Source organism: Dipteris shenzhenensis, chromosome 3, assembly GCF_047967505.1.
Source record: "Dipteris shenzhenensis isolate YYH24624 ecotype China chromosome 3, Dip_SZ_1.0, whole genome shotgun sequence".
NCBI classification, from domain to species: domain Eukaryota; kingdom Viridiplantae; phylum Streptophyta; class Polypodiopsida; order Gleicheniales; family Dipteridaceae; genus Dipteris; species Dipteris shenzhenensis.
Window position 1 is genome coordinate 58,281,440 of NC_141598.1, and position 144,179 is coordinate 58,425,618.

The following is a 144,179-nucleotide window of genomic DNA, read 5'->3' on the forward strand; positions in this document are numbered from 1 at the left end:
GTTTCAATTTGTAAGCTACTTGTTGAATGTGTACTACACTTAGTCGTCCCTTAGATTTTTGTCTTATACAAATATACCATAATATCTTAGCAAGCCTTCTTCTAGTGTCTTACCTCCCCCTTGAAATTTTATGGATATCCTAATGAACGAGTCTTTGAAGGGTGCCAACATGAGAGGTAAAAGATAGAGGTGGGGTAGATGCATTGATTTAAGACTACCCTTCTTTGAGCTACATTAGCTTGGAATCCTCTACATCTATCAAGTTTTCTTCTAAATGTATTGAGAACTAATCCCACATCTCCTTCATTGTGACACTAAACCCATAGGAATACCCAATAGTTTGAAGGTTTTGCCTTTAGGAATTTTTTATAGCCCAATTCATTTAAAAAGATTTGATCATTGCCTGATAGCATTGCATAACCTATTTTAGAGTGATTTATGATTGAGCTAGAGGTCAAGTATAAAGTGTCCAAGAATTTTAGAGCCAATGTTAAGTCTTGAGGAGAATTTCTTAGACTAAGGTTTATATCATGAGCCAATAGTTAATCGATTACTTGCTTACCTGAGGGGAGCTCAATACCTTTTAGGGATCCCTTACCCAATTGATCTTGTAGTAGCCAACCTAGAGAATTTGTAGCTATTACAAAAAGTAGGACTAAAGAAAAACTTACATTTTTATGTAAGGGTGGAAACTTTGGAACATGTATAGATATCTCTCAATGCAAATCATTAGGGGAGATTTGGGATCTCAAAAGGGCCTCCAATTAGTGTTTCCTAATTTCAAGGGATTAGAAAGCAATTTGAGGTGTACTAACAATTACAGAGCAATTTGAGGTGTACCAATGAGAGTGCTCTGAGGGTGTGGGTCGATGCAATGTTGAAGTTGACAAAAGCATTTAATTGTGTGGAGACCTCTAACCCAGAGTTTGGACCCATGATCTTCACTCCCAGCCCTTGATCTAATCTTCATCCAAGGGATACATTAAAATTTGAGGTAAAGCACTCTGAGCCATTATATCAAGGGGTAGATCTAATAAATACCATCAAGGGATAGAAGGATCAAATCTCCACTCCTGATAACCACAAAGATCTAATGGACATGATGAGAGGAAAATGTGCTTCAATATGGGCCATAGATTTACTAGTAGATCCAAGGGAGGAGATGAGTACAAATGGCACTTCAATTGGGGCCCTAGATTTAGAAGTAAATCAAGGGATGAGACGATGGGAAAAGGCGCTTAAATCTGAGCCCTTGATTTGCAAGTGGGTAATGGCACTTCAATCCAAACCATCCAAAATGCACTTCAATCCTAGCCCTCTAAAATGCATTTCAATCTCCACCGTCCATTAGGCGCCTCATGGTTGATATTGGTATTCACTTCTTGGTTGCACACATTGGAATACAAGCTCTCCTTGTCATCTTTGGAGTTGTCTCTTGTTCCTTCATAGTGTTTTTTGTGAATGTTCTCTTCTCCTGCTCCTCTCCCTTCTCGACTTCCCTCTCCCTTCCCTCTTCTTCTCCTCCTTATGGACTCATGATCACAACAAGTCGAGAGTCACTATAGTAACACTAGCGGTTGGCATTTGCATGCACTACTCCCAACTGAGAGTAGCTTGGAGGAGTACTCCATCGACATTCCCACAAGATCCCCATGACACATTAGTCACTGCTAGATACACAATTGGTGCAAATAGCTGCTATAATGAAGCTCTTGATAGCTATGTGTAGTTTAGGGCTTTCAGGGGTTACAAATATCAAGGTGACATCAAAATTTATCAACAATGAATGAAGGCTCAGGTCAAATTGATCAAAATTTATCAACAATGAATGATGATATGAGGGTTCAAGTCAAATTGATCAAAGACCTAAGGTCCTTTAAAAGAAGAAAAGAACAATTTGGATTGGTGATCTATAATGGAAACAAAAAAAGGAACTATTGAGAGCAAAGAACTTTGAATGTAGTTCTGAGACAAGCATGGTGCAACATCATAGATGAAGCGGATATACAAGCCAAGTATAAGTTTACTATAATGAGTCAGTTAACAAGGAATGGCTAGTGAGGTTTGCATAAACTAACGGTCTTGACTACAAAGAGACATTGCTCCCACTATTCAAATGGACATGATTTAAATTGTGATCATAGTAGCATCCCATTCCTAGCAGTCCATATTGTAGATGGACATAAAGACATCATTTTATAATAGAGTTCTTAAGGAGGAGGTCTACATGAAGTAGCCTCCCAGATTTTAGATCTAGGGTGATGAGCTGTGCAAACTCAAATTGAAAAGGTATTACACAGCTTCAAACAATCTCCAAGAGCATGGTACCAAAGGATCATGATTACTTTAGAAAATTTAATCTACTCCATAGATCATACATGTATAGGATCATCATCAATTTCCTCAAAATGGAGGTATAAGTTTGCATCTAGGAATCACAAAAAGAAGCTTAAACATGTGAAGACTGCTAAAGCTAGAGTTTGATATGATAGATCGTGATCTACTTCATTACCTTCTTGGCATCAAAATGTGATATGAACAAGGTAGCACACCAATCTCAAAGAAGAAATACTCCTTATATATATTGAAGTGATTTTGGATGGAGGATTGCAAGGCTAAATTTTCTCCAATGAAGGTCAAAGTGAATCTGAGCATTGAAGATGCTACTCAACCAATATACTCAGCCATTGGCAGTCTAAATACCTAACATTGCATTCATTGTAGGATTGTATTCTGAATACATGGCATTGCATTCATTGTAGGAATGCCTTATTAGTTTACATTTGCACTAATGAAGACAATTAGAAAGCTTACCTTCATATGCATTTTGTATTTTAAGGGCACCACAAATGCCCCAAGTCATACTTTCCTTTAGGGTGCTTTGAACAAATTTCATCTACATCGTCGTGCATGGGATAGTAAAAGGAATTATTTTAGTCATACTAGCAAAGTGTTCACCAATTGAATTCAAACAATGAGGATGACTACAATCTCCATGTGTAGACTTAGATATGCCCCCTATGTCAAGAAAAAGTCAAAATCATTAATGCAGTGTGAATTGTAAGGCTAGAGAAAAGGTTGGGAGTATAGACTCTGGCTCTCTCTCTCTCTCTCTCTCTCTCTCTCTCTCTCAAAGTGATATAATCGCCATGTCTCTCTCTCTCTCTCTCTCTCTCTCTCTCTCTCTCAAACTTAGTGGTTTCTATGGCAGTTATGTTCTTCTTACATGGAATGAAATGGGCATGTTTACTAGAATTGCCATGTGTCTAGACTCTCATCCCAAAATCCCTTGAAAAGCACATGACAACAAATGTGTGAAAGGAAGTCATCCTCTTAGAACAATGGGTACCTATAGAATCTATTGTGCTTTTGCACAATCAATCAATCCAAAAGAATTGTTGGCATGTCATGAGTGGAGTAGATTGCACTAGCTTGTTCCTTCATTATTGCCTATATAAGTCCTATAGAAGTTGAATTTGTATTGAGGCATATAAGAGATATAAGAGGAGCACAACAACCAACATGTATGGCATCATGTGATTCTTTGTGGCTCAACTTAATCCTAGAAGATAGGCATGTAGTCCAAAGCGATGAAGCTATGGATATCTTCTATGATAATCAAGGTTGCTTAGCAATCATGAAGAACCCAATGCTCTAAGTCATACTTTCCTTTTGGTGCTTTGAATGAATTTCATCTACGTTGTAGTGCACAGGATGGTAGGAATTACTTTAGTCATAGTAGCAAAGTCTTCATCAATTGCATTCAAACAATGAGGATGACTACAATGTCCATGCATAGACTCCTATATGTCCCCTATGTCAAACAAAACTCAAAATCCTTGTGAATGCATAAGCTTAGTTATGTCCTATATTGACTACAATTCAAAATCCTTGTGAGTTGCAATTAATTATTGTAGTGTGAATTGTAAGACTAGAGAAAAAGTTGGGAGTAGAATTCCCCCCCCCCCCCTCTCTCTCTCTCTCTCTCAAGGATGGAATTACCATATGTCCAGACTCTAATCCCAAAATCCCTTGAAAAAAGAATGGCCAGTCATGTGTGTAGGGAAGTTAGCCTCTTAGAATAATGAGTGCTTATCAAATCTATTGTGCTTTTTGCATGCCTGATTATCACCCTTAATCAATCCAAAAGAAGTGTTGGCATCTCATGACTATCAGAAGTGGAGTAGATTGCGTTAGCATGTACCCTAATTGTTGCCTAGTATAAGTTGAATTTGTACTTAGGCATATAAGATTTATAAGCACGTATGGCATCATTTGAGTCTTTGTGGCTCAAATAGATCATAGAAGATAACATGTAGTCCAATGCGATGAAGCTATGGATACCTACTATGGTAATTAGAGTTGCATAACAATCATGAAGAACCCATCAATCCAAGTCATACTTTCCTTTTACTGCTTTGAATGAAGTTCATCTACATTGTAGTGCATAGGATAGTAAAAGGAATCAGTTTAGTTACACTAGCAAAGTCGTCATCAATTGAATTCAAATGAGGATGACTACAATCTACATGCATGGACTCAGATATGTCCCCTGTCCAAAAAAAAAGTCAAAATCGTTGTGAATGTATAGGCTCAGTTATATCCTATATTTAGTACAATTCAAAATCCTTGTGAGTTGCAATTAAAAAAGGAATTAGTTTAGTTATACTAGCAAAGTCATCATCAATTGAATTCAAACAATGAGGATGACTACAATCTACATGCATAGACTCAGATATATCCTATATTGAGTACAATTCAAAATCCTTGTGAGTTGCAATTAAATTAAATTAATGTCCCCTATCCAAAGAAAAGTCAAAATCCTTGTGAATGTATAGGCTCAGTTATATCCTATATTGAGTACAATTCAAAATCCTTGTGAGTTGCAATTAAATTAAATTAATGTAGTATGAATTGCAAGACTAGAGGAAAGGTTGGGAGTAGACAATCTCTCTCTCTCTCTCTCTCTCTCTCTCTCGTTGAGTGACAGAAACACCATGTTTCCAAACTCTAATCCCAAAATCCCTTGAAAAAAGCATGGCCAATGTGTGTAGGGAAGTCAAATTCTTAGAATAAAAAGTAGGTATAGAATCTATTGTGCTTTTTTCATGCCTTATTTATCACCCTTAACCAATCCAAAAGAAGTGTTGGCATGTCATGACTATCAGGAGCGGAGTGGATTGTGCTAGCTTGTTCCCTCATTATTGCCTAGTATAAGTTGTATTTGCACTAAGGCAGATAAGAGTTATAAGAGAGCAATGCATCAAGCATCATTGTTCTTGATAAAGCTACAAAAACTCTGTTTAGATTTTTTCTTAGCTCCTTTTGATTTCTTCATTAACTTCACTTTTGACCTCCATACTTCATCCTTTTTTCCTTTCCTTCCTCTATAGTGATTTTGAAATCTTTCTCACTCTAGACTCCCTCTTGATAGATTTAATCCATCAAGAAGCCATAAAAGGGAAATAAACACTCTATCCCACTTACTAAACTAAGTCCATCAAGCATTCTTCAAGTCTGTGGGTGGTATGATGCCAATGTTGGTATTATCTCCATTCTCTCTCAATGGATAAAGTATATCAAGTTCTCTTGAACAAGATGGGTGACATGAGTTCAAGCATTATCTACACTCACTCTTTATTGATTTAATTTGTTAAGAGTCTTTGTGGCATTCCATGGGTAATATGAGAACAATCCTTACATTACATTGATTCCTTCTTGCACAAACTCAACTTGTGCAGATTCATTCAAGTAGATGGTTAGAATCAAATCAATGCTTGCACTATTTTGATACCTTCTTGATAGATTGAGGCCATAAAGGCTTCTTCAACTGCATGAGTAGTATGAGACTGATGTTATATCCACCAGTACCTCTTGACAAAATGAGTCCTTCAACTCCCCTTCACTTAGAGGGTGGTGTGAGACGAATTATTTCATTATGTGCACTCCCTTTATGTATGTGTCCTTTGGTTTTCAACAATTCAATGATTGAAGGGCTGAAGGAAATACTTTTTCTTGCACATATGGAGAAGACACTAGGGTTGAAAAGTGCTTGGGGTAATGCATATTTAAGAATTAAAATTATTCTTCCAATGATACACATGGAGGGAGATGAGGATTTAAAATATGTTATAGCTCCTTTTGATACACAAAATCTATTCGGACCATATGGTAGATGAGAGAGTCAATATATTTTATTTTAATGCTTGTTGTATGGATTTTGTTGGACCAAATGAAGAAAAGGGAAACATTTTTCTTCATGTGAATGAAAATGGAGGTGAATACATATGCATGGCAATAATTTTGCATATGGATGCAAATACATAGAACATACAATGTTAATTGGCATGCGATGTGATTTTAAAAAGTTGTCTAGTAATGTCCACAATGGAGCTATCACTTTTGGTATCCTGTTTAATGTACTTGACCTTTCTGAATACCTTATTATTAATGATTTTTGTAGCAATAATTTAATGCATTTTGTATATAGCAAAGGAATCATTAACTCATCCAACAAAAGTAGCTATCTCTAATAGGAAATGACAATTTCTTCAGTTCTAATAAGTCAAGCAAATGTTATTCCATAGTTCAATTTGTGAGGTTGAGAAAGTGTGATAAAGAAATAGAAAGCTTAGTAATTCCTTAAGGATAATTGATGTGTTCAATATGCAAGGAGGATATATTGGTGTGGTGTTGTTAAGGAGGTGCATATTAACACATTGATTGCTTGATGAGGGATAGTTCAAATAGGTGATCAAGATTATACAAGCTACTTGTAAAATTCACATGGATAGAAGAATGTGAGTAGGCATTTGAAACCTTCAAGTGGAGAATGATCACAACTCTTCTACTATTGGCTCCAAACTCGGACATTCAATTCCATGAGCATACTAATGGTTCCAACTATGTAGTGGGAGTGTACTCTATCAACGTGGAAAATACAACAAAGACTACCCAATATATTTTGAAATTTGGACGTAGGCAATTGAATGATGCAAAGGTGAATACCACCACAATAAGAGAAGTCCTAGCAATGGTGTACAGTGTGAAGAAGTTTATCTATTGGCCAATGACTTTGTATTTTACATTGATTCATCAAGCCTTGTTCTATCTTGTTAATCAACCATGTATCAGGGGTCAACTAACTAGATGGCTTCTATTCCTACAACAATAACTTCAAAATAGTGGTGATGAGAAAGGAGCTTAGCATTACAGCATAAATCACATGTCACGCTTGATGATAGGAGAAGAGCCAAATGGAATAGAAGATGACTTGCAAAATGTAACACTATTTCAAATTGATGCTATTTTTGACTAGTTCATAGACATTAATTGAGTATTTCATGACAAGAAGACCACCCCTTGAATTGAAACTAGTGGATGCTAGAAGTTGATCCTAAATGCTACACCTTATCAATTGACAGTAGGTCAATTGTACAAGATGGGTAGAGATCAAACACTAAGATTTGTTATGCCTCATGAAATCATGCCAATCATTAAAGAAGGCCTTGAAGGGAAAGCAGGAGGTCACTTTGTAGGTGAAGCAATAGCAAGAAAAATCCTATTGGCAGGATATTGGTAGACCAAACTTTGGGTAGATGCCTATGACTACGTGAAGAGATGTGATGTATGTTAATAATGAAGCCCCAACACAAAGACTTCAAACCCCTGACAATAGTTGTTGCACAAAAACCATTTGAAAAATGCATACATCTAGCAATAAGAAACATAGGCACACTACACTCATTGTGGTCATGAACTACTTCACCAAGTGGCCTCAAGCTAATGCAGTAAGAAAAGCAAATGGAAGAAGCATAACAAAGGTTTTTATGAAAATGTGATTACATGGTATGGTAATCGAGAAGCTTTTGTCTGACTTTATGGTTATCCATAGAAAAAGCATAGCCTACTATCTCCAGGGTAATGGACCAACAAAATACTATGCATTGTCCTCACCAAGATAATGGGACCAAAGTGATCTAATTGGGCTAAAAAGCTAAATGCAGCCTTATGAGTGTATCAAATCACTAAAGGTCAATATAGGATTTATGCCTTTTCAATTGGTTTACGGACTGCATACAATGGTTCCACTGGTATTCATCATATCAAGCCTATGCATAGTAGTGTAAGAATGCATGGAAGACTATGAATTGCCTTCAAGAGAATCTCTATCAAAAATGAGGTTAGTGGCCTATCATGCCTTAACAAGGGACAAACTTAGCTTCTATTCCAACTTGACCTCTACGGACAGCATCAACACGTCTTTCTCAGCCTGCAATCTCAGTCGTGAGACTTCCTCCAAGCTCAAGGCAAAGCTACACCCTGCGGTTACAATATCAACCAACAACTTAGGTGCTCCCTAGCTCCTTCGACTTCATTGAAGCACACGACTGGCTCAAGGCTCCAATAACAGATTCTACCTACAACGAAGAGATACCAAGCACTCAAGCTCTAAAACTCATAAGGCAATAGTCCCAACCACGACTGCATCGATGCACACTTCATCAGCTTTCTTTTCCAAGCTCCGACGACTCTCACAAGCTGGCAACACGAAGGCAGGAGTGTAGTCTTAGCAAGCCGACCTACAGAACATCAAAGAACTCATCTTTTTTTGTCTAAATTTGTAGAGCTGGCCAACCTTCAATTTTCAAGACCTAATGCGACATGGTCAAATCTAACCTGACGTGGTCAAAGCTAACTTGGTATGGTCAAAATCAACTCAGTGTGGTGATAGCTAAACCAACGTGGTCAAAGCTAACCCGACGTGGTCCACGCTAACCCAACATGGTCACAGCTAACCCCTAGTGGTCAAAGTTAACTCGCCATGGTCAAAGCTAACCCAACATGCACTAGGTTATTAACGTGTTGTGCATTGACTTAGTATGTGGGGGTTTAGTAAAGTCATGTTTACGTCGGCTTGTTAACCCGACGAGCATGGGGTTTAGGTTTACTCTTATTTTGGCCAAGATTTTTTCATTAATTATGCCAGCTGTCAGAGATTTTGTCAGATGTCACGCTATAAGTCAGTGTCAGGTGATGTCAGAGTGTTAGAAGGCTAACCCCATGAAGTCAATGCGAACTGCACAAAGTCAATGCTATCCCTACATAGTCAACACTAACCCGATAGAGTCAACGCCGATGGATTACTTCTCCTAGCTACTTTGGGTTGCATGCAAATGTCGTCCACCACTAGTGTCACTCTAGCGACGATTACTAGCTTGTTGTGATCATGAATCCATAAGGAGGAGGAGAAGGGAAGAGGAGAAGAGAATATGGCATTCATGAAAGGCACTATGAGGAAACAAGAGACAACTCCAAAGTTGAGAAGGAGATCTTGTATTCCAATGTGTGCAACCAACAAGTGAACCATTTGGGCGTTTTATACATGCCATCTTTTGCACGGAGGGTCAACTCTATTTCCTTTATACCACTCTCTTTTCTCATCCTTTACAATCAACTTGGGCCTATTTGGCTCCAAGGCACAATCCTAGCTCTAGGGACTTGCCACTATCCATCAAATGACATTGCCAACTAAATGTAGTTAACACCAATGAAGGGGTGGTCTAAATTGTGTGGGCCTTTTCAAAGGGGTCTAGTGGAATCTTGCAATTCCTCATTGTTGGAAAAGTTTTAAACTTATTCCAATTACTCAAACTTGAATTAGGCAATCAGAGAGATTAAAATGCCTCTTTAATGCAGGCAAGAACCTCCGTGATGGTCAAGAGAGCCAATGCCTCACCACTCATCTGCGCTCTTCAACATTGAATGATCCATGTTTCTAGTCAAGGAAAACAGTTCTATAGTTGCGTAGACCCCGAACACATCTATCACTGTATTATAATTTTTGCCTTTCTAGACTTTGATACAAGTAAATCAATGTGCTAATGGTAAATCTACATCCTAATCAATGCACTAACAATTAATCTACTTCCTAATTGTCTGATCATCATTAACATTAACTTGACAGATGCAACACAAAAGGAAAGCATTGAAGATTTGATAGCTGAAAAAGGAATGCATATCATTAGTGAATACTTCAATACTCAGATATGACTATGGATGCGATTACACAGATTGAGTAATGAGAACCTCCAAGTGCAATTGCGCTTGCTTATCCTTTTGCATAGCCTCAACTCCTGTAACAAGTTTGATGACATAGTATCACTCAACTAATTCTATCTACTAAATTGCAAAAGTACTAAAGTTTGTAGTACAATGAATATTCCTATATCTACATGCTTACGTGTATGCATGCCATCTTACCAAAATGCCTTAGGTGGTGTTTTTACATCTCGTTTTGATTTTTTTAAATTGATATGAATTTGAAATTTATCCTGCCAGGGGCTAACATTGGGTCAAACTACATTCCAATTTCCATATCTCATCAAATTTTGACAGTAGCTTCGCCTAGTTATCTACCTTCATCTTTAGTTGCCTTGAGAATGTAGCCATCCTACTTCGTTTGATTCCTAGCATTGCCATGCTGGACTCAACCTCGCTCTTGCAAGTCTATGGCTTTCTATAGGCTATTTATTTTCTCCTCTACATCTTGATTTTGTCACTTGAAATCAGCTGGTGCTTTGCTACATGCATTCAACTTTGCATTTGTCTTTGGAAGCTCTGCAAAAGATGTGAAGCATATCTTAAAGTCCTATGCAAAATCCTAAAAGCCTATGTGCTATGGTGTAGGAAGGAGCATATGATTATGATGACTAGTAGCTTTTATATTCATGACAAATGGAAATTTTCTTGTTGGTAGACACTGATGAGTTTCTATCTATGTTACAAATGCTAAGGCTCTTATTAGGAACTTTTGCAATTTGTTTGGCGAGGAATGGTTTTGCATTTTGAAAGTGAGGTTGTAGAAGATGCCATGAGCTTCTACCAAAATGACTTGAAAGATGCTACGACATAGGTGAAGGGCAAGTTTAGTCTGGTATTTAGACATCACCATCTTGGGGTATATCAATTTATGTGTTAACAGAACTCTCACACTACAACTACATTTGTAGGCTTGAGGTAGAGCGCCCTTTTTTGGTTCTTGGCTAGTTTGTTAGTTTTGAAGAGATCACCATCTCTCTTCTATTCAAAAAGCTAAAGGGGGAAAAGATTTTCTATCTAGGTTTCATGTGGAAGCATTAATAACTCATCCACTACAAAATTCTCATAATTTTTTGAATTTTGAATTGAAACACTTACGAATTCCTCCAAGTGTTACCATCCTTGGAAGTGGTTAGAAATGATTTAAATTAGGTTTTCTTGACATCCTCCAAAGCCTCCACAGTAATTGTGATGCTTCTTCCTGTGATTAGCCTTGGCTTTCTTGTTACCATTGTCTCCCCTTGCTTCGAGGTACACTTTGTACAAAACAAATCACTTTTCCCTCATACCTTACTTTTCCTTCGCATTCCTTGCCAAGGGCCTTTGTTTCTTCTATGGAATTGCTTTACATGGGATTTATGACCACAAGACACACCTTGTCATGGAGTTTCTTGCTATGGGTATAATTGTTCTCATAGTCTTGACCTGGGGGGCCCACTATGTAAGAACCTCGGCCACTATATAAAAACCCCATATAGCATGTGCAATCAAGGGTTATTTAAAAAAAACCCTACCTACGGATTTTAATAACCTATAGACACCCTTTTTGTAAATTTTGAAATATAAAAGTATCCCTTGTGTATGAAAATTTTACTTTTTGAATTATATTTAATGTAACTCCACAAAGATATTAAAGACCTTCTATTGATCCCATGTGCTACGTTACATATTGCATAGTGCCCCCCTTTGAGTCTTGAAATCCATGGAATTTTCCTTACCATTACCTTCATAATATGCAGTACTTGTCCTTGCACTCCTTGCCATGCATTAACCTTAACTTAATGGCAATCCCATACAATAATATAAGAAAAACAACATAAAAAGGTCTTGAGGCCCACTTTTGTATACTTGAAAGGATCCAATAAGAACACAATATAGATATCCACATTTTCTTTAATTTACACAAATAAAAGGTAGAGCACGTGTGATCTTCTTAATAGACTTAAACTATGTGAACAACGGGTACATAGAGTAGGTGTCCATGATGCCTGAGATGGAATACCACATACTGTTCATCACTCAATATTTTATAACAACTCCAATAGTGCTGGCTGAATACAACTAGTTCTTAGGCCAAAGTGCAATCAAATTAGGATAAGTGTAAGGGACAAGCTAGCAAGTACTAGGTGGATATTCATATAGGAACGAAAGCTAGCAACAAGTACCACGTGGATATTCACATAGGAAGAAAAGCTAGCACGTACCACGTGGCTATTCTTATATATAAAGGCAATTACCATGTAGATAATCACATCGCAATTGAATATTGTAACATATTGGAAAAATAAATTTAATGTACGGACATTGATGTGGTGTACAAGTCCCTTTCTATGGATCCCTTGGGATGAACTTTTTAAGATATGGGGACATATAATATATATATAGCTTGCATAGAGGAGTAGAACTAAATGTCTTGCATGTTGCTTTAGAGAGAGATTATTATCCATCACGTTCTAAGGAATATGCAATAAATGAGGTCATTGTGTTTTAACATTATTTGATACTTGGCCTTAGTTGGCATGTATGCCAAGGTAAGTCACTACAGGGTCACTACATGGCAAAGTGTATGAAACTTTTTAATCCTTCCCATGCTTTTTATAGAATATTAGATTCCATGATTTACAAACTAGAGGCAACCTGTTGGGGGTGTATGAAGCTTTTTAATCCTTCCCATGCTTTGTGTATAAATATTAGATTCCATGATTTACAAACTAGAAGCAAATGGTATTAGCTATTGGAGTTGTTGGAGAGAAAACCATGGCAAAGCAAGTATGTGCTATAGCTATCATGAGGTTGTCAGTGTATGTTTTACGTTTCCTTAATATATGGCATTAGTTATTGGACTAGTTGGAGAGAAAACCATTGTCAAGCAAGTACATATCATGAGGTGAGGGGTCAGTATACGCTTTATGTGTCCTTAATATTTTTGACAAGTAAGCATCTTCAAGCACACATGCACTACCTCTAAGGGAGGGAGCCATGGGTAGAGTGAATGAAAAAGTGCTTTGGAAGCATGCCATTACAATTCCCGCTGGTGGAAGGTTTTTTATTAAAAGCTTGAATAACCTAGATAACGTGACAAACCATTTAAATATGGAAAAGCTGGATAAAAATAAGTTTAGCATGGAAGAATAGCTTAAAACTCATGTTAGAAATTAAAATAAGTCCTAGAGAAATAAGTGGAAGTCAATATGTAGCAATGTGATTGATCGAATGTTGTGAGTAGATTTAGAGCCTAAGTTAGAGCCAGTCTTTGCTATCAAATTTGCAAAGATACTATGGGGCCAAGGATTGTCCTTAACAAGTGTCATGCCTATGAAAGTGAGTATGAAAAGTATTGATGTTGTGACTTCCTCTCCAACTTGTCTATCTTTGACTCTTGCTACAAAATACAAAATAGGAGCAAAACTTGAAAGTTTGGCATGGGATTCTTACAAGAGATTGGATCATGGTTGAAAATTTTCATTGGACCTCAAGTTTCACACACTAGTCATGGGAGGATTTTTGTAGTTGATTGCAAAAATAGGAGGGGAGAGGAAGGGTCCTCGTGAAAGTGGGTGTGCCATTGCCATAGCTTGTTGCCCCTCCCATTGTGCTAATACCACATGCACATGTCATGGATTTGTGTTCTCAAAATGTGTCAAGGGTCCAAACAAGTGAAAGAAATGAATGACTTGCCCAAAATGTTAAACAAAGGAAGCAATGAATTGAGAGAGAGACGGATTACAATAAAAACGAGGGGCCTTAAGTCTTGAATGTTCATTGCCAAGCTTGTCTCAAAGCCATTAGTGCACTTAACTTCCACTTGACGGGCAACCAATCAAAGCATCACACCTATTTTAGAAGCACATTAATCTTAAAAATTCTGAATTTTTGCTTTACAAAATGAGAACGATTGCTAGGGCTACTCAGAGGGCAAGCCAATCTACATAAGTTCTCCTTGCTCATTGGGGCTAGGGAACTCCCCACTGTTAAGCTGGTAAATTGGTCCCCCTCTTGTTGTAGAACTCCTCTAGCGATTACAGCTACTACAATTGATTGCCACAATGTCCTTGTGTTGAGGAAGTTGTTGAGGTGAGAGGAAATTTCAAGAATTGCCCATTGATCCTTTGAGCTTTGATAGATTTCTTTTGCATTCAAATTCCTACCCATGGGGTTGACAAAAGCACACTTTCAAGTGTATTTGGGAAAGAAAACCGTAGTTAGCTAGTTTCGTGTTGGAACCGGCAAATTTGAAATTCAAACCTAAAATTGATGGGCAAAATAACGTAAAAGCTAACCAAGTGTTTTGACAATCGAAATGGCCACCCACCTTAGTTGATGCGTGGACCTTGCCCTTGTGTGTCCCTCCTAGCTGCGTCACGGATGGATGAAATGTGTAGAAGTATTTGGGGGTAGCATTGGCGTTTGTTGCGCATTGGGGCTCCGTCAACGAGTACTAAAACGAACAGGTGGCAGTGGAGGATGGGGAAGTGGGCTGTGATGAAGGGGCGTTTATGGGCATTGATTGGCAAACAATCAAAAGGAAGGACCCAGGGATCATGAGGACGCATTAACGAGAGGGTGGGGCCCCATGAATGAGTTCAGGCAGGAGCCGTAGTACTTGGCAGTACACACGCACACGGAACAAACACGGAAACACGGGATGAGACACGTGGCTTCTTCGTTGGAACAATTTACATGTACATCATGTACATCATTATCTAGTATATACAACGAAGAGAAGAAGGGGACTGGAGCTCTAGTTAGTACTCTAGTTAGCTCTAGTTAGGACTGGAGCTCCATTGCACCTCCCTCAACTCTTAAACACACACAGCTCTCATACTATTTGTCCTCCTCTGCCATCTTCTTCTTCTTCACTCTTAAAGAACGAGTCCCTTGTGAGCTCGCTCTTGTTGCACCTTCTTCCTCGTTGCTCTCTGCCAGAGTGGATATTGCAAGCATTGCCCAAAATAGCTTCGTCCTGCCTCCCTTGCTTTTCAAGCTCCTCTCTGGAGAGTTCTCTCCCTTGTAGATTGCTCTTCTCTATTTCTCACTCCCAGCTATGCCTCTCTCTTACCGCCTGCACCTCCCCCTCGCCTCCCTCTTGCTCCTCTTCCTCTTGTTCTTCTCCTCCCCCTCCTCTTCGTCCTCCCGTTCCCTCCTCCCCCCCCCTGATGACCTCTCCCGTTTGAATAGCTTCGCTCTTGGCCTCGACTCTCCTTCCTCCCTCGACAATCCCAACTTCAATGCCGCACAGAAGCTCCTACACCACGCCATTCTGTCCTCCAACGCGGCCTCCAGCAGCGTGAACACTAGTACCTCCAACACAACCACCTCCTCCTCCTCATCGTCGTGCCAGCAGACCTATGGATTTCTCCCCTGCTCCGATACCATCCTTGGAAATCTCTTCTTGCTCGCTGCCTACGGCTACCTTCTCTACGTGGCCGCTAAACTGCTGTCGGAGGGCAGCGAGCTCCTGCTTACTGTCTTGGGCGCTGGTCTCATTGGCGGCCTGTTGCTTCCCATTCTCGGCGCGCTTCCCGATTCCATTCTTATCCTGGGTGAGCTAAGCAGTCTCTTCGTCTTCCATTAATCTTGCGCATTTAAGCATTACTCTTGCGATACAATGGCTTCTTTATCCGTTTTGCGCCGTCGGTCCCTTGTGAAACTCAAAACTATCGATCGACTTGTACGAATCTAGAAATAACTGGAACTCAAATGTCCGTTGTGAAACTCAAAACTATCGAAGCGGACGAATCTAGAAATGACTGGCACTCAAATGTCGAGGATCGCAAACAATGACTACTGTCTGCTTTGGCTACCGTTCCCCAAGATTCCCAAATCAGTTGATTTGCGCTATTTGTTTTTATCGCTTTCTCTTGGTCACTGTCCTGTTGGAATTTCCCCTGTACTCAGCACCGCCTTATCACATTTCCACATTTTCATCCTATCCTCCTTTGCCGGAACAACCTGTAAGCTTAAAATGGACCGGCACTGCACATCGTCACGTGGCGATTGCGTTGTAGACTCCAGACCCCTGATTGTTGAAAGTATGAGGAGAAACAGTACTTTCTTCTCAGCAAGAGTACGCCTCGATTCAAAACTGTAACAGAGCCTTCGATCGGCTCGGGTGCCTGAGAAATGACAGCTAGCAGTCCATTATCAAGCTAAGATGGTTGGAACTGTGAAGACTAACAATGTTTCTTCTGCAAGACTATAGTTTGTTGCGCTTTTCGTCTCCGAACTTGTGAGTCATCGAGTCATTATCTCCCAAGGCGACTCTGCTTTGAGTCAACCGTTTACCTACTCCATGAGTGCTCCTGGAGGTCAGTGGGTAGTTTTGCGAATGCACCTCGCTGATGCTGAGGTTTAAACTATCTTTCACATAATGTGTCCTGGACATTAAGTGTGATTGAGATATCCTCATGCAAGTGTGTGTTGGGATTGGAGGAAAGGATACCGAGCATTATTATTTTGGATAGTTGCCTCCAAATCTTTTAGAAGGTAGCAAATTGTTTTGGAATTCCAAGAGAAGCTCCTTAAGATTCCCTTTTCTTTTCGCTAACTTGTTTACCTTATGCAACACTCCGTATGCAAGAACAACATAATGAGACTGTGTTGTAAGAATCGGGGAGCACATTGAAAGGCTGTAAAGAGCTATGGTGAGCCTTTACAATACGACTGTCACAAGTGACGGTGCTGCTACACTCCACTCTGCATGGGAGCACATTGAAAGAATAGCTGAGGATTGTCACATTGAAAGAATAGCTGAGGATTGTCGTTTAGTCCCTTTCGGACAAAGCATTGGTGAGCCCTATCGTTGGCCTCACGCCCAATCAGAGCCAAGTTTATAATTAGATATAGGCAAGTTTGGCTTAGGGGTAATTACATTCAAGAGGTTACTATGTATGAGAGAGGTCCCACACATCACCCAAGCCCTTGTAGAGTAGAGCCTTGGTCCATAGCTGGGGTTCTTCATGCTGTTATAGCATGGCATTACAATTGACGATATAGATTCCTAAGTGAGGCTTCGTTCGCTTGGCCTCTCGAAGGAGTATTGCTTTATTTTATCATTAAAGTTAAGAATCCCCACCTACAACGGCTTTAGTTTTGGCGGTTGACGGGTTCCTTGGCTCAAGGTGATCATAGAGTATCCAAAGTCCTTGCCAAGGGAGATCTTGCTCAAGGCCTTGGACGAGGGTGGGTTTCATAAAAGGGTAAGGTCTTAGGATTATCACGTTAGTGTCTTCTATGTAGAAAGATGGGACACTTGGTGCAAAGCACTTGATGAAGCTATGTTAGAGGAGCCTTATCCAAGTAGAATTGATTCTATTGAGCATTTTCGTAACTTTGAAGTTTGGTTCTAAAGCTCACCTGTACATCCTTGATTAGAAGAGAAAAAAGCTAGACTTAAGGTCCAAGAAAATATTTTCATTGGGTATAACATGGTATTGTCTAGCTACGAAGGGCATGGTGGGTAGAGATGTCCTCTTTAATAAGGAAGAGTCCATGCCAATACTCCTTAATATTGTAGAGCCTAAGGTAAAAGATGAGTGTAAGGGTATCCAAGCACCTCTCTTTACATATAGAGAGAGACTTACAAGATGATGATACTTCAATTCTTTCTACTCTACCTTTCTTAAGACTTTGCCCAAATGGTATATCTAGATGATACAGGAATCCAAAGTGACTCTATATTTTCGGATCCGGTGATTATGGCATGAATCTAAAATCGAGTCTAAGCATATGTTAGATATGTAGTTCAAGTTTCACATGATGCATATCCTCACATGTTTGCGGAGGCTAAATTAAGTATCCGGAGCGATGGTAGCCATTAGACTTGAGACCATGGTGTATGATGTTATACAAAGGTCAATTCACTCCTTGAGAAAGGGGGTGGCCCTTTTTTGAGCAAAAATCTTTGAGTGTCCAAGCGAAGGACAAAATTTTCACATTTCTACTTCAAAAAAAGGCACATTAGAGTATGTTACTAAAACCATGTTCCTTAAAGAAACTATATATTTATAGTTAGTTACAGAAAAAGCACATTTCCACCTCAAAGGAGAATGTCTATTGTGTCCATAGATCTTGGCCCATCTATTGTGTCCATATATCTTGGTCCAAAGATGGAGAACTTCATCTAACAATGACAGTGATGTTGGGATGGTGGATACTGGGATGGAAGGAATTTGGAAATACCCACATGTGGGTGGAGTGGGTTTTACATAGAAAACCCCCTATTTGATAGGGGAGTATACTTGACGAAAATCTTTCGTAACCCCTTTGCATGAGGAGTTTCTCCAAAGAAACTCATTTGAAGGAAGAGGTTTCATCGTGAACTAGCCGACAAATTGCATTCTACTAAACACTCCATAATGAAAATGAAGATATAGAATGAATTTCCAAGGTTTCTCTACTAAACACTCCTTGAGTGTATTGCTAATCTTGAATGCGCATGGAGGCCTCAGAGTCTTTCAGTTGTCTTGGATCTCAATCATCAAAGACCTCAACACCTTACCCTAGGCACGTAACCCCTAGGTGCGTAGTTAATGAACTAATACAAAATAATGCTCATGGAGGCCTCAGAGACTTTCAGCTATCTTGGATCTCGATCATCGAAGACCTTGACACCTAAATCCTTGACAAATCGTTATAACAGACCAAAACAAGCAACTATTTACATTTATATACTTTACCATTGGTCTCTTCAAGGATTTTTGTGATTGACCCATCCAAGGTCGTGCTACATTCTAATCGAAACATAACACATGACTACCAAAGTGGAAGGTCATAGGTACCAAGTGAGGTTAAGGAGAAACAGATGCTGTGTAAGGCATTGTATGTGTTGAAACAGGTCGTGAGAGCTTGATATTATAGAATTGATCATGACTACCAAAGTGGAAGGTCATAGGTACCAAGTGGGGTTAAGGAGAAACAGATGCTGTGTAAGGCATTGTATGTGTTGAAACAGGTCGTGAGAGCTTGATATTATAGAATTAATCATGACCTTATCATCTTCGAGAATCATCATCATGTGGTAAGAGCATATTTGTATGTGAATGTGTGGATTTGTATGTGTGGGTGTGTGAATTTGTATGTGTGAGGGCATATTTTTACACTATGGTCTACACCCACTGTTGGGTGTTGATGACATCAGTGGGGATGTCATAGTAGCTAGTCCCCGCTATGCGTCATAGACGAGTCTGCCCTTCACCTTTGGAGTGCCGACAGAAACTCAGTATAAATGAATGCTCAAGTATGTGAGGGTGTGTGGATTTGCATGTGTGAGAGCATATTTTTATACTATGGTCTACACTCACTGTTGGGCGCTGATGACGTCAGTGAGATGTCAAAGTAGCTAGTCCCTGCTATGCGTGATGGAGTTTATGGTTTTCAACCTTATGAGTGACTATCATAAGATTGAAACTGCACTATGTTGTGTTTCTTGAGGATGAGTTTAGGAATGTTCTTGGATTCATCTAGGTATATCATGTGGTAAGAAGTTCGTAGATCATGCTTATGTTGGAATGTGCGCAATCATGAGTGATGCATGAGGAGACAACATGTGGCAATATGTGTAAGGGCTAATCCCATAAGTAAAATGGGTGCCCAAATGTGAAGGCATATAAGCCTTGGATGGATCATGTGGGAGACCTCCAATACCTCGGATCCACCGTTTGGGGAGAGGTCTCTATGGAGTGGCTAGGTGACTCAAGGTTGGGGCCCTTGAGCACACGGCTCCATTCAAAGCCACATGTCAAATATCTTGACAGCTTCAAGCTAAGTTTGAGATGACAGATCTAAGAGAGATTCTTATTTCCTTAGTATGGAGATTCAGAGGATGGCTGATGGGATCTTTTTCAGCCAGCACAAGTTATTGCTTGGAGGTTTTGGAGCGATTCTGCGTGATAGAGAGTCCGGCCATTACTCTTATGGATCCTTGGAGTAAAGTCTTCAAACACAATTCTTTTTCCGGTACGCTATATGAGCGGTTGGTGGGAATGTCTTGTTTATCTCGCCCACGTATATGCCCAGGCATTTCTTTTGCATGGGGGTCGTAATGATGTTCTCCCATTCACCTCACCAATGACATTGGATAGCCGGGTTACAAGTTCAAGACTTTGGCGTCTTTTACTTCTATAGCTGAGCTTGAAGGATACAGTCTTACATGGGATGGAACATTTAACGACAATCTAATATAGGTTATCATTTCCTGCTTGGATTAACTCTCGTTTGTTGGTCAGGCAACAGTGGCTCTCATCGACAAAGCAGAGTATCATGCAACACGGTGCTTAATGAGGTGACAACAAAGAGAAAGAAGCATGTAAGTTGAAATAAAGATTTGAATGATAGTTTCTAGACTTAGAAACATCACGATCGATAGATAAGATCGGTTTTCTAAAGGCTTTTTTTTCAAAATCATAAACGAGATTATGCTCAGATTGATCTCCCATTATCCAAACCTCATAAGAGAGTGACAAAGAACAGCAACAAGCTTGTTAGTTGGAGTAACGATATAAACGATAGTTTTTGAGAATTTGAAACATGCACTTACTATTGTATCTATGCTAGCCTTTGTAGATCCTAACAGGCCATTTGTGATTGAACAATAGGTGCTGCACCATTCCAAGACAAAGACCTATTGCCCTCGAAAAATGATGTTCAGCTAAAGTATTACACCGCAAGAGAAAGAACAATATGTGGAGACATTGTCTATATGGGTCGACTTTTAATATTATAGTCGATCATGAACCCCTATATTTGTATTTAGCTCGACTAGAGGGAAAGAAAGTCTAGATGGATAGGTTTTCCAGTTGTGCCTACGAAGACAATGAGAGGTGTATTCTTGCATTGATGCACTTGACAAGCAAAGCGGGCAGGACTACTATGCCTTCCCAGAAGAAGCTCTGTTTGACCCTTTTATGAGTCTTGGTGACACTTGTATGTCCAGCCATAGGGGAGGAATGCATTTCTTGCAAGACCAGCTGCATATATTGTGAGTGTGGCACTAGGTGAATTCTATCCTTGTAACACAACAATCCATTATGCAATTTAAAGTCAGGGTAACTTTGGCATGAGAGGTCATGCGAATCTAAAATTGTGGCTGTTGCTTTTGAATTTTGCATATACTCTCCTTGTATGCCATGAATCCAATCTCGATAAATGGTAGAGACAGCGGACAATGTGCACATCTTGGACAAGGCATCTATTCAATGTCAAAATCATAGGACTGCACCGAGGCCAACCATCTCTTTTGCTTAGCAGACAAGATGGGTTGTGTGAGGAAATGTCCGAGTGTCCTACGTTCAGTTTTGACCTTGATTTTACTCCTATACAGGTAGTGATGCCACTTTTTGAAGGCATGTAGAGTGGCCAACATTTCCTGATCAAAAACATGGAAGTTGAGCTCTTTGGCCTCAAATTTTCTGCTCTCATAAGCTATTACATCATGCTCTTGTCGTAAAACAGCCCCCAAGCCTTGCTGCTAGCAATTGCTTCCACAATGAATGGCCGTGAGAAGTTAGGGCATACCAACACAGGTGCATGAGTCAAGGCTAATTTCAGGTCTTGAAAACTGAGTTGTGCTTCTTTTGGTTGTAGAAAGGCATCCTTGTTCAAGAGGTCAGTAAGAGGAGCCCTTCTTGGCAAATTCTCGAATAAGTCTCCTGTAGTAGGCAAGACCCAAAAAACATCTCAACTAGGTGGGATTTTGGTGTTGTGGCCATTCCCTTATGCATGTCACCTTTGCAGGACCTACTGGAATACCATCTCTACTCACAATATGCTCCAAACATTCAACCTCTTTTGCCATGATGTACATTTGCTGGCTTTTGCATAAAGTTGATGCAATCTCAAAATTTCCAGTATTTGTTTGACATGTCCAATGTGCTCTTGTTTGTTGTTGTTGTAAATGAGGATGCCATCAAAGAAAATAAGCATGCATCGGAAGAGAAGTGGCTGCAATATTTTGTTCATGAGTGCTTGGAAGGTGGCTCGTACATTAGTTAACCCAAATGGCATCACCTTGAACTCGTATAGACATTGTTTTGTGCAGAAGGTTGTCTTGTTGTCACCTCCCTCTTTCTATGTTTTGATCGTAGCTTGGCTATCTTCGTGAAGAACCGAGCACCCTTGAGTTCATCCAACAAATCATTTATCTTCTCTTTTTGGAAATTTGTTTACCTCTTTTTTTTTCTCTTTCATTTTCTCTTTTATTTTTTGAGTAGATTTTTGGTCTTTAGAACAACAAAAAATCTAAATTTGTATGATTGGACATATTCTAGTCTTACAAAGGTATATATAAATCATCAATCTTCTCGATTGGAAATTTGTTTTTTATGGTACCCTTGTTGAGGTCCCTGTAGTCAATGCACATACTGTTGGAACCATCTTTCTTTTCTACCAGTAGCATTGGGAGGCAAAGGGAGAGGTGCTATGAGAGATGAAATTCTTCTCTAGCAACTCCCGCACTTGTACAGCCACTTCCTCCCGTATTACTTTGGAAAGACAGTAGGGGCTTTGTTTATGGGCTTACTGCCAGGTTTTTGAACTATGGCATGATCCACATTCCTCCTTGGAGGTGGCATATCAGCAAATACATCTGCTCAAAAAATGTGAGAGCTGTCCATATACTTCACCTCAAGAATGCTGCTCGTATGAGCCACTAACATATTTAATGCATAAATGGCACTTTCTTTCTTGAGCTCTCGGGCCAACTGCTTTTTTATGTGCAAATTTGTTGCGCCACTGTTCTTTCTCCAATCACAGGCATAGGCACATTGATTGTCCTCCCAGCCAACCTCGGTGGTTGCAAGCTCTCCTAAAAATCAAGTGTTACGTGAAGCTCCTGCTTACAAAATTTCACCAAGTCCCAAAATTCCCCAGATGGATCTAGTATGCCACATGTCTTCATTCTAGGGTCCCTCCTTAATGCATCATTTACTCCTCTCTTGGGATATCATTGAAACCATTTGTCCCTAGGCACATTTAATGCATTTAGGTTCCTTTAGCCTTAGATGCACCTAGTCTAGTGCCATATCACCCTCACCTAGGACCTTGACTTGATTTCTTTTTTGATCATTTACATGAAGCCCAAAGAAATATAATACAAACATTGATTCTTTAAAGAAAAATGCCGATTGATCGTTTTGAGGTTATGTTACCTCGACTTGAGCGTAACATTCCTTCCCTCTTTAGGCATCAGCGTCCTCGATGATAAAGTCTGGGAACACTAACCGTAACTGGTATACGGATTCCCAGGTAGCTTTTGATAGAGGTAGACCATGCCATGCAATCAATCTCGTGGGTATCTTTCGATTGTGTACTTGCATTGTTCCTCGGTCCAGGATTCTTGTTGGTTTGCGTCTTGTATTATCCTCTATCTCCTGAAACAAAACAACACCCTCGATTAGTGAGTCACCTGTATGTAAAAATTTCTTTAAACGAGAAACATGAAACACTGGGTGCACCTTACAACCCTGTGGCAATTCTAATTTACAAGCTACCTTGCCTATTCTTTTTAGAATCAATCATGGCTCACAATATTGAGGTGATAATTTAGCACACTCTCATGCAGTCAAAGACTTAGAGTGCGAAGGAACTCTGAGAAAAACTTTTTCTTCCTCCTTAAATTCTCTAGCGGATCGGTTTTCATCGCATACGCCTTAGCTCTATCCATAGCTTGGCGGATGTTAGCTCTCGCAAGTGCTAGCATCTCCCGCATCTGAAACACAAAGTTCGCGGCACTAGGCACTCTCTGAGGTATTCCAAATATAGTTGGATTCGCTGGTCTATAACCATAGTTCAGCTCAAAAGGACTGAACCCTGCAGAGAAATGTTTTCTATCATTGTAGGCAAATTCTAACAGCGGCTTCACTTGTCTTATCTATGTTGCCTCAATGACACATATGCTGTAAGCATATCCTCTAAAATTTGGTTGATTCTTGCCGTCTGACCATCCGTTTCTGGATGATCCCCACTACTCATTCCCAACTCAGTCCTTAGTGTCTCAAACACCGCTGTCCAAAAATGATCGGTAAGTTTGACATGTTTGTTTGACACTATGGATTTGGGTAATCCATGCAAACGAAATATATGTCTAATAAACAATCCGCCAATTGCGGCGCACTAACAGACTCTAGTTGTAATGAAGTGAGCCATCTTGGTAAGACGATTAACCACCATAAGGATAGAATCATATCCACCTTGTGTCGTAGGCAAGCCTACAATAAAGTCCATGGAAATGTTCTCCCACCCACCTAGTGGTATTTCCAATGGTTGTAAAAGTCCGGATGGCTTCACCTGTTCTGTCTTACTTACCTGACACGAAAAATAATGTCACATATTCATGAATATGCTTTTTCATCTTTGGCCAAAAGAAATCTCGCTTCACGAGATCATATGTCTTCTCGACTCCTGGCTATCCTGCACATGGGCTATCATGGCATTCTTGAATGACTCTCTGCCTGAGATCATTCTGATTAGGTACTACTACCTTGCCATTTCTTTTCAGCATACCATCCCTTATGGCATATCTTGCATAAGTTTGGCCTTTTCTGGATGCTAGGTCATTCTTTTCCCCGGTTTTAAACACATGAGCCTTAGGTCAAAGGCTCTGGACGAACTCGTTCACTATTTGAGTTTCTCTATTTTTGGTCATTAGAGCACTCTCTAATACCGTGAAACTCATATTATGCATAATGCGTGACATGCATCATCAACTTTATTATCCTTCCCTCTTCGGTACTGAATCGTCAAGTTAAACTCTTTCATGAGTTTTGCCCACCTAGCTTGGCGGCCTCTCTTGTCAGGTTGTTTACAAAAATGTTTCAGAGTATCATGATCAACATCAACATAAAACTTTGATCCATACAAGCAATGTCTCCATGTTTTCAGAGCATGGACAACAGCATATAACTCTAATTCATGAGTTGGCCAATCTTGTTGAGAGGGAGAAAGCTTCTTGCTTTCAAAGGCTACTGGCCTTCCCTCTTATAGGAGAAATGCTCCTATCGCAATGCCACTTGCATCGGTTTTAAGAAAAAACGGTTTCTGGGGATCAACTATTTTTAACACCTGTCTTGAGACCATAGCTTGTTTTATGGTGTTAAACTTTCATGTTGATTCTGTCCCCATATAAAAGATACTTTAGCTGAGGTCAGATCAGTCAATGGCGATACTATCTCGGAATATTCTTTGATATGTCTTCGATAAAATTGAACAAATCCCAAGAATTATTGCAAAGCGGTCAAAGTCTGAGGGATTGGCCAAGTCAGTATCGCAGTCACTTTCTTTGGATCCATTTCTACCCCCTCAGGAGTAATTATGAATCCTAAATATTCAAGTCTTACCATACACAGTATAGTTTTTTTTAAATTTACATAAAGACTGGCTTTCCTCAAAGTACTGAACACTATTCTTAAGTGTTCGTGATGCTCAGTAATACTTTAATTGAATACCAGAATATCGTCAAAAAAAGTGTACTACAAACTTTTCGATATACGGACGTAGTAAATCGTTCATAAGCATGACGAATATAGTTGGAGCATTGGTAAGTCCAAAGGGCATTACCAAAAACTCATAATGTCTAAACCTGCTTTTGAAAGCGGTTTTATGCACATCCTCGGCTCTAATACGGATTTGATGGTAGCCACATTTAAGATCTATCTTACTAAACATTACGGCTCCATGTAATGCATCTAGCAAATCATCGATCCGAGCCATCGGATACCTGTGCTTAATAGTGATATTATTCAATGCTCTGTAATCTGTATAGAGGCGAAAAGTATCATCTTTCTTCTTCTTTAATACCACTGGCGAAGCAAAAGGTGGGAAACTTGGTTGAATCTGCCCCAACTTGAGGTATTCTTCCAGTTGTCTTTGTACCTCCGCTTCTTCAGTAAAACTCAACCTATAGGGAGGTCTATTTACAGGTTCTACTCCCAGGATGAGTTCAATCAGAGAACTCCTTTGCTATTTGATCAGCCAGCTTGGCCATCTCTCCATTTTGGACAACATCAGTGCTAGCCGAAGAATCATCAATCGGCTCTACCGATGCTGTACAAAGAAACAAAAACTCTTCTTGAGCTTTTCGAATTTCCATCACGGAAACCAACGGTCCTTGAGGTATATCTTTTTCACCTCGTAAGACATACATCACATCATTCATCTTGAATTGATAAATGTGCTTTTTTATCTATGGCTGGATTTTTCCTAGAATGCCAAGCCTTACCTAGGGTTATGTCTGCATGAGCAAGCTTAGTCATCTCAAAATCAAGCTTCTCAGCATAGTCCTGAATTCGAAGCTCTAACTGGGTAATCCTTTGGTCCCATACTTCAGTTGAACTTCCGTCTGCCATCCTGGTTGTCTATGCATAGTCAGATGGGCTAGTCTTTGATTTCAGTCTCTTTACAAGCTTGGAGTTAATTACATTGTGCGTTGACGTTGAGTCAAACAACACAATGACATCATGATTAGCTACTTGTTCTTTCATCTTAATTAACTCTGTATCATTAAAGGCTGTATACGCCGTTGCTGCGGGCTTTGACAGGATATTATCAGGTGCACTGGTTACTAACTTAGCAACAGATACCCAACAAAGATCTCGCTAGCTGAATCTGCATCTGTTCTGCTCTAGGACTTTCCTCCATTCCACGTCGCATTCTGAGACCACCATCTCAGCCATCCGACGATCTTTGTTTCGTGCACAATCTTTCCAGTGATGAGGTTGAAGGCAATCAAAACACAAGCCTTCTCTCCTCGCTTTTTCCCTTTGCTCTGAGTTCAAAGAAGACTTCGACCAAAAGCCCGGGCTGCCATTGGTGTTACTTTTCTTTTTATTCCAATGGTGGTACTTGATTTAGGAGTCTCGACTGGTTTCGCCTGCTTGGCTTGACCACTAGGCTGTGAGGCACTCCCTTTGCTAATCCACTTCTTCTCAAAGTCAGTTTTCTTCGGGTACCCATACTGAGTTCCAAGCTGCACAAACCCACTTGGTCTGTTTCCTTTTGCATCCTCATAGGTCAGGGCTATGGCAATTGCTTCATCTAGTGTGTTCGCATACTTAGCCTGAACTTCCATCTTGATTTGATCATTCAATCCAAAGATAAAATCTTTAACTTAGATTGACTGAGGTAGGGGTTCATCAACCTTCATTACACTTTCTCTGAACTTATGAGTGTATTCCGCCACCTGTAAATTTTTCTAACGAAGGTTTCGAAATTGATCCCAAGCTCGGGATGCTTCGTCAGGAGGTAGGAAGTGTTTTCTAAATTTCTTTTTGAACCCCTCCCAAGTAGTGGATGCTACTCCATCTTTCTGTTGTTTTATCCACCACCTATCCGCTGCCTCATTAAACATATGGGTGGCCTCGCGGATTTGCTTCATATCATTCCTGATTTCACAAATGGCGAAGGCCTTGTCCCATTTGTGTAACGAGGTCTCAATGAGATCGGAACTACGGTCAAACATCCTACCAGAATACTTTTTTGGCCTATAATTGGCAATATTAGGCACCCTAGCTCTCTTAGGCTCGACCATACGAACACTGGACTCCGATTCCATTGGAGATTTATCTTTCTCCTCACGAGATGGTCTAGTAGACATACTATGCACCATTTTCCTGAGCTCAGATTGCCCTACATTTGCTTGTAACTATTGCGCTAAAATCTGTTGCAAGGCATCCTCTAACATTGCAATTCTGCCAGATAGTGTATGACCTGTTGGGCGCGACACCTGCGGGGTTGGTCGGACTCCCGACTCTACGCGATCCATCCTAGAAGCTTCTTCTTCTACTTCCATTTAGATCAATGGGTGTTTAAAAAAATAAATAAATAAGAAAAAATAAAATAATAAAACACCGCTTGAAACTGTTATTACAATTCGAAAGTCCAACTTTCAAATTTACAGCTAACCAATCATATATCACACTGTAACCAAAACCACTTTTCCTTGTACTAGGGAAAACTCTTGCAATCCAAATTGACTTAAACACGGAGGCAAATAAACAAGCATATGCTCCAACAAGGAGCTTTGAAACAAAGCCTGAATGAGCCCAAACGGGGTTGTGGAAGGCCTTGCAAAGAGGTTAAAAAAAGACTCTGTGTGTGTGTGTGTGTGTGTGTGTTGATCACTCATACTTGACATTTTGTATTTCCACTACCAGGCCAGTCACAGAGAGACTCCTCCATGCGTCCACTGGGATCCATGTTCACTTTGATCGGACTCTCGATCCAGTTTACAAGAGTTCCTGAACCCACACGGAGCGGAGGTAGACCTTGCTCAGGTTTCAGCCACTTTGGCTTCAGTGGTGCACGAGGCTGCCATCATATCTTTCCCTACGACTCGACCCACACATGTCTCGGTTGGGAAGATGCCTTAGAACCCCTGGTATGATGATGAGTGTAAGGAGATGAGAGCTCACCTCACACGCGAGACACCTGACCTCATTTGAGGCGCATCGCATCTCACATTGGATGACACCATGTAAGAAGCGGACTTTTCTCACTCATAGGATTAATGAGGTGGTCGGATTCTTTCGAGGGGGAGACCCGACTATTGGCTGGGGACTTCTATCAGAGGAAACATGGCCCATTCCCATCATGGACCCAGAGATTTGGCACATATATGCATGCTCCTTATGTAAGAAAACAATACAACGTCTGTGTTGAACAGATAACAGGATCTTGTACGCAAGAGAGAAAAGCAGATAGTATGGAGAATAAAAAATTTGATTACTGTAAAATTGATACAATAGATGGCGTTGTCTCTCAACCTTGCGCTCCTGTGAAAGAAGCTTCGATGGCGTGCTGGAAACAGTAGAGGACAGAGGCTGGATGCTAAGAAATTAGGGTTGCTGTAGCCAGTGATGAAATGGGCTTCACGGGCTTGCTCTTATATAGCCACCACAAGTAGTCGGTTAGAGCCTGGGTGACCGACCCAGTCCGCCCAAAACGGTCGATTGGGGGTCGGTCCCAAAATAGGCCACCGACCACACGATAGAACTGATGTGCAAAATAGAGCAACCCGACCACACGACCATAGTTACCAGCCAAAACAGAAACGGAAGAAACAGAGTTTTCGAGCCCCGCCAAAACAAAAACGGAAGAAATGGCAATATGATACAATTTATGTATAAAAATTTCTTTTTTATACGTAATATAATTATCAATAGAGTGCAAATCATACATAATACAAATTACAATTATCTATACTTGAAGCTTCAGCCTTCAAGCATCAATGCATCATTCATGCCTCTATGATTCTAAATTCTTGAATGATGCTTCAATAATCTGAAATCAACATGTATCATGAGTCATGACTAACAAGTTTGGCATTACAAGAATCTGAAATTTAGAAGTTTGAAGTACTTTAAACTTAGCACACAAGTTGAAACTTGAAACTTGAAAGTATCCAATGTCCAGACTCCATAGATGATCATGATTCATGATCCACAAATTTCATGATCATGACTCATGAGTCATGCAAGACTCAAAATAAAAGCACCCATGGATGATATAAAAAAAAGCAGCAGGACTACTGATTCAAGAGCAAAGGATGGAGGGATGGAGAGAGCTTAGAGAAGGTGGAGAGAGCAGCAAGGATGCACAAGAGGAGTGGAATGGGCGGGAGGTGGCGAAAGATGGAGCCAGGCGGCGAAATCACGCCTTTGGGGGTTTAGGGCAAAAACAGGTTTTACAAAACGGCGTGGGTTTAGGGCAAAAACAGGTTTTACAAAACGATCGTTTTCGTTTCGTCGTTTTCGTTTCCGGCCACGAAACGGCCGTTTCGTGCAACTATGCACACCACCACACGATAGAACCGGTGCACAAAATAGATCATCTGAGGGAAAACGGGTCCCGCAACCCGAGAGTGGGCTGCCTCGAGAAATGCTCCGTCTACTCTCAGTGCGGCCAGTCATGGGATGCCTTTCTGCACTTGCATGTAGCCTCGTCGGCAGTGTGCCAACTCCGTCCAGCCATCAGGCCACACATGGCTCCCATCTGGTGTCTAAACCAAGACCTACCGGATAACCGAGCTACTTAAATGCCTTCTCCTGGGCTTACAAGTAGAGTTAGCTGGTTCCCGCGTAGTTACACGAGAGTGGAGCATTGATATCTAACACCTTATACGACATCCTAGGTCAGATGCCACCAGATATGTCCTCTATGCCTAGACCCACTACTTGTCACTTGTTCATTGCGTAGAATGTGAGGAATGCCTTCCTTCGTCTGCACAACTGGAGAGCACCAAACGATGAGGGGCTACGTAAAGAGCACTTTGCACATGGACAAGAGGTCTTAGCCCCGGTTCTAGCACAGTTGTTCAACCATGCAGTATGTCATGGATTCCCACCTACTTGTTTTAGCCTACAATGGCTTAAAATGGGTTACATATATCTTGTATCTTGTTTCATAGACGCGTGAGGTCTCTTGAAGACGTTAGTACACCTTTCTTTCTTTCTTTTTTTTGTTCTCTCTCTTTCTCCTTTTTTTTTTGGAGGGGTTCTCTTGTTGGAAAGGTCACCTCCCCATCTGTAAGCCCCCATATGAGGAGAGCATAGGCGAGGGAGACCTAGGGCAGTACCCCACAAAAAAGAGAGAAAGGGGCTGCCACATGGACAGCATCATGGCTGTCATGTGGGCAGCACATCTAGAGAAGGTGAAGGAGCAGATCAGTAGGGAGCTGAATAGCCCGTTTTTCTTTTAGTTTCAAAAGAGAGTTTGTTTGATTATGCTTGTGCTTTCTAAGTTAGAAATGTATTTTTGCCTCTTTGTAGGAAACGAAACATAAGTGTAAAGGGCCATTTAGTTTAGTTTAGTTTTTTTTTTGGTTTTAAGAGAGAGAGAGAGAGAGAGAGATATTCCAGTTTTTTGGAAGATTTTTCTCTTTTGTTTATTTGACGTATTTTAGTAAGCACTGGGTTTGCCCAAGAGACTCTGTGGGTCTTTAGAAACCCAGTATAGCTGCTTATGCTTAGGCACTGATGACGACATAAGTGTTGCTTTGCTTGCTAAGTATGTCTTCCTTTTGTTTTTCATAAAAGTTTTTGTTTACCTCTTTTTTCTTCCTTTTCATTTTCTCTTTTATTTTCTGCGTAGATTTTTGATCTTTAGAACCACAAAAAATCTTGGTTTCTCTATTTGGCTGGTTCATTGTCTATTGATGAGTTTGCACATCTATTCTATGCACATTAAGTTAAGAAGTTTGTGAGCTCCTGGGCTATTCTATTCTATTGATGAGTGTGCACATCTATTCTATTGATGACACTGTGTGAGCTCGTGGGCTATTCTATCAGTCTTCTGCTGTGCGTACCCTCTATTGGTCTATTTCTAACATGGTATCAGAGCCCAAGTAGGAGGCTCACAGGTTTGGGAGCTTGAAGGCAGTGACCTTGCTGAAGGAGGACCTTGATTTAGAAGCTCTTAGTAATCGACTTCCACGACTGGAGGACAGTGCCCTTGCGAGAAGGAGGGTGACTCAGGTTCAGTCAGGTGCGTTCAGAGTTTTGGTCTACTGAAGATTGAGTTTGATGGACTTTGTTGTGTGGTTTAGCCGCAAAGATGTCGACCTCTTCAGCCTCTTCAGCCCCTGCTCTTCTTTCCTCCTTTCCCATATTTCTTTCTTTCACCATATCTAACTTTGCAGAGTCTATGAAAGTGGACGGGACAAGCTACCCGATCTGGAAGGTGAAGATCTGGAGTGATTTAGTGGCTCGGAAGTTATGAAAATTGACAACAGGAGTGGAGGCGAAGCCGGAGGACATGGTGGACAGACAGGGGAATATACTCATGGCTATAGACGGAGAGGAGCTCAAAGATCTGGAAGGTGAAGATCCGGAGTCATTTAGTGGCTCGGAAGTTATGGAAATTGACAACGGGAGTGGAGGCAAAGCCGGAGGACATGGTGGACAGACAGGGGAATATACTCATGGCAGTAGACGGAGAGAAGCTTGAAGCTTGGGAAGACAGAGATGCCCATGCCCTGGCAGTGATCATAGGGATTACGGCGGACTCTGTGCTTTCTCACCTCCAAATGGCCGAGACGTTAGTAGAGGCATGGGTCATTGTGAAGGATCGGTACGAGACAGACAACACATCCTGGATCTTGCTTCTTCAGCATCAGCTCTACAACCTTGATATGGATGAGGGAGATTCGGTACATGACCACTTGACGAAGGTCAAGGTGGTGAGGGATCAACTGGCATCAGTTGGTCAGAAGGTGGACTCATGCCATTTGGCCTTGATGGTATTGAGGAGGCTATCTTGGAGCTTCAAAAGCTTTGTTACGATTGTGACAGCAGGACAGAGGACCAAACCTTTGACTTTTGAGTAGTTGAGGATGTTTGACATTGAGATGTGGGTCGACGAGAAGTCAGAGAGCTTTGTGAAGGTGACGGATAGCATGGAGTGCTTGGTATCTTCCAGGTGTGTGGCTGTTGACACTAGCACGAGGGTGGATTTCATGGAGTGCCTTGGGGTCTCATGTTCAGATGGATGTTGTACTTCAGAAGGGGATAGTACAAGATTACACAGGCCAGTGGTGGGTGCCTCGATGAGGTGTATGATTTGCTTTCAGAGCAAGCACACACGCAGTACGACGATTTGGTATGTACTTGATGTTCTTCATTTGAGCCTTTAGAGCATGCTGTGGAGAGACTCTGCTCTTCATTTGTCTCAGCTAATGCGAGATTGTAAGGAATTGGCCTTCTTCGAAGGCAGAAGGGGAAGAGTGGGTGCTTCTTCAAATTTTGGCCATAGATTGCTGGAAGGTGATGGACAAAGTGTACTGAAGCCAAAAGAATACCTGCTTGAGAGCTCAGCGAGAGTTCATCGTCCAGGTTATCTGGAAATATTCATTTGTTGCAGACCTTGCCAAAGGAAGGACGGGTTCAAATAGACCCTCAGAGCATGGTGCCTTGAAGACTCCAGGTTGTTCACTCATTATGAGGGGGACAACTGGAAGATCGTGGCGGCTGGATTGCTTGATTTAGAAGGCGGGAACGTGGCTGAAGGTGGTGGTGCCAAGAGGTGCTACTAGAGATGGATCTGTGTACCAGGATGGTGTGCGGAAGCTGAACCAGACCTGGTGGAGCCACTGGATGAAAAGCCAAGAAAAGATTGACATCGAAGTGTTCCAGAGGACTACGACCAGGGAGTTATTGGAGCATCGTCATTGACGTGTTGGCATTGGGCTGAGATATGTCGGTGAGACGGGGTGTTGGAAAGGTCACCTTTCCATCTAAAGCTGCCCCCATATGAGGAGAGCATGGGGGAGGGAGACCTAGGGCAGTACCCCACCAAAAAGAGAGAAAGGGGCTGCCACATGGACAGCATCATGGCTGTCATGTGGGCAGCACATCTAGAGAAGGTGAAGGAGCAGATCAGTGGCTATTGGGAGGTCTAAATAGAGGCAAGGAGTGGTTGCATGATGGCGACACATGGTGGCTGACCTCAGCAGCTGTACGGATCAGTATGGCGCTGCACAGGTGGCTGGAGAGAGCCTGGCAGAGGGCAGATCCAGCAGGAGCACATGGCGCAGCATGGCAGGGCAAAGGGGCCTGCAATAAGGGCCTGTTGGTGTTGGAACAGTTGCAGCAGATCAGGGCATATGTGGAAGGGATTGGAGCCTTGGATAGCCAGCCATCCAGCCCTAGAAGGGCCCAAGGGTAGGGCCCTATATGGGCTGCCCTTAGGGCCTGGCAGCAGCCCAAGAGAGCCGCCCCAGGTCGGCCAATCAAGGGCTGCCTGGAGGTCGGTTTACAGACCACAAAGTCGGGTAGGGAGGGGCAGTCTGGTCGGCCCATATTCCCCTACAGGTCCGTTTTTTGGATCAGGCCCTGGGCCTATAAAAGGGGGCCATTCAGCCCTCATATCTCATTCTCTGGAGCAGCCTTCATACAAGCAGCAGGAGCAGTCCTCTACCCATCTTGGAGCCTATATTTTGGAGGACCGAGAGACCTAGAGAAGCTGCAGATGGAGCTTGAAGGGTTGCCCACCTAGGCTGATCTATAGGCAGCAAGGTGGAGAGGATCATTCTGGACAGAAAGTCTACAGACGCTCGAGGTGGAGCACGCGGGCTTGAGACCTAGAGAAGCTGCAGACGGAGCTTGAAGGGTTGCCCACCTAGGCTGATCTATAGCTAGCAAGGTGAAGAGGATCATTCTGGACAGAAAGTCTACAGACTCTCGAGGTGGAGCACGCGGGCTTGAGTCTAGAGATAGCCAGTTGATAGGAGGAGTACCTTGTGGTAAGATCAGAGGACCACACCATTGGTGGTACTCAGGATCTCCCTCTTTTGTATTGTCCATAGCTTTGGATGGAAATATATTATTCTGGTGGTTTCTCTATCTGGCTGGTTCATTGTTTATTGATGAGTCTGCATATCTATTCTATGCACATTGAGTTAAGAAGTTTGTGATTCCACACCCCACACCACACTGTGTGAGCTCGTGGGCTATTCTATCAGTCTTCTGTTGTGCGTACCCTCTGTTGTTCCATTTCTAATATCTCCTAGATCACCTAGGATTGTTAGGGGAGCACTAACCTAAGAACTCTAGGACAATTAAGATAGGTAGTTAGTCTAACCCAACCTAACCATGGCTGAACCTAATCTTGGTTATTTTGACCTAACCTAACCCAAATGTAACTAAACCTAACCAAGTTAATCAACCCATCTAGACTTGACCTAACCCAGCCTAGCTGACTTTGGTTAAACTAACCTAATTTCGATGATTGCTTGCAGGTAGGAGGGTGGCAGTGCAAGTAAAAGCATCGATTGAAGAAGGCAGATATTTTAGTAGGGCGGTGACGGTTGAATTCTTTGTTGTGTCAAATGAAATGCCGGCCACGGTGAAGAATGCTTTGGCGCGGTGCCAGGTCCAGTGTTTGCGAGTCCGCCTATTGCCTTAAATGGAGTCGCCTTTTCGAGACAGTAGGCAAACATCAACATGGAGTTCTCTTCAGCCACTCTGAAGATCTCAAGGTGAGTAAATGTTAGAAATGACCCAACAAAGGGTACGCACAGCGGAAGACTGATAGTAATGCCCAGGAGCTCACACAGTGTGATGTGGGTGTGGAATCACAAACTTCTTAACTTATGTGCGTAGATGTGCGAGCCACTAAATAGACAATGCTCAGAGACAAATATAGAAGCAACACTTTATATTTCCGTCCGTCCAGAAACTAGGACAGGATACAATACCAAAAGGTCCTTCTACTACAAGCCTGGCAGTTCTAGATCTCTGAGCCCGCGTGCTCCACCTTGAGCATATGTAGACTCTCTGTCTAGATCCCTTCCACCTTGCTGTCCAGAAGCCAGCCTAGGTGGCAGCACCTTGAGCTCAGTCTGCAGCCCTATGTCAGCCTCCTCCTCCTCCTGTGTGTAGGTCCAAGGGTGGGCCTGTGGTTGCTGCTGTCTGCTCCCCAACTGCTTCAAGTGATGAATGAATGAGGCCCAATGGCCTCTCCCAAGGCCTGCTCCACAAAAACCGGCCAGCAGCATCATTCTGGCCTACCCAAACAGGCTGACCAGTCTGCGGGAAAACTGCCCCTAAAGGGCTCTCATTACAAGGGCTCTTGGCCCACAATACTAGGGCTTTGGCCCTCCTTTCAAGGGCAGATGCCCTCCTATATATTCAGGGTTCAGCCCCCTTCTGCCCTGCCATTTTCTAGGCATGGTAGGCTGGCTGGAACCAGCCCTACCAGCCCTATGCCTGGCCGACCAGGCTGCTGGTAACGCCCGTCCTGTTGCGCCTCTGCCAGGCCCTTCTCCAACGCCGTACAGATCCGATAAGCCTCCGTACAGCCCTGTACAGTGGGGCCGTACTTTGCTGATGTCAGCGTGCCCTTCACAGGGCCCTGTTGCAGGCCGTACGTCTGTCCTTTGCTTTGACAGCTGCCCACATGGCAGCTCATGTGCTGCCCATGTGACAGCTCCAATATCACCAGGTCTTCCTCCCCCATGCTCTCCTTGTATCGGGGCTTATAGATGGGGAGGTGACCGTTTCAACAGTAAATAGGTGGCCACTCAGGGTTGCACCAACTCAAGTAGTGGATATCATTTTGGGAGCTTGATGGTGGCATTAATTTAAAGTTCGACCTGATTACCAGAATCAAGCTTGGATACAAAATCCTAGGCTATGGGTCCAAGTGCATTTCTTGGCTTAGGGATACTTTGCCTCGACCTTTGATTTCAGCAATTCAGTAGGCTCGAGTCAGGATACCCTAGCAGCAAGTATTACTACAGCAAGACCATGATATTTTCTTTACGAGGAGATCCCCTCTGTCCCTACTGGAGGATTGTTGCATTGAGCATCTTTTAGGCTTTTAGGGATACTTTCCCTTGACCTTTAGCAATTCAGTAGGCTCAAGTCAGGATACCCTAGCAGCAAGTATTACTACAGCAAGACCATGATATTTTCTTTACGAGGAGAGCCCCTCTGTCCCTACCACCAGTACACCGGAGGATTGTTGCATTGAGCATCTTTTAGGCTTATTGCCGCCTAGCAGGCTTCCTTACGTTCTCAGCTAGAAGATGGAGGAGGAGCTTGAGGTCTACTTCCACCAGCTATACCAAAGTCAGCCACCCCCTTTCAGTGCACACGGAGGCTTCTTTCGTACACTTGTTTGAGTTTCAGCAGAAGGGGATGTGAATGGTCTTTTGCAGTGTGGGTTTATTCCCTTCATACAGAATTTATTCTTTCAATTGTATTAAGCCCTATTGGGCAGACAGATGTTCTGTTGTTTAATTCCCTCTTTGGAGGCACATTATATTCCTCCCTCAGTTTCTCACACTCACTCCACAGTTCCACTTGTGTTTTGACTGCAACATTCTCTCAGTTCAGGCAGGAGAGAGAGAGAGAGAGAGAGAGAGAGAGAGAGAGAGAGAGAGAGATCTAATGTTGATGGGAAAGTCTTTAGTATTAGCCCTTGGAAGGTTTTATTGCAATGCAGTATTTGTATAAAGACAAACTAATGTATGCTTTTGTAAATAATAATGCTAAAAAGTAAGGTTGTGCTATCTCTAAAGAATGTCAACAACAATCTTTCTTTGTGCTGGCATCGTTTTATCACAACGAATGATGGCAGGCGTTCACATGATACATTGCTTTTTTGTAGTTTCTGGACTGGGTGGTACCCAGGCTGAAGCTCAGGAACAAGTATTGGTTGGTATTGGATTGCTAGCTGGATCAATTGTAATGCTTTTAACAATTCTATGGGGAAGTTGCCTCATTCTGGGTCGATGTGATTTGGAGGAAGAAAACGGAAAGCTTACTGCCAGAGATAGGCAGTTGAGCAAGCCCTTTGGTTTGATTGGTAGTCCTACCTTTTTCCAATCTGTATCTTTTATCCTTCATTTTATTTATTTGGCTTATTACAGTTGTGATGCTTTCTTATTATTGAGCTGCGTTTCCACAGACACGGGAGTTGAAAATGACGATTTGACAATGCTGTCTGCTCGGATCATGGTTGCATCTGTGATTCCCTTCATCGTTGCCCAGCTCCCAAGAATATTACGCTTCTCATCAACTGGAAATATATGTGTCCTCATAGCATGTGTGCTGTCAATTGGTGGACTTGTATCTTATTGTCTTTACCAGGTAGGCCACAACTCTTTTTAACCATATTTTCAATATGGCAGCAGTCATGATGTTTTATGGGTTCAAAAGGCCTCCTTATGACAAGGATATCTTATCTAAATTTTGCAATGAGCGATTTTGGTTTTGACTCTCCTTTTGGTTAAGGTTTCTTTGAATCAAAGTTGTTGCAAGGTGTTGAATGCCTCATGAGTTCACGTTTGCTTTGTTTTGGGTTGCATGTGAAACACGAATTTCAGAGTGATTGGGCTTCATGTATGCGGGCTGAGACCTTGTGCTAGCTCGACAAGAGGTTGCAAAACTTGGCCATATTGGATGGTAAGGAGTGTAGTAGCTGGTAGGCAGTGGAGGTAAGAGTGTCATAATGAAGGGCAAGAAGTCTGAAAACTGCCAGATTCTGCCACCATGCCTAATATATTGCCAAGCCAGGTGATGCTCAAGATGCAGTGCATTCTATTGTAAAGCATACATAAGTTTTTACAAAATTGACGGGCAGCTAGCATTCAGCTAGCCACGCCAGTTTACGGTGGTCCACTAACAGACCTCCAACCAGTCCCTATTAGACCAGCTGGTCCAGATGGTCAGGCACTAACCAACTAGTAGTTTTGGTTGTTATTATTGTACATGGACAGCGTAGGCAGTCCATCTTCCTTGCTGTTGTGAAGACCTTCTGCCCTGCAGTCCTGTGCTGTACCATCGTGGCAGTTCCTAGGTGTATTCTCCTTGCAGCCACTGCTCCAAAACAGTACCAACAGCTGGCAAAATTCTGGTACAGGTAACCCTAACCCCTACAGTCAATTGATCCCTTGTCCTCCTCATTTGGGGACTCAAAAGTGTGTCTAACGATCTTCGCATAGCCTATACACCTACATCCCCAATCTGATCCCAAAAAGTAATAAAAAATATGGGGGTAAGTCCATCTGAACCTTGCCCTTGTGAAGGGCAGAAAGAGCAGTCTTGAACTCTACGTTGGTGAAAGGTCCATCAAGTGAAACAATCATATGCCCTGTCACCAACCCCGGTAGGTGCCGCCAAATAACCACTCTAGCATCATCTGTGGCCTCAGTGTGAGGATCTGCTGTAAGAAGGGAGGCATAGAAATCGGTGGCAACTTGCAAGACGGCATTTGGATGTGTCTGACGGATGTCTGAAAGATGTGCTCCCCGAGGGTAGAGGGTACAAACTCCTCCTCTGCCTCAAACTCAGCCAAGTCTGTCAGAACTGAAAATGAACTCTTGCGAAGTACCTCTAGTGCAAGAGTGCGAAGGAGCTCTTCGGAAGGAGGAGTGGAACTAATAATCTCCTTAACCTCTGTCAGGTATAGACAGACGTGTAAGAAAAGAAGGGGCTGTGGCTGCACGACCTCTATATGAATCTTCATGACCTCAGCCACGAAAAGAAGGGGCTGTCGCTGCATGACCTCTGTATGAATCTTCATGACCTCAGCCACGACTTTGGCATTGTTCTCAAGTAAGGCACGGGACTCTGTAAAAAAGTTCTCCCTAGGTGAGCGCTCCTAAACATGACCAGGGGCAAGAGCAGTTCATCTGCACATGGAACCAGGACATGAATGTCTCTTGTCTAAAGAGATGGGTCCACAGTCCCATCAGTGGAAGGCTGAGGTACTGGCTCCTCAACTCTGACAGGCACCCAATGGGGGACGACCGAAGGAGGACGTGCTGACTGTCCTGTCCGTGTTGTAGAAGTATCAGGACGAGAAACTGATGGTCTTGGTTGTGAAGTCGAAGGTCTAGCGGCACGTGAGACTGTAGGAATTGGTTGTAAAGAAGGTCCAGGTCGGGTGAAGCTATGATGCGCACTCGTGGATCTTTTTGGTCTTTTCTTTTTCCTTGGATAATCTCTAGCAAGGTGCCCAAGGGTCCTACAAATCCTACAGTGATCCTGTCTCCCTGCAATCTCGACTCTTTGTCTGAAGGAGCCATTTGGACGCTGAAGCATAATGTGGTCATTTGAGATGTTAGGGTCAGAGACAATGACCCTAACACGCGGTACCCCATCGGACTTGACTGCCTCTGTTGCTGAAGTAGGCATCTTAGGGAGAGGGGGGATCTCAGTAACCACTCCAAAGGCGGCTACAATGGAATGTAGCAGTCGATGGTACACCTGAGGAAGGCTTGGAAATCTGATGAAGAGTGACGTCGTCCGGCTGTCTTCCTTGATAGGAGCAAACCCCAATGAAAAAGGGGGTCATAAAAATCCTCCTGGAGCCTAGTGCTAACGGACTAGTCTGAAGCACTGTACGTGCTACCTACGAGGAGTCAAAAACAATCTGGAAGAAACCTCGCCCAAGTAGATGAGCATCTTAGAAGTGCCCTACGAGTTCTCCAGGTAGAGCGGTGAGCATCTAGTCCTTGGCTTGTAATCTAGAAGGGTGGGACCCATGGATGCGAGCAAAGAGCGAAGTCGAGCTCTCCTGCTCTGTATCTTTTTTGAGCTGTTGCAACTCGTCTTTTGAGAAAATAATGTTTTTTGCGACCGGTGGAAGCGGGCGAGGATTGGTTGAAGCTTGAGTCATCGTCAATCGGGGTGGAAAGACTGACGCGAACACAGTTAAACTCCGTCCGACTAAAATGTTGCAAGGAAGGAGGAGAGCTCTCAAGAGAAATTCAAGTCATCCTTAGAAGAAAAGGTTAGGCATGAACACAATGATTATAATCAATTGGCTAAATTTTATTACACTCACTAGGTGATGTTGAACATGCCATGCTTTGTCAAAGTTCCAAAAGATCCGTGCATATCTTGGTGGGTGAATTGAAATCCACAAGCTTTGGGGGGGGAGGGAGGGAGGGAGGGAGGGAGGGAGAGAAGTTTGGTAGCATAACAAGAAATAAAAGTGTCCTTTTGAGGTTTTTGCAAAAAATGTTGTAGATGTGTTTTTTGGTGATTTCCTCTATTGAGCTTAAGATAGACTCATAGGAAAAATATAAGGAGCACAAAAAAACTATTACATGTGATTGTAGTAAGCTCTTTTGCATTGTATATAATAAAAGGGGTAGGCACATACGTACACTTACTTAGCAGATGACGGGGCTTTTTTGCTCCAAGGACATTTTCACCAAAAAAAAAAAAAGAAAAAGAAAAGAAAAGAAAAAAGGAAAAAAAAAAGATGTGATGTAAATATTTTTTAAAGAAGTTGAATAAAACTCTGCAAGGATCCCAATGGGAGATGATGAATCTCCAATTGGTACACCGGTCAAGGGGCTTTTAGCTGGTTCATGTGGGTTTGCATACAGGGCAAAATTGCATGTGAAAAGTGTGTGTAGAAAGTGTGCCTAGGGGGCCAAATGTGCAATTAAATTTGCCATGGGGTGATTCTATGTAAGCAAAGGAGAGTGGTAAAGAAACCTTAGGAGAAAAACGAGGAATGTATGCCAAGGTTACTCCAGGAAAGGAAGGAATTGAAAATGATACGTGGGCAAAAGAATTTGGAAAACCTGTGCGATGTGGAGGAGGGTGATCGACGTGCTGATTTCGACGCTCCACCTGGGGAAAGAATTGACACTTGATGTGGTTGCTGGAATCCATGTAATGTTGTTACCGATTGTGGAAGACTGCAAGGAGGAATCGTGGGTTGGATCGACATCTCTTATGAAAAGGAGCCTTCGTGTTAAGGGACATGTTTTTCTTCATTTTTGGATATGAGCAAGTAAGCCAAGCATCGCTCATGATTTCTATCCTGAAAGTAATCGCATCTCTTGCTTAGGGGCTCTCCGGTTTTCCCCCTTTTCTTTTATCAACGTTAGTTTTTCCAAGGTTGACCATCAGGTCTCTCTCTCTCAAAAACACCTCTAATGCCTCTAGATCTCTTTGTAGCCCCTCTGCCGAAGAGGATATAAGGAGTATATCATCAGCATATAACAATATCTGTATGAGATTACCTAGTAATGAACCCTCGCTCCCTAGGTGATCGATGAAATGTGATCTCATCAATGTAGAGTCCAAAGAGAGAGAGAGAAGGCAGTCTTGCTTCACTCCAATGGTGCTCTCGACCCAATCCGATAGACCGTCTGCAACACCGACCCTACCTTTGATTGACTCATATAAGCTCATCACACCTCAAATTTGCGTCTTTGGAATTTGCATCTCCTGTAGTCTCTTGATCATGCGGGATCATGGAACAGTGTCGAAGGCCTTTCGAAAGTCTACAAAGCATGTGTAGACTCTTTGATGTTTGAACCTAGCCTCCTCAATGATAGCCTTCAGAGTGAAAATGTGGTCTAGAGTAGAGTGCTGTCTCTTGAATCTTGCCTGTCCTAGTGCTCGTTGCCCCCGTGTCTCTGTATGACTGCTTATCTCCCTCTCTAGTACCGATCCATACCGATCCATAGATCTTGGTCAATGTTGGGCCAATCATGAGGGTGTGATAGTTCTCGGTGTACATGAGGTCTCTTGCTTTGTGTATCGATACGATAGTGGTGGTGCTCCATGTTGGTGTAAGGTTAAACATAAGTGCAAGAATTGGTGCTAGAATCTTCTGTCCATGTGCGAAGTGCTCTGTCTGAAGGTGCTCGTGATCTTGTGCTTTTCGGTTGTGGAGCCGGCGAAGTATAGCCAGCACATTCTGCTTTTAGTGAATAGATGACAAGTAGTGGGCTTGGGAATAGAGGACATGTCTGGCGGTGTTTGTCTCAGGACATCATATAAGGAGCATGCATAAGTGTGCCACGCGCTGATAGGCTAAAATCTGTAATAAGTTTTTAAGCACTGTTTATATTGGAGAGTAGGCACATAGTTATGCACATAGCTAGTGGGTGGTAGTTTTGAGTTTATGGACACTCATCAAGAGGCTTATTTTGATGTAGATGTTTTTTTGAGATTGTAAATGCTTTTACAGGGACTTATGGGAAATGATGATGTGTAGTGCGGTTCCACTAGCGAAATCCAGAGCATAGTATCTAGTGTGTGAGTGTGTGGGATGACAAAAGTTTTTCCATGGTAGTCCCGAGCCATATGTGCATGAAAGCATGAGCATTTCTTGTTGTGGATGCCTTGTATTCAGTGTGTCGGGACCATAGTTTTTTCCATACGTTACCATACGCATACGTCATACGAGTACGGAAGTATGATTGGAGTACGGTTCAATCCTTGGCTGAAACATACGTGACTCTAGTTTTATCCAAAAAATTTCAGAAAAATATAGATTGATCATTGATCATTGTACACATTAAATTGAAATAGAGGTATTAAACTGAAACTTGAAACTTGTATTAATTTTAAAGTCATCACTCATGAGTCATGAGTCGTGAATCGTGATTCATCATTCATGAAAGACTCTAATCTCCAGAGACTGTAGTCATCTGGATTCTAGATTTTGATACATCATGATTCATACATAGTGTCCACTGTTAAATGATGGAATCATAGAACATAGATCAATAATCAATACTACACCAAAACATCATGATCAAAGGAAGTAGGTACTAGTAACTACACCAAATTTCAAAACATAAAAGGCAAAACATCATCCTCTCACAAGGAGAAGCACATGTGTCTAGCGAGAGCACTTGAAGAGCTAACCATTGCAAATTTGGTGTGTGAGCCCCAAATGTCTCCCACCATTTCATCCCTTGGTGCATTCTCTTTTCATCCTTTGCAATCACACGAGTAAATGTGTCTGACATGGATTTGTAAATATCCAACTCATCACATAAGGTGCCTTGGTTGTCAACATCATACTTGGTGTACCGCTCTATGGCATCCATCCATCCATCGTGCATCTCCTTGTCACTATTTGATTTTTTCTCTCCAAATAGGATGGAGAACAAACGCTGTCGCATGCAATGGAGAATGCATCATATTCCACCTACCAATAAGGCATTTGAGTAGGCCGGGGAGGCATCCCATGACTGATCGCACTGAGGGTAGACGGAGCATTTCTCGGGGTAGTCCACTCTTGGGTTCCAGGGTCCGTTTGGAGTCTCAAATCTCGGATGGCTCTGGGTCGAACGGTGACCATAGGTCAGTTGCTCTATTTTGCGCATCGGTTCTATCGTGTGGTCGGTGGTCTATTTCGAGATCGATCTCCAGTCGATCGTTTTGGGTGGACTGGATCGGTCATCGAATTAGCTCTAACCGACTACTTGTGGTGGTTATATAAGAGCAAGCTCGTGAAGCCCATTTCATCATCTGACTACAACCACCTTGACTTTTTAGCCTCCAGCCTCCGTCCTCTACTGTTTTCAGTACGCCATCGAAGCTTTTTTCACAGGAGCGCACGGATGGAGGTAGGTTCATCTATTGTATCAGTTTTACAGTAATCAAATTTTTGATTCTCCATATTATCTGTTTTCTCTTGTGTACGAGATCTTGTTATCTGTTGAGCACAGACGTATTGTTTTCTTACATGGTATCAGAGCTTGGACTCTAGCAAGAAGATTTGGTAGTATTTCTGTTTGCGAACAGATTGTGAGAGATGGCTCAGTCCACAAGATTGCGAATCCCACCGTTCGACGAAAGCGAAAAGTTGGACGACACTAACTACCTACTCTGGAAGTTCAAGATGAAGACCATCCTAAGCGCATACGAGCTTTGGGATACTGCTATTGGGGTGGACCTGAAATCGGTTTCGAGATCAAATCCGATCAATGCAACACAATAGATAGTACCAACTGCAGATGAGATTTTTGCGTGGATAAGAAATGCAGATGCGCTGTGTTCTATTGTTTGCAGTGTAAGTGATTTTGTCATGGCATTAATTCAACATGTCTCCACAGCGGAGGAGGCATGGATGGTCTTGAAAAATCAGTACGAGATACTGATTTGGGATACTGCTACTGAGGTGGACCTGAAACCGGTTTCGAGATCTAATCCGACCAATGCAGCACAACATATAGTACCAACTGCGGATGAGATTCTCGCGTGGATAAGAAGAAATGCAGATGCGCTGTGTTCTATTATCTGCAATATAAGTGATTTTGTCATGGTGTTAATTCAACATGTCTCCACAGCGGCAGAGGCATGAACGGTCTTGAAAAAGCAATACGAGATCACGAATCAGACGCGAATTCAAAATCTGAAGACTCAACTCGTGAACAAAAAATTGTTTGAGTTTGAAGCGGTAGAGAAGTTCATCACCAGGGTGAAGAATCTGTGCGATCAGATCACTGCGATTGGCATCACTATCACCAGCGAGAATCTAGCACGAAGGTGCATACGGATTTTTCTACCAAAGTACGACGGTCTTGTTATAGCGTTGAATACGCAGAACAAAAATTCGTCCCTTAACTTTGAGGATTTCAGCGCAATGATTTTGGAGGAGATGCGTTAAAAGATGAGGACTGGAGAAGATTTGGCTTTTTACGTTGGATCAAAGAAAGGTAAGGGTAAGGACTCTGGTAACCCATCTTCTTTTGATGATAAAAAAAGAAAGAAAAAGATCAAGTGCTTCTATTGCAACAAGGCAGGACACAAGCAGAATGAGTGTCGGAAGAAGATTACAGATGAAAAGAACGGAGTAAAGAAAGAGTCCAGCAATAGCGCGCAGGCAGTACCAGTAGAGCTATTCGTAGCAATTGAGGAGATTTGCACGGAGGCAGTTCATGTACCTGCGGATGAACCGTGGATTATTAACAGTGGTGCATCGCGCCACATGATCAATCGGAAGGATTGGTATACCTCTCTACAGTTGGTAGGAAATGACATCTTGGTAGCAGTCGACACAATGATGCAAAATGTCCAGTAAAAGGAAAAGGTACGATTGCTCTAAAGTCAGATGGAGTTGTAAAACAGTTCGATGTTCTTTATGTGTCAGATATCAAGAAGAACTTGTTTGTTCGTTTTTGCGATCACGGATCGGGTCCTCAAAGTTCACGTCGATAAGAATGACGCACAGATTTTGGATCTTCAAGGGAAGGTCATTGGTAAAGGTACACGGCGCAACATTTACAGACTCTCAGCTTTCAGTGCTCGAGCGGATGTCAAGAACACTAAGCTGTGGCATGAGAGGTTTGGTCATCTAAACCTTAGTTCTTTAAAGGAGATGCATAAAAGTGGAATGATTACAGACCTATCAGAGATTGCAGATTTGTCCGATGTATGTGAAGCTTGCATGATGAACAAGCAGCATCGGCATCCCTTTCTTAAAGAGGCCAGTAGGACAATGGCTCCTCTAGAGCTGGTTTACACGGACCTCTGCAAAAAGATGGAGACGGAAGCTTTGGGTAGTTTCTACTACTTCATGACATTGATCGACGACTACAGTAGAAGGATATGGATATACGACTACAGTAGAAGGATATGAATATACTTTTTGAAGACTAAAGACGAGGCTTTTAGTAAGTTCAAGGAATGACATGTAATGGTCTAGAGAATCGGGAAGGAAGGTGAAAAAGTTGAGATCAGACAGAGGTGGATAGTTCACATCAAGTGAATTCGAAAGTTACTGCAAAAATCACGAGATCAAGAGACAGAAGTCCCATCACATACATCACAATAAAATGGAGTAGCAAAGCGCAAGATGCGCGCCATCTGCGAAATGGACAGGAGTATGATGAAAGAGAAAGATTTGTCAAAGACTTTCTGGACTGAAGCATGTAACACTGCAGTTTACATTTTGAATTGTAGCTACACGAAGACTGTGAACGGGATGACTTCACTGCAGGCCTTTTCTGGTAAGAAACCTTTGGTTGCACATTTCAAAGTTTTTAAATATGACTGTTTTATGCATGTCTCTGATGCTAACATGACTAAATGGGAACCGAAGAGTCGGAAGTGTATTTTTTTGGACTATAGTGAAGAGGCAAAGGATTACCGTCTCTATAATCTTGTTACTAAGAAAGTAATTATAAGTTGCAATGTGGTCTTCTCAGAATAATCGCATCAATTGGAGGAGGATGCTTCCTTCCCAGACAACCAGGATCAGGATACCCATCTAGTATCGCCACCAATAGCAGATCGAACTCCCCTAACGGTGCTTGGAAGGATTCAAGATAGAGGAGAAAGAAGAGTCTGCAGAACCACAACGGCAACGGTCACTCTCGAAGTAGGTAAGGCAACTTTTGGATGACAGAGAACCTCCAGTCATTGACGAGGAACCATCCGAACACCGTTAGTCCAAGATATTAGAGGAGTAAAGGATGCAAGAACACTTGGTCAACTACGCGTTGATGACAGATGATCTGTGTTGAAGAACCTAAGTGTTTTGAAGAGGCACATGGTGATGATAGGTGGATGGAGGCTATGTACTCGGAGTATGGTCTCATAATGAAGAATAACACTTGGGACCTTGTGGATTGATCACTAAAACGTAAGGTAATCGACACTAAGTGGGTGCACAAGATCAAGTACAAGTCCAACGGTACGTTGGATAAGTACAAGGCTTGGCTCGTGACAAAAGGATTCGCACAGGTACATGCTTTTGATTATCAGGATACTTTTGCTCCCACAGCTCGACTAACCACAATTCGTAATGTTTTGGCTTTAGTTGTCCAAGAAAGTTGGCTTGTGTTTCAGATGGATGTAAAATTCGCTTTTTTGAATGGAGATCTCAAGGAAGAGGTATTTGTGGAACAATCACCAAGTTTTGAGATTCTCAGTTTAAAAAATAAAGTCTGTAAACTAAAGAAGGTACTTTACGAATTGAAACAAGTCCCACGAGCGTGGTACTAGCGGATTGATGTCTACTTTCTGTAAAACGAGTTCATGAGGAGTCCATTTGTTGTAAATTTATATATCTTCAGAGAAGGAGACATGTGTGATCGTGATCTTTTATGTGGACGACCTTGTCATAACAGGAAACCATGAAGAGAAGATCTCGCAGAGAAAGCATTTGCTAGGAAGAGAGCATGAAATAACAGACCTTGGACTGATGCATTTCTGTTTGGGGATTGAAGTTTGACAAGAGTCGAAACAGATCTTCATTTTATAGCTAAAGTATGTTAGAGATACTGAAGGCATTTGACGTGGTTGAGTGTAAGATAGTTGGTACCCCTATGGAGGTTGACGTGAAGCTCTCAAACGAGGATTCATTACCACTGGTGAATGAAGCGAAGTACAGAAGGCTTGTGGGCAGCTTGATTTACTTGTGCAACGCGCGATCGGATATCAGCTTTGTGATTGGTATATTAAGCAGATTTTTTAATAAGCTCCAGGAGAACCATTGAAGGGCAGAGATGCAGGTGTTGAAATATATCAAAGGCACACTTGATTATGACATCACCTATATCAAGGACATCTTGATCGGATTCTGTGACTCGGATTGGGCAAGAGACGTGGACAGTAGGAGATTAATGACAGGTTATTGTTTCTTACTTTGATCTTGAGCTGTGTCATGGGTCAGCAAGAAGCAACCCACAGTTGCTCTTTCTTCCATCGAGGTCAGATAGAGTTGGCACACCGTCAACTAGGCTACATGCAAGTGCGGTAAGGCATCCTATGACTGATCGCACTGAGGATAGACGGAGCATTTTTCGGGGTAGTCCACTCTTGGGTTGCTCTATTTTACTACTTGTGGTGCTCTATATAAGAGCAAGCCCGTGAAGTCTTTTTCATCATCTGGCTACAACAACCTTGATTCCTTAGCATCCAGCTTCCGTTCTCTACTATTTTCAGCACGTCATTGAAGCTTCTTTCACAAGAGCGTACGGTAGAAAGGCAGTGTTATTTATTGTATCAGTTTTACAGTAATCAAATTTTTGATTCTCCACACTATCTATTTTTTCTCTTGTGTACGAGTTTCTGTTATCTGTTGAGCACAGACGTTGTATTATTTTCTTACAAATATACAAGGCTCTAACATCAGTCAGCTTTGAGGATTCAATCCCATAAATAGTTGTCATCTTCTCGACCATCCGATCAGTGAGTCCATATGCAATTCTCATGGTAGCTCCTTCCCTATCAGTCAGACGAAGGATCTTCAAAATAGGTGCACAAAGCTTCACAATGAGTCTTGCATCTTGTTAAAATAAAGCACCCAATATAATAGAAGACACCTGTTGTGCTTTCACAGTGCATGACAGCTTCTTCTTACAATACTCATCACTGACAATCATGCGGCGCAATCCATTGTATACCCTCTCATCCAACAAGTTTGCTAACATAATAAACATGTAAGCGAACCGTGTTTGTGCTTGTTGAATTTTTTATACATTGCTAACACGGTGTGTTTTTTTGGGGAACAAATGTCACAATCATGTTAGCAATACCAACACTGGCTTCACCCATGTAAGCTTTCTAATGTCCTCAAACAAGAGGTCAAGGCAATGGCATGTGCATCTGGTATAGAAAATGTGAGGCCACTCTTCCTCCAATTCTCCTGCCCGCACAGTTAGATGCATTGTCCATACAAACCTGCAACATTTTCAGTCCCAACATCAAGAATGGCATCTTTTAGTATCCCAAAGATGTACTCCCCCGACTTATATTGCCCACTTGTGTCCATGGACTTCAAGAAGGTTGAACCAAATATGCATGAGATCATAATATTGATTATAGGCCGGCGTCGAGTATCAGACCAACCATCACAAGTTATGGTGCAGTCATATTTTTTTAACTTCTCTCGAAACTGTAGCATCTTTTGATTTGATTGAGGCTTGAAGGTAGGTCTAACTTAGCCAATGGCACGAACCATCTCCAAAAAATAAGGGTTCCTCACCTTTCAATGAGGAATATTCTTTGCAAAGAAAAAACGACGGAGAGCAATGTATGCATCCTTCCGTGCTTATGACTCCCATGCCTTTTCCAAGGCTCCCTTTGACATCTTTAACATCTTTTGCTTTGGCTCATATGCACTGTCAGATGCATTTTCACTTGTCGTACCACTCACCGAGACATCTCTCAAATCAGCTACATCTTCAATAAGCTGTTTTGTAGCAGTTTTTAGGGTCGCCTTTGCCTACAATCTTCGACAAGTATCTTTCACAATTTTAGGAGCGGTACACTTGTCAACCCCAAGCTTGTGAGCCCAAGAAAATGTGCCCTTATACGGGTCGGTCCTCCATCCCATGAATGAGGGTAATATTTACATTTACAAGTGTATTGGCCCTTTCCCAAAGGCTTTAAGGCCTCTACAAATTCCTATTCTAGTCCTTTTTGTCTTCCCATTTGCAGATTTACAAGCTGCAAATTCGCAAAAGAGGGCAAATAAGGCATTGGGCAAAGGAACAATTTCCAAAGAGGGCTTGAAGCCCTTGCAGACTGCCCTGTTAGATGGCATCAACTAAAGAGAGCACTTGTTGCAAATCAGAAAAAAAGAGCAGGCATTGCAATTACCTTGATGCTTGGAGCAGGTAGAGTGTAGAGGCAAGCTGCGGGCTCCAACTGTACGGTGACCATTGACCTCCAAAGCAAGTAGAAGAGGACAAAGGGCTGCCTAAATAGAGGGAAGCAAGAGGGTAAACTGAAGAATGAAGGGCTGAGGGGACTCGGGAGTGAGGACTGAAGAAGAGGGTAAAGGATTGCCTAGCAAGGTGTTGAAGAAGAGAGCAAAGGGTTGCCTAAATAGAGGGCAAACGGCTGCCTAAATAGTCTCTTGAGATGCAAGGTCGGTGTGCAGGCAGAGAGTCGGTGATTGGCATTTGGGCGTAGACTGTAGTACGTACGGTCTTTCTTGGGATTCGGAAGCCTTCACAAGAACGTCGTACGTGTAACACAATATACAACTATTCCTACTACAGATCACGGGAGCAGCACCGTTAATTAATCCTCCCAGCCAACCTTGCTGAAGCATAACGAGCAGACAGAGAATTACGAATCAAAAACATTACGTGAATGCCACATTCTCTTCTCTCTCTAGCTTCAACAAGCCCCATCTCCCTAGATGGATCTAGATGCCACATGTCATCCTCACAGGGTCTTCCTAATACAATATTTCATCCCTCTCTTGGGATGCATTAAAATCCTTTGCCCCTAGGCACATTCCTTGCATTAGGCCCTTAGCCTTAGATCCACCTAGTCTGGTGCTATCAACCCTTACCTAGGACCTTGACATTAATTTCCTCCCGATCATTTACATGAAGCACAAACAAATAATTATAAACATAGATTCTTTAAGGAAAATGTCGACTGATTCTTTCGAGGTCATGCTACCTCGACTAGAGCGTAACATTCCTTCCCTCTTCAGACATCAGCGTTCTTGATGATAAAGTCTGGGAACACTCTCCGCAACTGGTATACGGATTCCCAGGTAGCTTCGGATAGAGGTTGACCATGCCATGCAACCAACACCGTGGGTATCTTCCGATTTCGTATTTGCATTGTTCCTCGGTCCAAGATTCTTGTTGGTTTGCGTCTCGCATTATCCTCTATCTCTGAAACAAAACCACACCTTCGATTAGTGAGTCACTTGTATGTAAAAATTTCTTTAAGCGCGAAACATGAAAAACCTAGTGCACCTTAGACCCCTGTGGCAATTCTAATTTATAGGCTACCTTGCCTATTCTCTTAAGAATTAACCACGGCCCACAGTATCGAGGTGATAACTTAGCACACTCTCCTGAAGTCAACGACTTCGAGTGCGAAGGAACTCTGAGAAAAACTTTTTCTCCTTTCTTAAATACTCTTATAGACCGGTTTTCATCCGCATACACCTTGGCTCTATCCATAGCCTGGCGGATATTAGCTCTCGCAAGTGTTAGCATCTCTCGCATCTGAACCATAAAGTTCGCCGCACTAGGCACTTTCTGAGATACTCCAACTATAGTTGGATTGACTGGTCTATAATCATAGTTCAGCTCAAACGGACTGAACCCGGTAGAGGAATGTTTTCTATCATTGTAGGCAAACTCCAATAATGACAACCACTTGTCCCATGTATGTTGTCTCAATGACACATATGTCCTCAGCATATCCTCTAAAGTCTGGTTGACTCTTCGTCTGACCATCCGTCTCAGGATGATCCCCACTACTCATTCCTAACTCAGTCCTTAGTGTCTCAAATACTGCTGTCTAAAAATGACCGGTAAATCTGACATCTCTGTCTGACACTATGGATCTAGGCAATCCATGCAGACGAAATATATGTCTAATAAACAAATCCGCCACTTGCGGGGCACTAACTTACTCTCTAGTCGGAATGAAGTGAGCCATCTTGATTAGACGATCAACCACCACAAGGATAGAATCATACTCTCCTTGTGTCGCAGACAACCCTAGAATACAGTCCATGGAAATGCTCTCCCACTTACTTAGTGGTATCTCCAAGGGCTGTAAAAGTCTGGGTGGCTTCACCCGCTCGGCCTTGCTTACCTGACACGAGAAACACCGTGTCACATATTCATGAATATGCTTTTTCATCTTTGGCTAAAAGAAATCTCGCTTTACGAGATCATATGTCTTCTCGACCCCTGGATGTCCCGCACATGGGCTATCATGGCACTGTCGACGAATGACTCTCTGCCTGAGATCATTCTGACTAGGTACTACTACCTTGTCATTTCTTTTCAGCATACCATCCCTTGTGGTATATCTTGCATAAGTTTGGCCTTTTCTGGATGCCAGGTCATCCTTTTCATTTTCCCCGGGTTTTAACACATGAGCCTTAGGCCATAAGCTCTGGACAAACTCGTCCACTTTTTGAGTTTCTCTGATCTTGATCATTAGAGTACTCTCTAATAACGTGAAACTCAGGTTGTGCATAATGCGAGACAACGCATCAGCAACTTTATTATCTTTTTCTCTTCGATACCGAATCGTTAAATTAAACTCTTGCATGAGCTCTGCTCACCTAGCTTGGCGGTCTCTTAAGTCAGGCTGTTTACAAAAATGTTTCAGAGTATGATGATCCACATCCACACAAAACTCTGAACCATACAAATAATGCCTCCATGTTTTCAAAGCATGGATAACAGCATACAACTCCAATTCATGAGTTGGCCAATTCCTTTGAGAGGGAGAAAGCTTCTTGCTTTTAAAGGCTACTGGCCTTCCCTCTTGAAGGAGAACTGCTCCTACCGCAATGCCACTTGCATCGGTTTCCAGGAACAACGGTTTCTGGGGATCAACTATTTTTAACACTGGTCCTGTGACCTCAACTTGTTTTATGGTGTTAAGACTTTCTTGTTGATTCTGTCCCCAAATAAAAGGTACTTTATCTGAGGTGAGATCAGTCAATGGCGATACTATTTAGGAATATCCTTTGATATGCCTTCTATAAAATTGGACAAATCTCAAGAATGATCGCAACGTGGTCAGACTTTGAGGGATTGGTGAAGCTAGTATCGCAGCCACTTTCTTTGGATCCATTTCTACCCCCTGTGGAGTAATTATGAATCTTAAATATTCAAGCCTAACCATACACAGTATAGTTTTCTTTTTATTTACATAAAGACTTACTTTCCTCAAAGTATTGAACACTGTTCTTAAGTGTTCACGATGCTCAGTAATACTTTTACTGAATATTAGGATATCGTTAATAAAATGTACTACGAACTTTCCGATACACGGACGTAGTAAATTGTTCATAAGCATGACGAATGTAGCCGGAGCATTGGTAAGTCCGAAGGGCATTATCAAAAACTCATATTGACCAAACGTGCTTCTAAATGCGGTTTTATGTATATCCTCGGCTCTAATCCGGATCTGATGGTAGCCACACTTAAGATCTATCTTGTTGAAAACCACGGCTCCATGTAATCCATCTAGCAAATCATCAATGCGAGCCATCGGATACCTGTGCTTAGCAGTGATATTATTCAATGCTCTGTAATCTATACAGAGGCGAAACGTATCATCCTTTTTCTTCTTTAATATCACTGGCGAAGCAAAAGGTGAGAAACTTGGTTGAATCTGTCCCAACTTGAGGTATTCTTCCAGTTGTCTACGCACTCCGCCTCTTCAGTAAAACTCATTCTATAGGGAGGTTTATTTACAGGTTCTGCTCCCGGAATCAGTTCAATCTTATGCTGAACATTCAGCACTGGAGGTAATTCATAAGGTAGTTCATCCCTTAAACATTCAGAGAACTCCTATGTTATAAGATTAGCCAGCTTGGCCATCTCACCACTTTGCGTAACATCAATGCTAGCCAAAGAATCATCAACCGGCTCTACCGATGCTGTGCAAAGGATTAAAAACTCTTCTTGAGCTTTTCGGATTTCCATCACGGAAACCAATGGTCCCTGAGGTATATCTTTTTGACCTCGCAAGACATAAAGCATATCATTCATCTTGAATTGATATACGTGCTTTTTTTAATCAATGGCTGGATTCTTCTTAGAATGCCACGCCATACCCAGGGCTATATCTGCATAAGCAAGCTTGGTCATTTCAAAATCAAGCGTCTCAGCATAGTCTTGAATCCGAAGCTCCAACTGGATAACCCTTTGGTCCCATACTTCAGTTGAACTTCCATCTGCCATCCTGACCGTATACGCATAGTCAGATGGACCTGTCTTTAATTTCAGCCTCTTCACGAGCTTGGAGTTAATCACATTGTGAGTTGACGCCGAGTCAAATAACACAATGACATCATGATTGGCTACTTGTCCTTTCATTTTAATTAACTCCGTATCATTAAAGGTTGTATATCCCATTGCTACGGGCTTAGATAGGATGTTATCAGGTGCACTTGTCACTAGCTTAGCAACAGACACACATAACAAACAAGGTACTAACCTCTGAGAAGATCCCGCTAGCTGAATCTGCATCTCTTTTGCTCTTGGACTTCCCTCCATCTCCACGTCGCATTCTGAGATCACCATCTCAGCCATTCAACGATCTTTGTTACGTGGACAATCCTTTCACTGATGAGGCTGAAGGCAACCAAAACATAAGCCTTCTCTCCTCGCTTTTTTCCTTTGTTCTGGGTTTAAGGGAGACTTAGACCAAGCCCGGGCTGCCATTGGGGTTACTTTTCTTTTCACTCCAATGGTGGTACTTGATTTAGGAGTTTCAGCCGGTTTCGCCTGCTTGGCTTGACCACTCGGCTGAGAACCACTCCCTCTAATCCATTTCTTCTTAAACCCAGATTTCTTCGGATACCCATACTGGGTTCCGACCTGTGCAAACCCACTTGGCTTGCTGCCCTTGGCATCTTCATAGTTCAGGGCTATGGCTATATACGAGCTGAGTGCTCCATGAATAGGAAAGGAACCATGAGACCATGATTCGTCACGTGAAGGAGAGGGTGGCTGTGGCGAGTTTAGTGGCTGCTGGAGAGGTCAACAGTCATATTGGAAGAGAGCTTTTGAATATGAGCGTCTCTATTGGTTAGCTGGGTGACGGCTGGTAGGAGTGGACGAGCGAGAGAATGAGATTGTCATGTGGGGAGAAGTCGTAAGAGATTCAGGTTGGAGCTGATCCAAGCAGAGAGGAGCGATCAAGCAATGAATTCACACTAAGAGATAGGAGTAGTCCCAAGGGAACTGGACGCTCCCTGGTTGAATGGTGATGGTCGGCTGATCATTGCTGAAGGATGTAGTTCATCGTTTATTTCTGATAGACAGAAGTGGAAGGTTTGTGGATGTGGCTTGGATCGCGTGTGTTCACGGAGGACTGATCAATGGGAGAGTATTCATTTATGACTTTTCTTTTGACGTGATGAGAAAGATATGATAAGTCTTTTGATCGTGGCCAGCTTGTGGGTTGACATCTTGAAGAGTCATGAGTTGTTGAGAGAACCTTCAGCATAATTTGCAATTTACTCGTTGGTTTTGGAGCTGCATAAGCATCTGTGTGCAGAGGTGTAACTCCTCTTTGACGTGTGTGGGCTATCTAGATATTGGCTGGTGTGAAAAGAGGAACCAAATACTAGCATTTGTGGTTGACTAGGCTACGGATAGAAATGGACATATAGCCTTCATGTGGGCTGTGGGCTCGAAGCTTTTTGAAGATGACTATTCTTTGAGTTGTTAAGCGAAGTTTCAGGTCTGAAGTTTACTTGTCTTAGGCTATGTAGTTTTTGGGTTCTCTTTAGAGTTTGTGTGATCCATTTTCAGTCAGTTTGTGGGAAGTTACTTCGAGTCTTGTTCCTGGATACATGCTCTGGAGCCAGGTGCATAAGCTCATCACTTGGAGCCCACATTGTTTGTGATCCTACTTGTCCTGGTTTCAGTTGTGTTTCATAAGTACTTTTTTGAGGTTGAATATGATTCTGTCCTTGGAGTTGGACTTAGAGATACTCGGAGTTCTTTTTTATGATTTCGAGATTGGGGTATTGTTTAGTGAGGTTCATGGAATTTATTGGTCGTTGCTTCTACAAGTAATAGAAGAATGGGAAGGAATAACTCTGATAGATGAGGAGGATCTCCTTGAATGTGTCTTGCATCTAGAGTTTTGTGAGGAAGACTTCATGCAAATGGGCATTGAATCTCTTGAAAAAGAACTGATAGTCTTCTGAGCTTATCTTTCACCTTTTTTTTTCACTCTCTCTATCTTTCCCCTTTCTTTTATCATCTTTTGGCGATCTTGCTGGGGACCTTGTGTGCTTGAATTGAGATTGGAGTGTATTCAAGACAAGCGAGGCCCATAAGTATGGCACATGAGTTTCCCAGATTTCATGGGCTACCCACTGAGGACTCTGAAAAGTTCTTGGAAGGGATGAAATTTACTGCATTCATTAAGGATAGGAGTACTCCAAGAGTGTTGCTGCAAATCCTGTCCTTTTGCCTGGTGGGGGAAGCTAGAACATGGTTGCAAGATTTTGTGGCTAATTTCAATATTGATGGTAACAGAAGAGCCCCATATTATGCTGAAGTGAAGGCTGCTTTTTTGGCTCGTTTCCCCTGTGTCAGGGGTGCTTATGGTTTGTGGAGAGAGCTGTGTGCTTCACAACAGCAAGCTGATCAAACAGTGGATGAGTATTTGGGGAAGTTCATAGTGCTTTGGAATAGATGGCTGTCTGCTTTGATGGTTGAGGTGCTTCCGAGGGTGTGGAGAGAGCTGTGTGCTTTACAACAGCAAGCTGATCAAACAGTGGATGAGTATTTGGGGAAGTTCATAGTGCTTTGGAATAGATGGCTGTTTGCTTTGATGGTTGAGGTGCTTCCGAGGGTAATTAAGAGAGACCGATTTATAGCAGGATTGTGGTTTAATCTCAGGGTAAAAGTGGAATGCAAGGAGCTGGCTACCTTCGAGGATGCAGTGAGGGTTGCCAAAGAAAAGGAAAGTATAAGAGGTTGGTTCAGTTGGGTTTGAGTATGCTTGCAATGCCGTGTCTTCAGAGGACGCACCATCTGTGGTGGGGGAATTGCCAAAGTTCGAGCCTAAGAAAGAGCATAGTATGAAAACAAAGATTCATGACATGTCCGAAATGATGAAAAGCCTTAGTTTAAATTTGATGAATGGAAGAGGAAGAGGTAGAGTCATGCATGGCTCAGCTTCAACGGAAGCGTCCACTTCTGGTACGACTAGTCGTGGTCAAAGAATATTTGCACCGAGAGTGTGCAATGCTTCAATTGTGGTGAATGGGGACACTACAGTTCCCTCTGTGACAAACCTCTTCGTAAGGGTGGTGAGATGTATACTTTGCCAACTGTGTTGTGGCCAATCGTAATGATGATTTTGGTGTTGAATTTAAAAATACTGGGCAGCCAAGTACTAGCCGTGTTACCAAAGCAATTGCAGAAGAGAAAAGGCAAGGATAAGGTTGTGAGTCTTTTGGGATTGGAGGAAGACAAAGGGGTGGTCATGCCATTAGGGAAGAGAGATCGCAACGATGAGGCAAAACCAAGTGCTAAAAGAGAGGAACATACAGAGGAGACAATTACATACTCAGGAAGGAAGAAAAGAGGTCCGAGGAAGAAGTATAAAGTGCATGATTATCCTAAGGGTGGACAGTAGGAATATGATTTGTTGGGTGATCTTTTCAAATGGAAAGCTGAACTTGCCTATGGGCAGCTTGTTAGTCTTTGTCCTAAGTTCAAGAAAGAATGGAGATGAGTAGTAAATCCAGGGAAGAAGAGTCTCATCATGAAGTTGGGAGGAAGGTTTGCAGTATATTTGAGCCTATTGATATCTCATGTGGTGGATGGATGGCATAAAGGTGTGGGATTAGGTGAGGTGTAGATTGACGGAGGAGCACAGATATGCGTGATAACTCAATCTTGTGTAGAGAAGTTGGGTCTATATGTTAAAACTCCTAACTTTCGGATTTGTATGGAAAATCTTGCAAGGGTTAAGTGTTTGGGTGTAGTGAATGATCTGGAAGTGGAAGTGTTTCATGTTCCAATAAGGTGGATTGCCATGTGATGCTAGTTGGACTTGGGGCTTTTCCTTTGATCTTAGGAAGGCCATGGTTGTAGAAAGTTAAGCTTGTAGAAGATTGAGGCAAAGCAATAATCTCTGTGCAGACTGCTTCAGGTAAGAAGATGAGGTTTGACATGATTAGTAGGGCATCACTTTCTGATTCAAGGAGAGGAAGAGAGTGAAACCCTTGATGAACAAAGTAGTAGTTTTGCTGAGGAGAGTAGCTCTTCCACAATAAGTGAGGAGGCTGATGTGGCTTTTGTTGAGTTAGATGATTGACAGTTTGATAAGAAGGTGATAGTAGTAGTGAATGAGATGGAATAAGAAGACAGGTGTGAGTCATGGAGAAATTTATGGAGTCTAGAAATCCTCAAGAATCATTGTGGGAGTTAACAGAGAAAACACTCAATCCAGATCTTATCGTGTGAAACGAACCTATTCTATATCTCTCTCCTGGTCAAACTCAATCACGGGTGATGGCATCTCGTATTTCCACCCAGCCAACTTCGTGGATCGCATATTTCGTCTGATACGTAAAAAAAAATATTTCGTCTGATACGTAAATTTTTTTTGTCTCTCATGCCTATCCACAAAACCCACAACTCCCTAGATGGTTCCCTCTGCCACATGTCATCATTTTAGCCCCTATTCTTGGTGCATCATTTACTCCTCTCTTGGGGCACATTTAAACCATTTGCCCCTTGGCATTATTGCACATTTAGGTGCACCTAGGCCTTAGCACTCAGAACCACCTAGTCAATGCCATTACACCCTCACCTAGGACCTTGGCAGTTACTTCTCTTGACTATTTTATTTATGCACATTAAATATTACAGAAGTTGGTCATCTAAGAGAAAATGCCCACCGATCTTTCCGAGGTCATGCTATCTCGGCTAGAGCATAACATTCCTTCCCCCTTCAAGCATCAGTGTCCTCGATGATGAAATCTGGGAACACTCTCCGTAACTAGTATATGGATTCCCAGGTGGCTTCCGATAGAGGTAGACCATGCCATGCAACCAACACCGTGGGGATCTTCCAATTGCGCACTTGCATTGTTCCTCGGTCCAGGATTCTTGTTGGTTTGCGTCTTGCATTATGCTCTATCTCCTGAAACAAAACAACACCTTCGATTAGTGAGTCACCAGCATAGCAAAAACATGAAACACTGGATGCACCTTACACCCCGGTGGTAATTCTAATTTATAGGCTACCTTGCCTATTCTTTTAAGAATTAACCATGGCCCACAATATCGAGGTGATAACTTAGCGCACTCTCCTGAAGTTAACGACTTCGAGTGCGAAGGAATTCTGAGAAAAAATTTTTCTCCTTTTTAAAATACTCTTATAGACCGGTTTTCATCCGCATACACCTTGGCTCTATCCATAGCCTGACGGATATTAGCTCTCGCAAGTGCTAGCATCTCCTGCATCTGAACTGCAAAGTTCGTCGCACTAGGCACTTTCTGAGGTACTCCAACTATAGTTGGATTTGCTGGTCTATAACCATAGTTCAGCTCAAATGGACTGAACCTACTAGAGGAATGTTTCCTATCATTGTAGGTAAACTCCAACAATGGCAACCACTTGTCCCATGTATGTTGCCTCAATGATACATATGCCCTCAGCATATCCTCTAAAGTCTGGTTGACTCTCTCCGTCTGACCATCCGTCTCATGATGATCCCCACTACTCATTCCCAACTCAGTCCTTAGTGTCTCAAAAACCGCGGTCCAAAAATGACCGGTAAATCTAAAATCTGTCTGGCACTATGGATCTAGGCAATCCATGCAGACGAAATATATGTCTAATAAACAAATCCGTCACTTGCGGGGCACTAACGGACTCTCTAGTCAAAATGAAGTGAGCCATCTTGGTTAGACGATCAACCACCACAAGGGTAGAATCATACCCTCCTTGTGTTGTAGGCAGCCCTACAATAAAGTCCATGGAAATGCTCTCCCACTTTCTTAGTGGTATCTCCAAGGGTTGTAAAAGTCGGGGTGGCTTCATCCGCTCGGCCTTGCTTACGTGACACAAGAAACACCGTGTCACATATTCATGAATATGCTTTTTCATCTTTGGCCAAAAGAAATCTCGCTTTACGAGATCATATGTCTTCTCGACTCTCTTCGGATCCATTTCTACCCCCTGTGGACTCTTCTGCATTTCCGTGTCGCATTCAGATATTATCATATTGGCCGTGCGACGGTCTTTATTTAGTGGACAATCTTTCCACTGATGTCGTTGAAGGCAGTCGAAGCACAATCCTTCTTTTCTAGCTTTCTCTTTTTGTTCAGGGGTCAACGAGGACTTTGACCAAGCTCGGGCTGCCATTGGAGTTATTTTCCTTTTCACCCCAACAGTGGTACTTGTTTTTGCTGGTCCCTCAACCGGCTTCACCTGCTTGGTTTGGCCACTTGGCTGCGAGACACTTGCCTTTGAAGTCCATTTCCTCTGAAATCCCCCTTTTCTCGGGTACTCATACTGAGTCCTTGCCTGCACAAATCCACTAGATCTGCCTCTGGCATCCTCATAGTTCAGGGCTACTACAATAGATTCATCTAATGTAGTCACATATTTAGCCCGAACTTCCATTTTAATCTTGTCGTTCAGTCCATAGATATAGTCTTTCAACTGAACCGACGTAGGGAGAGGGTCTGTTATCTTCATAACACATTCCTTGAACTTGTCAGTGTACTCTGCCACCGACAGATTCCTCTGACGAAGGTTTCTATAAGCATCCCAAGCTCGGGACTCTTCGTCAGGTGGAAGAAAGTGTTTCTTAAATTCAGCTTTAAACCCTTTCCAGGTGGTAGGGGCAACTTGATCTTTCTGTTGCTTTATCCACCATTTATCCGCTGCCTCAATAAACAGGTGAGTGGCCTCACGGATTTTCTTTAGATCAGATCTGATTTCACAAATGGCGAAGGCTTCTTCCCACTTGTGTAACCAAACCTCGATCACATCAGAACTGCGCTCGGTCATTTGACCAGCATACTTCTCCGGTCTATAGTTGGCAATAACAGGCACCTTGACCTTCGCACGCTTTGATGAGTGTATACTGGGCTCTAGCTCTGCTGGAGCTTTGCCCCTATCAATTCTAGATGGCCTAGCCGACAAGGCTTGCACTATCTCCCTAATCTCATTCTGACCAACATTCACTTGAAGCTGCTGGTTCATGATTTGCTGTAAAGCATCTTGTAATACCGAAATCCTACCCACTAGAGTAGGTATTGTGTGATGGGACATTTGTTGTGTAGACCGTGCTCTAGATTCACTAGGATTCACCTTGGAATCTTGTCCTTCTGTCTCCATAGTTTCAAAAGGAAAAATAAGTTAAAAAAAAAAAAATTAGATTCCTCTTTTTGTTATACGGAATAATCAACGGCAGCCTCTGCTGTATAGGAAGAAATCGCCTGCAATCTAGAAACTAAAACTTGATATGGAAGAAAAGAAGTTCCGCTCCCTGGAGTAGTTCGTCGAAGACGGCGCTGGTTATGAACCACAGGTGCAAGTCACGGTGCTTCGAGGTCTTCCGGCCTGTGTAAAACGGGAATGTCTGTTTTTTTTTTCGTCTGCTATTACGTAGGTTATCGCCCCACTCCACCTTCGCTTGACTCCACGCGGGCGCACGTCGATGCTCAGCAAAACCTTACGTCGTCAGCCCACCAGGGAGGTCCAGGCCTGCAACTTGTTTCCTGACAGAATACCTGTAAGCTTAGCTTCTGGCATAACCACTATCCCGCAAAGCTGTCCATCAAGGGTGCACCATACTATCGCAACACGTCGCCAATCTGCTCCGCTAACTTTCCCCCTCAACTCGAACTCAGTCACCGCGAAGGTCTTCGTCACGGGCAGCCAACTGTCACGCCGCACTTCATCAACTGCCTCACGGGATTCCCCGCTCCAGCAATGGCTCAGAAACGGGAAGGTTAGCAATACGCCTTCCTTCCGTCATAGACCACGGGCAGTGCCAAAAGTTTCGTCAAACACCCAGATCGTCTCTCTAATCCTTGCCTTGAGCTCTGATACCAATTGAAACGAACCTATTCTATATCTCTCTCCTGGTCAAACTCAATCACGGGTGATGACATCTCGTATTTCTACCCAGCCAACTTCGTGGATTGCATATTTCGTCTGATACGTAAATTTTTTTTGTCTCTCATGCCTATCCACAAAACCCACAACTCCCTAGATGGTTCCCTCTGCCACATGTCATCATTTTAGTCCCTATTCTTGGTGCACCATTTACCCCTCTCTAGTCAATGCCATTACACCCTCACCTAGGACCTTGGCAGTTACTTCTCTTGACCATTTTATTTACGCACATTAAATATTACAAAAGTCGGTCATCTAAGAGAAAATGCCCACCGATCTTTCCGAGGTCATGCTATCTCGGCTAGAGCATAACATCGTGGAGGAGAGGGAGGTTTACTGTAGAATGCTGAGGAAGTACCCTGATTTGTTTATCACCTCATATGAAGAGATACGAGGTTTAGAAGAAAGCCTTTGACGATCGACTTGAAAGAGAATGCTAAGCCTGTGTTCCAAAAAATGAGGAAGTTGAGTTCAGAGCAGGAGGAGGTGTTGAAAGAGAAAGTGAGTAAAGTGAGTAAATTGCTTAAGGCTGGAATCATTTGTCCTGTAGTTTATTCGGACTGGGCAAGTTCTGTTGTAATTGTGCCAAAGGGTGAGAGCAAATGGAGAGTTTGTGTAGATTTCAAGCCTTTAAATGCAGTGACTAAGAGCAATCACTATGCTTTACCTGATGTTGATGAAATACTGGATAGAGTGTCAGGACATGAGATGTATAGTATATGGGATGGATTTTCTGAGTATTCTCAGATCTTTATTGCTCCTGAAGACAACTTTCGAACTCTGTGGCGATGTTATTGTTATAAGCAAATGGATTTTGGGCAGAAAAATTGACCTTCACATTATCGGGTAAATATTGATGAGATTTTGGCTTCATTTTTGGATAAATTCTACAGGGCGTTTATAGATGGTATATGTGTGCACAGCCACAAGAAGTATCATTTTGAGAAGCTAGATCAAGTTTTTCAGAAGATCGATGGGAGTGGAGGGCAATTAAATCCTCGGAAGTGCTTTTTGGCAAGGTCTAGTATCAAATTACTTGGTCATATGATGTCTGAAAATGGAATTGAATCAGACCCAAAAAAGATTAAGGCTTTGGTGTTGTTGTCTCCACTCGTGGACCTCAAGCAGTTGCATACCTTCCTATAGAAGGTAAAGTATTTATCCCGTTTCATACCCATGCTGTCTCAAGTGTTGTATCCACTACAGCAAGCAATAAAGAAGATACCTTTGCAGTGGTCTGAAGAGTGTGGAGAAGTATTTGAAGAGGTGAAGGGGATATTGGGAATGGTGTCAAGTGTAAAGTATCTTTTATATGGAGACAGAATCAACAAGAAAGTTTTAACGTCATAAAATAAAATGTGGTCTCATGACCGGTGTTAAGAATAGTTGATTTTCAGAAATCGTTTTTCATAGAAACCGATGCAAGTGGCATTGCGGTAGGAGTAGTTCTATTGCAAGAGAAAAGTTCAATAGTCTTTGAAAGCAAGAAGCTTTCTCCAAACTCAACGGAGTTAATCAACTCATGAATCAGAGTTGTATGCCCTTGTCCATGCTTTGAAAACATGGAGACATTATTTGTATGGTTCAGAGTTCTATGTTGATGTTGATTATGTTTTCAACCTTGTGAGTGACTATCATGAGATTGAAACTGCACTATGTTGTGTTTTTAGAGGATGAGTTTGGGAATGTTCTTGGATTCATCTAGGTATAGCTTTTGCCGTATTAGCGGACATGCAAATTTCACCTTGTGAAGTTTTCGTCCAAGTTGTGGCTTGCTGGTATTGTGATAATTCTTTCTATCTTAAATGGTGCGTTGCCCTATCAGCTAGATTTAGATTTAGATGCTCGTTGGGGAGAGACTAAAATGAAAATGTTTAGAATTCACAAGCAGTTGTAGCTTGAATGAAGAGATTTTGGACTACCTTTTGATTAGCCTTCTCCTTTAGTGCTAGCCTTCATCATGACTGAGTTTGCCCTTCACCTTCGGAGTGCCGACAGAAACTCAGTTTGAAGACTTTGTATAAATGGATGCTCAAGTATGTGTGGGTGTGTGGATTTGTATGTGTGAGAGCATATTTTTATACTATGGTCTACACCCACTGTTGGGCGCTGATGACGTCAGTGGGGATGTCATAGTAGCTAGTCCGTGCTATGCATGATGGAGTTTATGGTTTTCAACCTTGTGAGTGACTATCATGAGATTGAAACTGCACTATGTTGTGTTTTTAGAGGATGAGTTTGGGAATGTTCATGGATTCATCTAGGTATATTGATTATGTTACTCTATAACATTTTTGTAAACAACTTGACTTGAGAACCCACCAAGCTAGGTTGGTTGAACTCATGCAAGAATTTAATATGATGATTCGGTACCGAAGAGAGAAGGAAAATAAAGTTGCTGATGCGTTGTCACGCATTATGCATAATATGAGTTTTACGGTATTAGAGAGTGCTCTGATGGCCGAGATTAGAAAAACTCAAAAGGTGGATGAGTTCGTCGAGAGTCTTTGCCCTAAGGATTATGTGCTTAAACCTGGAGAAAAAGACGATCTGGCATTGAGAAAAATGTAAACTTATATTAGATATACTATGGCGGATGGTGTATTGAAACGAAATGGCAAGGTAGTAGTACCTAATCAGAATGATCTCAAGCATAGAGTCATTTAACAGTGCCATGATAGCCCATGTGCGGGACATCTAGGAGTCAAGAGGACGTATGATCTCGTGAAACGGGATTCCTTTTGGCCAACAAAGAAACGCGTTGTTTTTTGTGTCAAGTGAGCAATGTAGAGCAGGCAAAGCCACTTGGACTTTTACAACTCTTGGAAATACAACTAGGTAGGTGAGAGAGCATTTCTATGGACTTTATAGTTGAGTTGCCTACGTCACGAGGTGAATATGATTCTATCCTTGTAGTGGTTGATTGTCTTACTAAGATGGCTTACTTCATTCCGACTAGGGAGTCTGTTAGTGTCCCACAAGTAGCGGTTTTGTTTATTAAACATATATTTCTTATGCATGGATTACTCAGATTCATAGTGTCAGACAAGGAAATTAAATTTACGAGTCATTTTTGGACTAAGATACTAAGGATTGAGTTGGGAATATGAGTAGTGGGGATCATCCTGAAATAGATGGTCAGACAAAAATAGTCAATCAGACTTTAGAAGATATGCTTAGAGGATATGTGTCATTGAGGCAACATTCGTGGGACAAGTGTTTTCCATTATTAGAATTTGCCTACAATGATAGAAAACATTCCTCTATAGGAATGAGTCCGTCCGAGCCGAACTATGATTATAGACTAGCAAATCCCACTACGGTTCGAATAACTCAGAAAGTGCCTAGCGCCGCGAACTGTGGTTTAGATGCGGGAGATGCTAGTACTTGTGCGAGCTAACATCCGCCAAGCTATGGATAGAGCTAAGGCGTATGTGGATGATAGGTCCGCTAGAGAATTTGAGAAAGAAGAAAAAGTTTTTCTCAGATTTCTTCACACTCTAAGTCTTCGACTGCAACAAGAGAGTGTCGTAAGTAATCACCTCGATATTGTGGACCGTGGTTAATTCTTAAAAGAATAGGCATGGTAGCCTATAAATTAGAATTACCACAGGATTGTAAAGTGCACCAGTGTTTCATGTTTCTCGTTTAAAGAAGTTTTTGCACCCAGGTGACTCACTAATCGAGGGTGTTGTCTTATTTCAGGGGATAGAGGATAATGCAAGGCGCAAACCAATAGGAATCCTAGATCGAGTAACAATGCAAGTACGCAATTGGAAGATAGTCACGGTGTTGGTTGCATAGCTTGGTCTACCTCTATCTAAGAATAGTTGAGAATCCTTGTACACATCAACATTCTCAGATTTTATCATCGAGGATGTTGATACCTGAAGAGGGAAGCAATGTTATGCTCAAGCCAAGATATTTTAACCTCGGAAAGGTCGGTGGACATTTTCTTTTAGAGGACCAACTATGTCAAGGTCCTTCAAGTATATGGTTAGAGGAACCAATGTCAAGGTCCTTGGTGAGGGCGTATTTTATTTATTGCACTTCAAGTATATGGTTAAACGAATCAATTTCAAGGTCCTTGGTGAGGGCGAATTGACATTGACTAGATGCTTCTAAAGGTAAGGAATCTAGGGGCATTAAATGATGTAATTATCAAGGGGCAAATAGAATTTAATGGTACTCCAAGAGAAAGAAAGAAAGAAATCTTATTAGAGTCTTCGGAAGACCGATGGGTTATGAGACTGAAAGAAAACCTGATACAAACCACAATAAGGGTGGAGCTACTAAACGAGCATCATCACTCGTGCTGAGTCCTAAGTCTGATCATACATAGTCAAATACATGTGGGTGTGACAATGAAAAGGAAAAAGACTGGAGCGGAGCTGAATCCTCCGTATGTCATGTTGCCTTGGCTAGTGCGTAGCCGGTGATGGGACGTTGGCCTCTGTCAAGGGGTGCAGTGTGTCTCGGTCTTTTGGAGGAGGCTTGACTCAAGACGAGAGCCATCGTGACTCCTGTGGGACATGTCCCGGGTTTAAATAGTGATGGGAGGTCCCTCAGAGTGATCTGTGTGTCCCTCGATGCTTCGTGTGTCGTGCTACGGTCGTCGGGTCGGGGTCTCTATCATGTCTGTGGCTAGAGACTGGATGATCGATATCACTCGAGAGGGTAGACCCTAGAATTGTGAGACGTGGCTTGTGGAATCATATAGGGACTTGTGGGCTTTGTGTACAGCATGTAGGGTGGAAAAAACGTGAGAGATGTTTATACGTGGGCTTGTTGTCATAGAGGTTGGCTAGGAGGAACAATTGAGTGTCATTGCTTGTGAATTTTGAGGAATAGTTACATTGTGCGTATCAGGTTGAAGAAAGCACAATTTGATTCTTTCTACACATGCTTTGTCTATGGAATGCTTTGTATGTTCTAAGGTCTTGAGTCCAGCATTAATAAAAGCCCTCACTAGATATGTTTACCACTTCACATTTAGCCAAAGAAGCACTTCTTCACTATTGAAGAGCTGTGGAAAGGTCCTCACCATTCTAGTATGGTCACGTTCACATGTCTGCTCCATAGTATTTACTCTATATTTTCGGCTCCCTCTCTTTGCCTTCGTTTTTGTTTGTCATAGAACTCTAGTGTCCATTTAGTTTTGTGGCGAGTTACGTGCATATGGCTTGGTAGACAAACACAACGTTTCATATAGAACTTCAAATGTTTATGTCTGGTGCTTAGAATGAATTGTCTTGTGAGCTATTGAATATATTTCATATTTACATCTTCTGACTATAGTCTAAGGTGTGTCATTGAAAAGGACGGGCTCTCTTAGAAGGAATGCCTCTTAGAAGGACGGGCTCTTTCTAGGCTCTCTTAGAAGGAATGCCTCTATTGTCTATCATATCACCTTTGATTCCCACTTTGGGAGGAATTGAATGGGTAAAAGAAAGAGTAAAGAAGTAAGAAGCATAAAAAAGGTCCCTATGAAATATACTTAGGGAAAGTCCATACCATGAATTGAAGGGATTTGAGTCTGGCATAGTGTATACGGTGACAAAATTTCACACAACTATTTATGGAGACGCATATGTGGCAGGACTGCATGTGAAATTACTGTAGTGGCCTTTCACAGTAGTAGTATTTTGTTTCGTATACTCTCTGAAATGGCTTTCCATTTTTACTAACTCATATAATTTTATATCAATTTGGCAGTCCTGACAACTTTCTAATGTTTGTCTTTTATGTTTTTCAGATCTTCACACCATGGATACAAGAAAGGCGGAAAATAATAGCACAGAAGATGGTTTATAAGGCTCTTGCTTTAGAGAAGTTTGACAAGCATAGTAGTCTCATAGGAAAACTTCTAGATGCTTCTGGAAATCTTGATAAAAAAGTTGCTAAGAGGTGGGGTAGACCCTTCTAAAATTCATTTAGAGTAAAAATTTTAATGTTGCGCTAAGCATGTTGAAACATTTTATTTCAGACCCTTGCTATGCTGTTGCTCTTTCAATTTAGCATGCCATCAAGCTTTGGCTACTTCTGTGAGGAGCTGACGTAGTCGATTGGGCTATTTGATGCAGCTTGTTTGAGAAAATTGACTTGAACAAAGATGGTGTTGTAACAAAGAAGGAACTTCAAGTGATGCTGGCTGTCACCATGTCACATGGTAGGGTAAACGAAGACCAGATACTTCAAGTGATGGCCGACTTCGATGTGGACTCAAATGAGGAAATCTCGTCGGACGAATTTCTAAAGGGGATGGAAAAATATTGCAGAGAACTTAAACTCAAATCCCAACAGTCTATTGCAGAACAGAGAAAGAATGTGAGTTAATCTTTTGCATTTAATGTACAAACTTTGTGATTAATGAAGTCCTGTCTTATCTGTAGATCTCACAAATCGTATGAGACGGCTTTTATTTGTTGGCAGTATTTATCGGCAGCTAGTGTGTCTAAGTTAGTGGAATTCTGATGCATTAGGCTGAGAGCTATCTTGAAGGACTGATGCAAGTTGGAAATGATGAGGAAGAGGAGGAAGGAGAAAAAGTTCCACTGACAAAGGCACAAGTTATTCGAAAAGCAGTATTACTGCTGCTTGGAGGCACAATTTTGGCTGCTGTTTTCGCAGATCCATTGGTTGATGCTGTGAACGATTTCTCAAGTGCCACACACATTTCTTCCTTCTTCATCTCTTTTGTACTTCTTCCTTTAGCTTCAAATTCAAGTGAAGGAGTATCATCCATTTTGTTTTCTTCTCGTAAGAAGAAAGAGAATATGTCATTGACCTACTCTCAGGTATGCAAGAAAGGGTGATGCTTATATTAATTGACCTTTATATTCTCTTTAATGCTTCCATATGGTTGTATGCTTATGTGCTAGTTTAAGCAAAATGTTTTCAAGCTGAGTGCCCTTTCAGTGTGTGTGTGTGTGTGTGTGTGTGTTAGAGAGAGCGATGGAGAGCTTTAAAGCCCCCGCAGCCTTGGTCGACCCCCGTCCCCCTCTTCTGCCTCTCTTTTGATCCACTGGTTTGGATTACCCTCAAAGCGCTGCCTGTGTCTCTTCTTCAGCATCTGCCAACTCTTGCAGCGCTTCTAGGGAGGCCTCTCCTTGTTTCAAGACCGGAGATTTTGCAGGCTACCCGTGATGTTTGACTCTGTATCTTATGGGATATGATGCAACCTGTGCCATCTACTCTGGATCTTGATTTGGGCTTTGCTGATCCGATGCGCATCAGGCTACATTTTGCTTCTTTTCCTACAGCCTGTTATTGGTGTTATCAGGTTGGTCATTTTGCACGTGCCTGCCCTTCTACTTCCATGACCACTCCTCTTGCTCCTTCTTCAGCTGTGAAGTTTACTCTTACTTCTTCTCTGATTTCTGGTGAGGCTTTGTTGGATAAGCCTTCTTTTAATGCTCCGAAGCATTACTGGAGAAGCTAGAAAAATCACAGGCCACTCTTTCTCTTGTTGAAGAAGTTCAGGATGCGACTCCTGTTAAGCATCTTTAGCCTCCTTTCCCTCAGGATATGGATGTGCCCCTTGCAGAGGGGATTATACAGGATGCTGCCCCTGCTCTTTCTCAGGTTGATCCTCAGAGTGAAGCTGAAATGCTGAGTCTTGCTTTCTGAGATGCAGCTCTTTCGTTGGAGGATACAGATGTTGATTTAGCCCCTTTGCCTTCGATGCCTGTGCTAGAGTCTTCTTCTGTTCGGGATGCAAAAGTACATTTTTTACTGGAATCTTTTCATCCCATGTTACAACAGGTTTTTGACCCTGTGATTCAGAAATTTTGGGTACTAGCCTATATAAAAAAGAATCACAAGGGCAAAAAACAGCTTGTTTTTATTGATGGTGTGGTTTCATCATTGCATCAGCTTTTACAGAGCAATAATTTGAAGCTGGAGGATGGTGTGCTTGATCCTCCTCCAGCTTGATATGTAACTTTTTACTCGGTTGCCTCATGACTTTTGCTCTGAGGCTTTACTTGTAAATTTTTTCCTTGTACTTATTGGTGGGTTTTTACCTCTTTTAAGGTTTCCCACACAGAAATATAAGATTTCACTAAAAAAAAAAAGTGTGTGTGAGAGAGAGAGAGAGAGAGAGAGAGAGAGAGTTCCCACAAAAGAGAGAGAGAGAGAGAGAGAGAGAGAGAGATCCTACCGTTTTCTTTCAGTTCAGGTGAAAAGATATTTATCCATATTGTTTTCAGCTCTTAGAAGAGAGAATATGCTATCTACTCATATATGTAAGCAAAGTTGCTGTTTACATCAATTGACCTCTACTCTCTCTAGAGGTCAATTGATGTAAACATGAACATTGCTTGCATACATGAGTAGTGTTGGAATAAATTGCCAGTGTCACTTGGGAATGTGTCGGGTGCAGGGGTTCCAATCCCCATCCCATCCACACAGAGCATCTCCCACATCTAACAAAAGGTCGACAGGATATTGGGAGAGGGGCTCACTATCTTCATAAATCCAAGGAATACCCAAATTCACACTTGTAAATGGGATTACTCCCCCACATTTCCATGTGTTAGCTGCGTGTACCATGGGCCTTTTAGTCCTCTTTATTTCATTATCCACACATGTTTCCTTAGGAACTACGCGAGGGGCTTGGACCATACCAAGGCTCATAAGGCCTATATTTCCAACAACCCCCCATGGTCCAACCACCATGAGGTGCAAATCGACTCCCCACAAAGGTAGGCAAACCTCTAGAGCTAAAGAGCCCCCATAACGTCGTCATAAACGTGATTGTCCACACACAAGGACGAAGCTGCCACTCAAATCGATTCACATACCATGTCGAGGATAAATTCTACACTGGCAGTTGAAGCACAGAGCGGTTGCCACCTCCTGCGAGCGTGCAGTTGCCATGCCTAGACCACAAAGTAGCCAACACAACCATCTTAGCACAACAATCGCTACCGCAGTTTAGAGTGTATGTGCGATGGTCACATCTCACACTGCACACTTACTTTCCTAGAGCTAGGTCTGGCAGCTACCACGAAGTTGCAGTCCATGGAGTCTTTCACACATCTACACAGCCGTGCCAGTACACGTTTCAATCATAGTCCGCAGAGCCGCTCCCTTCTCTGATACCATGTTAGAAAGTGCATTAGAAATTGCCGAGTGTCAATTGGGAATGTGCTGGGTGCGGGGGTCCCAATCCTCGTCCCTTAGCCACGCAGAGCCTCTCCCACATCTAACAAAAGACTGGTGGGATATGGGGAAAGAGGCTCAGACTACATTGCACATTTTTTAAACACATGGGTGAAGCCAAAGATAATTTGTAAAGAAATGGCAACTCGTAGGAATATCCAAATGTACCTTTGTATATGGAATTTCCCCCCACATTTCCACATGTCAGTTGCGTATACCATAGGCCTTTTAGCCCCCTTTATTTCATCATCCACACATATTTCCTTATGCACAATGAGGGGGGCTTGGACCACGCTAAGGCTCCTAAGGCCTATATTTCCAACAACCAAAACTACATGCCACAATTGGGAAATCCCAAGAACAAAGCCCACAGCATAGCAGAAAACAAGGCAGCACTCAAGAAGTAGACCCAAAAACAAGAAAGAGGTGCTAAAAGAAGCACTCCAGCAATGAAGGCCTGAATTCAAACCAAAACTGCCTCTAAATCTTCTACACACATAGCACCTACCCACACACACATACCAGGCGGAGAGCAAGAGAAAGGATTGTCATGGAAATTAAAGCCATCGGGGCAGCAGCAAAAGTGGGGAAAAAACCAAGGCATAGCGCTCGACTTGATCACACGGGCACATACTACTCCACGACAAGGTGGCTGGCTGTCACGAGAGGCTGTCCTAGCGTGCTTGCAGCCGCACCAAACAACTCCATAAGAGAAGTCGTTAGTTAACTGTTCTAGATGTGGCGGAGACAACCCTTCTACCAGGCAAGAGGTTTGTCAAGATGCCAAATAAGGATCCCACGCTCTTGAATCCATGGTTGTGGGAGTAAAGATGAATATCTTTCTTGTAGAAATGAAATAGGAGAATAACCTGGGGTGCCTTGATCAAAATTCCAATTGTTCAGAGAGGGTAGCAAATTGGGAGGCCTGTTAGCATGTTTGTGAGAATACGTGAAATAGGCTTGTGATGCAAACCCTAACAAAATTGTTTGTTCATCTAGGGAAAAGAAAGAACGAGATCCAAGCCTTTCTAGGTTGAGGATGAGCTGACGGGAGAACACAAACATGGCTCCAATAAATGCTCTGTAAGCCGAGGGTATTTTCAGGATTTGGAGGGTATTTCCAAGATGTGGAGGACAGCCTTCTTTGAGAAGAGGTCCTATCACTTTTGTAGGTGCTACCGAAGGCCTAGGGCCACTAGTGTGAGATGCAAGGAGTGGATGATCCTTGCAAACTATGGGTGTTTATGTAAAACTACAACCAACTTCTTAGTAAACGAAGTGCAAGGGATTGCGTAGCGATGGTGCAAGTGTCTGTGGTAGCGGTCATGGTACATGCGCGGTGCAGAAAGAGTGAAGAGTAGTGTCAATAATAAGAAAGAATGTGCAACACACTCACAACATCCAGCCCTCAATGTGGACAAGGCTGAACTTAAGCCACATAACACACGGTGCTCTGGAATAGGTAAAGGAAGATGAAGGGAGGGGGACACAGAATGAAGGAAGGGGCTTTGCAGCCAACAGAGTTGGAGGTAAGCATAGCACATAAGATGAAAATGACCAATATACCAGATAGAGATATACCAATAGCAGATATACCAAATGGAGATACATTAGGCAAGTTCGTGACTCCAGCCTCTCTCTCAGACTCTAGTATGGGTTAGGATGCTCGCTTAGTAGGTCCACCCTTATGCTCATTGTATCAGGTTCTATGAGTCTCATAGACTCATTGGTCTTTAGTAGACTTTAATAAACTTTATTTCTTTCTTCCTCCACTCATGTTTAATGATCGAATGCACGAATGCTCCTATGCTCAAACTGTTAGAATTATTAATATATTCTAGGTAGTGGTCAATGTAATGTAATAAGTGAGTTAGGGGCAATTTTCCCTCATAGAGGTTTTTTCCCCTAACCACAGTCTAATCTCTAACTACGGTTAGTGATTAGATAGGGTTTTGTCACTTAGACAAAATCCTTATCTCTTTCCTTGTACTCACACTTCATTCACTTCAGTTCAGTTGACATTTGGGAGTGAACCACGTGCAGCTCACTCTTCATCTTGCTTACTCTTGCTCTCTTGCTTTTTCTCACATTTGGTATCAGAGCAATTCCTTCTCAGACCTGCTCCCTGCTCCCAGCTTCTTGCTTCCAGCTCCTGCATTGCGGCTCCATCGCCAAGCTTCAGCTCCCTGACGTCCGTACAGCTCCATCACGACCTGATGTCCGTACAATCTGTACACTCCTGTACAAATGTATGGATTCCGCACCGTGCCTGTTTTCGTCCGTACACCCGTGCAGAAATCTGTCCGCACAGTCTGTGCAACTGTACAGATTTTCGTACTGTGCGACAGTTTCGTCCGTACAGCTTCCTACGGCCGTCTGCACACTTCGTGATGTGTCAGTTTCGTCCGTACATCTCCGTACTGTGTCAGTTTCGTCCGTATAGTTCTGTATGACACTTCGTACATTTTTGTACTGTGTGTCAAGTTCGTCTATACAGGTCGTACAGTATGTCCGTACAATTCAGTACAGTTTTATACTTGCAGACTTTTACAGGCTGAAGGTATAAGGTGTCCGTCAATTGCAGGCAGAGTTCATTTTCAGGCTCAGTTGTGCATCAGCCATAATTTGGCCTCGCTTTTGGGAGCACATTTGAAGCTGTAGCAGACATTGCAGTAGATCTGTAAGTTTTGGAGGATTTTTGGGGCTTTTGCAATTGCACTGCAATCTGGCAGTGATATTTGGGGCTTTTGTAGGCAGAGTGCAATTTGTGCAACATTTGGCGCTTTCAGATCATGTTTCCTCTTCTGTATGCAATTTTTCGTAAGAAATCGGGGCTTTTGCATTTGGGTTGCAATTTTGCAGCTAAAAGAGCATTTTGGAAGTTTGCTAGAAGTTCTGGACTCAGGACGAGTCAATTTGCAGACTTTTGTCACTTTTGGTAGATTCTATTTGCAGATTTTTGGGAATTCAACAGAGGATTGAAGTGCATTTTGAGCCTTTGATAGGCTGTGACAGTATTTGTCACTGTGGGCAGATTTTCTTTGCAGATTTTACTTGTGAGAAAGGGATTTCAAGTATGTGCAGAAACTCTTGGATAGGTTCAACATGCATGATTGTAGGCCTATTGCCACTCCCATGGAGCTAGGGCTGAAGCTTACTATGTATGATGCTGGTGAATCAGTGGATGTTACACTTTATAGCCAGGTTGTTGGATGCCTCATATACTTGTGCAATACGAGGCCCGATATTCAGTATGCAGTATTTCAGGTGAGCAGATATATGCACAGCCAAAGACAACACATTGGTAGGTTGTAAAACGCATCTTCAGATATTTGCAAGACACAAAGTCTTTTGGCTTGATGTTTTCCCAAGGGGGATGACTTGCAGATGCATGCTTACAGTGATTCAGATTGGGTTGGAGACTATGATACTAGGTAGTCCACTAGTGGTAATTGTTTCTTTTTGGGCAACGCTTGCATTTCTTGGCTGAGCAAGAAGCAATCTACGGTGGCTAGTTTCTCATATGAAGCTCAGTACAGGGCAGCTTTCACAGCGACAGTTGAGTGTGTTTGGCTGCGACGTTTGTTCGTTGATCTTCGTCTCATATTGGAGGGTCCTACTCCTATTCTCACTGATAGTCAGAGTGCTATTGTAGTGGCAAAGAATCGTGTGTTTCATGCTCGCACGAAGCACATTGAGGTTCATTATCACTATGTCAGAGAGAAGTTGCATGCAGGGGAGATCAGTATGATCTATGTGTCAACACATGACAATGTTGTAGACATCTTCACCAAAGCAATTCCACGTGAGAAGTTTGAGGCATTTTGTAGTGCCCTAAACTTATCTCTTTTTGGTGATTGATTGCTACCTTGTACACCACATTGGCAGTGCAAGGGGCGCTTAGAATTATTAATATATTCTAGGCAGTGATCAATGGATTGTAATAAGTGAGTTAGGGGCACTTTTCCCTCATAGAGATTTTCCCCCCTACCCATGGTCTAATCTCTCTCTACGGTTAGTAATTAGATAGGGTTTTGTCACTTAGACAAAACCCTTATCTCTTTCCTTGTACTCACACTTCATTTACTTCAGTTCAGTGGACATTTGGGAGTGAACTACGTTTAACTCACTCTCCATGTTGCTCAGTCTTGCTCTCTTGCTTTTTCTCACTCAAACGCCCCATCCCCCTTCTCACCTTCTCTTCACCGTCTCCTTGTTCGGCTCCCCTTAGCTAGGAATCTTCTTCCCTGCTTCTTATTGGTTGTCTTTCTGTCTCCGTAGCCATTTTGTCGCTTCGTCTCTTGATGGCTTCTGCTACTCCTAGCTTGCTCCCAGTCGGCGACTTAAGTACTTCATGTGCAGCTCTCTGTCTACTCCATACGTATGATAAAGGTGTGATGAACGTGTGACAAGATCTGACCAAGGTGTGACCAAGGTATGACGAAGGTGTGATCAAGGTCTAATCAAGGTGTGGCCACGATCAGTCTACTATGCGTATAATAGTTTCCCCTGCCACTATCATTCACTCTCTCGGTGAATGACAACCAATGGCTTGGTGCCATAAAAGTACAAAATAAATAAAGTAAATAGAAATGGATTTTAGCTTGACATCTCGAAACTTCAAAAGAAATGGCTTGTAGCCTTACATCATGAAAGAATACCATTGTATATATACAATGTGGCAGAAGCAGAACTAAATAGAAAATAAATCAACCAGCTAGATCTAGGAGCCAGTGGAATTGCAAAGAAAATACATCCAACAGTGCTAGATCCAAGAGCCAATTTTTTCTGGACTAACATCAAATAGAAGTTAGTGAATGCGGTAGATGTGCGGAGGCTCTGGGGTTAGTCTCTTCTTTCTCCTCTAAAGTGTCCATAATGTATCAATGGTAGCCGGATCTGTAACGATCATGCTTCCATCAGAATACCAAAAACTTCAGTTTGTATCCTTATAAAGTCCTCCTACAACCTCACATGTGACTTTTGCAGATTTTCTTTCTCCTCCTGAAGTTATTATGGTGGTCTGGTGACTTTATAACTCTACCACTTGCAAATTAGCTTTGGCCTTGTTTGTAACCATGGAGGTGTATCTTTCTTTTAGAACTGTGAGTTTCCGCTGAAGTTCAGCCTGGTGAGTTTAATGAAGACGCTTCTCCGTAGTTTTTTTGGCGGCTGTCCACTCTTCCTTTTGAAGACAATGAGATTGCTTAAGTTCATCGTGTTGAGTCTTCCACGTAGTTTCCATGGCTTGTAAAGTTGCATCCCACTAAACTTCCCTTGCATGTAGAGATGCTTCCCACTCTCTATGTTGAATTGCAGCAAGCTTTTTTGTCTCCAATCTGAAATGCTGTTTTTGGGACAGCACGCGGCAAGTCTGGCCTGTAGAGTTAAACAACGCAGTACCCAACTGAATAAAGCTATCCTCCATGATGCGTTACGCCATGTGCATTGATAGTTTTTCCGAAGCATAGATATCCCTAAAAGTCATGCATTCAGCCATGTCAAGAATCTCACGGTAGCCCTCAAAGGCAGCTCACATACCTTCATTCTTCATGGGCTATCATATCATTCTTTGCATTTCTGCATTGGTGTGGATGCTCGTTTAGTAGCTCCACCCTCATAGCTTATTTGTACCAGGATTTTCACAGTCTCATAGACCCATCGGTCTTCCGAAGACTTTAATAAACTTTCTTTCTTTCGTTTTTTCTCTCTCCTGTAAAGACAACTTGTTACTTGTTGGACCTCCTAGGTCCTTGCAAGGCAGTGTCGCGTGTCAATCTTTGGGATCTCGGTAGAGGTGTCATGTTGTTAGATGTAGTACTAGCTTGTTGCATATATGTGTGAGGGGTACTTGTTGCAGTGGTATTAGATAAGGTTCTTGTGCCCAAAGTGAGATTTAGATCAATTAGTCTGTACCCTCTCAAAACCTGTCCCAAACTGTGTTAAGAGTGGAAAAGAGACCTTACTGCTTGTCTATGATCTATGACTCTCATAGAGAGATGAGGCTGCTCAACATCTCCAATAGATATGTCTAGCTGATCTTGTGCTGATCATGAGACACACGCCAATGTCGTCCTCGAAAATAGATAACGAGAAAGGATTTGAGAAAGTATTCATCATAGAGGGAACAATGGCTGATGTCATTTCGCGAGTGAAACTTAAGGAACATGGCCTAGAAGTGACTTGAGAACGACAATCCTCGAGACCTAACTGTGCCTGAATAGAAACCGAAGGTGGGGCATGAGAGGCTGCCACAGGTGAGAGTGGCAAAGTAGAGTGGTATGAAAGATATCGGCAGTATAGAGGATGAAGCTGAGACAAGAGATGCCGGGATTGAAGAGACTTCGAGAGAGGTTGTTTGAAAGAGGGGGTGTGGTGGAGACAATAGAAGAGCGGATATCAGTTAGAAGGAGAAGAAATAAGAGGAGGTGCCACAACCAATGGAGCTACTGCCCGCCATTGATGTAATGAGGATCTCAGGTCCTCATCTCTTCCAAGGTCCTCATCTCTTCCAAGTTCCAACTTTCCTTTCAGCATCAAAGCTGAAAACTCTATAAACCTAGGGGAAAATAAAAAGAAATGAGATTGTAAAAAAGGAATGACGCTACAAACGTCCAGATTCTAGCTTCAGTGTGCTAGCTTTATGGTCGGTCAACTTCTTCCTCTTGTTCTTTGGGAAATATATGTTTTATTTTTTTTTGGGGGGCGTCCGAGAGGGGGGGGGCTGCACGCTCTAGTATCCATACCATGCGTGTATTGAAAAACTATAGATGAAAGTAGAAATGCAGCTTTAAGCTTACAAAACTCAACCACAACGGACCATCTCCTCCATCTGTGCATAGCACCAACTGGCTTCTATGACATCCTTCTACACTTGATACAGACATAACTCGCATGTGCTACTTCAGTAGGCTTATAAATTGGTATCCCTCCTTTTCCATCCCTGGGGTCCTTTCTATTGAAAATTCATGGTGACTAGAGGTAGTACATAGTGCTACTAAAATCATGCAAAAACAGATCACTAGACAAAAAAGATAGACGCCAATCAAAACAAAATGCGTTGAACTTTTAAACTATATGAGTGACAGCAACCACTCCTTGTTCACCTACAAGTCTCGATCAGTAGCCAAAGGGTGTGCAGAAGCAAAAGGACTGTTTATCGAGAAACATTTGCTCCCACTGCAAGGATAACAGCCATCAGGATGATTTTTGCATTTCTTGCCGCATGTACATTGAGTCCTATCGTGAGGCTCACAGTTTAAGACAATCTCCACTTAGAATGCCCTAGCTGTCCGGTCTATCCATGATGTACCACCTGTCATAGTATGACAATCATGTTGGATGTGTCTAGATAACATTCTAAATATAGGTTATAAAACTGCAGTAGAGGCTCTCATTCTTCTAAACATAAAAGTTTCACAGATGGGACTTTCGAAATTAGCTCCTATAAGAGTTAAATATCATTATCAATATTATAAGGGTTTTATATTTAAATACCAAAGGGTCATAAATCATCCTAGAGTTCTTGCTTGCTATTCTTCATCTTAAATTCTTTTTGGATGGACAGAAATTCCACTCTTTAGACAACCCCTTGAACAAAGTATCATCTGATTTGTAAACTTGTCCAAACGTAAAACACCAACCGTCTATCTTTTGAAGCACGCTTATAGTAATTGGGTTTTAACTATGCCCTGTTCTGAAACAGGCAAGATACAATGAGTTGATGGAGTAAGTCATACGTCCATTATATGTCGTAGAAAAAAAATTGAGACCTACAAATTCCATTCGAGAAAAAAAATATGTTCTTTCTGATTGGAGCGGATGAAGTGATAGCTCTGCTTTGAAGACCTGACAGGATGGGGAATGGAGAGAGAGAGAGAGAGAGAGAGAGAGAGAGAGAGAGAGAGAGAGTGTGAATTTTCTATGGTTTTGCAGATCTATGGTGGGGTGACAATGAATGCTACAATGGGTTTGGGAATCTTTCTGGCTGTAGTTTATGCACGACAGCTGGCATGGGATTTTTCGTCAGAGGTGCTTGTGATCTGCATGGTAACTGTGTTCATGGGGCTCCTAGGCTCTTTTCGTAAGGTTTTTCCCTTGTGGGTAGCGGGTGTGGCACTCTTGTTGTATCCTGTTTCACTTGGTCTTGTTGCTATCCTGGACTACGTCGTAGGGTGGCAGTAATCATGGGTTCTGAAACACAAGGATGTTCTTGAATGGGACAAAGGAGTAGAATTTTTGGGCAGTAATCATGGGTTCTGAAACACAAGGATGTTCTTGAATGGGACAAAGGAGTAGAATTTTTGGATCAAAGTTGTTGGCTGCTGTTGCTGATTCGTTCTAGTACATTTGTTTGAGGGTGTAGATGGGTTTCGGCTGTACAATTCTGAGCTTCTGAAAGTAAGTAATGTCTGAGATAAGGCATTTTGGGCATGTTTTGCGCATAAAATGCTGCACCTAAAACATCTTGTGCAGGTGTTCTCTGCTGAGTAACTGCGCACGTAAGTGTAATAATTTGGACATCACAGGAGGGTTGAAAAGGTTCCCAATATGAAGAGGGCTTTGGCTTGGGCAAAGTCTTGGTAGCGGATTTGTATTCGATGAGTTTCAAGAAATTACCCTTGTCTAGCTTGCATTCATAGGAACAATGTGTAGAGTTATGCCCTGTATACATTTAAACTAGTATGTTAAATTTGCTTTGGCACGCTGAGCATTGTAGGGTTAACACCCTTGTATACGGTTAAACTAGTATGTTAGATTTGCTTTGACACGCTCAGCATTAATCCCTATACAAAATCTATGGTGCAAAATTTTATTTTATAACAGAATGTTTAAGACTGATTTTCCAGCTACTCGTCTTTAAGGCCTTGTAGCATTCTTTAGCTACATGTTACAAGTTTTCCATAGATTGGAATAGTTGTATGTGAAAGGCATGCTTTAGAAGTGGAAATAAGCTGAAAGCTTAGAGTGGATGTGCAAATTCTAGGTTGGCATGGATCCATTTTGAGGAAAGGTGTCACTGTGTCTTTAATTTTAATTTTAGAGACAGTAATTTTCTGAATTGTAGTTATTGGCGCAAGAAAATAAATTGTAGAGACCTTGTATCGCTGTTTTCATGAAGCATTGTCCATAATTTATTGAAGGCCATCTGTCAAAGGGCTTATGTTGAGTTTAAATTGGAAACCCAAACCTCTTCCATTGTTCTTTTTAAAATCTTTTATTTTGGGCTGAGGTTTAGTCCCTTGTGGTATGAACAAATTTAAGGAAAGTTAAAATTGTAGCCAAGATAGATAGGCCTTGCTTTGGTTTGATGTTAAGAGGGTGAAATAATGAACCGTGGCTGGAGGATGTCTTCAATGATCTCATGGACACAGTAGAAGAGTTTGCAATCCTTGAGTTTGAGGAGAGGGAGATGATCTCTACATTGTGTTGTAGAGTACCACTAAAGCTTAAGGTTGAGGGAGCAAACCTTATGAAGAATAGGATGTAGCAGCTCGAGGTATTGTATATTAACCTCGATAGTATTAAGCTAGATGTATTAACCTCGATAGTATTACACTAGATGCATTGTAGGGTGGACATTAGATCTACGAAGCATATGTGTGTCGTGTAGTGGAAGAGCTCCGCTTGTATTCGAGTAATCCTAAGATCTAAATTCAAGGGTTTTAAAAGTAAATCCAGAACGAGCACGCTTTGAACAAGATGTTAGCATATTCTAAGATTGATGTTTTAAAGAGAGAAAATAGGTCTGCCAAGAGAATGTCAGAATTGTTTTTTGGGGGGTATGTTTTAATCGTGCAAAGGTATAAGAGAACCTCTTTTGCTTGCCTTCTTATTTGTCCTTTGCCATGGACAATTTCACAATAGCAATGAAACGAGTCATGCTTATGTACTCCGGATCACAATGATTACAACATCAACTTGCAGAAGCAGTAGAGACTTTGAATCCCACAGAGATGGTTTAAGTCATCATGAATGGATTAGGAGAGAGAGATGGGAATTCAATTCAGAGTATTGTCATGTAAAGTAAAATTTCAACATTGGAAGAGCTATAGTCAATGCTATTTGGTGAACAGCCCAGGACTCAAGCCATTCAAGCAATCGAGTCATTCCAATGATTAAGCATTTAGAACCTTAGAGGTAAAGATAGAGATAGAGCATCTTAGAGATGTCATCATTATCAAAATCATTGTATCATAATTAGCATCTCTAAGATGATTTTGATAATGATTTTCTTTTGGATGTTTGACACATTGGTTGATAAACTTCCTCTCCTCCGCAATACATAGGAGAAGAAGTTTATCAACCAATGTGTCAAACATTCAATACAACTATTGTCATACAATTAGACATTGTGAAAGAGATTGTTGCAAGGAGTACAACCAAGGTGATCAATTCGGGAGAAAATTTTCAGTTTGTCTAGGGGGCTTCTTCAACATTACTTATGGCAGTATTCTTCGTTGGAGAATCACAAGACAGATTCCTTTAATTGTTCGAGCGGCATATCCAGGTTCTTGACATTTGTGTTCCATTCAGAAGTTGAGAGGGGGTGTTTGAGGTCGACGTCTCCAGATGTCACTTTAGTGAGAGGGTTACTACCTGTAAGTGTGCCTATCTCCCATGAGGTTAGGCTAGTCTAGAGAGAGGGCCTTGTTGTGGGTGAGCCTGTCTCCATGAAGATTGAGTAGGAGCAGGGTTCAGAGTCAACTTGGGCACATGTTATTTCCAAGACCTTATGGTTGTTATAGCCCTTATTTTAGGGGTCTCTTTGGCTTGTATGTTTGCAACGGTGGTTGGTTGTGGAGGTGCTCTTGGAGACAGACGAAGTGGCCTTATAGGCAGCTCTGTAGGGCATTATATTCAATGGTTTGGTCGGTTTGGCAGGTGCCAGTAAAGGTGTGGATTTTGAAGGTGGTCCGATCAACTGGTTGACCACTTAGTAGCCTCCCATGTGGTAGGTCCTAGAACAGAGGGGGTCAACCCTCTAGGAGATGCAGTAGGGATGTGTGTTGGCCCTTTATAGAGGTGAGGGTGTTGGCCATAGGCCTTTCTCCTAGTTGTTTGGTCAGAGAAGGGGGTCAGTGGCCATGCATTCCCTTGCTGATCGGTTGGTTGGGACAGGAGGTGACCCTGTAAATAGGTCCGTGTTGGCCCTTAATAGAGGCGAGGGGGTTGGCCATAGGCCTTTCTCCTAGTTGTTTGGTTAGAGAAGGGGTCGGTGGCCATGCATTCCCTTGTTGGTCGGTTGGTTGGGGCAAGAGGTGACCCTATATATAGGTTCCCCTCCCTTAGTTGTTTCCATCTTATTGTGGAGGTTGTTGAGTAGTTGTGCTCAGCTCTTAAACAGCTTGTGTAGAGGTTTTCCTCCAGGTGGAGGGGATTTTGCCAGAGATCACTTGCAATTCTCTTGTTTCTCTCTCCCTCTCATTGTGGTATGTGAGATTCTCTCTCTCTCTCTCTCTCTCTCTCTCTCTCTTTTGTTCATTTCCGCTACACTTCTCATAGACTCAAGGGCTCATTAATCTGAGTTTTCCCTCTCAATATTCGAGTTGCACTGCACACGAGGTTATTTGACTAAAATATATGGCCAAAAGCATATAAACTAGCTAACAAGCACTTAGAACCCCTATACAAATACTTGTGCATGAGTAAATGGGTGTATGAGCCACCAATCACCCTTGTGGATAGCCTTGAATGGATTAAGTACCACTTCACAAGATACTCTTTTGAGCTATGCCATGCAAATGGATGTAAAAATACCAACTACAATGTTAAACATGGAGGTCTAGGTTATGCTTATCAAAGCTCCACTTGATTAGGTTGGGTTACAAACCATTAGCTTAAGTAGAGCTCTTGTAATCATGCCTATCCCAATCCATTTCATTGTGTCAACAAATATACAAAGCATTATGCAAGCCTAGAATATTTGAAAGTTCATGCCTTGGGCACCTAATATAGTACATCTATGAGCTTGACTAAAGTAATACATTAGGTCCGGTTAGAATTTGAAGAGTATTTTTTTCAAAAAATAATCTAGTCACATCATGCAATTCTTAGTCACCTCATCCAAAATAATCTATTCACCTCATGCAATTCTTAGCATAGTAGCATCCAAAGTACACTAGGGTCCACAGGTGCACTTAATGCAGTCTTAGGATGAGGAATGAATCAAGAAGTAACTTCATCACGTATAGAGCAAGATTGTGGTATTGACGGTCGCAATCGTTAAATCGATGTCTATCCTACTATGCAGCAGGGTCTAAATGCATGGTTTATCGTACTCCCATCATAGATGACGGCATGATCTGATGGCCTGCGTGCTACCACCCTGTGCATGTTTTCTGCTTTGGGATGTTTGTGCATGCAAGATTGCTATGTAAAGAATATCATTTGCGATTGCCGAGGCCATGGACGAATCAAATGTGCATGCTTGCTACAGCTATGTACGACGATAAAGTAGATTCTGCAGCTCAATCTGCCATTTGGGCACAATGCTACCACCCTGTGCATGTTTTCTGCTTTGGGATGTTTGTGCATGCAAGATTGCTATGTAAATAATATCATTTGCCATTGCTGAGGCCATGGATGGATCAAATGTGCATGCCTGCTACAGCTATCTACGACGATAAAGTAGATTTTGTAGCTCAATTTGCCATTTGGGCACAATGCAAAAGACAAGGAGCTCAAATTAAAGAAGGACAACCTGATTGCCAAAAAAGGAGCCTGAAGGAAGGAACCAATCTCCTTCAAGAAAGGAGCAAGAAGGGCTGAGCTTGCAACGAAGAAGATCAAATTAAGGAAAGAGGAAGCGACATGAAGGGAGGGGCTAGGTCCCTGAAGGAAGGAACTAGTCTCCTTCGGAAAAGGAGCAAGGTGGGCCGAGCTTGCAATCAGGGAGCTCAAAAAGGTGACTTACTCAAAGTAATATCGGACCAGTCTCTGAAGGAAAGGAGTTCTTGAGATGTAATTTGAAAGAAAGGAGCCTTTGAGATGTAATCTGAGAGTTCTCTCAACGGAAGCAAGAACGGAAGAAGAAGAGAGAGACAGAGAGCCACACGTTTTGGTGGGTGCAGAACCACCCTAATCTTCTTTTTCATTCATTTATATATGTGTTTGAGTATTGTACATAACCGGGGTAAAGGCACAGTGACCTTTAACCCCCACAACCTCCCACTTAAAGGACAATGTGCCTTTAAGGGAGAACAACCAGTGAGCATACTATCCAATGCCCATTAATACACGACAATACTCAAACCGCTGACTAGGTAGACTCTTCGTCAGCATATCTGCAGGGTTATCATTTGTATGAATCTTGACAAGCTCTATGCGCTTGTCCTCAAGTACCTCCCTGATGAAATGGTACCTGACCTCAATGTGTTTGGTCTTTGCATGAAAGACCGGATTCCGTGCTAGTTGAATAGCACTCATGGAATCACTATGCAATGTCGGTACATCTGTATGAATCCCCAAATCTCCCACTAGCCGATCAAGCCATATAGCCTCCTTGCAACCCTCTGTGATTGCAACATACTCAGCCTCTGTGGTAGACAAAGCAACGCACTTCTGTGCACGAGACATCCACGACACTGCACCACCTACAAAGGTGAACACATAACCAGAAGTGGATCTCTTACTATCCACATGCCCTGCATACTCTGAATCTGTGTACCCAAGTACACGCATGTCTCCTTTACCAAAGCAAATGCACATCTCCTTGGTACCCTTCATGTACCTCATGATGCACTTAATTGCCTCCCAATGCCTCTTTCCTGGATTAGCCATATACCGGCTAACAACTCCCACTGCAAATGCAATGTCTGGTCTAGTAGCTATCATAGCATACATAAGACTTCCAACTGCTGATGCATAAGGAACCTTGGCCATCATGGCCCTCTCCTCATTCTGATTTGGGACTATCTGTATGACTCAGTTTCACATATGGAGGCAATGGAGTACTCACTGCCTTCCCCCCCTCCATATTGAAACGCTGCAATACTTTTGTAACATACTCTTTTTGTGAAAGCCAAAGGAGTTTCCTACTCCGATCACGCGTGATGCGCATATCAAGAATATGACCTGCAAATCCCAAATCCTTCATATCAAAGGCCTCATGCAACTTGGCCTTTAATGCATCTAGCTCATAAGTATTCTTGCTAGCCAATAGCATATCATCCACAAATAGTGCCAAGATTATCAGGCTATTATCCTTAGCCCTTTTAGTGTAGAGGCAGTGATCAATTTCACTCCTAAAACCCTGGGACCGAATGAAAGCATCAAACTTCTGATACCATTCTCTAGGTGCTTGCTTAAGACCATAGAGACTCTTCTTCAGCTTGCAAACTAAATGCTCTTTGCCCTTTTCTTTAAAGCCTTCCGGTTGCATCATGTAAATTTCCTCATGCAAATCCCCATGCAAGAAAGTTGTCTTGACATCCATCTCCATAAGCTCCATATCCTCTGATGCCACTAGTCCAAGCATGCATCTAAGTGTGGTCATCTTCACAACCGGAGAGAATATCTCATCAAAGTCCACACCCTTCTCTTGCTTGAACCCTTTAGCGACCAAACGGGCCTTGTACCTAGGCACATCATCACCTGTGACCTTCATTTTGTAGACCCATTTACATGGCAATGCTTTCTTTTCATGTGGCAAAGAAACCAAGTCCCAAGTCTTATTCTTCATAAGTGAACTCATCTTTGATTGCATAGCATACTCCCACTTGCGTTGATCCTCACGCATCATAGCCTCTCTGTAGCAAGAAGGCTCCCCGCAATCAGTAAGCATCACATAGTCTACCCCTGGAACAAACCTATCAGGAAGTCTAGACACTCTAGATGATCTTCTCAAGGGCATTTCAGCTTGCTGTCCCACTTTCATATCAGCCACATTTGGCTCATCATTTCAATCAATAGATGATCCATCATCTGCCCTTGATTGTATACCTGTGGGAGTACTTGGTGGTACCATTTCTTGCACATTTGGTGCATGGACAGCTTGCTGTCTATCAACATATGTAGGTGGATTCACATCCTGGAAAGTGATTCTCCTCATTTCGACATCCCTCATGGGTGCCTTATGCATCTTCTTCTCATTGAAGACCACATCATGGCTGCGTATGATCTTCTTTGCTTCTGGATCCCAGAGACGATAGCCCATCTCTCCACTTTCACCATAACCCAGAAAGATGCATTTCCTAGACTTAGGATCTAGCTTCTTGCGAAGCTCTTTTGGCACATGTGCATATGCCTCACACCCAAATATACGCAAATGAGAGTAAGAGGGCTTCTTGCCACTCCATGCCTCTTCAGGAATACCACCATCCAAACTCTTACTAGGTGATCTATTGATCACATGCACTGCAGTCTTCATTGCCTCAGCCCAAAAACCACCAGAAAGACTTGCATTGGAAAGCATGCATTGCAACCTTTCTTGAATGGTACGGTTCATCTTTTCTGCAACTGGATTTTGCTTTGGAGTACGAGGGGATGTGAGCTCCCTCTTAATCCCACGTGTATCACAGAAATGCTGAAAGTCATGAGAGAGATACTCTTCACCATTGTCAGTCCGTAGACAGTTAAGCATTCTACCTGACTGATTCTCAACCAAGGCCAGCCATTTCTGAAATACCTGGACCACATCACTCTTCCGAGCTATAGCATAAGCCCACACTTTCCTAGTTGCATCATCAATGAATGTCACATAGTATTCAGCCCCGCCTAATGACCGTGTAGGCATGGGACCACATACATCTGAATGCACCAAATCAAGCTTTTCAAACTCTTTCTTTCCCCTTCTTTTATGGGCTGATTTAGTCTTCTTCCCATAGAGACAGTGCTCACAAAATTCAAAATCAGAGAAACTCAAATGCGGTACATAACCCAAACGGCATAAGAGTTTGATTCCATTCTGGCTCATGTGCCCCAACCTGCAATGCCACAAAGAAGTGCTTGGCTACTCGGTTATTGCAACAACATGATCAAATACCCCTGATACATGTAAGGGATACAAAGTCCCACACTTGGCACCCCTGGCCAAAAGCATAGAGCCCTTTTGAATTTTCCAACTCTGAAAGCCAAAAGTGGTGTGAAAGCCAGCATCATCTAGCTGACCCACTGAAATAAGACTCTTGGTCAGCTTAGGCACATGTCTCACATGTTTCAAAACAAATGCAGACCCATTTGCAAAAGAAAACTTTGTTACCTGCTCCCACTATGTCACATGCATAGTCATTTCCAAGATGCACACAACCTGTCTTTCCACTATCATAAGTGGAGAACCATTCCCTATGGGGAGTAACATGAAATGAAGCACCAGAATCCAAAATCCAATCCTGGGAATATGCATAATCTGAAGTGGTAAGCAACTCTGCAGATAAACTAGACATGAAGATAACGTCATTGTCACTATCATGTGTGATTGCATTGATCTCCTCGATCTTTACTTTTCCTTTATCCTCCCTTGGACTCTCTTCCTTTTGATTTGCACCCCAATTTGCATTCTTTTTCTTATCCTTTTGCTCTCTTTTTAGCTTGTAGCAATCCTTTTTCATATGGCCCTTCTTGCCACAGTGGTAACACTCAATGTTCCATGCCCTGGATTTGCTACGAGACTTCCCTCTTTCTTGGGACTTCCCACTGAACTGTGATCTGCCCCTTTGCACATTTAAGGTTGCATCCTGCTTGTTGCCATCCATAGACTTCCATCTAATCTCCTCGGCCAACAAGCTACCCACAACATCATCAAATTTCAGTACTCCACCAGGTGCAAAGTTACTGACAGCTGTACGGAAGGAATCCCATGAGGATGGCAATGAACATAAGAGAAATATTGCCTTAGTCTCCGCATCAAAATTCATTTTCTGAGCCTGAAGCTGGCTGAAAATAATATTGAATTCATTCAAGTGAGAAGCAATGGAGACCCCTTCCTTCATCTGTAGCTCAAACAACCTCTTCATGAGGTAAACTTTATTAGAGGCAGTTTCCTTCTCACAAGTGGCACACAGTTTCTTCCACAAATCTTCTGTAGTCTGCTCATTCACTACTGTGAGATAAACTGACTCTGCAAGATGAAGTCTAATAGTAGACTTTGCTAATGCATCTAACTCATTCCAATCATCCTCAGACATATTTGCAGGCTTAGCTTCAATCCCTGCCAAGGGTTTAATCTGCTTCTTTTGAATAAGCACATCCCTTATTTGTTCTTTCCACAAAGAAAAGATTGTCCCATCAAACTTTTTAATGTTGAAAAACTCCTTTTCAGACATGGAAGAGGATGCCATGATGCAAATGAAACAAAATCCCAAATACTAGTACCTGTAAGAGAGAATCACACCAAATACCAGGTGCACCCAAATATGTATGCCACAATAGAGTGAAATATCACCAAAACTCAAAGCTCAAAGCATCAAAAGATGCATCTGACTCATGTGCATATACTATGCATCCATATGAGCAAATCTGGCCCAAAAGAAAATGCCAATAAGTGCCAAATGACTCAAGCATAAACACCGTCCACTGGCATATGCATCAATAATATCTCATCCAAGAGAGCATAGCACTATTAGTGCATCACCTGCAATGTGTCAAAGCTGTTCCTCAGCATAAAATAGCATCCATGTGCAAAGCGTCCATAAAAAATAGCATCCCATAAGGCAATTTGGGCCTATCAGCGCATCCAATAAGGACCGCAATGCATCCAAATGGACTACAAATCATCCACTACAACCAAATGCACACCACGAATGAGCGCACACACTGCTCAAACTGCAACCATAGTGATCTGCATAAGGTATGCTCAGGAAATCATGGTCCCACGGTAATGACCGCTACTGAAAATAGAACCTGAGATGCCTCAAAACATGGGCGCCATTGCATAATCGGACTCAGCAAGAAAATCTGCATATATCTCTCTTCTGCCAGAACTCCAAAATCCCAACCGATGAGTGAGAAATGGGAGTCAACACTTATCCACTGCCATGTGGCATAAATCTAAGGTTTCAAAACCTTAGTATGAAAAATGCATAATAGAGAGACGAAATCGAATACACAGAGATCTATAACTCTGAAAATCCTTCACCGAATCACGCAAGAATTGATAGGTAGGGGTTTTTGGGCGTTCGGAACGCAATGGGACAAACGGTTTTGGAAACCATGGTCTCAATCACTAGGTCCAACACACGGACTGAAAAACGTTTTTGGAAAGAGAGCTGTTTGTAAACTCAACTGGAGTGCGAATGATGAGCAACATAGAAGTTTTAGGACCTCCTGAGTCCACCGGAACTGACAGATCTGCAAATGGTTGCTCCAAACTTGAGTTCCAACACCCGGGCAAAAAACGCAGAAACTGACACAGTGAGCCAGAAATCCAATGAAATGATCCCAGATTCAAGAATGAAGGTGTTTCCAAGCTCCTGAAGTGAAGTGGACACTAAAAGCAACCAATAGTTGCCTCTACAAGTCAATACAGAGTCTTTGTAATCGAACGGAATAGGAAAAAGCTCAAAAAATGACTTTTTCTTTGAAACCACTTAACAGGCTCTCAAAACCACTTCGTAAAGCCAAAGTGACTTTTCCAAAGATTCCTCCAAGGTCTCTGCACACTCGGATGCAAGTAAAGTCACACAAAGCTTCCCACAGAGCTTCTCCTTCCTCCCGTAGAGCTGCTGAGCTTCAAGCATTCATGCACGCTTAGCTAAATCACCCGGGCTCTGATACCAGTTGAGAGTTCTCTCAACGGAAGCAAGAATGGAAGAAGGAGAGAGAGAGACAGAGAGCCATAAGTTTTGGTGGGTGCAGAACCACCCTAATCTTCTTTTTCATTCATTTATATATGTGTTTGAGTATTGTACATAACCGAGGTAAAGGCACAGTGACCTTTAACCCCCACATAATCTATGTAATATGTGTAATCTATTGAATTATTAATCTTCTCCAGAGTTTACTTGGGCAATGTATCTATTTTAGGATAACACCAGCGCGATGGTTTACTTTTATTATTGTGAGGCTATTAACTTAACTGCCACCAACGTAGTGGTTAGTCGCCAGCATGGTGGTTGGTTGCACACTAGGAATAAAACGATCACCAGTGTAGTGGTTTGCTTCTATTATTTTTTACAAGACAAGATGAATGACATACAATGTATAAGTTTAGAAATCATGGATTAATTATGGGATTTCATACTTTTTAATGTAAGTACAGTTGTTAAGATATGCATATATACATATAATAATATATGTATATGTATATATATGTAATATTATAATATTTTCAAAGTCACTGAAGTGATGTTTTCTCAACTATGTGACTAGATAGTGTCCATTGACAAGTCAAGGACCATAATGTGAGACGAAAGATTTCGATTAAACAACTAATATGAGATGAAAGTTTCCATTAGACAACTAATGTGAGATGAAAGATTTCGATTAAACAGTCGAATGATGAGGTGGACATGTTGGTTGTATGAAAGAAGAATGAGACAGTCGAGCTCAATGAACTCTCTCCCTATTAAGTGCAGTGCAGATACAACTAAGAGCCTATTTTGAAATCTAGTCTCAAAACTCTGTACACTCATCCACCTATTGCGAATCTCTGGCATACCCAAAAGACTTTGGAATGCTTATGTTCTATTTGAGAAAAATGTTGGATGACCTCCTCGTAGAAACAGTCCCAAAGAAGAGGTAGGAAAATAACTACAAGGAGGACATGCTTCGTAATTGGGTGTATGATGACTTGGAGTCGGCAAAGACAGTAAACATTAATTTTTTTGGTTGTCGTTTTTCTTGCTCCTTTAGGATACTTGTCAAGCTCATGATATAGGTTTCTTTTGGCAGGACATGATGGCGGTGCGAAGTTGTATAGAGCGCCAATACTATGATGAAGAGGACCCCGAGCAAAAGGAATAGTTACTATAGGCATACAAGTTGGCAAAGGCAAGCAAGTAGTTAGTGGTTCGAGTGTGTAATGAGGTCTGCGATAGTTCATCAAACTGGCCTAAAGAGCTGGAAGATGCTTGCTATAGAGAGGTTGATAAGATCGTTGGGAGTTTGAAATTTCCTTGAGTCATAAAATGTCATATTTTTGAAAAAGTAAAAATCTTGCAGGAATTTCTTGGACTTGTGGACTTTCTTGACTTCCTTCAATCATGATCTATGGTGCTCGTAATACCTGATTCTATGTCGACCTACTTCCATGTTAATACTTAAATGCTTTAAGTAGTCTGGTGGTTGAAATTCGACAGTTAAAGATAAGTAGTCTAAAGGGAACTATTTTAGTATAGCACTATGTAACGAATTTTAGGATAGCACGATGGTAGTACATGATAAGTGGTCATCAGTGCAATGGTTGGATGCACTAATATATTAACAACCACCAACGTGGTGGTATGCTTCTATTATTATAAGATGAATTGATATATGGATGTGTGATGATTCGTTTTGGGATTTGATAAAACTAGCGTGGTGGTTGTTTGAGATATACTAAAAATAAGCATGGGATTTATAAAAATAATTTAATAAAATTAGTGCGGTGATTATTTGGGATATATTAAAAACAAGTTATGGGATTTAATAAAGTCTGCACGGTGGTTATTTAGGATATACTAAAAACAAGCATGGGATTTATTGTTTGGGATTTACAAAAATAATTTAATAAAACTAGCGTGGTGATTATTTGGGATATACTAAAGACAAGCATGGGATTTACAAAAACAAGTGTAGTGGTTAGTTTGGGATTTACTAAAAGAAGTGTAGTCTCAAATACATTTTTTATTTTCTAGGATAAGTGAAATATTGTTTGCTTGCAATGAGACTATATTTTCTTAGTACTATTACAATCGTCCTCGTCCACCGCTCTAAGACATCCCAAGATGTGCTCATGCATGTCTAAATCTAATTTGAAGACACTCTTTCCCTACTTTCGTTGTGGCACGGGTTGCATTTGGAACAAGGTGAAAGTATACAAATGTTTGTGAACTCTTATGTAGGAATTTGTAATTACGACCTATCTTGGATGTTTCTTTGTATCAAAAAGCTCCGACTACTACATCGAACTTCTTATAGGTTGGTTCTCAATTATCCTTAGATTCTAGCTCAATCTTATGCTTAGGTTTTGTGCACTGCAACAAAAAGTATGAGTCATCTTCCTCATTCTCCTGAGAGGCAACGACAACTTCAAATATATATTCCTCTTCCAAACACTCAGTGAGGTCATTGAAACTCTTCCCAAACTATGGTGAGTCATTATTTATTGTTGTTTGTGACTCCATCTAAATGTAGAGGAAAAACTCAAACTCGCTCCCATGTCTTCATAGTTGCAATGTTCTCACAATCGTTATGATCCCTTATGATGTACGCACTGCAGAAACAAGAAAGTTTTCTTGTTTTAATCAATTGGTTGTTTGAAAAGCCCCATGTGCTGTGTAGACCTTGGACTTCTTTAATTTTATCACAATCGTGCAGGATTCTCCTTTGCACTTCATCCACTTTCACTTAATGGAACACTCTGCGTATTACACTATTCTTAAGAATTTGTTTATTGCATGTTGAATGCATACCTGTGGAGAGGTTGGCTGTAAGCCATGTTATAGCATCATGGGCACCATTGAGTTTTTCTTGAGGACATGTTAATTGGTGTTTAAATAGAGCTTGCTTAATAATAGCACACATCCATCATGTTCATCCTTGCCATGGCCAAACCCAAAGAAATTCCAACATCATATCTAGACCGTCGGTTAGGGATTTGAACCTTGAGACAAAGCAAAATCCATGGGTTGATTTAAATTGAGAGGCAGCACCATCTAATCACACCCAATGTTGTTTAATATTTTCTGCATAGGGATTTTTCTTTTTCATCCATTCCCAATGCAGCAGAAAAGCATGCTGCACAAAATAAGGTATCATGTTGCCTATCATCTGAAATGTAGAAATGGTTTGCATGTTGCACTGACCCGGACTCTTATGAGTCAGCAAAAGCAGATGTGCATTAGGCGTAGAAGAATCAAGTAAATGACTGTACATGATATGCACAAGAATTCTTATCTGCTTGTTGTACCAGTCACTGATTTGTATCTCATCTTGTTCTTGAAATGAATAATTTTCAGCAATATCTATGATAGAGACAATACTGTCACGGGAAAAATTGGAAGGCACGTCCTAAACTGCTTATCCTACCATCTAGCTCTAAAATTGTGAACCACATATTTTGGGATAGATTGAACCCCGTTTCCTATAAGCTCCCTTGGATGAGTGCTCTTATATGATAGTAGCCATCTCTTTTTATCGGATCCTTCAACATTGATATTTTCAAATCTTCTCTACTTTAGAGCAACATGGTTATCTTCCCTTATTTCATTTGGACAGACATCAAATGTCTTCTTCTTCAGCTTCAGAATGCAAAGCTTGCATGCACCATAAATGCATTGAATGCTGTGCTACTCATGGTCTCCCTTTGGACAAACCACTATCTCCCACAGAGACCTTAGGCTACAAAACCTGCTCTCCCTTGTAACACATGATGAGGATCCAGGTGGCCTATAGATTGCAATTAGGCTTTGCATTCATTGGGGAGATATGAGCATCGATCCACATAGAGCAATGCTCCAACATGACTAGATCTCAAGTCGTTCATAGCTTGCTGGGCCAGGTCAAAGTCTATGTATGTTTTGCAACAACAAATATTTCTATCTTTGAGTTTCCTGATGTACCAGGGCTTACAATACTCAAAGCTCACTCAAAGCTCCTCTGCCCAATTAAAATATTAGGATTTTGATTAATAAATTGAGATACAACTCCGTCTATTGACCCAACATGCGAAAACAAGAGAGAACAATAAGCCCTCTTTTAAATGGAACAACAGTACAGGAAGCCCCCTTTTTACACGACTAAAACAAGATAAAACACAGTCTAATTAAAGTATATAATGAAGCAAAACAAATTTCAACTGTGGTGCTGGTTTAGGATAGTCATAATTTTAACTATCGGGCTAGTTTAGGACAGTAAGAATTTCAATCACTGGGTTGGTTTAGGACACATTTAGGACCGTCAACCACTGGGCTAGTTTAGCATGACGGCCTCAACTTCACATATTAGACAATAACAATTATCTTGCTTTTTACTTTTTGAATTTCACAATTAGAAAATAACAATATATTGCCTTTCATTTTTGAGTTTCACAATTTCGATCACAATTTCGGTCAGTAATTGATGTTTATCTTGAACCAGCATGTTGAGAGTTCACGCTCAACATCATGTGATCATATGTGCATAGCACCATCATGTGCTTGTATGTGCATAGCACTAACCCAATAGAGTGCTATAAAGGAAAGGGCTAGATGCCCTAACCCTAACCCTAAATGGTTTGTATATATTCTATTTTTTCAACTAAATCTAGTGTGCAGCTGGTCATTTGTGGTGTGCTCTCTAGCTGTGCCCTCTCTCCTCATCTTCACTCTTCTCCTCTCCCCTCTTCATATTTTATCATGGTATCAGAGCTCCCTTGCCTTCTATTGAGACATTGCAATCCTTGAGAGTGTGAGAGAGATTGAGAGATCGAGAGATTCTCTTGAGTGATTTGTTCTTCCATTCCGTTATGAAAGATTTCCAGTGAGAGATAGAAGATTTCTGTCCATGCATGCTCATTGTGGAGAGATTTCTGTGAGAGAGAGGCAAAGAGTCCAAGAGTGCTTAATGCTCTTACGTTGAGGAAGAGAGGTGTAAGAGTCTAGTTCTAAGAAGAGAACTTTAGCTTGGCTGGTTCTCCAACAATATTAGGCTAACATCGCTCCAACACATGCTGCACCAACCCTTCTTCTAGTATGGGTCATGAGCACTTGCCTTCAACCAACTATAGTAGTTGCACGGCTGACCATCTTCAAAAACAGCAAGGCTTCCTGTTCCTAGAAACCAAGCTTCTACATATGACGCAACTTTGCCATCAAGGCCTCTACTTTATGCTCCCGACTGGCAAAACAATGACCGACTCCTTCCAGCACCTATCAAAGCTATAGCCAATGGGCTGCTCTCCAGCATGCTTTGATGAGCATTGGTTCTCTACAAGCCTCAACCAAAACGATAGCAACAACTACATAGCTGGCTGCTTGCCAACTCCATTTGACTCTTCATTGTCTCTCCTTTTCTTGCATTCTATTGAAGCCCACAGACTTCTTAGATTGTGATGATCATACATTGCTTTTGCTCTACATTCAACCGTCAAAGCCACATTGGTCCTTTTGTTTGACAACATCTTTGACATTGTGCAACGAAGCCATTTCTCCTTTGTTTTAGGGAACACCAACATAGCTAATGTCACCCTCTTTGCAGCTAGTTGATCTAAGGTGTGCACCCCTTTCACTTTCTATAGGCCATTTTTCAGGTTTGAGAGCATCGCCTCTTGGGCATGCATCTTTCGAGGTGTTGGTAGGGTTGTTACTCTACGAACTTTGGGTTGCAAGCTAAAGCTTGCAAAGACTTAATCATGTTAATCATATGAATGGCCTGATGTTACTGCCTCGAATGCTTCCACTAATCGTGACACCATAGCTCGTGTTCTTTGCCCCGATGGCAATGATTAAATGCATGCATCTGCAACCGCTTCCTGCTGTTGCTTTGTAAGGATGCTTCTTTCTTCTCATTGTTTCTCCCTTCATAGGTGTTGCAAAAGTGTCTTTTGTTACTATTTTCATACCGTGCCATCGCTTTCCTCGACTCATAATCTGTTCCTTGCGCTTTAACTAGGCTCTTTAACTTTCTTGTCTTGTAGCCTCTGTTTGCTTCTCTTGCAAGCCATGATGAGCTGCATGTTTCCATTGATGCCATGGCCATGATCAGTTGAAAATAGACCCAAAGAAGCTAGTTGGTGAGGCAAGCAAATAATAGAAGACAACTTACCCAAAAGAAGATTGCTAAACCAAAGTTTGTGCAAGGTCACGTGGAGGTGTGTCCAGGTTGCAGGGTGTTTGCAGGGCAGGGGAAGGTTGCAGGTACTTAATCTTCCAAGATTTGATGGGTGGTAGGTGTGAAAATTTAAAATTCGCAGGAGTAGCAAAATTTTCCCATCCGATGATACACGTCAACAAAATTGAATATCCCAAACAAGTGCAATGTGGCCTAAAATGCTTCAAAACACAAATAGTCTTAAGGTCGCCCTATCAGGTGCGATGCTATGTATTATGAGATGCAATGATCTTTGGCATGCTTATGAGCCATATAGCAAGCAAGTGCATGGAAAACAATTCAAAATTATAAATAATGTTGGATTTATTAAAATATCTTTGCACATGCACAAACTGCACATTTTCAACTTCTTCCATTTTAGGGTGAATCTAGATACCAATACCAACAACTATCAATGTTTTAAGACCACCATGCAATAGTCCGACTAGTTTGGATTCCAAATTTTCAATCCGTTCAATAAAATTTAAAAAAAATTATCCTAATGTTCTCATTTAGGTGTTCTTAGGTTGAGGACAAGCTCACGTAGTGTTCTTTTGAATTATTACTTGGTTGCATGTATGTACATAATAAAATTTTGATGTTTTTGAATAAATTATTATATCCTATAGTCTTCGGGATGCATGCTTCACATGCAACATAGCACTTGTAATGCTTCAATGGTCTCATTCCACATGTTCAAGTTTGGAATGTATACTACAACTTGAAGACAATACACCCAAGCAAACAATGACTCGTAAGCATACAAGATGTATGATCCCATCAACCGCAAGATCATTATCTCCAAATATGTAATCTTTGATGAGGAATCAGAATGGAAAACCTTAAATACATAGGAGATAAACACACCGGTCACTCAGTCACCTATTGAAAAGGTTGACGAAGAAGAGTAAGAATTTCCAAAGACACATCGAGAAGAGCAACAACAACTTAGGTGGTCTTCTAGGGAAAGAAGACCACCAGCATGATTGAAATATGCTCAAAAAGGAAAAGCAATTCAAGTCGAAACTACCAGTTATGCTCTTAGGACTACGATCATGGCTACAGAAGAGCCAGTGTACTTTAAAGATGCAGGTGACAAAAGCTAGAATGGCAAATTGCTATGAATGAAGAAATGGAAGCTTTGTACAAAAAACAATACTTGGGAACTATGCGATCTTCCACTAGGAAAGAAGGCCACAACAAACAAATGGGTTTACAAAGTGAAGTACAATCTAGATGGAAGCATTGAAAGACATAAAGCCAGACTAGTTGCAAAAGGATTTGTACAACGATATGGTCAAGACTATGATGAGACTTATGCTCTAGTAGCAAAGATGGATTCTATATGATTCTTAATATCAGTAGAGACACTCAGTAGATGGAATGTGTACCAGCTAGATGTCAAGAATGCTTTTCTCAATGGTTACCTAGACGAGGAAGTCTACATGCAACAATTAGCAGGTTATGTTAAACGAGGGAAATAACATCAGGTTTGCCATCTCAAGAAAAGTCCGTATGGCTTAAAGCAAGCACCCAAAAGTTGGAACACCAGAACCGACAACTATTTTGCTAATGTGGGATACATGAAATCTAATGCAGATCATACTCTCTACTACAAAGTTCAAGGGGAAGACATTACTATTGCACTTTTGTACGTAGATGATCTGATTGTGACCGAAAGCAATGATAACTTCATCAAAAGGTTGAAACAAGACTTATCTGTAGAGTCTGACTGAAAGATCTTGGACTTATGCACTATTGTCTTGGAATTGAGTTCTGGAGAGACTCAAACATCACCTTTATGAGTCAGCTAAAATATGTTAACAGTATCCTGAAGAAGTTTCATATGGCAGATTGCAAGATTTCAACCACTCCCATGGAGCAAAGTTTGAAACTTACAAAAGATTGAGAAAAGCCTACAATTAATGACAGGTACTATCGGCAGCTCATTTGATCTCTTATATATTTAACATGCACATGGCTAGATATTTGTTATGCAGTAAGTTCATTTGAACAGTTTATGGTGAACCCAAAACAGTATGATTGGAATGTAGCCAAAAGAGTCTTGAGATACATCAAAGGAACAAGACAGTTTGGAATAGAGTACAGAGGAAGTCATCCAAGGTTGCATGGATACTGTGACAGTGGCTTTGTTGGAGATCATGAGACTAGGAGATCCACATTGGGATATGCATTTTTCCATGGTCAAAGTGCTATATCATGGTTGTAAAACAAACAGCCAATTGTTTCTTTGTCTTCAACAGAAGTAGAATGTAGGGTGCTCACAACAGGTGCATGTGAGGCTATATGGCTCAGAAGATTATTGTCAAAAATAGACTATCCGGTTGAGGGAAGTTGTTGAGAAACCATCTCAACATCATGTGTTCAATATTCTTGCATAGCACTAACACATAGAGTGCTATAAAGGAAAGGGTTAGATGCCCTAATCCTAACCTTAAAGGGGTTTGTATATATTCTACATTTTCAACTAAATCTAGTGTACAGTTAGTCATTTGTGGTCTGTTCTCTAGCCTTGCCCTCTCTCCTCATCTCCACTCTTCTTCTCTCCTCTCTATATTTGTTCAACTCCACCCTCGGCTACCTTGGTTGCCATTTGGAAGGTTATCATCTACACCTTGTGCTCCACCCGAGAGTTTTTGGGCTCTAGGGTGATTGTCGCAAGGTGCGCATGTTTTTGCAAGGCTTGGCCTACACGAGTTTTCTACATTTTTACTCTATGAGGAATTCGCTGGTTGTATAGCCCCCCCACTTGGCTATTAACCCCTTTACCAATGATTTTCTAGGTAGTGAGCTAGGTTTCCCTGGCATAGGCTGGTTTTCTTCTTTTAGCCTTATTCATTTTTTTTCCATACTTACCACCTACGGGGTTGAGCTGTTTTATGTGAAGTTTTTCAGGCATTAATAGAAGGTTACTTTCTTTGCAAAAATCACCAAAAATATCGGTAATATAAACAATATCATAAAATTTTAATAGTGGCTCCTTTCTGTGCAAAAATCACAAGAAATATTAGTAATGTGAACATAAATATCGGTAATGTGAACATTATGTTCACAGTGAGTAGGCCATATAATTAGAATTTATCTCGAGATAAAACATGACACCGCACGGTGTTATGAAAAACACTGCACAGTAACTTCCAACACCACGGTGTGGCTCTACACTGTGCAGTGTATTTCCACATTACCACGTAGTGCTTGGATACATTGTGCGGTAACCATTTGTAGTCAATTTCGGTTGAAATTTCCTACTGGAGCATTTTAAAATGCTTCTGGGGTGATTAGAAAATGTTTTAAATGTTATAATATGCCATTTTAAAACAAAGGTTTTAATATCGTGCCACAAATCCCTGGGTTTCTTGGATTTGGTTCTGAAACCAGCATAGCAACTTCTTTCTAGGAATTATGTATTGCAGCTTAGAACCAAAGAAGACTTGCACATGAAAACAAACTGCTCTAGAAATAGACAATGTTGCCTATAGTAAAGATTTGTTTCTTTATTGAATGTTCACTCTTGAAGCATAAGAATTGCATTCTTAGAGACAGATAGAGCATTATCGAATCTGCAAACTGTTGCAAGAAATAATGTGTTGCAAGCCGATACATTTTGAGAACTTGCTAAAAGAAAATGGAGTATTTCAAAGGATAAACTGGTGATGGTGGCAACAAACCTAGATCAAACAGGGAAATAAGCTCTTGAACAACAAGTTGGCCCTTCTAGCCAACCACGGTAACAAGCAACCTTTAGATAATCATTTTTGAGAAAAATATAATCTTTAGATAAAACACCACTAGCCTACACAAAACCATAATCTCCAAAACATGTGGGAATCACAAATCTATTGGCAAGAGTAGAGAATTGGAAAAAGGCTACCACAACTTTGATACCATGTTAAGAGTTGAGGATCGAAATCCTCAAAAGTGAGAGAGAAGAGACTCAATCGGTGGAAGAAGCTCACTCAAGAAGAAGAGATTCTAGAATGAACCATAAGACTCAAGAGGCAAGCTTATCCAACTCCTAGGTTTGGATTTCATTAATGTGTACTTATACAAAAATAAGGATTATGGTCCTCATCTCTAAATCCTCAAGCCCACATCTCATTGGCTTCCCAACATCCACTCACCCATGTACTCTCTTCCTTACATTTGAAAATGATTTGTAGCATGTCTCTCTCTCTCTCTTTCTCTCTCCCCCTTACTTTCACCTTCTTTCCCACTCTCTTTACCTTGCTTTGTCCTTCTCTCCCCATCCATCCTCCTCTTCCTTTTCCTGTTATTCTCCATCTCCCTTACCCTATACCTTTTTGTCTGTATTTTTTGAGTTGCAAAGGTACATTTATTACGAAGGAGCATAAAGCTCATGCACTTCATCGAAATCAGCTTTGATGGAGAAGGAGAAAAAAATGAAGACCAAGAAATTCCAATCTCTCTCTCTCTCTCTCTCTCTCCATTTGCATTTGAATTGTCAAGATGTTTATGTCTTGCTTTCCATATAGTATATATCTCATTCTCTTCTCTGATTCATTATACAAGTGAACGATGTCTTCTGATAGATCATATTAGGGCCATAAGAGGCACTTTAAAAGCTTCAAGAATGATTGCAAGGATAACTCCAAGAGGGATTTGTAGCATGTACCTCTTGAGATGCAAGAGGAATTTGTCAAAAGGGTTCTCTCAGCCTTCTTTAGAGATTAGAGAAGAATTTATCAAGAGATGTAGATGGAGAGGTTCCATGTGATAGTGTCACGCCTCATGTCCGCTCTCACTAAAAGGCCTAGTCATGAGAGGAATAATTATAAGCATCCTCTAAGCATCACAACAAGAGGGCCCCTAAGACTTCACCAGTTACTCCACAACCCTTCATTATAGGGATGATGGTGATGGGGACATAGTTTAAGATACTTTATTGAAGTAGATGTGGTTTGGGTCCTCACAATCAAATTTAAAGATGTGGTGGTTCTACAAGGATGAAGATTTAAAACAGTTAAGGTAGCTAGAGAAGGAATTCCCTATGCTTAGTCGATCACCTTTAGTTGTAAATGAATGTTCATATAGGAACTAAAGCATAGAAAAGTGACCATCAAGGGTGTGACCAAAGGTAATGAACCAAAGGAACGTACGTGTAACCCCAACAATGATTGGTAGGGCACATTATTCACCAAGATCATTCCATAAAGACTTTTGAGGAAGGACTTGAAAAAGGGCTTTCAATCAGCAATAGTAAAGGCTACAAAAACCCTAGTGCATCCCACATCGCTTTCAACTCAATTTTATGGCACTTCTTCTCCAGAAGTTTCCCAAACAAAAGGAGGCAAGTTGAAAAAGTGTCAATGAACAAAAGGAGGTGCGATAGCATTGGAAATAGCATTGAAATGGTACCCTATCTGTTGTTTTGGCCCTTCCTTTTTTTAGCATGTGTAGTTATGCATTTCCCACGTCTCTTTAGGTACTCTATTCATGCTCCTTGCTTTTGTTGGACTATACGAAAGCATTCATGCATTTGAGTCTAACAAGTATTAAATAACCAAGTTGTTCATAAATTTTTGGCCACATGGTCTAATGAACATTAGCCAAGTTTTAATGAATCTTGTTTTGTCACGTGTGTACACATGTTTTAATGAATCATGTCACACACATCATTGTCGACTTTGTTAAGATGAGAATCTAGATGCATTTCTGCTTTAATAAAATTATTGAAGCTTTGACTAAAGGTGCCTCGAACTACAAGCTAGTAACTCATATGGGCAAAGTGTGTGCTAGTTACATGAACATAGTGTCAGTGTGCACTATGTTTACTTCTCACTTGCCTTTTCTTGGGGAATGAACAGAGTGGAGGCAAGTGAGTCAATGCTGTTGGTACAATTGTATGGAATTCGGAGTTGCACCACTATTGATTCCTATATGGAAGAGCAAAGGTAAGGATTAAGTTACATGTTTGAAATGAACAGTCAAAACGTGAGAGTGTTGGAAGTTTCCAAACATAAGTAATATGGAGTGTTCACCAAAAAACTAAGTGAGGCGAATTGTTAGATCTAAGACAAAACCTTCAATTTTTGGGAGAGAAGGTTTTTAAATTTGTAAATTTGAGGCCATTTTACTATTGAGTGACAAAACCTGCAAGAATCTTGAAAAGTTGAAGGTGGTGGTGAACACTCGTACTAATACCCTGTTCAATGAACTGAAACGTGTTGATAAACTGAGATCGAGGTTTAAGATTTCGAGGAGGAGCATGAGCAGAGGAGGAGCATGAATACTAAATAGTGCCTTTTGTTGCAGTGAAACGAGACGATTGTCCACCTGCTTAGAACCATGCTGCTTCAAACACCATCCTCATTCAGTCCCTCCTTACTAAGACGACTTGTTTGAATGGCTGCATTGCTACGTGTTCCGTTTTGCCTGTATATCTTCTGCCGCTTGCCTCCTCCCCTGCCAGCACCGTCCCTTTGCCGCTTCCGCACGGCGTGGCCTATCGCTTTAGCTCGTAAAGAGTGCCATCTCAGTGTAATGGGCTCTGTATCTGCCCCTCCCCGACTTGTGTAAGACTACTATATATGCACGTCGCCTAATCGTCATTGCTAAATTCTTCCGACTCCCATCAGGTTCAGAGATTCCGCAATCCTCTTCACCCTCTTGCCATATTCGTAGCATTTATCTGCTGCACAGTGTCTTCCTCTGGTGCCATTTTCCCAAGTGCTTGATAATCCGCTGGATTACAGCAAGACTCAACCAGCCCAAGGAGAGAAATACTTTTTGGAGAGAGATATAACAGGAAGCCATACCGCCAGCTACTCAGACTCTTACATGACCCATGGACCTCCATCTTCCTTGATCTTTTTCTACTGACGAGCGCACGTGAAAGGTCTTTGCAGTGCTAAGGGACATTTAATCTCTGTTGAATCCGTTGCGCAGGTCTTCCCTTCCATGTCGAGACCTAATTATAGAATGGTGCACCTTCGGGGCCATGGCTGCGGCCTGGCGGGTACGAATATCATTCACCCGAGTCCTCTACGCAGTCCCGTACACAAGCTGGATTGTAAGAACCTAAAGAAGGGGTTGCATTTCGGAAACAAGTTGCAGATCCATCGAATAAAGGCTCGTCTGTACCCCCTTTTCTATCTTGTGGGAAAGGTGAAGAAATCGTGCGCGCAGAGAGATTCCGCCAACAAGAGACTCACCGTTGATAGCAAGCGCGACGGGCGGACTGCTTATTATAGCACAGGTGGAAGTTCGAGCTATCCAAACGCAGTAGCGGACTGTATCGAGTTCATCAAGAAGTCGGCAGTCGGGGAGCAATCGAAAGCGTCCGATTTGAAGCTCTTTACGCGAGACCGGAGAAAAGGATGAAATGTAAAGTTTAGTATTGTCCAACGTTCAATTTTACTCTGGTCTAGTTGCCAATCCCTGTATCAAATGTAACATATGCTTAGAGTTCTCAATTTTTCTTTGCCTTTGAGATTTCACAAGGCCAAACCGAGCATCTCAAATGTAAAACATGTTTCTTTTGTAGCAAAAGCTCTTCTTATGGCATACCATTAAACCTTAACCCTAGTTCAAATCTCTTAAAATCAAACTTGATGAGTTTATTATAAAAACGAAAGAAAGCTAGGACTATTTATAGATGGATCGGATTTGGAAAGTAGGAGCCTTAAAAAAACAATCAAGATTAGTTAAAATGAAAGCTTGATCTGTTTCTTATAAAAGTAAGAATGTGTTTTTAGAGAAAGCTATGATTTAGGCAAGAAAGCAATCAAATTTTAAGCCATCTTTATAAATTCTATTATCTATCTACACATTACATATCAAAAGGAAGCAAAGTGAATATGGTGCCAACATGTGGCATGCAAGAAGTCAATTGGTGAAGAATGTGGAAGGGGGGTCTCCTGGCAAAGTAGGAAAAGGTTTTGAAGTAAAAGCTACGTAGTCTTTTCTTGGAAGAAAACTTAAGTATTCTTTTTTGGGAAAAAAGTTCAACGTGTTTAAGAGAAGTTGCTTAACCTTTGATCGTACGAGTCTCCTAAAATCTTGAGCTTCACCTACATTTCAAGATGGCAAGCTTCTAATTGAGATAAATTTAGTAATTACCAAGTGTGAGATTTCCTAAGCCTTGGTGGGCACTTGCACTTTTATTAAGCCTTTGGCATGGCCAATCTTCATTCTAGGCCATTTAATCAACTCACCTTTTATGGTCTTGGCAATGAGCATAGAGAAGTGCTAGCTTCTTATACTTAATGTCAATCCTACATTCTCGATGGTACCTTCTAGCCTTGAATTCCTACCTTTTGTGGTTATTTTTTGTTATCATTATGTGAGAGCAAATTCTTCACATAATTTGGAGGTTCGTCTGTGAGTGTGTGAACCAGATAAATATACTAGCAGTAGTAGTCAATATACCGATAGTAAGTACAATGAAACCAATGGTATAAGTCCAATGCTGATGGTATGTTTTAGAAAGCTGGTGGTAAATGTTGTTGGACCAATAGTAGTTGCAATTATACTACTCATATAAAGACTTCTACTGGTGGTAGTTTTGGCTCATTGTTTGTTTATAAAAGGCTTGTGATAGTCACTCGATAGTCGTAAGCAATCTTCATTCAGTAAGACTATAGTCCATAGCTCCTACACTTAGCGTGTTGGGGTAAGGTATACTACAATTGAGTTGTGAGTAGTGAGAGAGAGAGTGTGCTCATTGTGATTACTAAAGTGGTTAATTGATCTTATATCTAGTGTATTGGGATAAGGAACCTCAACTACAAGGCAATGAATGCAAATGGAATAATGAGAGATATCAAGATTTCAAAGAGGTTTTTTTCCTCAATTATTTGTGCACAGTGAGACATCATGTATAGCAATTTCAGTGCTTGAAATCCTTATGAAAGCTTGGGCCCCACTTTTGAGTATCATAGATGCGCTGGGTTTTTCGAAGAATTATCCTGTAAGATGGACATGAAGCTTTCTTGCCATCTCATAGGAAAATTTGTATGGAAAATCCAATGCAACCATAGTCCTCCACATTGGGGACCAACCTCTCACTGACGTTTAGAATGTTAAAATTTCCATATATGAGCTTGTGTCACCGTGCATGATATTTTAGGTTACACACACACACACACACACACACATGCATACACTTCAATTCCTTTGATGGTGAAACTTGACCAATGCGTATGCTTAGTGTGAGTGGAACCTTCCATCTTGTTGCTTATAGAAAAACTACATGGAAGAGTAAAAACAATGTAAAAATTTTGTAATGGATACAATATCTATGTGAAACAATTGTAGTGGAAAAACATAGTGAAAATTTTGTATTGGATACAATAGAATTTGGGAGGGATTTAAAATGGGCATTTTAAATCAGCGAATTAAAAGTTTTAAATGTTTTTTGGGACTCCCTGGAGCGATTTAAACGGTCTACTCACGTTCTTTTATTGGCATTGGCTATAGCAAGTTACCACATGGTAAAAGGACACACCATGCGGTAAGAAGCTGACAATACTGCTCTATATTTCACCATACCGAGCAGTGCTACATCTACCACACGATAAAGTTTCGATACTGCACGAGGTTAGCATAACTACCACACACTCTCATTAATATACCATGCGGTGCACCCACCTCGAGCCCACCTCGTACTATTTGCATTCCCGAGAATCTAGCTTTGCTTGGAGTCTCGAAGAAAATAAAGGACAAGAAAAAAAGGATAAACAAAGCTTCCAAACTAATTTGTAAGTTTTTGTATCCTTTTAAAAAGTGTCCAGTGTCAATGGTGAGCTCACTTAGGCTAGCTGATATCTACCCATATACTAGATGCAAAATGGATAAATGCAAAGCTCTTAGTTTATAGTTTATCTTTTGAGATTTGAAAGGATTTTTTTCATAAAGAAGAGCTTTTTAAAAAGAAATTTGAAGTTATATTCATGAAAAATTTAAAAAGAATGATGGTTTTAGTAGCATCAGCTATATAGTTTTTAAAAATTAGTGAAAAAGAAACTCAAAAGAAAGATCTTTTTGGTAGCCACAAACCATATAGTTTTTAGTATTTATAAACTTGTTAAAAAAATCACATGTTCAATATTCATTAGCTATAGAGTTTACAAAAAAATAATAAAAAAGGTAGATGGTTTTGAAAGCAAGTATTTATGTGCCAATGGGGAGTCTTCGTATGTTGACTTGTAGCTACAAGGCAAGGAATCTGCCAACACAGTTGAAACTGAGTTGGAGCTATGGGTTGCAATTGAAGAAATTTGCTCCTCAACAGAAGTTTCAACAACGAATGATTCGTGGGTCCTTGATAGTGGAGCGTCCCGTCACATGACCAGAAAGAAGGACTGGTATAGCTCTTTTGCATATGGATATAAAATACCTATGTAACATGTGCCAGTAGGCAGTCTGCATATGCCGACCGGTAACTACTCACACATGGATGTGAAATATTAAATAATATATTATAGTTTATAGGTACTTATTAGGAAAAGAGAAATAGTTGGCTTTGGCCAGTTGTGGATCGCATTTGCCAGCTGTTAACAACCTGTTGGAAGTCTAGCCAGTTGTGTAGCTTGCAATCGCCTACTTGTATCAACCCACAAATTACATGCTGAGAATGCTACGAGTAAGATGAAATTTGTGGCATACTATACCATGCATTTATGTGTAGTTTGTAACACTTTCTTTTTATAATAGTTAGTTGAACTTATGTAGGTATGTTATGTACGTCTAAACTTATGCTAGGTATGTCTAACCTAACTAGATGTCCATTACTCCATAGATCCAAACAAAGAATCATGATAAGTGAACATGTAGGTATTTCTAGCTACTTTGCACTAGTGTGTGTGAAATATCGACATTTGCGTATAGAGCATGATGTTGCGAATGATCATAGTGTAGATAGATGCTTACTCGAGAGAGAGCAGATGTGGGAAAAGGCAATTTGCCATCCCATGCCTATTTCTTAGTCCGGTTACCACATCTATAACCATCCAACTATGTCTAGAGGGGGCAAGACAATTGGATGGTTGCTCTGTCTTGAGGTCTGGCACACATACATTGTTTTTTGATGACATAAATTAATGACATGGTCTTGAATTGCTGAAAAAACATTAATGACCTGATATGGTTTATCTCTTTTACATGGACAGCAATTATGGTAGACAAAGAACATAGGGTAGGACAACATCCTGTAGAATGAGGCTCATATACGAGGGCAAAATGTTGCCAAACCATAGGAGTTTGTTACAATGTTAGGTTGTCAGAAGTGGATGTGCAACTTTTTCAACCAAGTCTTCACAAGGTTTGCCTTGAGGGAGGATAAGAAAACATTTGATTGGCGATGAAGAAAAAAAATAAAGAGATGTGAAGGACTAAGTGTCGAATCTATTGCTACCATCCTATGAGGCATTAACCATGCAAAAAGTAGGAGTAACCTGTGCAGAGCCTGAAGATGTAAATGAGTGAACGTTTAACATATGCAGCTATGCCAATGTAATGTGACATTGATTTGGACCATGGGAATTGCAAATCAATCAATTGCTAGTTTCATATGTACCTTGTTTAATGATACATAAGCTGAGTCCAGATATTTAAGATTGTTTGTAATGTGATCAAATGCTTTTAAATATTTGAAATAGTTGTGTCATATGGTTGAAAAACAGTTAGTGTGAGTGAAAGAACTGTCACGTAGATGTAAGCATTGCTATCTATTGCACTAGCATGTGTGAAATATCGACGTTCACGTATAGAGCATGATGTCGCAAATGATCATAATGTAGATAGGTGCTTACTCAGGAGAGAGTGGGATGTGGAAAAAGGCAATTTGCAATATCACACCTATGTCCATAGGTAGATTACCACATCCATAACCATCCAATTATGTCAGGAGGGGGCAAGACGATTGGATGGTTGCTCTATCTCGAGGTCTACACACTTACAGTGCGTTGGCAGAATAGGGCTGAGTGAAATTATTGCTTTGATGCAAGACATATTGTCAAATAAATTTGACCAAGGTAGGACAAATAAATTTGAAATGTATTGAGAAACAAAATTTATGCTTGTGAAACCTTTGCACATTACTGATCTGTTCGTATGTGTATATAGACGTGAACATGGCTCTAGAGAATTGAGGGTAAACCCTTGCAAAAGCATGAAGTCATGATATGTTATGCTCCTAATTGCCACAAAGTGGAGATGTAACATCTACCACCACGAAGAGTACACGGGTTCAGGTACCCGAATGGGCAAACACTTCCTTGGTGATTCTCAAAGATAGATTGGAAATTGCAGAGAACTGGTAGTGGTAAGATGTAGCCATTTTGTGTGGTGAAACATCTGCAAGTGCAAACATGATTGTGGATGACATAGTCGCACACCAATAGCCTCAACTTGTAATTGAAGAAAGAACCATGGGTCTTATATCCTTGGTGAGCAATCAATGACTATGGAAAGTCACTCGCAAAGTGCAACCAAGCATAGTAGTGGTTGCACAGTGGGCAACTGGCTTGAATGTGCTTGAGTGGTGCCCATGTCAAATTCACCGAGTTAAAGTTTCATTGTAATAATCTTGCATCTTTGAAGAGAGTATATGATGTGGTGGAGCCAATCTAGTTTACAATCCATAGGTTGGATGTGAAAGGGCCCACTATGGAAGTGCTTGTATGGCTTGGTGGACTGCTGAGATGGATGTTTTGAAGGAAGATGCAAGGCCTAACAAAGGTGGCTATAGTTTGACTCTAGGGATCCTATTGCAAAGATGGTGCAAAAATGATGGTAGGAGTACAAGATCTACGATATAACAACTATGAGCACAAATGGAACAAATTGGCATGCACTTTACTCACTTAAAAGAGTGCAACCGTGGGGATATCGGTGGTGGCAACTGTCCTTGGTTCCGATGGCCATCAGGTGCATAAGAGGCGAAGTCTACATGCACGTCGAGCACGAGCTATGCATATAACATCTTTGCCAAGTATAGTGGAATGGCCCTGCTATAAGGCTTCTCTAATTTAATCATGCAATAAATATACTATGCATTCTCCCTCATAGCTTGATGATGACAATTTTTGATGGGCCACCATCCATGTGACTCATCATTGTTGCAATCCCAAACTATTGCTACGTCATCGTTTGAGACCATGGTGTTGATGCGATCATACTTCCAACCATTCGGATCATGAAAGAGGCTTGCGTTAGCAATTGCACGAGCCTCATCTTTTCTCATTGGTAGGTGGGTAGCATCATCGTTTGCGAGATGAGGATGCCATGGAGAGTGAAAGAGTGAGTAAAGATCTCATAACCATGCCAATAAAAAATGAGTGACATGGTGTTGAAACATTTAATTGTAACATACTTATTTAAATTACAAGATGTGAGAATTTATCTAACTATTTTAATTGTGGATCGACCATGATCGATCAAATTGAACAAGATGCATTGCTTGAATTTTCAGCTGTTGCGGAGTGCACAAAGTGAGATACAAATAAAACAAACAATTATTATGATCAAGTTGAAGATACATGTTATAGAAACGTCAATAATCCATATGTACAATCTAAGGATACTACAAATTATGCAATCAGAATTGTAGTCATATGGGTCAGACTAAAAAAAGATGCAACTTATGTTCAACAACATGTCTTCATTTCCTCAATGGGTCGCATTGCCACATCCTCATTTACATTAAAACTATGCATTTTTGTCAAAATTGATTCCATGGTAACTCACTCCCTCAGATCAATCATGTACATTAGAAAGCTAGCAATTTCTCTAAATAGCCAATCAACAACTCTGGTGCCCAATGCACCCCTGGGATTTGGTCGTGTATTCATACTGGCAAACAATTCTAGCGCTAACCATGGAAATGCCTTTGGAGGAGCATAAGTCGGGTCTTGCATATACTTGCTTTTGGTCCAGTGGAGGCTTCTTCCCCAATCAATAATCCATAATCGGGCAAACTCGTCATCCCATGTGAAGTCCAACAGATAGTTGGTTGCATGTAGATTGGTGTGCACATATCTCTATTTGTGGGATTCTCTCAAACCACTAGCAATAGTAGCAGCAAATCACAAAGCATGGTGATAGAATAACCTTACTTGCAACCTAGTGAGTGGAGAGTTCCAATCAAAGAGAGGTTCTTCTCTCGGATGTGTGGTCTTAACCCATCTCACATATGTTCTGCAATGCTGTGGGAGACACATCAGCATATCATGCACACTTACACCATTGAAAATTTGAGTGACAACCTAAATCTCTTAGGTGTGTGAGTACCCCAATACCCCACAAACAACTCTATGGACCACTATAATCACTAGCTCATTCTTTAGTGCTAGATGAGCTTGGGCATCATCTCTATTACTCCTCTTGCCAGCGTACCATGATGTTGGCCTAAGACCTGGGACACCCATGACCTGTATCCTGAATACCTTTCCTTCTCCTCCCTTGCCCACCGGTTCATGCAAGGTTAGTGCTTGCAATGGAAAGTGCATAGTGTGAGAGCACAAGTCGGCAAATGTTGTTCATAGTTCTATCTATGGTCTCCCTTCAACTTGGGCTGGATCGGTGTTTGCATCTCGCCCACTAGCCATCTTGGTCATATGGACCAGGGCACTAGCTGTTGCCTTTTCGACAACCCCTTTCTCCATGTTTTTTCTTCGAGTAGAAACCTACGACACCTTCCATTCAGACATCCAAAGTGCAAGCTTCTCCTCTCCAATGACAGGTAAGGTAGCATTTATTGTCTTTGCATATATTTCCCATTGACTTATAGAATCTCCCAACACTTGAGGGGAGTATTGATCAACTACCAATTTAAAATTTGACCATGACATTTGGCCATGTCCTTGCCATCAAAGTGTTATCTTTGTGCCAACATGGACTTACGTAGCACAGAAAACGTGTGTAGAGTAGCAGCAAAGCTCCGCTTGTACTTGCATAAGGCTAGGAATAATATCTCTTAGGAATCCTCAACATGCATTTAGAACATGCAAGTGCTACTTGTTGCAACTCCTACATGCATGTTCTACATGCAAGTCTTACATATGATTCCTACGTGCATGTTCTACATGCGCGTTCTACATTCAACTTGCAACTCCTACATGCAACTTCTAGATGCAAGTTCTACATGTAGAGAGAGAATGTCTTACAATTCCTACATGTAGAGAGAGAAGTTCTCCAACTTGTATAAATACCCCATAATGGAATGAACCCACACTCCTTGGGGCATTGTGTTGAGTTCTACTTTGGTATTCTAAGCAATTGTCTCAAGTGTCCATGCTTCCTTGCACTCCACATCCAAAAGCATGTCCTAACCTTGTAACTCCTCCTCCCCTCTCCTCCAACGTTGCAACCCATCCTCTCCCTCTCCTCGTTCCTCCTCCTCCTCCTCCTCCCTCCTCTCAACTCCTCCTCCCCTCTCCTCCAACCTTGCGACCCATCCTCTCCCTCTCCTCCTCCTCCCTCCTCCTCTCTTCTCCTCCTCCTGTCTCCTCTCTCTCCTTCCCCCCCATGCTCTTACACCTTCTTTCTCTCCCACTCCTATGCTCCCCCCAAACCCTTAGTCCTTCAACCCTTGACCTCCATGATCTATGAGGGAGACAAGTTCTCCACCATGTACTCTACCCTGAACCTTGGATCCTCCTTCTAACCCTTAAACCCCTTCTGAACCCTGGAACCTCTTCTAAACTCTAGAACTTCTTTCTAAACCTTGGAACCTCCTTCTAAATCTTGAACCTCCCTCTAACCCTTAAAGTCCTCCTAAACCCTTCAACCCCCAATGAAGGAGAAAGCCTTCATTACCCCAACCATGATGATGCACGTTACTTTCCCACATGCATGCACTATGTTTGCTTATCACATTTAAGCCTACGTCTCTCAACGGAATACGGCATGAGGTCCTAAGCTAGACTTATACCATAAACAATGACACCGATATATCTGTAGGTGACAAAAAGCCTTGGAACCCTGCATACTGAGAATACCTTGCTCTTCCTACAGAAGCTGTGGGAAAGAGCCAACATTTGGTGCCATTGTCGAGGAGACTAGCATCTCAAGTGGCAAGTAAACACATGCAAGTATGTGTAAAAAATAACCTACTACAAACTTTCACAAACATAACACTCAAGGGCAAGGAGAGTAAATTTTTTTTCCAACTCTAGCTAAACATATCAACCCCAAGCATCAACCTTGGGTTACTACCTTAAGAAATTTTCTTTATTTCTTAAAAAGAAGCCACTTGAAGAAAAAATAAGGCTAGGTATTGGAAACCAATGCATAGAGTTCACAATTTTGAACATTTCACCTTTTTACAGAAGAGCGATCCGAGCTAACTATGAGAAGTTATGGCTTAGGAAGAGTTTAGGGTTTGACCCTAACCCTAAACCCATTCTTATAAAAACCCACTCCACCCCCTCATTCTTCTTCTTCCACATCTAGCCTCCATCCTCTTTCCCATTCTGAGCCCTATGCAAGACTCTCCTCCCTCTCCAGCGACCACCACCCTACTCCCATCTCACACGATGAGTTATTTCAAGCCCTTCTCGCTGCGATAACCTAGCCATCCACCCACCGTCCATTTTCCCTCAACAATCCTGTTACATCGAGAAAGAATTGGGAGAGCATTGTAGGTAACCATCTCCTCCTCCCTTTGAAGTTTCGCTTAAGTTTTTCGTCTGTCAAGTTTCCACCACCACCACCCCTCTCCACCAGTCCCCCACCAGCCCCCCTCTCCACCCCGCCCCCCCTCTCCACCACCCCCCATCCCCCCCCCCTCCCCCCATCCCGCCCCCCCCTCCCCTCTCCACCCCCCTTTTTTTTTCACCCCTCCCTCAACCCATACACCCTTAGAGCCTTAGGGCCTTGTAGGTTGTAGGCTGGCTGCCCGTAGCGGCACAACCCAACCGCAAGCGATGGCCCTTCCACCCACTGATGCAGCATAACTGCCAAAGGTGGCATGCCTGCCACCAGTGGTGGTGCAGCCCTGACTATGACGGTAGATTTGCTCATGGCAGCAGCCTCCAACTCCCACCCATCTCCCTCTCATAGTGCCTACGATGCCCAGTGTCCAGCCCTCCTCATGCCCTACGTCCACTTTCGACATCTACACCCTCCACCACCCTCCTCCCTATCACCACCCTCCTCCCTCACCTCCCACCCCCACACCCCCCTCAGCCCCTCCTCACCCTCCCGATGGTGGTCATTGCCCACCCGGCCCCCCCTTCAAAAAAAAAAAAAGAAACCTAACCCTATATTTAACCTATCCCTAAAGTTAACCTAACCACTAACTTAGGTTAGGTTAGCTAATTAGGTTAGGCTAGACTAACCTAGGATGGGTTAATTAGGATCTGGTTAGGTTATACTAACTATGGTTTGGTTAGTCTGACTAACTATAGTTAGTTAGACCCACAGTTAGGTTAGGCTAGACTAAGTTAGATAAGAGTAACTATCCTTCTAAGTGGCAGTTCCTCTGACTAATAGTTAGACCAATTGGTTGGTTTGGTTAGAGGAACTAGACTAGGTCAGTTAGTCCACCCTAGTTAGACTTTAGGGCCATTGACACCATACTTAAGACCAAAGGACCACCCCCTCCAAAAGAAAACAAAAAAGGGCCTCATTGTTGTAACCCACATTTAACCCTTCGTAACTTGTTTGTTTGGCGACCAAATTGAACCCACTTTGAACCGCCTTTTCACACTCGAAAACATCACGCTATAGTGAAATTTTGTAGCCCATTTTACACCATTTTGGAATCCCTAGCACTCGTTAATTTGTGCCCCCGTGTGGGTCCCTTTTCGTACTCATTCGCTCATAAATTTTCACTGTGACCTTCGATTGACGATCCATCTGCATTGGCACATTTTCCTACTCATGTGGGACAATCATAGGAACATTATTAATATGAAGGTCCTATGACAGTATCACATCTCTAACCCCCCTAACACACCTACATCAACACCCGCACTTGTGGAAGAGGCACCCATTCCACCTCTCATCGAATCTACATGCAACCGCTCCAGCCAACACCTCCGATAGCACTCTATCCCAAATTCCCTCCCTGAAATTCAGCTAATTCCTTTGACTCCTCCATGACACGACATGGCAGACCGCCATCACGAGATGATGGTGAACTGGAACTCGAAGCAGAGGGGGACAATTTATTATGTTGCCGAAACAATAACAACCAAGGCAGGCACCACTTGGGCAAATTGAAACTTCCCAAATACAATGGTCAGGGCAATCTAGCAAGATTCCTCTAGCATTCCGATGCGGCATGCCGAGCTAGAGGAGATCAATCCAATGAAACCAAGGTCGCCTAGTTCCCCATGGCCTTAACTGATGAAGCCTTAGAATGGTACCTAGACCTCAAGCTAGTGGAAGAAAGAGCCACATGGGACCTACTGCAAGTTGAATTCAAGAGGCGCTTTCAAATAGAGAGACTACAAGATGATCCTGCTCTCCAACTAAGCAAGCTCAAACAAGGTCGGCAAGAAGATGTACACACGTACCTGGGCAAGATGAAATGCTTAATTGCCAAATGTGACCCATGCCCCGATGATAAGTACCTCATGGTCTGGTTCATTGTAGGCCTAAGGAAGAAAATTCACAAAGTCATGAAAAAGATTAGCAGTTACGAAACATTCAGTACTACTCATGCGGCAACCATTGACATCGATAATGGCATGACCAACTTTGACACCAATAGCAGTGTGATGATGGAAGAGCCAGTGCACAAGATAGCGTTCTAAAAAGAAAAAATCCAAGTCCACTACAGAAACGTCTAATGAAGATTGCCTAAAGGCCTATGACCATGAAGCTAAGAGAAGAAATGATGCAGGCCATGGAACAAAAGCTTCACATGTCTCAGCCATCGTCACCTCAGACTTATCCATGGTGAGAAAATGTATGGTGTCCACATTGCATGGCCATCATACAACAAATGAATATGGCCCATCCTAAGAGCCAGGATCAATGCACAAGCCAATCCACCATCAAGGTTGTGGTGCCACATCTGCATAGATGGTGGCTCGATGGTGGGCATGATGAAAATAGTTGCATCTTCAGCATGTGCAACAACTCACCCCGACCTCAACAATAGCAATCGGCACCCATCCCACTGTACAGGCAACCGGCAATTACACAAGCACTCCTAGCTTTGAGGCTGAATCCTACCCAAGTCCCAGGGCCGATGATATAAGTTTCGCCGGCACTTGGGAATAATTACTTAGGAATCCAAATCCACGACCATATCCAAGAGCACCAAATCTAGCTCCTCTGGCAGTTCCAATACAACAACTTCAAGCCGTGGAAGTGGACTCACAATTCCAGTATGAAGCTGAGTACCCAGTGTACTATGTGGAAGGAGCATAAGGTTTAATACCAGACTATGCAAATCATGTTCGATCCAACACATATTGAGTGTCAATCAAGTGCTACAGTTGTGAACAGAATCACTAGATCACAGAGTGCCCTCATCGTGGTAGCCCCGCTACTTTCCAACCACTCTGCAGAGATTGTGGCATTGGCCATGCCTGTATGGATTGTCCCATGAAAAAGAAGGTCCTGGAACAAAATGAGGCTAAGCCTGACATCCCAATCAGCTTTATTGGGGTGGATCATCAAAGTCTAGGGTCGGCAAGCATGTTATCACAACTTATGAATGTAATTACATGCTAGCAAAAAGTGGCCACCAAGGGCCCTAATATTCCAATTCAATCAAGACGACCTCTTCAAAAGAAAGCACAAGTGCCTCTACCTCCGCTAAGCAATGAGCAGCCAACTTCATCCACATCAGCTCTGAGCTTCAAATAAAAGAAGCTCCTGTGGGGGTTAAAGGTCACTGTGCCTTAACCACGGTTATGTACAATACTTAAACACATATATAAATGAATGAAAAAGAAGATTAGGGTGGTTCTGCACCCACCAAAACTTGTGTGGCTCTCTATCTCTCGCTCTCCTTCTTCCGTTCTTGCTTCCGTTGAGAGCACTCTCAACTGGTATCAGAGCCCGGGTGATCTAGCTGAGCGTGCGTGAATGCTTGGAAGCTCAACAGCTCTGTGGGAGGAAGGAGAAGCTCTGTGGGAAGCTTTGTGGGTGACTTTACTTGCATCCGAGTGTGCAAAGACCTTGGAGGAACCTTTGGAAAAGTCACTTTGGCTTTACGAAGTGGTTTTGAGAGCCTGTTAAGAGCTTTCAAAGAAAAAGTCGTTTTTTGAGCTTTTCCCTGTTCCGTTCGATGACAGAGACTCCGTATTGACTTGTAGAGGCAACTATTGCTTGCTTTTGGTGTCCACATTACTTCAGGAGCTTGGAAACACCTCCATTCTTGAATCTGGGATCATTTCATTGGATTTCTAACTCACTGTGTCAGTTCTTGCGTTTTTTGCCCGGGTGTTGGAACTCAAGTTTGGAGCAACCATTTGTAGATCTGTCAGTTCCGGTGGACTCAGGAGGTCCTAAAACTTCTATGTTGCTCATCATTCGCACTCCGGTGGAGTTTACAGATAGCTCTATTTCCAAAAACGTTTTTCAGTCCGTGTGTTGGACCCAGTGATTGAGACCACGGTTTCCAAAACCGTCTGTCCCATTGCGTTCTGGACGCCCAAAAACCCCTACCTATCAGTTCTTGCGCGATTCGGTGAAGGATTTTCAGAGTTATAAATCTCTGTGTATTCGATTTCATCTCTCAGTTATGCATTTTTCATACTAAGGTTTTGAAACCTTAGATTTATGCCACATGGCAGTGGATAAGTGTTGACTCCCATTTCTCACTCATCGGTTGGGATTTTGGAGTTCTGGCAGAAGAGAGATATTGCAGATTTTCTTGCTGAGTCCGATTATGCAATGGCGCCCATGTTTTGAAGCATCTCAGGTTCTATTTTCAGTAGCGCTCATTACCGTGGGACTATGATTTCTTGAGCATACCTTATGCAGATCACTCTGGTTGCAGTTTGAGCAGTGTGCGCTCATTCGTGGTATGCATTGGGTTGCAGTGGATGATTTATAGGCCATTTGGATGCATTGCGGTCCTTGTTGGATGCGCTAATAGGCCCAAATTGCCTTGTGGGATGCTATTTTTTATGGACGCTTTGCACATGGATGCTATTTTATGCTGAGGGACAGCTTTGACACATTGCAGGTGATGCACTGATAGTGCTATGCTCTCTTGGATGAGACATTATTGATGCATATGCCAGTGGACAGTGTTTATGCTTGAGTCATTTGGCACTTATTGGCATTTTCTTTTGGGCCAGATTTGCTCATATGGATGCATAGTATATGCACATGAGTCAGATGCATCTTTTTTTTTTTGATGCTTTGAGCTTTGAGTTTTGGTGATATTTCACTCTATTGTGGCATACACATTTGGGTACACTTGGTATTTGGTGTGATTCTCTCTTGCAGGCACTAGTATTTGGGATTTTGCTTTATTTGCATCATGGCATCCTCTTCCATGCCTGAAAAGGAGTTTTTCAGCATTAAAAAGTTTGATGGGACAAACTTTTCTTTGTGGAAAGAACAAATAAGGGATGTGCTTATTCAAAAGAAGCAGATTAAACCCTTGGCAAGGATTGAAGCTAAGCCTGCAAATATGTCTGAGGATGATTGGAATGAGTTGGATGCATTAGCAAAGTCTACTATTAGACTTCATCTTGCAGAGTCAGTTTATTTCACAGTAGTGAATGAGCAGACTACGGAAGATTTGTGGAAGAAACTATGTGCCACTTATGAGAAGGAAACTGCCTCTAATAAAGTTTACCTCATGAAGAGGTTGTTTGAGCTGCAAATGAAGGAAGGGGTTTCCATTGCTTCTCACTTGAATGAATTCAATATTATTTTCAGCCAGCTTCAGGCTCAGAAAATGAATTTTGATGCGGAGACTAAGGCAATATTTCTCTTATGTTCATTGCCATCCTCATGGGATACCTTCCGTACAGCTGTCAGTAACTCTGCACCTGGTGGAGTACTAAAATTTGATGATGTTGTGGGTAGCTTGTTGGCCGAGGAGATTAGACGGAAGTCTATGGATGGCAACAAGCAGGATGCAGCCTTAAATGTGCAAAGGGGTAGATCACAGTTCAGGGGGAAGTCCCAAGAAAGAGGGAAGTCTCGTAGCAAATCCAGGGCACGGAACATTGAGTGTTACCATTGTGGCAAGAAGGGCCATATGAAAAAGGATTGCTACAAGCTGAAAAGAGAGCAAAAGGATAAGAAAAAGAATGCAAATTGGGGTGCAAATCAAAAGGAAGAGAGTCCAAGGGAGGACAAAGGAAAAGTGAAGATCGAGGAGATCAATGCAGTCACACATGATAGTGACAATGATGTTCTCTTCAAGTCTAGTTTATCTGTAGAGTTGCTTACCACTTCAGATGATGCATATTCCTAGGATTGGATTTTGGATTCTGGTGCTTCATTCCATGTTACTCCCCATAGGGAATGGTTCTCCACTTATGATAGTGGAAAGACAGGTTGTGTGCATCTTGGAAATGACTATGCATGTGACATAGTGGGAGCAGGTGACATAAAGTTTTCTTTTGCAAATGGGTCTGCATTTGTTTTGAAACATGTGAGACATGTGCCTAAGCTGACCAAGGGTCTTATTTCAGTGGGTCAGCTAGATGATGCTGGTTTTCACACCACTTTTGGCTTTCAGAGTTGGAAAATTCAGAAGGGCTCTATGCTTTTGGCCAGGGGTGCCAAGTGTGGGACTTTGTATCCCTTACATGTATTAGGGGTATTTGATCATGTTGTTGCAATAACCGAGCAGCCAAGCACTTCTTTGTGGCATTGCAGGTTGGGGCACATGAGCCAGAATGGAATGAAACTCTTATGCCGTTTGGGTTATGTACCGCATTTGAGTTTCTCTTATTTTGAATTTTGTGAGCATTGTCTCTATGGGAAGCAGACTAAATCAGCCCATAAAAGAAGGAGATCAATGCAGTCACACATGATAGTGACAATGATGTTCTCTTCAAGTCTAGTTTATCTGTAGAGTTGCTTACCACTTCAGATGATGCATATTCCTAGGATTGGATTTTGGATTCTGGTGCTTCATTCCATGTTACTCCCCATAGGGAATGGTTCTCCACTTATGATAGTGGAAAGACAGGTTGTGTGCATCTTGGAAATGACTATGCATGTGACATAGTGGGAGCAGGTGACATAAAGTTTTCTTTTGCAAATGGGTCTGCATTTGTTTTGAAACATGTGAGACATGTGCCTAAGCTGACCAAGGGTCTTATTTCAGTGGGTCAGCTAGATGATGCTGGTTTTCACACCACTTTTGGCTTTCAGAGTTGGAAAATTCAGAAGGGCTCTATGCTTTTGGCCAAGGGTGCCAAGTGTGGGACTTTGTATCCCTTACATGTATTAGGGGTATTTGATCATGTTGTTGCAATAACCGAGCAGCCAAGCACTTCTTTGTGGCATTGCAGGTTGGGGCACATGAGCCAGAATGGAATGAAACTCTTATGCCGTTTGGGTTATGTACCGCATTTGAGTTTCTCTTATTTTGAATTTTGTGAGCATTGTCTCTATGGGAAGCAGACTAAATCAGCCCATAAAAGAAGGGGAAAGAAAGAGTTTGAAATGCTTGATTTGGTGCATTCAGACATATGTGGTCCCATGCCGACACGGTCATTAGGCGGGGCCGAATACTATGTGACATTCATTGATGATGCAACTAGGAAAGTGTGGGCTTATGCTATAGCTCGGAAGAGTGATGTATTCCAGGTATTTCAGAAATGGCTGGCCTTGGTTGAGAATCAGTCAGGTAGAATGCTTAAATGCCTACGGACTGACAATGGTGGAGAGTATCTCTCTCATGACTTTCAGCATTTCTGTGATACACGTGGGATTAAGAGGGAGCTCACATCCCCTCGTACTCCAGAGCAAAATCCAGTTGCAGAAAAGATGAACCGTACCATTCAAGAAAGGTTGCAATGCATGCTTTTCAATGCAAGTCTTTCTGGTGGTTTTTGGGCTGAGGCAATGAAGACTGCAGTGCATGTGATCAATAGATCACCTAGTAAGAGTTTGGATGGTGGTATTCCTGAAGAGGCATGGAGTGGCAAGAAGCCCTCTTACTCTCATTTGCGTATATTTGGGTGTGAGGCATATGCACATGTGCCAAAAGAGCTTCGAAAGAAGCTAGATCCTAAGTCTAGGAAATGCATTTTTTTGGGTTATGGTGAAAGTGGAGAGATGGGCTATCGTCTCTGGGATCCAGAAGCAAAGAAGATCATACGCAGCCATGATGTGGTCTTCAATGAGAAGAAGATGCATAAGGCACCCATGAGGGATGTGGAAATGAGGAGAATCACTTTCCAGGATGTGAATCCACCTGCACATGTTGATAGACAGCAAGCTGTCCATGCACCAAATGTGCAAGAAATGGTACCACCAAGTACTCCCACAGGTATACAATCAAGGGTAGATGATGGATCATCTATTGGTGGAAATGATGAGCCAAATGTGGCTGATATGCAGGTGGGACAGCAAGCTGAAATGCCATTGAGAAGATCATCTAGAGTGTCTAGACCGCCTGATAGGTTTGTTCCAGGGGTAGACTATGTGATGCTTACTGATTGCGGGGAGCCTTCTTGCTACAGAGAGGCTATGATGCGTGAGGATCAACGCAAGTGGGAGTATGCTATGCAATCAGAGATGAGTTCACTTATGAAGAATAAGACTTGGGACTTGGTTTCTTTACCACATGGAAAGAAAGCATTGCCATGTAAATGGGTCTACAAAATGAAGGTCACAGGTGATGATGTGCCTAGGTACAAGGCCCGTTTGGTTGCTAAAGGGTTCAAGCAAGAGAAGGGTGTGGACTTTGATGAGATATTCTCTCCGGTTGTGAAGATGACCACACTTAGATGCATGCTTGGACTAGTGGCATCAGAGGATATGGAGCTTATGCAAATGGATGTCAAGACAGCTTTCTTGCATGGGGACTTGCATGAGGAAATTTACATGGTGCAGCCGGAAGGCTTTGAAGAAAAGGGCAAAGAGCATTTAGTTTGCAAGCTGAAGAAGAGTCTCTATGGTCTTAAGCAAGCACCTAGAGAATGGTATCAGAAGTTTGATGCTTTCATTCGGTCCCAGGGTTTTAGAAGGAGTGAAATTGATCACTGCCTCTACACTAAAAGGGCTAAGGATAATAGCCTGATAATCTTGGCACTATATGTAGATGATATGCTATTGGCTAGCAAGAATACTTATGAGCTAGATGCTTTAAAGGCCAAGTTGCATGAGGCCTTTGATATGAAGGATTTGGGACTTGCAGGTCATATTCTTGGTATGCGCATCACGTGTGATCGGAGTAGGAAACTCCTTTGGCTTTCACAAAAAGAGTATGTTTTGTATTGCAGCGTTTCAATATGGAGGGGGGGAAGGCAGTGAGTACTCCATTGCCTCCATATGTGAAACTGAGTCATACAGATAGTCCCAAATCAGATGAGGAGAGGGCCATGATGGCCAAGGTTCCTTATGCATCAGCAGTTGGAAGTCTTATGTATGCTATGATAGCTACTAGACCAGACATTGCATTTGCAGTGGGAGTTGTTAGCCGGTATATGGCTAATCCAGGAAAGAGGCATTGGGAGGCAGTTAAGTGCATCATGAGGTACATGAAGGGTACCAAGGAGATGTGCATCTGCTTTGGTAAAGGAGACATGCGTGTACTTGGGTACACAGATTTAGACTATGCAGGGCATGTGGATAGTAGGAGATCCACTTTTGGTTATGTGTTCACCTTTGCAGGTGGTGCAGTGTCGTGGATGTCTCGCGCACAGAAGTGCGTTGCTTTGTCTACCACAGAGGCTGAGTATGTTGCAGCCACAGATGGTTGCAAGGAGGCTATATGGCTTGATCGGCTAGTGGGAGATTTGGGGATTCATACAGGTGTACCGACATTGCATAGTGATTCCATGAGTGCTATTCAGCTAGCACGGAATCCGGTCTTTCATGCAAAGACCAAACATATTGAGGTCAGGTACCATTTCATCAGGGAGGTACTTGAGGACAAGCGCATAGAGCTTGTCAAGGTTCATACAGATGATAACCCTGCAGATATGCTGACGAAGAGTCTACCTAGTCAGTGGTTTGAGTATTGTCGTGTATTGATGGGCATTGGATAGTATGCTCACTGGTTGTTCTCCCTTAAAGGCACATTGTCCTTTAAGTGGGAGGTTGTGGGGGTTAAAGGTCACTGTGCCTTAACCCCAGTTATGTACAATACTTAAACACATATATAAATGAATGAAAAAGAAGATTAGGGTGGTTCTGCACCCACCAAAACTTGTGTGGCTCTCTATCTCTCTCTCTCCTTCTTCCGTTCTTGCTTCCGTTGAGAGCACTCTCAGCTCCATACCCTAAGGCTCAATTTCAGGCACTTCAACAATGGGTGCAAAAGGAACAAGCTCAATTTGAGGCTGAGAAGCAAGCCAAAGATCCAATCCTTGACTTGACCTAACCGAGTATTGACACTGTACTTGAGCGTCTGTTCCAGCAACAAAATCCACAACATAATGTACCACCATGCTAACTTGAAGGCACTCTCTAGCATTCTAAGTTGCTTTGTGTCAATTCCCATTGGAATCCTCTTACGAAATCATCCCAATCTCTAGGAGAGTTTCAAAGGATGGATTGAACTAGCAAATCCCACTCCACCTATGGAAGACATAGAAGATATCCTTGTGCAGATGCGTGAGAGACATGCCTTTGATTCATAAAGAATATCATGAAGTCCAAGCCATAGTGGATGGTGGAGCATGTGTGAATGTCCTATCCAAGGAGCTCTATGATGAATGGGATCTCCCACCAATGCAAAAGGCTAATTTCAACATATGCCTTGCCATCGATTCACGTGCAAAGCCCTTGGGAATAGTGAATGGAGTGTCAACAAAAGTTGTAGGAGTCTGCTTTTGTCTTCAATTCACAATCTTGGATCTCCCCAAGAAATCTTATCAAATCTTGCTTGGACGTCCTTGGTTGCATGAAGCATCAGTCCTCCATGATTGGGCAACTGATAGATTGACAATCCAAAATCATGACACCACAGTAAGAGTCAATGTGGGGACAAGAGTAATAAAACCAATTGTGCCTAGAGCATTAAAAGAAACCTCTTCAATGATGATCTCAAGAAAATCAGACCCCTTGCAATAGCATGCCATAGTGGGTGATACCCAAAGCAATGTCAATAATTGGATCCAAGCATTGGTGACCATTGACAGTTACCATTCACTAGATCCTATCTTCTCGCAAATTGATGTTAAGGTCATCCAGGTAAATCCTCCACTCATGCATGTGGAACCAATTGATCTAGAGGTGCCATTCTTTATGGTTGACCTTGACTAGAATGGTGGACTTGAACAACCTATCCATGATAATAAGGACTCAACTTTTCCTTGGGACCTTGAAACAAAGGCTGAAAATGCTCAATTTGAAGATCGTGTCTTTGACAATGACTTAGCTATTCTCCAAGCCCTAATGGCAGTCGAACTTCCCAAAGTTGAAACTCCAAAATTGAATAAAAGAAGAAGATCCTGCAAGAAAGTTGAAGGAGGATATCGCCGCAAAGCCAAGGCTAAACACTTCAATGAGTTCAAATGAGTTCAAACTAGGATCATCGAATTGTATCTTACCAAGCCACAGCTCCCTAAAAATCTAAGCCACCTCCTCTTGAATGGTCCCCTAATGGACTTGAAGGAGTATGCACAACAAATGAACCCTTCCTTGGGAATACTTTGCCAGTGGAAAAGTTACCCCATAGTTCCCAATGTAAGAAGTTCTAAAAGTTTAAGCCACATGTGCAGATGAAGCTTGATAATGAGACTTCAGAAAAAGAAAGTACACAAGAGCCTCAAAAATTGGTTATTGATACTATTCCACCCAGTGCCCATCACCCATGTCAAGCTAGTTCAACACCATCAGAGGATAAACTTTGAGAAGTGCGAGAGTACTTTAAGAACTACACAAGTGGTAGTGTCCCCATAGCAATGCCAAGGCTAGTAAGAGAATCTGATGTGCAAGAAATCAATAATATTGGAGAGACTCGAATCTATGAGGGACCAGCCAAAACTTGCACAATAAACCTTGCCCTTGAAGGGGAGGAAGAAAAATTGGTATTCATTGGGAAATAGCTTACATAGAAAGATGAAACAAAGCTCAAAGCACTCCTAACGGAATACCAAGATTTCCTAGCATGGTCATACAAGGAAATGAAAGGTATTTCACCAAAAGTGGCGGTTCACATGATACCTATTAGGGAAGGTGCCCACCCTAAGGTATGTGGACCTTATCGAACAAATACAAAATATGGCACCATGGTTTCTGAATAAGTTTCTACAGGTGTACTTGGATGATTTGTGCATCCACTCGAACAAAAAATACCACTTCAAATATCTTAGTAGTCTTAATCAAATGCAGGGAGTATGGTATCTCCCTAAATCCAACAAAATGCCAGTTCATGGTCACCCATGGAGTTGTTTTGGGACACATCATTTCTCTCAATCCCCTAACAACAGTTCTTGCACAAAAACCATTTGAAAAATGGGAGATTGATTTTGTGGGCCCCATCCACCCAGTAGCAAAGGGAACATAGGAATTTTACATCATTGTGGCCACTGATTACTTTATCAAATGGGCTGAAACTAAAGCAGCTAGAAGCACAGCAAGATTCTTATACGAGAATGTGATCACCTGATTCGGATGCCCCATTGAAATTGTGTCAGATAGAGGCACGCATTTTGTCAAGGTTATCTAAGAACTCTTGTCTGGCTTTATGTGGTAATCCAAGAAAAAGCACACCCTACTACCCCCAAGGTAATGGGCAGGCTGAATCCACCAGAAAAATATTATGCATTATCCTCACCAAGGTAGTAGAACCACAATGTTCTGATTGGGCAGAGAAACTAAATGCATCCTTATGGACATTCATAACCACACTCAAGATCAGTACAAGGAATATACCTTTTCAATTGGTGTACAGCCTTGAAGCTGTGATCCCACTAGAATTTGTAATACCAAGCCTATGCATAACAGTACAGTAATGCATGAGAGATCATGCATCCCTTAAAGAAAGACTCTATCGATTGGAGAAGCATACAGAGACCAGATTAGTTGCCTACCATGCCATGACAACAACAAAACATAGAAGAAAGGCATGGTTTGACAGAAATCTTAAAGCCGAAGACATCAAGGAAGGTGACCTGGTCTTGTTATGAAATGCCAAAGTACACAAGGAAAAACTCAAGTATCTAGGTCAAGGACCCTATCGAGTAAGAAAAATGAATCCATTGGAGCTGTGCTACTAGAAACATTGGATGGAGTCCAATTCAACACAACCATAAATGAGAGTTGACTGAAGTGCTACTACATCAACAGGCAAGCCATCCCCGACAAGAATGAAGATTCAGGAGCCCCAAGTCTTCCTTAGTTAGTATTAGATTGTATCACAAGCACTCACTTGCATACATGTGTCTTTGCACATATAGGTAGCATTAATCGATTTCAACCTAGGGCTCAATTGTGATGCCTGAGTCCTAGCTGCCCTATGAAATCCCAGCAACAACAAAAAAAACATATAATTAGTCCCTACCTAGTTATACTAGGTCACATGCACTCACATGCTTTCGCGTAGACACATAGTCAATTGCATGAATAATTGTGTCGCGCACTTTCATTCCACACTCTCAAAGCATGCGTAACAATAAGATCTCTCACAATACACACACACAAGTGTCATACCTGCATACCAAACTAATTTAATGATCAATGGTACACCATATAAACATGGATGCAAGTTCAGAAACAACACCGCCACTAAAGAGGATGCAAAGAAAGAGCCCACCACCCCAGCCACCACGAGACCCTCTCTAGAGTTTGTAGCCATCTACCTCATCTCAACCAAGGTGACCATAGGCATTTGTGGTTCAGCGCGATAGCCCTAAGGAGGATTCTGTGCATGACATGGAAACATAAGAAGTACAAATGCCACCCTAGTCACCACTAGCCTACATGACCATTGCAATCGATGTATGCTCTTTCCAATGCAACACAATCTTTCTTAGAGAAAAGGGGTCTGGGAAGTTTGTATGAGAGCCTACAATCCTTGGAGGATAGTCCTACAATGACCACATACATCAAGGACTTTCCCCATTCTTACCACTCTAGTGATGCACAAGTTGGCAAGTATGGTACCATCACTATACATCAAAGCCAACTCAAGGTGCAATATACCATACAAGGCCTACTGATGCTAAATTTCTCAAAATATAGCCTCTCCTCTCCAAGGGCACCAAGTTTCATAGGGATGGGATATTGCTTCACACAATCATTAACCCTATGGAGCACTCTAAGGTGGATGGAACCCATGTGGAGACATGATGAAGAGAGTGTTCATGACATGTACCTCAAGTCAATTAGGTTCCGAGATAGATTAGCTTGGACTCATAAAGAGAATCTTGAGATAGTGCAAAGTGCTTGATTGATATTACTCCAAATGAAACTCCCTTTTATAGGTGAGGGTACTTACATCCATATGCTTGCTCACATGTGGGATATCTCCTCCATGCCATGTGGCAACTCGCCCTTTACTCATACCTTTGCTCTACATGTGCTCATGGCACCACAACTCTCAACACCTCTCCTTGGTGCCATGATCCCTTGGCTACTGCAAGGTGGTTAGATGTGAGTTACAAGATCAAATCCTCCCCTGGGTGCCTACATCGCTACTCTCAGGTGGTCAGGTTTGATTTACAAAATATAGGCAAGGTTGGCAGGGTTTTTGTTGGTCGATGGCATTCGCTTCTTCTCTTGATGTAGCTTGATGCATGATGCTTTGTTCTTCCATGTGCCTTAATGCTTTATGTGTGGATGCCATGCTCTATGCTATGGTCATCTCATGCACTTGTGCCTTTGGCATGCTTATTGCATTCATGCGTCACTTTTCCATTTGTTGCAAAGGTCTTACCATGAGCTTGATCTTACTTCAATGGTAGTGTCTAATTGCTAACAATGATTTTGACTTGATAGACACGTAGAGCTCCAAAAGACAATCATTTTTCCCTTTTGGAGCCCATACGAATTCTTCCTGGATTGGAAGTTACGGCTTGTCAAAGTTTCTGTGAAGAAGAGAGACAATTGATGATGTGGCATAGGCTGCTCATATGGAGCTTACAAATTGTGCTCATCAAGAAGCTTGTGAGCTTAGGTGGCACTTGGTGATGTGGCACTTTTAACTAACCTTTACCCTAATCATGGTGGGTTGAGTTGACCAGACCAAGGTTAGGTCCTATCTACCATGTGGACATAATCTAACCATAGGCTTAACTAAACCACATGATGAACCCAACCAAACCTTAGCTTAACTACACATGCCTTTTGTGCCACATGTCCCATGGAAAACCTTGTGAAAGGCATCGCTTTTGGAGAAGGTATCTGCCACCGTCGTGACCACTAGTAGAGGATCAGCCATGTTGGAGAGAAGATGGTAGAATAAGGCTGCTTGCTGAAGGCCTTGAGGATCTTTGGAGTTGTGGAGGGCTGTAATCGATAGCATTGTGAGATCTTGGTGGATGAGCTCCTTAGAATCTATTGCAGTAGGTCATGGTCGATGTCTAGGCTTTTCAAGATTGTGCGCAAACCTTCGGTCATTTGAGCTGTGTTGGAGTTTTGGCACTACTATGCATGCACCATGAGGTTGGATCTAGTCGCTAGAGAGCATTGGCGCATTGAAAAGTTGAAGCTAGCAGATGGCGGGCAAGCTTGATGAAGGGGTAACTTGAAGGGTGCCAAAGTTGTGGGCAGCCGCTTGCTGCTATTCATCGCAAACAATGAATGAGTTGCCTTGAAGGACAGTGTTAGGCCGTGAGCATTGTAGCAATCAAGGGAGATGCCACTTTAGTCATTGGAGAGGCGTAGATAGCTTGGTCATGTTGCAGATTCATCGTGTTGGAGAAGGCTTGGCTGAAGCTGGTGTTTGTCAGGGGCTCGTTGATGGAGGCTTGCTTGCCTTGGACATTCACTCCTCCCAGTAGCTCAACCCTTGTTGTTGTCATGCTACCCAGCTCCCATTTTTGACTGCGCTCTCTATAAGTATTGACTCCTTTTGAGTCTCGCAGAGCTCATCTTGTTAATCCATTTAGGTTAGGGAACTATGGCAGACCAGCCGATTGTAGAGGCCTCAATGACTATCAAAGCCTCGGCCCATGAAATGCCTCCAAGTGATGGAGTTTCTAAATGGCAGAAGAACTCTCACAATATATCTCTCAAAGAAAATACTCAAGGGACTCTCTTGCTCTCACAGAATAAGGAACACTCAAGCTCACAATGAATCTCTCATGAAATGGATGGACGGAAAATTTCTCTCTCAAGGGACGAAAATTTGTTCTCAATCTGAAACTAAAACTAACCTAGGATACTAGACCTAAGTTCTGATACCATGACAAAACATGTGGGCCTCAGGATCTATGGAGCACTCTAAGGTGGATGGAACCTATGTGGAGACATGATGAAGAGAGTGCTCATGACATGTACCTCAAGTCAAATAGGTTCCAAGATAGATTAGCTTGGACTCATAAAGAGAATCTTGAGATAGTGCAAAGTGCTTGATTGATATTACTTCAAATGAACCTCCCTTTTATAGGTGAGGGTACTTACATCCATATGCTTGCTCACATGTGGGATATCTCCTCCATGCCATGTGGCAGCTTGCCCTTTACTCATACCTTTGCTCTACATGTGCTCATGGCACCACAACTCTCAACACTCATGATCTTAGGTGATCTTCTGCTTGTAGAGCAGCCACAAGCTCTTGGTCCACCACTATTGTGCATTGTAGGGGGACTTCATTGGTGATGTCTTCCATTGCCTCATTTTTTTGCACTAGAAGTTGGAGTTCAAGCTTGGAGATGACTATCTTTTGGGATTGCATCTCATTCAATTTTTCCTTATACTTATGGTAGATGGGATGTATATGCCTCCTTTAGCTTTTTCATTTGCAAGGTGACCTGCAATTGTTGAGGAATAACTTCAGTGGTATTGGACCATTGGTCCAAGACTTGTGCTTGAGAAGTGCTAGCCTCTTTAGCAGTAGCAAGTTGGTCCTTTAAGATTTGGTAGTCCCTTGTAATCTCTTCAATGCTAAATGTGCGTGTTGCCAAAGACTATTTCATGTCTTCAAGCTTTTCGTGGCAATCTTGGATCTCTTCTTCTTCTTGGATTAGAGTGAGTCCAGTTCCTCCGTCTATTGAGCTGAGGTCAAGTAGCCATAGGAGGTTTGTAAGATTGCCGTAGCTTGTATTGCTATTGCTGCCAGTTGTATTTGGCTCTGGTGGAGGTTGGAGGTCACATCCCACACTACCTTCTCTTGAGCTTGGAGAGCTTGGTTCATGTGCTCTTCTTCAACCTCTTTCTCATCTATTTGCACTCAAAGTTACCTGACCTCTATGGCGATTCCATGGAATTGGTATTCGATTGTTGCTACAATATGTCTTTCCAATTCTCGTGCATGTTCTTACTTGACCAAGCTAGTGAATAGTTTTGACATTTGAAGCATTTTGCTAGCTTGATGATGGAGAATGACAGATGGTGATGAGGATTGGCAATACTGCTGAAACAATTGGTGCCCATGTAGCCATCTTGATGATTTCATAGTACTTGTTGGGGGTTGTTCCAATGGTAAGTCAGTCACTTGGGTATAGTAGTCGTATTGCTGATTTGGCACTAGCTCTCCTTGTGACTCATTGACTAGCATGGCTTGATAGTGTTGGTGTTGATGTAGCCTCAGGATCTATCTACTGTTGTTGTTGGAGATATATTGGTTGCAATTGTGCACCGAGCTCTAGCATCTCATGGGGCAATTCCTCAATTCCTTCCTCCAAAATAGGCATTTCTTATGAGGTATCCACATTTGCCAATGTGATAGTAGGAGAAGTTGGTAATGGCTCCCATGCTAGTGAGAAGGAAATGTTCACCTCCTCAATAGATTTTGGTGACTGAGGGGTAGAGTCATTTCTCTTTCCTGTAGCACTTTATTGATGATTGCAGCCAATAAGTGTGGAATTTTACATTTTTGGCCTAGTGAACCATCGAGTTTTGTTGTGAAGAACATGATTAAGTGCTAGATCTAGTCTTGCTTTAGCTGCCTATTCAGCAAAACAAATGTGCGGAGTCCCATTTGATTGGCACCGCCCCAAGCTCTTTCATGTAATCTTCTTGAAAGAGTACCTACATGCACCTCCATGTCTTAGGATCCATCCCAAGATCTATGCAAACATACACACTTTGGGTGAGGATCGCACCATTAATTGGCCAATGATTGAGCCATAGTCTAGTGTAGAATGGAACATCCAAGGCACAATGATCTGAGCACTTCAACATCATGAGAAAATAATGCACGGCAACATTGACCTCATCCTTTGCCAAAGTGCTATCTTTTGCAAAACATTGGAATATGTTAAAGATAGTGTAAATTGCATTAACCACATAGGGCATAGAAGCAAACCCTAACCCTAACCCTAAGGGGTTCACATGTATATCTTCATGTTCATTGTCAATGTACTTAGTATACATGTATCTATATCGTGTGCACTCCTCTCTCTCTCCCTCTCTCACTTATGCTATCATGGTATCAGAGCCAATGGTGCTCCCACTCCCTTCATGAGTGTAAGCCCTCCTTCCATGAGGCATCCTTCTTTGAGAGAGTTTTCTATTGATAGAGAGAGAGAGAGAGAGAGCAAGCCCTTGCTTCCATCAAGGCACAAGCCCTCTCCTTGAGACATCTTCATGATTTTTTCAGCTCATTGTGTAGAGCTCAATCTCCTCTCTATTTGGGTTCGTCTCCAATGCTTTGCACAACTTCTGCAACATCTCAAGAGCTTTTAGCCACCAATGGTACTCCTCAGCAACCTTGTTCATCAACATCAGATGCAAGCTCCCAGGCTCCAACCATCGATGGGTAGTGCTCCATAGCACCTCCATCCTCAACTACGTGAGAAAGTAGCCTACCAAGGCAACTCATCCTCTAGCAACCCTTAGCCACACAACAGCTTCAGAGGCTCTAGTTGCAAAGTGAGGCCATAGCGAGCGACTCCATTCCAATCGAGATAGCCAACTGCATCTACGCTCCTTCACTGATGCTCTGAAAGCATCTGCCTTGCCATATTCAACAACCTTCATGCCTGGTATCTAAAAACGGCTCCTTGACCAGCCACCAACCAACACCCTCCACAAGCTCCTCCAAATGATAAGCTCCCCTAGTGCAGCAAGTCTCCAAGGACTGTTGACCACCCGGTCTCCTCCAACACCATCTTCTGCAAAGCTCTCCATCAATGGGCTCTGGCAACCCCTCAATGCCTCCTTGCATCTTCTCCACAGACAGTTGATGGCAAAGCCTTCTTCACTGACACTAAGCATGAAGCAATCTCTAGCGCCCTCCTATGTAGTGGTGGCTTGTAATGCAAAGCAATGTAACTCAGCTCATGACCAAGTCAACCCAACACGACCCAACCATCTTACAGCATGACCCGACCATCTTATAGCTCTCCAACAAATGTCCTAAGCCCCCATCTCTAGTACATGGCTTCAGCAAAGTAATGCATAGCTCTAAAGCCAATGGACTCGAACGAGCCTACACGAACGACTATCCAGTAGTGCCTCAAACAATGACCCTACAACTTGCACCTTGATAGAATCTTTAGATTCTATCGGTACCCTCAAAGATTCTAACAACCCCTTAGAGATTCTGATAGCCCAAGTATTGGCATGTGGCACTCTCATATTTAAGTATTTTTCAAGAAAATTACTTCATTAAGTATGAAAGAAAACCGCGAGAGCAAGCTCAAATGTGGGAGTACATCATGCAATGCATGAGAAAAAGTAGCTTAAAATGAGCTAATGAAGAACCAAGGTAGAGGCTAAAAATGCCATCTCAACCCTGAGGGAGACTCAGAGAAGAAGGGATATTCTCTCCAAACTCTGAAAAAAGTAACTCTCCTAGTAGTGGATACTTTGGAGGATCCTTGCATTCTCACCCAAATGGCCATCACAGTGTGTACTGTGTTGGTCCAAATACTGGCCATAGCCTAGGAAGGGTGAACCTGGATACCCTCCATTGCCTCTGTACACCTGGCTCTCCAAATATGCCAAGTTGCAATGCTAGCCAAAATCTCCCAAGACGTGTCTACTGAGGCATGAACAGCTCTGAAAGGAGTGAAGAGAACATCCTAGAGGGAACAAGACTCCACTGAGTGTTGCCGTACAATGAGAGATGGATCTAGATCATGTCCCTTCAAAAACACCTGAGGGCCAGTAAGAGATAACCAAGCCACTAAACCCCAAGCCATATAGAAAGGTGATGTATGAAAGATGCTGAAAATCCTAGCAACACCTTTCTAGATTGTCCTCGCCTGTCTGCACTCCCAAAGGCAATGTTGTACTGACTCAACTGCCATGTGACAATGAGGACAACTAGGGTCAGCCCCAAATCTAGATCTCCACAGGTTCATTTTAATCCCTCCATGAATATAAAGCGAAACTAGATCCGAGCAGGTAGTTGTATTGACTAAGAATATGCTTTATTTGAATTTTGTTATCTTAGTATCTAACCACACATTTTGGTTTTAGAAAATAGAATTAGTACACACCAATTTGCATTCAACACATAGCACTTTGCACTCTACACATAGTACTTTGCATTTAGCGCATGACCACACATTTGTGTGGGGGAAGAGTTACCACACTTCCTCACCAAAATTATAAGACTAAGGAATGAGCCCTTTTTTTGGTTCATTTCAGTTTACATGTGGCACAAGGAACTTTTAATTTTGCACATAGCATTTTGAATTGGCATATAGCACTTTTTGGCTTATAGTACTTTGCATTTAGTACATACCCACACATTTGTGTAGGGGGAGAGTTGGAACACTTCCTCTCCAAAAATTATAAGACCAAGGAACGTGCCATTCCTTGGGTTCATATCAATTTGTATCTAAGCACATAGTAATTTGTATATAGCACATATCAATTTTCATATAGAACATAGAAATTTGAGTTTAGCACATAGCATTTTGCATTTGGTACATACTTGTCGAATACTTCTACAGAATTCATATTCTTATTCATTTCAATTTGCATTTGGCACAAAGCACTTTTAATTTTGCACATAACATTTTGAATCTGGCATGTAGAGCACTTTGTGTTTGGCTTATAGTACTTTGCATTTAGTACATAATTGCACATTTGTGTGGGGGGAGAGTTGGCACACTTCCTCTCCAAAAATTATAAGACCAAGAGACGTGCCCTTCCTTGGATTCATATCGATTTGTATCTAGCACATGGCAATTTGCATATAGCACATAACAATTTGAGTTTAGCACATAGCAATTTGCATTTGGTACATAGCACTTTGCACTTGTTGGATACTTTTGTAGAATTAGTCTTCTTATTCATTTCAATTTGAATTTGCCACAAAGTAGTTTTAATTTTGCACATAGCATTTTGAATCTGACATATAGCACTTTGCATTTGGCTTATATACTGTGCATTTAGCACATAACCACACATTTGTGTGGGGAGAAAGTTAACAAACTTCCTCTCCAAAATTTTTAAGACCAAGGAATGTGCATATCCTTGAATTCATATCGATTTGTATCTAGCACATATAGCAATTTGAGCCATTTAGCACATAATTTGACATTTGTGTGGGGGAAAAGTCGGCACAATTCCTCTCCAAAAATTATAAGACCAAGGAACGTGCCGTTCCTTGGGTTCATTTCAATTTACATTTGGCACAAAGCAATTTGAATTTCGCACATCTAGTTTGAGTTTGGCACATAGTACTTTGCATTTGGCTTATCAGACTTTGCATTTAGGACATCACTATAAGAAAACAATACAACGTCTATACTTGGCATGCTGGAAACACTAGAGGAGGAGGCTGGATGCTAAGGAATCAGGGTTGTTGTAGCCAATAATAATGATGGGCTTCATGGGCTTGCTCTTATATAGCCACCACTCGTAGTCAATTAGACCCAATTGGGTGACCGACCCACTCTACCCAAAATGGCCGATTGGGGATCGGTCTCAAAATAGGCCACCGACCACACGATTGAACCATGGTGCAAAATAGAGCAACTAACCTACGGTCTCCGTTCAGGGCCCAGATCCATCTGGGATCATCTGGGGCTCCAAATGGGCCCCGCAACCCGAGAGTGGGCTGCCCTAGGAAATGCTCCATCTACCCTCAGTGCAGTTAGTCATGGGATGCCTTCCCACACTTGCATGTAGCCTAGTTGGTGGTGTGCCAACTCTATCTGAAGCCGTACGGCCATCAGGCCACACATGGCCCCCATCTAGTGTCCAAACCAAGACCTACCGGCCAAGACCTACCGGATAACCGAACTACTCAAATGCCTTCTCCTTATATGGGGGGCTTACAAGTAGAGTTAGCTAGTTCCCACATAGTTACATGAGAGTGGAGCATTGATATCTAACACCCCCCTACAAGTGAACTTAATTTTTTGGCCCAATGCCAAGTCGATGAAGATGCCTCTCCAGCAAGTCTCTTCCAAGAGCCTTCGTGAAGATGTCCGCAGCATTTTGTGTAGTCGCACAGTACACCAAGTCGACCTCTCCATCCATGATGAGCTCACGTACAAAGTGATATTGAATCTCAATGTGTTTTGTGTGAGCGTGGAACATAGGGTTCTTTGCAACTGCCATGCAACTCGGATTGTCACATGATAATTGTGTAGGCTTGTTCTGCACTGCACCCATGTCCCCTAAAATCCTCCTCAACCACACTACCTTACAAGAAGCAAAACATGTTGATTTGTACTCAGCCTCGGTAGAAGAAAGAGCAATTGTGGGTTGCTTCTTACTGACCCATGACATAGCTCCAAATCCAAGTGAGAAACAGTAATTTGTCACTGATCTCCTGCTATCCATGTCTCCTGCCCAATCCGAGTCACAGAATCCGGTCAAGATGTTGCCCTTGGTATAGGTGATGCCATAATCAAGTGTGCCTTTGATGTATTTTAGCACCCGCATCCCTGCCCTCCAATGGTTCTCCTGGGGCTTATTGGAAAACCTGCATAGTAAACCAGTCGCAAAACTGATGTCCGGCTACGTGTTGCACAAGTAAATCAAACTGCCCACAAGCCTTCTGTACTTTGCTTCATCCACCAGTGGTGATGAATCCTCATTTGAGAGCTTCATGTCAACCTCCATAGGGGTGCCAACTGTCTTGCACTCAGCCATGCCAAATGCCTTCAATATCTCTCCAGCATACTTCAGCTATGAGATGAAGATCTATTTTGGCTCTTGCCAAACTTCAATCCCCAAACAGAAATGCATCAGTCCGAGATCTGTCATTTCAAACTCTCTTCCTAGCAATTGCTTTGTCTGCGAGATCTTTTCTTCATGGTTCCCTATTATGCAAGGTTATCCACATAAAGGACCACGATCATACACCTGCCTCCTTCTTTGTAGATATACAAATTTTCATCAGATGGGCTCCTCTTGAACCCATTTTGTAGAAAGTAGGCATCAATCCGCTGGTACCATGCTCATGGGGCCTGTTTCAACTCGTAAAGTGCCTTCTTCAGTTTATAGACTTTACCTTCTGAACCAGGGATCACAAAACCTGGTGGTTGTTCCACGTATACCTCCTCCTTGAGATCTCCATTCAGAAAGGCAGATTTTACATCCACCTGAGACATGGGCCAACTTTCCTATGCTGCTAAAGCCAAAACACTGTGGATTGTGGTTAGTCAAGCTGTGGGAGCAAAAGTATCCTGATAATCAAAACCATGTACCTGTGCGAGTCATTTGGCCATGAGTCGAGCCTTGTACTTATCCATCGTGTTGTCAGACTTGTACTTGGTCTTGTCCACCCACTTGGTGCCGATTACCTTGTGTTTTGGTGGTCGATCCACAAGGTCCCAAGTGTTGTTCTTCATTATGGAGCCATACTCCGACTGCATAGCCTCCATCCACCTATCATCACCCTGTGCCTCTTCAAGACACTTGGGTTCTTTAGCACGGATCACCTATGTCATCAAAGCATAGTTGACCAAGTGTTCCTGTGCCCTTCTTTACTCCTCTAATCTCTTAGACCGGCGGTGTTTGGATGGTTCCTCCTCAATGGTTGGAGGTTCTTTACCATCCAAAAGCTGCTTTACCCACTTTGGGAATGGCTGTTGCCATTGTGGTTTTGCAGGCTCTTCTTCCTCTTCTTTATCTTGAATCCTCCCAAGCACCGTTGGGGGAGTTTGGTCTGCTGTTGGTGGTTATACTGGATGGATATCCTGGTCCTGGTTGTCTGGGAAGGAAGCATCCTCCTCCAATTGGTGTGGTGTTTTGAGAAGACCACATCGCGACTTACTATTACCTTCTTGGTAACAGGATTATAGAGATGGTAACCCTTCACCTCTTCACTGTAGCCCAAGAAAATACACTTTTGGCTCTTTGGTTCCCATTTAGTCCTGTTAGCATCAGGGACGCACAAAACAGTCACATCCAAAAACTCTGAAATGTGTAGCTAAATATTTCTTACCAGAAAAGGCCTGTACTTGTTACATAATGTAATTTATAGGAGTGCGAATTGAATTGCACATGCATGCATGCATGTGTGGGTGTGCTACATAGACATCACGCTCAACATTTGGAGACACCATCATGATTGATAATTTGACTATCTCATCCTCCATATGAAAGGATAGGACCATTCCATGAAAGGCTCCCAAATCGAGCTGAGTGACCTCCCATCTGTCGCACCTACATTTGCCAGATAATTGCATTTTTATTGTTAATTTGAGGCAAGATAATAAAGAGAAAATGAGAAAAAGCTACAATTATTAGTCATACTTTGAAACAGAATACCACCTTACATATTGAGAACTATGGAAAACAAGAATGGCACCTGGTTACCCTTACAAGCATCCCATATTTGCATGTATATTGAGAACTATGGAAAACAAGAATGGAACCTGGTTTCCCTTACAAGCATCCCATATTTGAACTTTGACTTGTTGAATCCCACTACAATATGTTTTCCATCTGTTGTCTGCATCAATTGGTTGATTGCATTGGACTTTGCATCCCAAAGGTACAATGTTATCCCTAAAGCAATTGCAGAACATTCTTGCAACTCTTGTCAAGAAGATTCAAGTAGTAGTCATCCACCAATACGGGGGCATCAATAATTATTTTTGGTAAATGCAAAGCTCAAAAACAAACATTTGACTTGAGATGAAGAATGAACAGGAAAAGACAATTATCCAGAATAAACCTAGTTGCAAACTTGATGGGATAAACTTAGTCTCCATGCACTTTGTTGAGTAACAATGTTCAGAGAATCGTCACCAGTTTCTTATGTATGATTCATATAACCCACTCTGTGATAATTTTTGCCAATAAACCTTTTGCATTTCAAGTAAGTGGGCCAGGAGTGGGGGTCTCAAGCCTTGCAAGGACTATGCTATGTTCAAAGCCTTACTTATCATGAGCAAGCTCTACAAAATTAGCTTTCAAAAAGCCAATAATGCCTCTACAGTGAATGAAGAAATTTGGGGTGTACATGGACATGATCCATTGCACCCTCCATGGATTTTTGCCAAGCTTGGTCAATTTCATAGTTGCTTGCATTCCAAAATTGCCTCGAAACTCTGGTTGTACTTCTACTAGGGACAAAATTTGCTATGGAGCAGTCTGAAGAGAGAAACTTCCATGGGGCTCCATAGGTTCCAGAAAATCAATTGGAAGATCTAGGCTCCTTGATTCTTGTGGTTGATCGACAATCCTTTCTAAACGAAATTGTTTCTTCTATTGCCCGAATTGATTGTCCCATTGAGATCCATCTACTACATCCTAGGGCCTTTCGGCTAGGAAGCAACCAAACTATTTCCATTCGTGCTATGCAAGATGTCAAAAAGATTTGATCATTTGGATTGTGGTGCCCTTTACAACTGGGAACATCACTTCTTCGCTGCCATCTCTATTATTGAAGCTCTTCTTGTTACTGTTGTTGCTACTAGTCTCTACGACATGCATGCCATCAGTTGTGCCATTGTAAGTAAGCTTCTAATTCCACTGTGTGCAACTAGAAACATTGTTGTCGAGGACTTAAATCCTCTGTTTATGGTGCCCATCCAAGCCATTATGAGTATGCACAAAATTCTTGTTTTGCACAAGAACTGAGACGCACCCAGTTCTGTATGAACCTTATGGAGTTCATGTAATGGTCTAGTCTGTATTTCAAGTGCCATGCCTTGTGGAAGCAAGCATTCATGTCCATGTGTGCTCTCAACATCCTCAGGATCATCAGCTTCCTGCCTCAAAAATATTTTGTAGACATCAATTTTGCTTTCTTCTCCACTATCAATAACCCTGCCACCAGTGCTCGCATCTTCAACCTTGCAATCTGTATATGCCAGAAGGAGCATGCAGCATCGACTAATAAGTTCCTTACACATTTGAGCTATAGTAAGAGATGAACAGCCAAGGTTCAGACACACAAGCAAAATGAGGGAAGGGACAAATTTGAACTGCATGTGTCAGAAAGCTTATAAGATGGACCTGATGGACCAGCATTATAGCCTCTCGAATCTATTGTTGAGCTAAAACCTATGGGAATTTTTAACTGTGTAGTGAAAGAAGGAAAAGCTCTTCTCTTGGTGCCCCTTATCAATCCATTCCCACTCCCCTGGGTCCCACTGCAAGAACCTAATAGGGGAACCACCATACAGCCAGAGTCTCCAAGACCCCAGTGCAAGGAGAATAGGATTAGGGTCAAGATACCACTATGAGTCCCTACCCCACTCCATGAAGCCTGCAATTGTGATGGGCTAAAAAGCAACCTCCAAAAGAATATCATTAGAAGATCTAATAAGTCTTCCTCCCAACTGAACATCAAAGATAAGGGTGTCTTAATGTGCATCCTGTAGTGCAATAATTTGTAACGGAATGCCCATCCCTGAAAATGCTCCCCACCAAGTGGACTTTGTGAGCGGCATATCATTTGTGTCAATCCACTTTGGTGAAAGGGCTGCCTATATCTGTTGTATCATGAGTGCACTCCAACTGAGGTGGCCAATTGCTAAAAGTCTTTGATGCTTTGGAAGTCTCAATAAGGCCTGCCAAGTGCCTACAATAGAAGCAAGTCCCCTCTCCCATCTAGACCACTACCTATAATGTGACGCTCCAAGTGCCCTGCCATGGTCATCCAAAATTGAGTCATTCCACATGATTGGCTACCTTTGAATTTCTTCATGAGAGGTGGGTGGAGCTCTACAAAGTGTGTTTTTGAAGCAGCCCCAAGCTTTTAGAATAGCAGCCACCATGAGAGGGGAAGGGGGAGATCTGAGATGGGCTGAAGTAAAGATCCATCTGCTACTATCCAACTAATCTACCCCATGAGAAGGGGTACAAGACTGAATGCTGCATGAGAAAAAATTCCTTCCACGGCTCCTATCCAGGCATCAATCCACATACTACAAACATGCAGAGCAAGGCCATAAACTACAAGTTTGTGTCAATAATATTGAGACCCCCTTCTCCTGTGGGGAGAATGAGGATCTCCTAAGCAACCTTGGCTAGAATATCTGAGGTGCCATCTATACCACCATCTGAAGTTCTTGATAGGTCTCATGAGCTGAGCGATACAACCTCTAGATCTACACCAACATGATTGTTTAGTTAGAAGGAGTTCAAAGGTGCATCACCACCTAAGACTCTACTTAAAGGCTAAACCTCCATCTCCTCCATTCCATTGACCTTCTGTCTCCTCTTTCCCCCTAAAGCTGCCTCTTGTCTTTCCACCTCCTCCCCACTCAAAGCCTGCCTCTTGTCTTTCCACCTCCTCCCCTCTCCAAGCTTCCATCCAAGAGCTCCTTCTTGTGAAATATGGCAGGCTCTTCTCTCCAAGCTGCTGCATGTCCTCTCTTTTATTTTTCTCATGTCCATGGTTAATAGGTTAAAGATATGTTGAAATAGTGGAATAGTAGACTTTTACTAAAGGAAATCAATTAGGAACAATGCCTTAAAGATATTTGTTTCCAAAAGTATTGTCTTTGAGTAATAGTCATATGTATGAAAGACTCGACTTAGTTTGACAGTGGAAGAGAGCATGGAGGGGAGTGCTAGTGGATGCTCGAGGCCAACCGGTGCATGTTCGACATGTGGAGGGTGCATGGAGAGAAGGGTAGGGGTAGTACTAAACTCTCTAGGGTAGACGAGGGTATTCCGTGCAATAATTCACTGAAGGAATTGAGTGATGAGATATGAGATGGAGAGGGAGATGGGATAGTAGGAGGGTCCCACAAGGAACTTCTAGCCATTCACTATATAGGGAAAACCTTACAAACTAGGAAAAAGGAGGAAATTTTCTAGATATATCTAGGCATTTTGGTATGTATATCTAGGAAAACTCCTTCCCTAGATAAAATGCATACCTCTATCTAGGAAAAGAGGCTATCATCTAGGAAATTAGATGAGTGTGCTACATTTCTTTATAGGAAATCGATACCTCTGTCTAGGGAAAAGATAAAATGCATACCTATATATAGGAAAAGAGGTTGTCATCTAGGAAATTAGATGAGTGTGTTACATTTCTATATAGGAAATCGATACCTCTATCTAGGAAAAAAAGGTTTTCACCTACGAAATAAGACTTGCGTGTTGCATTTCTATATAGGAAATCTCATTAGCTAGTTAAGATATATACCTCTATCTAGGAAAAGGGGTGGTAACCTAGGAAACTAAAAGAGTGTGTTACATTATTCCTATATATATATAAGGAAAAGCTCTTTTATGTAAGAGATAAATTAGATGACATGGCACATAAAAAACCAAATGTGAATTGGATTCTATATATATTAGTCTTTATCTAGGAAATTAGCATCCAAGAATGTATCTTCTGCTATGCATGGTATAATAAGTCATTAATATTATCAATGAAATAAGAAAAAACATTGTATTCTAAATGTTGAAAAGCTTTTTTAATTTTAAAAATGATCATAAAATGTTTTTGAATCAAATTATTTTACAATATACATAAGAATCTTATATTCATTAAATTATAGGATAATTATCTTGATTCTATCTTTTAAATGCTACTTTATTTATTATATACATCCAATAAATATTTAAAAGAATTTAAAATGAAATCGATTTAACTCTAAGGACAATACTCGAATTGCCAAATGTATAATGATAAAAATATAATATAATGTGTAATTATAAAAATACAGTGTGCAATGTAATTTGATATTTAAATGAAAATGTCAATTAAGAATACAATGAAATTAATATTTAAACCCTAAACCCTAAAGACTAAAGCCTAAACCCTAAAAATAATAAACCCTATATCCTAAACCCTAGCCCTAAGCTATAAACCCTAAACCCTAAACCCTAAATCCTAAATGATAAACCCTAAACCCTAAATGCTAAACCCTAAATCCTAACCCCTAAACCCTAAATCCTAAACCCTAAACCCTAAATCCTAAATCCTAAAAAATAAACCCTAAATCCTAAACCCTAAACCCTAAATCCTAAAGCCTAAAAACTAAACCCTAAATCCTAAACCCTAAACCCTAAAACCTAAACCGTAATCCCTAATCCCTCATGCAATTAGATCCTTTGCAAGTAAACCCTAAACCCTAAACGCTAAACGCTAAACCCTAAACCCCAAATCCTAAAAGCTAAACCCTAAACCCTAAACCCTCATGCAGCTAATCCTTTGCAAGGGCATTAAAACATAGCATCCACATGCGAATATGGGCATTCTTGTTCCCTGATGGCACATTCGATATTCGATGCACCTGAGACTTTGCAAAGGCATTAAAAACAATTATTTTAAGACTTCTGCAGAATGTAGGGCCAATCCAATGGTGGGACATATGGATCGATGTCCTTGTCTGGACAGCGTGTATTTTTCCTTCACATATGTATTCAAATCCACATGTGGAATGGGGCAAACTACCTTCCCTAGAGCACAAATAGTACCAGATGCAACTCACCCTTTGCAAGGACATTAAAACCACTTGTTTTAAGACTCGTACAAATTTTGGTATCGATTCGACAGTGTGGTATACGGATGTTGGTGTCTGTTGCGCATTTTTCCTTCGTATACATAGCATCCACATGCGAATATGAGCATTCTTGTTCCTTGGTGTCACGTCGAGCATCCGATGCACCTTACACTTTGCAAGGACATTAAAACAACTTGTTTTAAGACCCTTGCAAAGTTTGGTGCTGATCCAATGGTGGGATATACGGATGTCGATGTCTGTTGTGGAATTTTCCTTCATATCATGTAGTATCCACATGTGAATATGGGAATTCTTGTTCCTCAGTGGCATATTCGGCATCCGATGAACTTGAGAGTTTGCAAGGACATAAAAAACATTTAGTTGGAGACTTGTGCAAATTTCAGTGCCAATCCGATGGTGGGACATATGGATGTCCTTGTTTGTTGTGTATTTTTCCTTGACATACGTATGATCTGCATGAGGATGTGGACAAACTACCTTCCTAGTGGCACATATAGTACCACATGCACCTAATCCTTTGCAAGGACATTAAAACCACTTGTTTTAAGACACTTGCAAAGTTTGGTGCTTATCCGACAGTGGGATATTCGGATGTGGATTTCCATCGCGCATTCTTCCTTCACATACATAGCATCCACATGCAAATATGGGCATTCTTGCTCCCTGGTGTCACATCCAGAATTCGGTGCACCTTACACTTTGCAAGGACATTAAAAAAAAAAAATTTTAGACCCTTGAAAAGTTTGGTGTTGATCTGACGGTGGGATATATGGATATCGGTGTTGGTTGCACATTTTTCCTTCATATCCCGTAGCATCCAAGTGAGAATATCTGCCTTCTTATTTTCCGGAGGTACAGACGACATTCGATCCACCTGACAATTTGAAAGGATATTAAAACCAATTTTTTCAAGACCCTTGCAAAGTTTGATGCTGATCCAACGGTGGGATATATGGATGCGGATGTCCATTGTGCATTTTTCCTTCACATACATAGCATCCACATGCAAATATGGACACTCTTGTTCCTCGGTGTCACATCCGGCATCCGATGCACTTTACACTTTGTAAGGACATAAAAAGAACCTATTTTAATATCCTTGAAAAGTTTGGTACTGATCCGACGGTGGGATATATAGATGTCGGTGTCCATTGCACATTTTTCCTTCATATCGCATAGTATCCATGTGTGAATATGTGCATTCTTGCTCCTTGATGGCACATACAGCATTCGAGCAATATGATACTTTGTAAGCACATTAAAACCAATTTTATTAAGACCTTGCAAAGTTTGGATCTGATCTGATGGTGGGATATACAGATGTGGATGTCCATTGTGCATTTTGCCTTCATGTACATAGCATCCGCATGCAAATATGGGCATTCTAATTTCCGGGTGTCACATCCGGCATCCAATGCACCTTACAATTTGCAAGGAAATTAAAACAACTTATTTTAAGACCCTTGCATAGTTTGGTGTTGACCCGACGGTGTGGCATACGGATCTCAAAGTTTGTTGTGCTTGTTTCCTTCATATACATAGCATCCGCATGCGAATATGAGCATTCATGTTCCCTGGTGGCACATCCGGCATCCGATGCACATTATAGTTTGCAAGGACATTAAAACAACTTGTTTTAAGACCCTTGCAAAGTTTGGTGCTGATCCGACGGTGGAATATATGGATGTCAGTGTCCGTTGCACATTTTTCCTTCATATCACATAGGATCCACATGTGAATGTGTGTATTCTTATTCCCCGGTGTCACATATAGCATCTGATCCACCTGATACCTTGGAAGGACATTAAAAGCAAATTTTTCAAGACCCTTGCAAAGTTTGTTGCTGATTTGACAGTGGGATATATGGATGCGGATGTCGATTGTGCATTTTTCCTTCACATACATACCATCCACATGCAAATATGGGCATTCTTGTTCCCTGGTGTCACATCCGGCATCCAATCTCCATCCAATGCACCTTACACTTTTCAAGGACATTAAAAAAACTTGTTTTAATCCCCTTTCAAAGTTTGGTGCTGATCCAACAGTGTGTTATACGGATCTCGGTGTCTGTTGCGCTTTGTTTCCTTCATATACATAGCATCCACATGCGAATATG

The 144,179-nt window shown here is 41.9% G+C and overlaps 1 protein-coding gene across 2 annotated transcripts; it reads left to right on the forward strand.

The window, feature by feature from the left end:
• The first annotated feature begins 14,886 nt into the window (after nt 1-14,886).
• LOC147904074 (sodium/calcium exchanger NCL2-like) lies at nt 14,887-79,577 on the forward strand. 2 transcript variants are annotated; one of them, XM_087370404.1, is made up of 8 exons: nt 14,887-15,644; nt 37,201-37,398; nt 37,501-37,682; nt 67,675-67,826; nt 68,003-68,246; nt 68,402-68,716; nt 79,020-79,260; nt 79,326-79,577. In XM_087370404.1, exons 1-8 carry the CDS (start codon nt 15,146-15,148, stop codon nt 79,331-79,333), a joined length of 1,839 nt encoding a protein of 612 aa, XP_087226530.1. In that variant the 5' UTR covers nt 14,887-15,145; the 3' UTR covers nt 79,334-79,577. The 2 variants fall into 2 exon arrangements, with proteins under 2 accessions (XP_087226530.1, XP_087226525.1); XM_087370399.1 differs by having other exon boundaries at nt 79,020-79,577.
• The last annotated feature ends 64,602 nt before the right edge of the window (nt 79,578-144,179 follow it).

What these genes read in the sequence shown, in the direction of transcription:
- LOC147904074 (XM_087370399.1), top strand. Translation starts at nt 15,146, where the DNA reads ATGCCTCTCTCTTACCGCCTGCACCTCCCCCTCGCCTCCCTCTTGCTC. An exon ending in CGATTCCATTCTTATCCTGG is followed by an intron (nt 15,645 to 37,200) that starts GTGAGCTAAGCA and finishes GCTTTTTTGTAG; the next exon opens with TTTCTGGACTGGGTGGTACC. An exon ending in GATAAAAAAGTTGCTAAGAG is followed by an intron (nt 67,827 to 68,002) that starts GTGGGGTAGACC and finishes TATTTGATGCAG; the next exon opens with CTTGTTTGAGAAAATTGACT.